Genomic DNA, 144179 nt, shown 5'->3' on the forward strand with positions numbered 1-144179 from the left:
ACTTCCATCCCGGGGAGGGGCTATTTATTTCTGTCTGTGAACCCCCTGAAAATAAAGGAAATCCAATCCTTGTACCAATCACAGCACAGGAATGGCCCTTTCCGGATTTAACGATGTAACTGGTTTATCTGCTGAATATTTACTGTGATAAATGTAACTGTGGAAAGTCAGTACTCATTCCCCCAGTGATTGAGGTGATTGATGCTCAGCGACAGTTTGATTCGGCCGTTAAATGGTTAATGTCCTCACTTGGAGAAACAGCCTCTCCTCAGTTCACTGACGAAATACTGGATTTTGGCCCCAGGGTTGAAAGCGCAAACATCAGAAAATCGATGGGACTTTTAGCAAACAACGACGCTGATGCAAATGTAACAATTTATTTCGAACCAAGTATCTGTTTTACTGAACTTCCCTGGAACCAGAAGAGAAAAAGTAAAATTTACAACCAACTTCGTTCACAATTGACGTGGCAGCGAATTGTCAACCCGGTTCGATTAGATTCCATCAGAAAGGCCTTCCCTGTTCTGAAACAAATGAGGAATGTTTGTGTTGAAATCCATCCTGATGTCTGGCAGCAGCTTTCACAGAGGGCGGAGCTTTGAATCTCACAACAAGGATCAGATCAAATTCACAATTTGCAACTTGCTAAAATAAAGCAAGGAACGTTTACTCGATTGGTTGTAATGAAATAACAAGGATATAATTTGCAAAATCTAAACGGACATTGATAGGCGGAAAATCCTTGCGGGATCAAGGTCAGGTTAATGTTGTTTCAATTTGTTTTTTTAATTAACTTTTTCTGCCCCTTCCTCTTTTCTAAAGCCGACTTCCCGCGGTCAGATATGTTCCCCGGCGGAGCAAGCTCTCCATTCCTCGCGGATGGAACAATTCACTAATTGTTCGCTCAGACACTGACTGAAGGCCGGCGACTTTACACCGGGAATTTCAGGGCTCATCCCAACATGGATCCCATCAATCTCCCCAGAGACACATTTTAAAGCGGTTACAGGACGGAAAGCAGGAACATGAACTCTGGAGATTTACACCATCCTCGTCCAGATGTGCCTCCTCCCCATGTTAGAATTTGATATTCAGTGAACACGGGTGGGAAACTGGCCTTTCTCACTCTATAAGCATTTATTTTTAACTTTGACACTCGCTCGTTTTACTCACTGAAATGTTTCGTTCCCGGTGCACTTTTATTGAACTGATCAAAGACAGATCGAACACACAGTTCAGCTCAGTAAAGGGTTAACACATTCGCAATGGCCAAGAATCGCTCTCTGCTGGGTCCTTGGAAAATCAACCGATGGTAACCCGAGGGAGGACTAAACGCCATCCAATCACAGGATAGGAGCAAAATCGGAGACAAAACTTGTTCCTGATGAATTATAATTAATTGGTTTAATCGGAATTTGGTGGAGGAATAGAGCAGGTACTTCAGTTTTTTCTAAAATGTGTTATTGAGGATGTTATTTGTTAAATTGGTTCAACTGAAGAAAGAAAGGCCGCTCCGTGCAAACAGAAACAAACTTCAGGAATGTTTTAAAGGGAAACCGGTTCAGGGCTGAAACCATCTTTCACACAGATAGGTGGTTCCTGATCGCTAATCTTAGGAATTTGAGTAATTACTTTTAATATCAACAGGTAGGAGGATCCATCACTAATCTTTATGGAAAAATATTCACTCAAATTACCAACAGGTAGGAGGGTCCATCACTAATCTTCACATAAAAAATAACTACTGAAATTACCAACAGGTAGGAGGGTCCATCACTAATCTTTGCACAAAAAATAACTACTGAAATTACCAACAGGTAGGAGGGTCCATCACTAATCTTTGCACAAAAAATAACTGCTAAAATTTCCAACAGGTCGGAGGGTCCATCACTAATCTTTATACAGAAAGTAACTACTGAAATTACCAACAGGTGGGAGGACCCGTTCCCTCGGCTTTATATAAAAAAATAACTGAGCACTCAAATTAATCTTGTGTTTGATAACTCTAATGTAATTAGTGTACATGTAAATGTAAGTTTTTGTTGCTCTTCTTTTATTACACTCGTGTTAGAGTGAATGAAACAACAGATAACTGCATCTTACAAGGTCTCAAACTTGGTTGTACATTAATGCCAGAGAATAACTTCAACTATAGTTTGATGAAATTACTGTCCGAGATTAATCTCTTTGACATTTCCACAGTGTGGACAGGAAATTACGGTGACTAATAGTTTGATTGGTTGCTCTTGCCTTTGTGCGCACACACAGCGAGGCACACACACAATTGGGAATAATGATTGTAAAACAGCAGTCAAATTTACAAATTATATATTTGTGGTGTTTTCCGAGATTGGAAGACCCCTCAAGATGCTCCAAAAATAAATGTGCAACACCTGTTTAAAGTTACACGATTCATAACATTATACATTAGTGCTAATATTATTGAATGGTATAAAATTCCTTACCTCCTCCAGTGCTCATTAGTTAGGTGCTGATACCATGAGAGATATGGTAAATATATTCAAATAGAAGCATCAAACAAAACACATCTCCATGAACACACGGACAATGTCACTACCCATAGAGAGCAGAGAAATCACACCCAGCTCCATCTTGTGTATGTAGATAGATATCAGGTTCATAAAATGCCAGAATTTAATATCAAAACTCAACAAATCAAAAATATTAAAACAAATCTGTGAATAAAATAATACTATAGCGCCAGACTGGGTAAAACCGAGTGAAGGATTATTTAATTCATCACCTCGCTCAAAATTGCCCTCCAGAATATTCACTCCCTCAGAATAATTCCAGTGTTGGCCTGCACTGTGAGTAAATCTTACCAATTGATGCTCCCAGTGAAGAATCTCGGCCGTCTGGAACTGGGTTGTGGAGATCAGCGGGACTCATTGGGTTTCACTGGGCAGCTGTCTGTGCCGCACCCGATGTGGAGAGTTGTTGGGAACAGTCGGGAAATGCTCAATTCCAGAGCGAACAGTTGTTCCACTGATGGGGGAGGAGGGACTTGATATCGCGACAAGGCGACGTTTTATCCTTCTTATTTTAATATTTCTGTCTAACCCTCCTATTAATCTATTCATTACAGAGCATCAGGATCTTGGAACGCCTGTCACCACCATGGCTGAAGGTCCAAACAGGGGAGAAGATCCAACATCATCAACAAGAATGAGAATAGACACCGGTTGGTTCAGAACAGCCTTAAAATATCAATTGTGTCCTGATAAACGGTTCAGATCACGAACAAGAACCTGCCGCTCAATCAGGAAGAGAAAACCGAGCAGATACTGTGCAGATAGAGGAAAGTGAGTGAACATCTAATGGGGCAGTGTGCAGTCTCAGGTGGAGGGACATCAGTACTGGAACTGTTCGCTCGATAACTGGTGTTGGGGACTGTAAGGTGGATAGAGACAGGGACTCAGGATGGTCTTCCTGAGTAATAGTTTGACACCAGGGAGTAAGGGGACACTCCGAGTGGGGCAGGTATGAGAGGCAGGTTGGGCACAGGGATAGGGGAGCGATAGTGGTGCGATATTCTATAGTCAGGCGAATAAACATACTCTTCTGCAGCCATGAACAGGTCCCAATTGGTAAGTTGCCTTCCTGATGTCAGAGGGACTAACTTCCTGGAACAGGTGGGACCATCTCTGGGAAGGAAAGGAGAGCAGTAAATAGTCATGGCCGCAACCAATAACAAGGAAAGAGCTAGGTTTACAGAGGGAATATTAATATTTGAGCTCTAGACTGAAAAACAAGGCCTCAAGGTGGTGATCTCTGGATTGTTTTGCGCTGGGCTGCTTAAGGAGGACAATATGAGGCAGGTCAATGTGCGGCTGCAGGGCTGGAGCAGGAGGGAAGAGTTCATGTTTTTGGGACACCAGGGTGAGTTCAGGAAGAAGGGAAGGGATGGTTACGATCTGAACCGACAAACAACAACTGTTTGACAGACTGAGCACATGGAGCAGTGGGAGGGTTTCACCTGATAGGACTGGAGCGTGTGAAATATCCGGATCTGAGACTAGAGAGTGGAAATAATAAAACTGTTGGAGCAGGAACAGAAGATTTATGAAATAGTGAAAAGTTATTAGCAGGAAAACGGAAGGAGGTTTTGAAGTAGTGACAGGAGAAGTAACTTGATATGAAAAGCGAAGAAAAACGAGAACGGGTCAACATTCCACTGAATTGGAGTTCAGGTTGTGTGTTATGTCTCAGAATCTACAAATCATTCCAAATACATTTGGAAAGTCAGAATCTTGGGAGATATGATCCAGTATCTGTAAGACTGGGCTGTGGTGGATGAGGTTTTGGGGAGAAACAAAATATTTTATTTTATTTTGTTTCTAAAAGTGATGGCAGGTGTGAAAATGTTGTTGTAACAGAGGAGGATGTGGGACCATATTTCGAGTCAACTGTGGAGACGGATCTGTATCTGAATTTAATAGCCGAGGTCGATAAGTCACTGAACTCAGAGATAAGGCACCCGACGCTGTTAAAGGAAGTTTGAGAGGAGATAGGATGGAATTTGATCACAATTCAAACATCTATCCATCTCAGCCTTGTATATATTCAATGACTCATCATCCACAGCCCTCTGGTGTGGAGAGGTCCAAAGATTCAAAACACTCTGCGTGAAGAAATTCCTCCTCATCTCAGTCTTGAATGGCCGACCCTTTATCCTGAGACAATGCCCCCTAGTTCCAGAAACAATCTCTCAGCATCTACCCTGTCAACCCCCCTCATAATCTTATATGTTTCAATTAGATCAGCTCTCGTTGCTCTAAACTCCAGGGAGTACAGGCCCAATCTACTCAATCTCTCCTCATGGGACAACCCTCTCATCCCACGAATTAATCTATTGAAACTTCGTTGCAACGCCTCCAAGGCAAGGAAACCCTTCCTTAAATAAGGAGGCCAAAACTGGACGCAATACTCCAGGTGAGGTCTCACTAAAGCTTTAATAATTCTTCCTCTCTCTTGTACTCCAACCCCCTTGCAATAAAGGCCAACATGCCATTTGCTTTCCTAATTAGCTGCTGTAGCTGCATACTACATTTTTGTGTTTCTTGCACAAGGATAAGTCTCTGTGAACCCCAATATTTAATAGTCCCCCACCATTTTAAAATATTCTGCTTTTCTATTCTTCCTACCAAAGTGAATAACCTTACATTTCCACACATTATGCCCCAACTGTCACCGTCTTGTCCACTCACTTAATCTGTCTCTATCCTTTCGCAGACTCTTTGTGTCCTCCTCACAATTCACTTTCCAACCTAGCTTTGTATCGTCAGTGAACTTGGACACATTACACTGTCCCTTCATCTAATTCATCAATATAGATTGTAAATCGCTGAGGCCCAAGGACTGATCCCTGCGGCACCCCACCAGTTGCACCCTGCCAACCCGACAATGACCCGTTTATTCATTCTTTCTGTTTCTTTCCTTTAACCAATCCAGGATCATTCTGTGTCTGCTTAAAATGGGTGTGCTGTCAGTCCCGGATCGTTCTGTGTCTGTTTAAAATGGGTGTGCTGTCAGTCCCGGATCATTCTGTGTCTGTTTAAAAGGGGTGTGCTGTCAGTCCCGGATCATTCTGTGTCTGTTTAAAAGGGGTGTGCTGTCAGTCCCGGATCATTCTGTGTCTGTTTAAAATGGGTGTGCTGTCAGTCCCGGATCATTCTGTGTCTGTTTAAAATGGGTGTGCTGTCAGTCCCGGATCATTCTGTGTCTGTTTAAAAGGGGTGTGCTGTCAGTCCCGGATCATTCTGTGTCTGTTTAAAATGGGTGTGCTGTCAGTCCCGGATCATTCTGTCTCTGTTTAAAAGGGGTGTGCTGTCAGTCCCGGATCATTCTGTGTCTGTTTAAAATGGGTGTGCTGTCAGTCTCAGATCATTCTGTGTCTGTTTAGTCGACACATTCCTACGAGGGGGAAAGGAAGGGCACCCAAAGCTGGAGCTCCCTGGATGAGTAAAGAAATAGAGATTAAAATGAAACAGAAAATTGAGGCTTATGACGAATGTATGGTTCATAGCTACTTTTTCATCCGCGAATTCTCCGCTCCTCCACTTAAGTTCTTTCTGTAAATCTTCCTTAAATCAGCTTTTTATTTTCCCCATTTTACCAGCCTGACCCAGTAACTGAAACATATTTGGTCATTTTCCAAGTGAATTGCTTACTTTGCAGACCAAGGAGCAGAATGCGTTTTGGTAAGGGACACAGATTGCTCAGGGGCAACTGAGGTATCTGTTTTGTTGAAGTTCGAATTCAAACAATATTCTGTCCAAAACAAACTGTGAGATAGGACTTTGTGTCACATGAGGTGAAACACTCCGAACATTCACCCCTGGGACCGACAGATCTCAGGTCGAATTGTTATGTTTTGCTCAGACCCGAACATGTTTCGTGCAGTAATGAAAGTCATCCTCAATAGTCCATGAACTGATTAAATTGTTCTAAGGTGCCATTCAAGTGCCGTCAAAAACCTATTAAAACCTGTTTCTTCAATGTTATTTTCTCCACCTATCTCCTTACCATGCATTGTCCCTCCCTCACATTCTGTTGAATTCTTTGTAAAGCAATCTCCGATATTTATTTACAAACAAAGCCTGACACTGAATACAGATCGAAACTGAATATTGCCCCCACTCTGAAGACTGTCCCCACTCTGGGAACACAGAGCCCACCGGAGGTGGGGTGGGCGGCGCTGTAATCAATGTAGCGGTGAGAGCCGGTGTTCTTCATAAGTCACTGAATTGGCAGCGTTGCTCTGAGGTGCAGATCATGTGGACCCAAAAGAAAACCTATTTCTTCAAAATGCTTTTCCTCCATTTTCTCTTTAACCCGCACTCTCTCCCACATTCTGCGTGCAGTCGAATTCTTTGTAAAGTCATCTGAGCATCTATTTATAAACAGCCTGACACTGAATACCGACCACCACTGCATAAGGAACATATTCTGAACACAGACTCCATTATGAAGTTGTCTTTGTCAGTGTACAGGAAACTTCATTGTCCATCTGGACGATGCTGTTCCTCTCCACTCACTTCTCCTTCACCCTCCATGGCTTCACACACTATTGTAACATTAAATATTTCATTTACATTTCACCCTCAACTTCGTCATCGAATCTTCCTCTCCTGCACTTTATTTTTTTCTCTTAGTATGCTGTAAATCTGCTTGTTATTTTCAACATTTTAGTTGCTTTTCTCTGTGAATATGACACTTTAGTCAGATTTGAACTTAATTCCTTAATTTGGATTCATAACAACAAAGCCACCTCATCGACAGAATATATTTTCATACGGGACAGAGATTGCTCGGGGGGAAGGAGGAATTCTGTTTTGTTGAAGGCGTAATTCTCACAAAATTGTATCCGGAACAAACTATGAGACACCGCCCTGTGTCACATGAGGGGAACACGATCAACATCCAATCCTGGGACCGAAATACCTGAGATAAAAGTACTGTGCGGAGTTAAGGCCTTAAAATATTTAGTGCCAGTAATGTAAAGATGTCCTTATTATGTCCTGAATTATAAAATTTCTCTATGGTGTCTACAAGTGCCTTCAAAAGCTGTTTTAAAACCAGTTTCTTCAAAGAGCTTTGTCTCCATCTATCTCTTTAAGCCGGACTTTCTCTCACATTATGCAAGCAGATGAATCCTTTATAAATTAGTCTAAGGTATCTATTTATAAACAAAGCCTGACACTGAACACAGATCCCACACGGAACACAGACTCCTCTCAGAACACAAACTACACTCTGAACACAGGCCACATTCTGAACACAAATCCCACTCTGAACACAGATCCCACACGGAACACAAATCCCACTCTGAACACATACCCCACTCTGAACAAAGACACCACTCGGAACTCAGACAATACTCTGAACACAGGTCCCACTCTGAACACAGACACCACTCTGAACAAAGACACTACTCGGAACTCAGACCATACTCTGAACACAGGCCACATTCTGAACACAAATCCCACTCTGCACACATACACCCCACTCTGAACAAAGACACCAATCTGAACAAAGACACTACTCAGAACTCAGACCATACTCTGAACACAGGCCCCACTCTGAACACTGACCCCTCTCTGAACATAAACTCTACTTTGCACACAGGCATCACACTGAACGCAAATCCTATTCTGAACACAGACCTCACTGTGAACAAAGACCCAATCTGAAGATTTCTGTGTTAGCGTTGATGGAGCTTTATTTTATATTTGGGCGATGTTGTTCCTCTCTCCTCACTTCTCCTTCATCTCCGTGGCTCCACCCACCTTTGGAATATTATATATGCCATTTACATTCCCCCTTCCTCTTCATCCCCGAATTCTCCTCTCCAATACTTCAGTTCTTTCTGCAAATCTTTTTTTAAATCTGCTTTTTATTTTTCCATTTCACCTGCCTGACTCAGTAATTGAAGCATTTTGGTCATTCTCCAACTGAACTCCTTACTTTGCACACCAAGGAACAAAGCCACCTCATCGACAGAATATATTTTCATACGGGACAGAGATTGCTCAGAGGGAAGTAGGTATCTGTTTTGTTGAATTTCGAATTCAACGAATATTCTGTCCGAAACAAACTGTGAGGCAGGACCTTGTGTCACATGAGGAGAAACACTCTGAACATTCACCCCTGAGATTAAAGATCTCAGGTAAAATTGCTATTTGGAGTTCAGAGCCCAACATATTTCGTGCCAGTAATGAAAGTCGTCGTTATTAGTACCGGTAATGGTAAAGTTGCTCTCAGCTGCCAATCAAGTGCCTTCAAAAAACTGTTTCAAACCCTTTTCTTAGAAGGTATTTCCTCCATTTATCTCTTTAACCCGCACACTCCCTCACCATCTGCACGCAGTTGAATACTTTGTGAAGCAATCAGAGATATCTATTCACAAACAAAGCCTGACACTGAACATAGACCCCACTCTGAATACAGTCCCCTCGATGATCACAGACACCACTCCGAACACTGTCCCCACTCTGAAACCTGTCCCCACTATGAACACGAATCCCACTCTGTGCACGGACCCCACTCTGAACATAGGCCCCACTCTGAACATGGACCCCACTCTGAACATGGACCCCACACTGAGCACGGACCCCACTCTGAACATAGACCCCACTCTGAACATGGACCCCACTCTGAACATAGACCCCACTCTGAACATAGACACCACTCTGAACACAGACCCCACTCTGAACAAAGACCCGACTCTGAAGATTTCTGTGTTAGTGCAGAGGAAGCTTTATTCTACATTTGGACGATGCTGTTCCTCTCTCCTCACTTCTCCTTCACCCCCAGGGCTCCACCCAACTTTGCACCATTGCATATTTCATTTACATTGCCCTCTCCTTTTCATCTCTGAATTCTCCTCTCCTCCAAGTTAGTTCTTTCTGTAAATCTTCTTTAAATCAGCTTTTTATTTCCCCTTTTTACCATCCTGGCCCAGTAACTGAAATATTTTGGTCATTTTCCAAATGAATTGCTTACTTTGCCTCCCAAGGTACAAGGCCACCTCATCAACAGAATACGTTTTCGTAAGGGTCACAGATTGCTCAGGGGAAACGGAGGTAACTGTTTTTTTGAAGTTCGAATTCAAACAATACTCTGTCCAAAACAAACTGTTAGATAGGACTTTGTGTCACATCAGGTGAAACACTCCGAACATTCACCCCTGGGACCTACAGATCTCAGGTAGAATTGTTATGTTTTGCTCAGACCCGAACATTTTTCGTGCGGTAATGAAAGTCATCCTCAATTGTCCCTGAACTGATAAAGTTGTTCTAAGTTGCCATTCAAGTGCCATCAAAAAACCATTTAAAACCTGTTTCTTCAATGTTATTTTCTCCACCTATCTCCTAACCACGCACTGTCCCTCCCTCACCTTCTGCGCGCTGTTGAATTCTTTGTAAAGCAATCTCCGATATCTATTTACAAACAAAGCCTGACACTGAAAACAGATCGAAACTGAACATTGCCCCCACTCTGAAAACTGTCCCCACTCTGGGAACACAGACCCCACAGGAAGCGGGGTGGGAGGTGGTGTATCAATGTAGCTGTGAGAGCCGGTGTTCTGAATAAGTCCCTGAATTGGCAGAGTTGCTCTGAGGTGCCGCTCATGTGGACACAAAAGAAAACCGATTTATTCAAAAGGCTTTTCCTCCATCTTCTCTTCAACCCGCACTCTCTCCCACAATCTGCGTGCATTCGAATTCTTTGTAAAGTCATCTGAGATATCCATTTATAAACAAAGCCTGACACTGAATACCGACCACCACTGCATCAGGGCCATACTCTGAATTGAGACCCCTCTCTAAACACAGACCCTAATCTCAAGATGTCTTTGTTAGTGTACAGGAAACTTTATTGTACATCTGGACTTCGCTGTGCCTCTCTCCTCACTTCTCCTTCTCCCCGCACCACCCCTTCGGCTACACCCATCGTTGTTTCATTACTTATGTCATTTACATTTCCCCCGCCTTTTCGTCATTGAATCTTCTTCTCTTCCACTTTGTTTCTTTCTCAAAGTATGCGGTAAATCTGCTTTTTATTTCCCCCACTTTAGTTGCTTTTCTCTGTAAATATAACTCGTTGGTCAGTTTTCAATTCAATTCCTTTGGATGCCGAGCAACAAAGCCACCTCATCGGCAGAATATATTTTCACGCGGACAGAGATTGCTCAGGGGGAAGGAGGAATTCTGTTCAGTTGAAGGCGTAATTCTCACAAGGTTGTATCCAGAAGAAAATGTAAGACACCGCCCTGTGTCACATGAGGGGAACACTATGAACATTTGCCCCTGGGAACTAAATACCTGAGATAACCTATTGTGTGGAGTTCAGGCCTTGAAGTATTCAGCGCCAGTAATGAAAAGATTTCCTGAATATATCCTGAATTTGTAAAGAGGCTGTGAAGTGTCTGCAAGTGCCTTCAAAAGCTGCTTTAAATCCAATTTGTTCAGAGAGCTTTCCCTCCATCTATCTCTTTAAGCTGCACTCTCTCATACAGTATACACGCAGTTGAATCCTTTATATATTAGTCTGAGTTTTCTTTTGTTAAACAAAGCCTGACACTGGACACAGATCCCACACGGAACACAGACTCCTCTCAGAACACAGACTCCACTCTGAACATAGACCAAAGCCGAAACACAGACCACACTCTGAACAAAGACACCACTGTGAACACAGGCCCAACTCTGAACACAGACCCCATTCTGAACACAGGCCCAACTCTGAACACAGACCCCACTCTGAACATATACCCCACTCCATATGCAGGCTTCACACTGAACGCAAACACCATTCTGAAAACAGATCCCACTCTTAAGATTCCTGTGTTAGTGTAGACAGAGTTTTATTGTACATCTGGACGATGCTGTTCTTCCCTCCTCAATTCTCCATCACCCCCGTTGCTCTACCACCTTCGGAACATTACATATCTCATTTACATTTCCCCCTTCCTTTTCAACACCGAATTCTCTTCTCCTCCGCTTTAGTTCTTTCTGTAAATCTTCTTTAAATCTGCTATTTATTTTCCCAATTTTATTGCCTGACTCAGTAACTGAAACATTTTGGTAATTTTCCAACTGAATTGCTTACTTTTCATACCAAGGAACAAAGCCACCTCATCAACAGAATATGTGTTCGTAAGGGACACAGATTGCTCATGGGGAACGGACGTATCTGTTTTGTTGTAGTTCGAATTCAAACAATATTCTGTCCAAAACAAACTGTGAGACAGGACTTTGTGTCACACGAGGAGAAACGCTCCTGACATTCACCTCAGGGACAAAAGATTTCAGATAAAATTCCTGTCTGGAGCTCAGACCCGAACATATTTCGTGCCAGTAATGAAAGTTATCCTTAATAGACCCAGAACTCGTAAAGTTGATCTAAATTGCCATTCAAGGGCCTTCAAAAACCTGTTTCAAACCTTTTTTTCAAAGTTCGTTTTTCCGCCTGTCTCCTTAGCCCGCACTGTCTCTCCCTCACATTCTGCGCGCAATTGAATTCTTTGTAACGCAACCTCCGATATCTATTTACAAACAAAGCCTGACACCGAATACAGACCGAAACTGAACATTGTGCCCACTCTGAAAACTGTCCCCACTCTGGGAACACAGAGCCCACAGGAAGCGGGGTGGGAGGTGTTGTTGTCAGTGTAGCGGTGAGAGCCGGTGTTCTCAATCAGTCGCTGAATTGGCAGCTTTGCCCTGAGGTGCCGATCGTGTGGACGCAAAAGAAAACCAATTTCTTCAAAAGGCTTTTTCTCCATGTTCTCTTTAACCCGCACTCTCTCACACAATCTGCGTGCATTCGAATTCTTTGTAAAGTCATCTGAGGTGTCTGTTTGCAAACAAAGCCTGACACTGAATACCGACCACCACTGCATCAGGGCCATACTCTGAATAGCGGCCCCTCTCTGAACACAGACTCCATTCTGAAGATGTCTTTGTTAGTGTACAGGAAACTTTATTTTACATCTGGACGATGCTGTTCCTCTCCACTCACTTCTCCTTCACCCTCCATGGCTTCACACACTATTGTAACATTACATATTTCATTTACATTTCCCCCTCATCTTCGTCAGCGACTTTGCTTCTTTCTCTAAGTATACTGTAATCCTGCTTGTTATTTTCGCCATTTTGGTTGCTTTTCTCTGTACACATAAGACTTTGGTCAGTTTTTAACTTAATTCCTTACTTTGGATTCCGAGCAACAAAGACACCTCATCGACAGAATATATTTTCATAAATTGCTGAGGGGGAAGGAGGAATTCTGTTTTGTTGAAGGCGGAATTCTCACAAAATTGTATCCAGAACAAACTATGAGACAGCGCCCTGTGTCACATCAGGCGAACACTATGAATATTCACCCCTGGGACCTAAATACCTGAGATAAAAGTACTGTGCGGAGTTGAGGCCTTAGAATATTTACTGCCAGCAACGTAAAGATGCCCTGAATAAGTCCTGAATTGGTAAAGAGGCTGTAAGTCCTGAATTGGTAAAAAGACGACCCTCTGAACACAGACCCCACTCTGAAGATTTCTGTGTTAGTGAAGACAGAGCTTTATTGTACATCTGTTCGGTGTTGTTCCTCTCTCCTCACTTCTCCTTCACCCCCGTGGCTGCACCCACCTTTGGAACATTACATATGTCATTTACATTGCCCCTTCCTCTTCATCCCCGAATCCTCCTCCCCACCACTTTAGTTCTTTTTAATAATCTTCTTTAAGTCTGCTTTTTATTTTCACCAATTTATCTGCCTGAGTGAGTAACAGGAACATTTTGGTCATTCTCCAACTGAATTCTTTACTTTTCATAGCAAGCAACAAAGCCACCTCATCGAAAGAATATATTTTCATCCGGGACAGAGATTGCTCAGAGGGAAGTAGCTAACTGTTTTGTTGAATTTCGAATTCAACCAATATTCTGTCCGAAACAAACTGTGAGGCAGGACCTCCAATCACGTGAGGAGAAACACTCTGAACATTCACCCCTGACACTTAAAGATCTCAGGTAAAATTGCTATTTGGAGTTCAGAGCTTAACATATTTCGTGCCAGTAATGAAAGATGTCCTCATTAGTACCGGAAATGGTAAAGTTGCTCTAAGATGCCAATCAAGTTCCTTCAAAAATCTCTTTAACCCGCACTCTCTCTCTCTCTCTCATATGTTGCACGCAGTTGAATTCTTTGTAAAGCAATATGAGATATATATTTACAAACAAAGCCTGACACAGAACACAGACCGACACTGAACACAGACCCCACTCTGAACACATTCCCCACTGTGCACACATCCCTCAATCTGAACACAGACTCCACTCTAAACACAGACCCCACTCTGAACTCATTTCCCACTATGAACACATTCCCACGATGAACACAGATACCACTCTGAACACTGTCCCCGCTCTGAACACTGTCCCACTCTGAACACAAGCCCCACTCTGAACACTGTCCCCACTCTAGAAACAGAACCGATAGGATGCGGGGTGGGAGGAATTGTAATCATGCTCACTGTTGGAACCGTTGTCCTTTATAAGTCCCTGAATTGGCAAAGTTGCTCTGAGGTGCCGATCATGTGCCCTCAAAGGAATCATTAAAACCTATTTCTTCAAAGGGCATTTCCTCAATTTTCGCTTTAATCCGCACTCTCTCACACATTCTGCGTGCAGTCTTTGTAAAGTATCCTGAGGTATCGATTTATAATCAAAACCTGACACTGAATACCAACTACCACTGCATAAGGACCATACTCTGAACACAGACCCCTCACTGAACACAGATCCCAATCTGAATACAGGCTCCAGTCTGTACACGGACCCTACTCTGAGCACGGACACCATTCTGAAGATGTCTTTGTCAGTGTACAGGAAACATTATTGTACATCTGGACGATGCTGTTCCTCTCCCCTCACTTCTCCTTCTCCCTCCATGGCTGCACTTACCTTTGTTACATTACATATGTCATTTACATTTCCCCCTCCTCTTCGCCATCGAATCTTCCTCTCCTCCACTTTACTTCTTTCTCTAAGTATGCTGTAAATCTGCTTTTTTATTTTCCCCATTTTAGCTGTTTTTCTCTGTAAATGTAGCACTTTGGTCAGTTTTCAACTGAATTCCTTACTTCGGATTCCTAGCAACAAAGCCACCTCATCGACAAAATATATCTTCATACTGAACAGAGATTGCTGAGGGGGAAGCAAGAATTCTGTTTTGTTGAAGGCGCAATTCTCACAAAATTGTGTCCAGAACAAACTGTGAGACAGGGACCTGTGTCACATGAGGGGAACACTATGAACATTCACCCCTGGGAACTAAATATCTCAGATAATATTGCTGTGCAGAGTTCAGACCGTAACATATTGAGAGCCAGTAATGAAAAGACATCCTTAATAAGTCCCGAATTGGGAAATAGTCTGTAAGGTGTCTGCAAGTGCCTTCAAAAGCTGCTATAAAACCAATTTCTTCAGAGAGCTTTGCCTCTTTCTATCTCTTTGAGCCGCACGCTCTTAGACATTCTGCAAGCAGTTGAATCCTTTATAAATTCGTCTGAGGAATCTATTTATAAACAAAGCTTGACACTGAACACAGATCCCACACGGAACACAGACCCCATTCTGATCAAAGACCCCACTCTGAACACTGTCCACACTATGAACACAGACCTCACTCTGAACACAGACCCCACTCTGAACACAGACACACATTGAACGCAAATCCAATTCTGAACACAGACCGCACTCTGAACACAGACCCCACTCTGAACAAAGACACCATTCTAAGCAAACCCCACTCTGAACATTGACCCAACACTGAACACAGACCCCCATTCTGAACAAAGACCCCACTCTGAACATGGACCCTTCTCTGAACATTGACCCCACTCTGAACAAGTAGACCCGATTCTGTACAAATACTCCACTCTGAACACAGACGCCACGCTTAACACAGATCTCACTGTGAACACAGATCACGCTCTGAACACAGACCACACTCTGAACACAGACCACACTCTGAACACAGACCCCACTCTGAAGACAGACCCCACTCTGAACAAAGATCACACTCTGAGCACAGATCACACTCTGAACACAGACCCCACTCTGAAGACAGACCCCTCTCTGAACACAGATCACGCTCTAAACACAGACCCCACGCTTAACACAGACCCCACTCTGAAGACAGACCACACTCTGACCAAAGACCCTGCTCTGGAGATTTCTGTGTTAGCGTTGACGGAGCTTTATTGAACATCTGTTCCAAAGAAAACAAACCTAGCATGTTCAATCTTTACTCATCGATAAAATTCTCCAGCGCTGGCAATATCCTGGCAAATCTCTTCTGTCCCCTCTCGAGTGCAATCACATCTTTACTGTAATGTGGTGACCAGAATTGCAGCAAGTATTCAAGCTGTCGCCTGACCAATGTTTTATGCTGTTCTAGCATAACCTCCCTTGTATTCTATGACTCCGCTAAAAAAGGAAAGTATCCCGTATGCCTTTCGAACCATCTGATCTACCTGTCCTGCTACCATCAGGGATCTGTGAACATGCACTCCAAGGTCCGTTGGTTCATCTAATCCTCTCAGTATCCCCCCATTTATTGTGTACTCCATTGCCTTGTTTCCCGTTTCCAAATGCATTTCCTCACAATTCTCTGCATTGACTTCCATTTGTCACTTTTCTGCCCACCTGACCAGTCCATTGATAACGTCCTGAAGTCTACAGCCTTCCTCCTCACGGTCAACCACACGGCCAATTTTTGTATCATCTGCAAACTTCATGGTCAAGCTCCTCACATTCAAGGCCAAATCAATAATATATACCACAAAAAGCAGAAGAGACCTACTACTGAGCCTTGCGGGACCCGAATGGAAACAGCCTTCCAGTCGCAAAAACAACCGTCAACCACGGCAGGACCAACTCGGGTTAGATACAGAGTGAAGCTCCTCCAACACTGTCCCTTCAACAATCCAAGGGCAGGTACAACAGAGGTTAGATACAGAGTAAAGCTCCATCAACACTCTCCCATGCTCTGTGTGTGGGTGCCAGTCCGACACCGGATGAGATCTACTAACAGAGGCCGGGATGTTGCCTGGGCCTTCCCCAGAGATCACTGCCTCCCCCCATTCTCGGTGATTCCACCTCTCTGTGATGCTGTGACCCTGATTCTCTCTCTCTCTCTCTCTGTCATTCCACTCTCACTCTGACCAGTCTCTATCACTCACTCAGTCCCCGTCTCTCCCTCTCTCTGTATGTATCTCCCCTGTTTCTCTCTCTCTGCCTGTTTCTCTCTCTCTCGCGTCCCTCGATCGGTCACTCTCACTCTCCCCCTTGTCTTTCTCAGTCTTCCCCTCTGTCTCTTTTTAACTTTTTGTGCTCTCCTTCTCTTTATCCTCTCTCTGCCTCATCCCCTCTTCTCTCTCTCTCTGAACCTCTCTCTCTCTACTCTCTCTTTCTCACCTTACTCTTTCTATCTCTCTCTCTCTGCCCCACTCTCTCTCCCTCTACCTTCTGTCTCCTTTTACTCTCTCTTTCTCACCCTCCTCTGTCTCTGTCTCTGTCTCTCTCTCTCTCTCTCTTAATCGCTCTGCCTCTACTCTCTCTCTCTCTCTCTCTCCCTCTATACTCTCCCTTTCTCTTGCCCTCTACTCTCTCTCTCTCTGTACCCGTCCTCTCTGTGATAATAAACTAATTGGCAAAAGATCCAGAGGGGAAATGAGGACACACTTTTCACTGAGGTTTATTATGATTTGGAATGCAACATATGAAAGAACAGTGAAACCACATTCCATAAGAACTTTCAAAAGGCAATTGGACATGCCCTTGAAGAGGACTAATTTGCAGGGTTGTGGGGAAAAAGCTGGGATGTGGGAATAAATCGGGCACTTCTTTCAAAGTGCCAGCACAGGTATGACGGGCCGAATGTGTGGTAAATTCCAGGATTTCGTAGACTGTACAGCTCAGAAACAGGCCATTCGGCCCAACAGTTCCATGCCAGTGTTTATGCTCCAAACGAGCCCCCTCCCATATTTCTTCATCTAACCCCATCACCATATCCTTCTATTCATTTCGCATCTCATTTGAAACATATAAAATAGAATATAAGATTCGGAGGGGGCTTGACAGGATCGATGCTGAGAGATTGTTTCCCCTGGCTGGCGAGTGTAGAACAAAGGCGAACAGTCTTCGGACAAGGGGTCGGCCATTTACGACTGAGATGAGGAGGAATTTCTTCACTCAGAGGTTTGCGAATCTTTGGAATTCTCTACCCCAGAGGGCTGTGGATGCTCAGTCGTTGAGTATGTTCAAGGCTGGGATTGATAGATTTTTGGACTTTAGGGGAATCAAGGGGTATGGGGATCGGGCGGGAAATTGGAGTTGAGGTGGAAGTTCAGCCATGATCTGATTGAATGGCGGAGCAGGCTCTCCCTCTCTCTGCATGTATCTCCCCTTAAATCCATCTTTGCTATTCGTCTCAACTATCCTTTGTGGTAGCAAGTTTCACATTCTCAGCACCATCTGGGGAAAGAAGTTTCTCCTGCATTCATTTTTCGATTCAATTCGATTTATTCGTGACTATCTTATAATAATGACCCCTGGTTCTGGTCTCCCCTGCAAGCGGAAACATCTTCTCTGCGTCTACCCTATCAAACAGATCATTAATCTTAAAGACCTCTATCACGTCAGTCCTCAGTCTTCTCTTTTCGAGAGAAAAGAGCCCCAGCTTTTTCTCTCTTTCCTGACATGTGCAACCTCTCAGTTCTATGATATTGTTTGAGAAAACTGAGCTCGATGCACTCTAGAAATGTATTGCCCTTATGTCCCAGTCTATGTGAAAATTAAAATCTCCCTTCCTAACTGCTTTGCCTGAGCGACAGGCGCCTCTGATCTCCGTATTTCTGTGTAGGCTCAATACTTCCTGTTTGAAGTATTTGTTTCATTAAATGAATGTTTTTCATGCCCCAGTTCACCTCAGTGTGTTGAGATCTCCAGTGTGATGGAGCTGTCTGCGGGTTCAGGTTATGATCAGCAACTTGATTCTGTGATCCGGGACTGACAGCGCACCCATTTTAAACTGACATAAAATGTTCTAGGACTGACAGCCCAACCCTTTTAAACTGACACAGAGTTAACCGGCCACTTCCTAGAAGAGCTTCTGGCACTTTCAATTTGCTTTGCAAGTTGGCATTCCCGGGAAACAAATCCTCTGCAGCTGTCTATCAAAGGAACTGCTGGAGGGTAGCAATTTATGAAAATGTACAACATAGGCCTGAAATATCTGTAATCTCTGCAACAATGTATAACATAGGCCTGAAACATCTGTAATCTCTGCAACAATGAATACGTAGGGTTGAAACATTTGTAATCCCTGAAACAACGTGTAGCACAGGCCTGAATCATCTCTAATCTCTGTAAAATTGTATAACATAGGTCTGAAACATCTCTAATCTCTGTAAAATTGTATAACATAGGTCTGAAACATCTCTAATCTCTGTAACATTGTATAACATAGGCCTGAAACATCTCTAAACTCTGTAAAATTGTATAACATAGGCCTGAATCACCTCTAATCTTGATGCAGCACGAAATCTGACCTCTCTCTCCTGCTCGCTGCTCGACTCTTTAATATCTCACCTAGTCAGGTCTCTCTTCCACCCGCCCCTCTCGGGCAGTCAGCAGCATGATTCTAAGTACCGAGAGCAGCACTTTCATCACACACAACCATATACAGTCACATGCACACACATACAAACACATATAGGCACATCCATACACAGAAAAGCACATCCACACACATAAATTCACAGATGCGCACACACATACACACAAACATGAACATACACATACATACAGGCACATACACACATATACACGTATATACATACATATAAAGTCACAGACACACACATAGGGCAAAAACACAAACATGTATATATATATATATATATAAAGGCACATACATACATATACACACACGCACACTCATACGGGCACACACACACACACATAAAGGCACATACACACACATACGGGAACATACACACATATACACACATACACATACATAAAGCCACACACACACACATAAAGGTAGATACGCACAAATATTCATACATACTCATACAGGCAAATACACACACATAAAGGCACATGGACACACATCAAGGCACATGCACAGACATACACATACACAAACATAAAGGTATAGAATCATGGAAAGTTAAAGCACAGAAGGAGGTAATTCGGCCCACTGTGTCCGTGCCGGCCGATAAAGAGCTATGCAGCTTAATCCCACTTTCCAGCACTTGGTCCGTAGCCGTGTAGGTTACGGCACTTCAAGTGCTCATCCAAGTGTTTTTTAAATGAGTTGCGAGTTTCTGCCACTTCCACCCTTTCAGGCAGTGAGTTCCAGACCCCCACCACCCTCTTGATGAATTTCTTTGTCCTCAACTCCCCTCTAATCCTTCTACCAATTCCTTTAAATCTGTGTCCCCTGGCACTGACATCTCTGCTAAGAGAAATAGGTAATTTTTATCCACTCTATCTAGTCCCATCATTATATTATGTACCTCAAGTAAATCTCTCCTCAGCCTCCTTTGTTCCAATGAAAACAAACCCCAGCCTATCCAATCTTTTCTCATCGCTAAAATTCTCCAGCCCTTGCAATGTCCTCGTAAATCTCCTCTGTACCCTACTGAGTGCAATCACATCTTTCTTTTAATGTGTGACCAGAACAACACGCAGTATTCAAGCTGTGGCCTAACCAATGATTTATATAGTTCTCGTATAACCTCCCTGCTCTTATATTCTATGCCTCGGCTAATAAAGGAATGTATTCCATATGCCTTCTTAAGCACCTTATCTACAAGTCCTGCTACCTTCAGGGATCTGCGGATATGCACTCCACGGTCCCTTTGTTCCTCTACAACTCTCAGTATCCTCCCATTTATTGTTTATTCCCTTGCCTTGTTTGCCTTTCCCAAATGCATTATCTCACACTTCTCTGGATGGAATTCCATTTGCCACTTTTCTGCCCACCTGACTTGTCCATTAATATCTTCCTGCAGTCTCCAGCTTTGCTCCTCACTGAAAACAACACAGCCAATTTTTGTATCACCTGCAAACTTCTTGATCAAGCCCCCCACATTCAAGTCCAAACCATTAATATATACCAGAAAAAGCAACGGACCGAGTACTGAACCTTGCAGAACCCGCCTGAAAACAGCCTTCCAGTCGCAAAGATGCCCTTCGACCATTTCCCTTTACTTCCTGCTACTGAGCCAATCAATCACTCTCACTTGGATCACATGGGATTGTACTTTTTAACCAGTCTGCCATGTGGGAGCTTGTCAAAAGCCTTGCTAAAATCCATGTACACGAGATCAAACGCGTTACCCTCCTTCTTACCTGATCAAAAAATTCAATCAAGTTAGTCAGACACGACCCTCCCTTAACAAATCCAAGCTGACTGTCCTTGATTAACCAGTGCCTTTCTAAATGAAGGTTAATGTTATCCCTCAGAATCGATTCCAATAATTTGCCCACCACCGAGGTTAGACTGACTGGATATATTACTCTATCTATCTCTTTCTCCCTTTTTACACAATGGTACAGATTGAAGAGTCCTCCAATCCTCTGTCACATACCTGTAGCCAGGGAGGATTGGAAAATGATGGTCAGAACCTCCGCTAATGCCTCCCTTGTTTTTTCTGAGCAGCCTGGGATACATTTCATCCGGGCCGAGTGATTTATCGACTGTCAAAAATTCCAATCTCGTTAATATTTCCTCTCTCGCTATGTTTATCCCATCCAATATTTCACACTCCTCCTTCTTAACTTCAATTCCTGCATTATCCCTCTCCTTTGTGAAGACAGAATTAAAGTATTCATTTAGAACCATACCCACATTTTCCACCTCCACACATGGGTTAGCTTTTTGATCTCCAATAGTCTGTACTTTTTCCACAGTTATCCTCTTGCTCTTTATGCATTTATAAAACATTTTTTGGGTTTTCCATAATTTTAATTACCAGTATTATTCTTTGCTTTCCTAATTTCCTTTTAAATTTCACCGATTTAATTTAATTTCATTTTCCATACTCCTCTAGGCTTTCTGCAGTATTGAGCACTTGGTGTCTGACATAAGATTCCTTTTTTTGCTTTATCTTACCCTGTATGCTACTTGTCACCCAGGAGGCTCTAGATTTGGCAGTCCCACCCTTTATCTTTGTGGCAACACGTTTACTCTGAAACCCTTGAATTTCCCTTTTAATGGCTCCGACTGCTCTGACACTGATTTAACTTCAAGCAGCTGTTTCTATTTCACTTTTGCTAAATCACTTCTCAGCTTAGTAAAATTGGCCTTAACCCAATTTTGAACTTTAACTCCTGTTCTATCTCTCCTCCACCCTATTTCATCTAACCCTATCAGCATACACTTCTGTTCATTTCTCCCTCGTGTGTTTATATCGGGATTTAAAAGGGATTTTGGTGTCCTTGTGGAGGAATCATAGAAAGTTAGCATGCAGGTACGACAATCAATTAGGATGGCAAATGGCATGTTAGCCTTTATTGCAAGGGGGTTGGGTTAAATAGTAAGGGGGACTTGCTGCAATTGTACAGGGCTCTGGTGAGATCGCACCTGGAGTGCTGTGTACAGTTTTGGCCTCCTTACCGAAAGAAAGATATACTTGCCTTAGAGAAGATTCAAAGAAGGTTCATTTGGTTAATTTCTGCTCCCTAGATTCATCTCAATTTGTGGAAATACGCTGAGCAAAATATCAGGTATTGCTTGCCAGCTATTCAAAAATTTCACATCAAATTAGAAAATGAACAAACAGATTCAGTAACAGAGACGGACTGTCAAAAATAAGGAAAAACAAGGTCCAAAAGATTCGCAGAGAGAACCAAATCAGAGGCATGGATAATTCATGGATGAAGAAGAGTGTGTAAATGTCACTTGAGGATGGAAGATAATAAAATTAGTTCAAGAATCGAGGCTGCATGAGACGTGGAGGCAGAGGTGCAGCAGAAGTTAGGACCAAAAGCAGGCTTCGCTCTCGAGCAATGTCAAAATCTTGCAGGATTCCATGCCACTGGTGGGCCTTGCACATCCTGAGCAGCTCATTTGCGAACTAGGGGTGCAGAAGCTGTGATCAGCTCATGCAATGTGTTCAGAGTACAGGCTGGGATCAGTGTGAAAGTGTTTGTGTTTGGATAGTCCTGTTGCATCAGGGATCTTAACTTAGAACGAAGACCCGGACAGAGAGAGAAAGTGGGTAAGTGACAGACAGATAGGAAACAGTGACAGGTGGAAATAAGTGAGAGAGAGGGAGATTTAGAGAGAGAGAGAAGAGAGGGTAGGCGAGATAGAATAAGGCAGAGAGATAGAAAGGGGGGAGGGAAGTTAGAGCAGCAGCGATGGAAAGGAAGAGAATGAGAGACAGGAAAGCGGCAGAGTTGGCGAGAAACAATGATGCAGAGAGAAGAGAGAGGGACGATACAGATGGAGTGAGGGGGAATGAGAGCGAGGCAAGAAGAGGGAACGAGAGATAGAGAAGAGAACAAGGCAGGAAGTGTAAGAGAGACGAGGCAGAGTGAAATAAGCTAGAGGTAGCGAGAGAGAGAGAGCGATTGAGAGATCGAAAAGAGAGACCCCGTCAAACTGAATGAAAGAGGGAGAACGAGGCAGGGAGTGACAGGGCCAGAGTTAAATAAACAGAGGCAGAGAAATCAGAGGCAGAGAAAGATGAAGCATAGAGAGAGATAAATTAAGTCAAAGAGAGAAAGAGTGAGTGAAAACGAGACCGAGAGATTAGGCAGAGGCAGAGAGAGCGACAGAAGTTGGAACATGTTTTATCTTTGCTTCCCTATACAGTTAAATATTTCTTATATTTTTTATTCTTCTAATGTAAGAGCGCTGTTGGGTTATAATCACAGGTTTTGAACCCATACAATTGTGTTCAGTAAGTAATGATTTTGATATAGTTACTGATGTCAGAGCAGCTTCATCCAACAGCATCGAGTTATACTGCCAGATTCACATGGGTCTCTTGTCAATCTCCCTCAACACTGGCACATCAACTCTCCCAGGGCAGGTACGGCAAGGGTTAGATAGAGAGTGAAGCCCCATCTACACTGTCTCCATCAAATACTCCCAGGGCAGGAAGAGCACGGGCTAGATTCAGAGTTAAAGCTCCCGCTTTAATGACCAATCAAGCAATCTGATGGGCCTGATGCAATGTGTGTCTCCTTCCAATCTGCCTGAAGAAACCCGGTCAAGTGAGATATCTTGAACCTTGAACGCCTGTCTTATTTCAGTAATTTTCTGAATGTGTTATTAGGCACTTTCAGAGATTCCCTGCTCTGGTCTCCTCTTCTCATTACCGACGATTCCGACATCTTCCCGCAGCCTCATAAGACCCCTGAGCATGCAAACCTGGGACACAATGATCCAAAAGAGAAACAAGACACGGATATGAAGCTGTGATCAATGCAGTGAGATTTATTTCTGAGTACAGCCCATTATTCAGACAGCAGTAATACAGGGTCCGAGGGTTATGGGACGAACACAATCAAACAGAGCCTGCTCCCCGTGAACGAAGGTTTCATTCAGTGAGAACTTGGAGCGCTCGGGCTGGTGAGAATCCATCACTGGATCTTTCACTAGTTCGGCCTGCAACAATGGAACCCATCGTGGCAGATCAGCAGCAGAGTCTCCTCGTTTGTGTTACAAGATCCCTCACGACACATTGCTCCAAGCGAGCTGCAGTTGAAAACGTGCACTAAAATACAAAACGAAGAGTTAATTAATTGACCGTTCTGAACAAAGAGGGTGGGAGATCAATGAGAAAACATGAAGCTGAGTCTGTCCGTGTTACCGGGACTGACTCTGGACCACACATGAACCTCAGCTCATTTTTACTTCATTAAACCTCGCATTGACCTCTCCCCGACCTGTAGAGACTCACTCTTTGTTCTCAAGGGCAGCACAATAGGTTTTCCACAGAATGGAGCCCACCATTCCCGCTATCTGAGACCAGAGACAAAGAAAAGAAAGTTCTGACATTTATATCGAGCCTTTCCCGTCAACAGAAGGGTCGAAGGTGTTTCAAAGACAAAGGATTATTTCTGAAGTGCCGACACCATGTTGGCACCAAATTGCTCACAGCAAAGTCCCACAAACAGAAAATGAGACTTGACAGTGTGGGGAGTTTCTGGTCATGTTCGTTGAGAGAGTAATGTTGGTCCAAGACACCAGGAGAACTCCCAGCTCTTCAAATAATGCCACCAAATGTTTCCTGCCCCATGAACGGGAAGACAAGGTCTCCGTTTAACGATTCATTCAAAAATGACACCTCCAACAGTGCAGCACTCCCCCAGTGCTGGGCTGTATGTACTGGAGTGGAACATCAACCCACAACATGTTCACTCAATTCCCAACTGAGGCAAACTGACACCCGGCGACTGAACTTGATAGTTTCACTGTTGATTCCTCTACTCAGTTCATGTCCTCATATTCTGATCTCTATGTAGACTGCAGAATTATTAGGATTCAGAAACCTGTTTTGAAACCCTTTTGATCCAATCCCTTCCCCTCATGTTATGAAAATCTGACTCGTGTCTGGGGTCCGGTTCCACAGATGCCTCCAGTATCGCTCCCAATTCACCATTCTTCATCTGGGTCTGAGCAGTGAGTGTGGGGGAAAGGGGCTGAAGGAGTTCCTGATGCCGTTCGGACTCTTACACTTTGTAGCAGGTAGCACTGATTGGGAGCAGGAACTGTGAGTTTCGCCCTCCCTAATACCTGGGAACTGAGACCAATTACTGAGTCTCCCAAACAGGTCAATGCTCCGGCTGAGATCCACTGACTTGGCACTGGCCAGTAATTTGTGCTTTAATTCCTGGTCTGTTTGGATCATCAAACAACACCCACCATCCCCACTACCCGCTCAGGTACCGACTAAACAATCGGGGGATTTAGTTGGTTCAGGTTAAATTCTTCAATCATTCTTACAATAATATTCATTTAACCAATCAAACCGTGTGCTTCATTCAGATCATAAAATAGTTTAAACAAAACTTGGTGTTGCGAGATCAGAGAAACTTACCTCCGCGACTTGCGACAACGACGCGTCCTCCCAACCTCCACCAATCAACAGTGATGGACTGAGTCAGCACCAGGACTCCAAATACCAAGAGCAGGACTTTCATCATCTTCCGCTGAGTTCCTCAGAGTCAGGATCAGACGGCTGGAGTACACAAGTTCTGTATCTAGACTCAGAGAGTTTGCTGTATTTATAATCGCATACACGGGGAGGGACTCTCTGAAAATATTCGGAGAAAACGAATTTCCCTTCTGTGTAACCGTGAATCAGTTGGCAGCTTGCCTCAGTTGGCAGTTCTCTATCTTTCAGATCACAAGGTTGTGTTTTTGGCCCCACTTCTGGTTTTAAAACTCGAGCTGATCTGACAGGATGTGCCAGGCACACAAGCAGGACATTTCACCCTTAACTCCACCCAAAGTATTGCATCCACATGAGCTCGAAATCAGACCCCTCTCTCCTGCACGCTTCCCGTGCACTTTAATATGCCATCTGGTGTGATGTCTCTGGTGTGATGACTCCAAGAACCGAGAGAAGAGCTTCCATCAGTTCTGGCACAGAGAGTTGTCTGCATTTTTTCATCAGACACACGGGGACTGACCGCTCTCTGAAAAAATCCTGGGAAAAGTTGTTTCCTTTCTGTGTGACTGTTGATCAGTTGGCAGCTGGACGAAGTTGGCAGTTCTCGATCTTTCAGATCACAAGGTTGTGAGCTGTGGCCCAACTAAAAGGCTTAACACGTGAGTTCAGGTGACAGAATGTGACAGGTACACGAACAGGACATTTAACCCATCAACTCCAACTACAGTATTATCTCCACGTGAAGTCAATATATACCCCGTCGCACCTGCTCGCTCACCTTGCTCCTTAATATTTCACAGTCTGATCTCTGTTCTACCGGTAAACAGACACAGAATGTTCATGGACTGACTGCACATCGCTTTTAAATTGACACGGAATGACCCGGGACTGACAGCACACCCCTTTTAAACAACCACAGAATGATTCTGGACTGACAGCATAGCCCTTTTAAACAGGGACAGGATGATCCGAGACTAACAGCAAACCCCTTTTAAACAACCACAGAATGATCCGGGACTGACAGCACATCCCTTTTAAACAGACACAGAATGATTCGGGACGAACAGCAAACCCCTTTTAAACAGATACAGAATGATCCGGGAATGACAGCACACCCCTTTAAAACAGACACAGAATGATCCGGGAATGACAGCACACCCCTTTAAAACAGACACAGAATGATCCGGGAATGACAGCACACCCCTTTAAAACAGACACAGAATGATCCGGGAATGACAGCACATCCCTTTTAAACAGGGACAGAATGATCCGGAACTAACAGCAAACCCTTTTGAAACAGACACAGAATGATCCGGTACTGACAGCAAATCCCTTTTAAACATACAGAATGATCCGGGACTGACAGCGCAGCCCTTTTAAACGGACAGAATGATCCGGGACTAACAGCAAACCCTTTTTAACCAGACACAGAATGATCCGGAAATGACAGCGCATCCCCTTTAAATAAAAACTAAATGATTGGGGATTGAAGTTGAGGAGGAGTGTGAAATATTGGATGGGATAAACATAGTGAGAGAGGAAGTATTAAGAGGATTAGCTTCTTTGAAACGGGATAAATCACTCGGGCCGGATGAAATGTATCAGAGGCCGTTCAAAGAAGACAGGGAGGAAATAGCGGAGGCTTCAACAATCATTGTTCAAACTTTACTGGATACAGGGGCAGTGCAGGAGTATTGGAGGACTGCGAACATTGTACCGCTGTTTAAAAAGGGAGTGAGGGATAGGCCGATTATTACAGGCCAGTCAGCCTAAACTCAGTGGTTGGCAAATTATTGGTATCAATTCTGAGGAACGGGATATACTGTCACTTAGCAAAGGCATGAACTGATCAAGGACAGTCAGCACGGATTTGTTAAGGGGAGATCGTGTCTGACTGACTTGATGGAATGTTTCGATGAGGTGACAAGGAGGATCGATGAGAGTAGCGCAATTGATGTAGTCCACATGGATTTTAACAAGGCTTTTGACAAGGTCCCACATGGCAGATTGATCAAAAAAGTAAAGGCCCATGGGATCCAAGGGAGAGTGGCAAATTGGATCCGAAATTGGCTCTTTTGCAGGAAGCAAAGTGTAATGGTTGACGGATATTTTTGCCACTGGAAGGCTGTTTCCAGTGGGGTGCCGCACTGCTCGGTACCAGGTCCTTTTCTTTTTGTGGTATACATTAACGATTTGGACTGAAACGTAGTGGGCACGATTAAGAAAGTTGCGGATGACACAAAGATAGGCCTTGTGGTTGACAGTGACGAGGAAAGCTGTAGACTGCAGGAAGATATCAATGTACTGGTCAGGTGGGCAGAAAAGTGGCGAATGGAATTCAATCCGGAGAAGTGCGAGGTAATGAATTTGAGGAGAGCAAACAAGGCAAGGGAATACACAATAAATGAGAGGATACTGTGAGGTATAGATGAAGTGAGGGACCTTGGAGTGCATATCGACAGATCCCTGAAGGTTGCAGGAAAGGTTGATAAGGTGGTTAAGAAGGCATATGGAATGCTTTCCTTTGTTAGCCTAGGCATAGAATATAAAAGCAGGGATGTTATGCTGGAACTGTATAAAACACAACTGAGGCCACAATTTGAGTACTGCGCACAGTTCTGATCACCACATTACTGGAAGGATGTAATTGTACGAGAGAGGATGCAGAGGAGATTTACGAGGATGTTGCCAGGACTGGAGAATTTTACCTCGGCTGGTGTTGTTTTCCTTGTAATAGAGGAGGCGGAGGGGTGATTTGATTGAGGTGTCCTAAATTATGAGGGGCCAAGATAGAGCAGGTTGGAAGGACCTATTTCCCTTAGTGGAGGGGTCAATAATCAGGGTGCATGAATTTAAAGTGATTTGCAGAAGGTTTAGAGCGGAAATGAGGAATCTTTTTAAACCCAGAGAGTGGTGGGCGTCTGGAACACACTGCCTGAGAGGGTGGTAGAGGCAGAAACCCTCAACTCATTTAAAAAATGCCTGGATGTGCACCTGAAGAGCCTTGACCTACAGGACCATGGACAAAATGCGGGAACGTGGGATTGGGCTGGATGGCTCGTTTCTCAGCTGGCGCGTACACGATGGGGAGAATGGCCTCATTCTGTTCCGCAATTTTTCTATGACTCTATGATTCTAGGCATGGAATGATCTGGGACCGACAGCGCACGCCTTTTAAACAGCCACGGAATGATCCGGGGCTGACAGCGCACGCCTTTTAAACAGCCACAGAATGATTCGGGGCTGACAGCACACCCCTTCTAAACAGGCCCAGAATGATCCGGGACTGACAGCACACCCCAACTAAACAGACACAGAATGATCCGGGACTGACAGCACATCCCATTCTAAACAGCCACAGAATGATTCGGGACTGACAGCACACCCCAACTAAACAGACACAGAATGATCCGGGACTGACAGCACATCCCATTCTAAACAGACACAGAATGATTCGGGACTGACAGCACACCCCAACTAAACAGGCACAGAATGATCCGTGACTGACAGCACACCCCAACTAAACAGGCCCAGAGTGATCCTGGACTGGTATATATTAAACACCTGGACTTGGGTATACAGGATATAATTTGAAAGTTAGCAGAAGAGACGAAACTCAGAAACGGGGTAAACAATGTAGAGGATAGTAACAGTCTTCAGGAGGACACAGACAGACTGGTGAAATGGGTCCATCCATGGCAGATGTAAATTAACGAAGAGAAGTGTGAAGTGATACGTTTGCTGGAAGAATAGGAGAGGCAATGTGGGAGAACAGAGCGATCTGTGGGTATATGTGCACAAATTTTTGAAGGTGGCAGGACAAGTTGAGAAGGCAGTAAAAGATGAGAGATCCCGGACTTTATTAATAGAGGATAGAGGACAAATGGAAGAATAATATACTAAAACTTTATAAAACAATGCTTAGGCCTCAACGGGAGTATTATGTCCAATCTGAGCACCGCACTTTAGGAAGGATGTCAAAGCCTCAGAGAAGGTACAGAAGAGGTTTACTAGATTGATTCCTGGGATGAGGGACTTCAATTATGTGGAGTGACTGAAGAAACTGCTTTGTTCTCCTTGGAACAGAAAAAAGTTAAGGGGTGATTTGATAGAGGTATGCAAAATCATTAACAGTTTTAATAGAGTAAATAATTAGAAGCTGTTTGCAGTGGCAAACGGGTCGGTAACCAAAGGACTCAGATTTAAGATGATCGGCAAAAGAGCCAGTGAAGATATGCGGTCGGTTTTTTTTCGCAGCGAGTTGTAATGATCTGGAATGCGCTGCCTGAAAAGTGGTGGAAGCAGATTCAATAGTAACTTTCATACTAATGTGTAAAAGTGAATTGGATAAATTCTTGAAGGGTAAATAATTGCAGGGCTTTGAGGAAAGAGCAGTGAAATGTGTAACATGGGCCTGAATCATCTCTAATGTACACAACAATGTGTAACATAGGCCTGAATCATCTCTAATGTACACAACAATGTGTAACATAGGCCTGAAACATCTCTAATGTACACAACAATGTGTAACACAGGCCTGAAACATTACTAATCTCTGAACCACTGTGTAACATAGGCTTGAAACATCGGCAATCGTTGCAACAATGTATAAAATAGGCCTGAAACATCTGCAATCGTTACGACAACTTGTAACATAGGCCTGCAACATTTCCAATCCCTGCAACAATATAAAGCATAGCTCTGAAACATCGCTATCTCAACAATAATATATGACTTAGGTCAGAAACGTCTCTAATATTTGCAACAATATATAAAATAGGCCTGAAACATCTCTAATGTACACAACAATGTGTAACATGGGCCTGAATCATCTCTAATGTACACAACAATGTGTAACACAGGCCTGAAACATCACTAATCTCTGAACCACTGTGTAACATAGGCTTGAAACATCGGCAATCGTTGCAACAATGTATAAAATAGGCCTGAAACATCTGCAATCGTTACGACAACTTGTAACATAGGCCTGCATCATTTCCAATCCCTGCAACAATGTATAACATAGCTCTGAAACATCGCTATCTCAACAATAATATATGACTTAGGTCAGAAACGTCTCTAATATTTGCAACAATATATAAAATAGGCCTGAAACATCTCTAATTATGACAACAATGCATAACATGGGTCTAAAACTTCTCTTAACTCCACAAAAATATATAACATAGGCTTGAAACATTTCTATTGTCTGCAACAATATATAACATATGCCTGAAACATATTTAATCTCTACATCAATGTATGCAATAAGGCTAAATCTTCTCTAATCTCAACAACAATGTGTATCATAAACCAGAAACGTCTCTAATCTCTTACACAATGTATACAATAAGCCTGAAACTTCTCTAAATGCTACAACAATGTACAACATGGGCCTATATCAGCTCCAATATCTACAACAATGTATAACATGGGCCTATATCAGCTCCAATATCTACAACAATGTATAACATGGGCCTATATCAGCTCCAATATCTACAACAATGTATAACATGGGCCTATATCAGCTCCAATATCTCCAACAATGTATAACATGGGCCTGTATCAGCTCCAATATCTACAACAATGTATAACATGGGCCTGTATCAGCTCCAATATCTACAACAATGTATAACATGGGCCTATATCAGCTCCAATGTCTACAACAATGTATAACATGGGCCTGTATCAGCTCCAATATCTACAACAATGTATAACATGGGCCTGTATCAGCTCCAATATCTACAACAATGTATAACATGGGCCTATATCAGCTCCAATATCTACAACAATGTATAACATGGGCCTGAAACATATAATCTCTGCAACAAGATGTAACATAGGCCTGAAACATATCTAATCTCTACAGCAATGTATAAAAAAGAACTGAAGCATCTTTAATCTCAACAAAAATGTGTTACACATGTCAGAAAAATCTTTACTCTCTGCAACAATATAAGAAAAAGGCCTGAAACCATTCTAAACTCAACAATAATATATAACATAGGCAGCAAGCGGCTCTGATTTTTGCAACAAGATATAAAATAGGCATGAATCATCTCTAATATCTCTAACAATGTATAATATAGGCCAGGATCATTTCTAATCTCTGCAACAAGATGTAACATAGGCTTAAAACATCTGTAACATCTGTTACAATGTATAACAAAGACCTGAATCATTTCCAATGCCTAAAACAATGTGTAACGTAGGACTGAAACATCACTAATCTGTAAAACAAGGTGGGACACAGGCCCGAAACATTTCTACCCATTGCAACAATGAGCAACAAAGCCCTCAACTATCTGTAATCTTTGCAACAATGTATAACATTATCCTGAAACAGCTGGCATCTCTACAACAATGTGTAACATCGGCCTGAAATATCTGCAATCGCTACAGCAATATCTTACATGGTCCTCAAACATCACTAATTTATACAACAATCGATAAAATTGACGTGGAACATCTCTAATCTCTACAACAATGCGTAACATCGGCCTGCAACAATGTAGAAAATGGGCCTGATACAACTCTAATCATAGAAACATAGAAACATAGAAAATAGGAGCAAGAGTCGGCCATTCGGCCCTTCGGGCCTGCTCCCCCATTCAAAATGATCATGGCTTATCGTCGAACTCAGCATCCTGTTCCCGCTTTTTCCCCCTCACCCTTTAGCATTAAGAAATATATCTATCTCCTTCTCAAATACATCTAATGACTTGGCCTCCACTGCATTCTGTGGTAGAGAATTCCACAGGTTCACCACCCTCTGAGTGAAGAAATTTCTCTTCATCCCTGCTCCTGTACTCAAATCCTGATGCAATGAAGGCCAACATACCATTCGCCTTCGTAACTGCTTGCTGCATCTGAATGCTTGCTTTCAGCGACTGGTGTACGAGGACACCCAGGTCTCATTGCACCTCCCCTTTTCGCAATCTATCACCATTCAGATAATAATCACTACAAAAATGTATGACAAAGGGTAAAAACGTCTCCAATCCCGACAGTAATGTGTGACATAAGCCTGAAACATCTCCAATCTCTTGCAACAGTGTATAACATATGTCTGAAATATATCTAATTTCTACATCAATGTGTAACATGGGCCTGAAACATCTCTAATCTCCAGAACAATCTGTAAAATAGGCCCGAAACATCTGTGATCGTTGCAACAATGTATATCATGGCCCTGTCACTTTTATATCTTGTAATACTATGTAACACATTGTTGTAGAGATTAGAGATGTTTCAGGCCAATGCTACACATTGTTGAAGAGATTAGAGATGTTTCAGGCCAATGCTACACATTTTCCGAGATTAGAAATGTTTCCAGCCTATGTTATAGATTGCTTTTGAGCTTCGAGATGTTGGAGGGCCATGTTACACATTTTTGAAGAGATTACATGTGTTTCAGGCCTATGTTGCACATTGTTGTAGAGATTGAAGATGTTTGAAGCCTACTTTAGACATTGTAGTAGAGATTAGACATCTATCAGGACGATGCTGCACGTTGCAGTCGCGATTACAGGCGTTGCAGCCTGTGTTACACGTTGCTGTATAGATAACATGTTTCAGGCCTGTATTACACATTGTTATGGAGATTAGAAATGTTTCTAGCTCATGTGATACATTGTTGTTGGGATTGCAGATGTTTCAAGCCGGTGTTACGCATCTTTGTACAGATTAGAGACGTTCCAGGTCTATTTTTTTGCATTGTTGTCAAGATTCGAGTTTTTTCATGCCTTTGTTATGCATTGTTGTAGAGATCAGAGAGGTTCCAGGTCTATTTTAAACAATGTTGTCGAGATTAAAAATGTCTCAGAGATTGCAGATGATTCAGGCCTATGTTCCGGGTTGTTGTAGAGATTACAGATGCTTCTGGCCTATATTTCACGTTGCTTTAACGATTACAGATGTTTCAGGCCTGTGTTACCATAGTTGTACAGAAGACCGATGTTTCAGTCCCATGTTGTACATTGTTGAGAAGATAACAGTTATTTCAGGTCTGCGTTGCACATTTTTGCAATGAAAAGTGGTAATTTAGGCCTGTGTTCCACATCGTTGTAGAGATTAGTGCTGTTTCTGGCCTATGTGATACATTGTTTCAGAGATTACAGATGTTTCAGGCCTCTCTTACACACTGTTGCGAAGATTACAGACGTTTCCGGTCTCTGTTGCACAATTTTGCAATGAGTGGAAATGATTGAGTCCGTTGTTATACATTGTTCGAGAGATTGGAGATGTTCCAGGCCCATGTTATACAATGTTGCAGAGATTAGAGATGCTCCAGGCCTATGTTGCATATTGTTGTAGATATTGGAGCTGCTTAAGGCCTATATTACACATTGTTGTATCATTGGAGATGTTTCAGGCCTATTTCATATATTGCTGCAGCGAGTCGAGATGTCACAGACCCATGTTACATATTGTGGTAGCCATTGCAGATATTCCAGGCATTTATTACATCATGTTGTGAAGATGAGAGATGTTTCAGGCCCATGTTGCACATTTTTGCAATGAATAGAGTTAATTAGGCCCATGATACATGCTGTTGCAGAAATTAGGAATGTTTCAGGCCCATGTTATACATTATAGCAAAAATTGCCGAAGATTCTTGTCTATGTTACAGGTTGTTGTCGAGGTTAGATTTGATTCAGGCTTATGTTTTATATCATTGCAGAGATTGGAGATGTTTCAGGCCTATCTTATACTTTGTTGCAGAGATTAGTGATGTTTCATTCCCGTGTTATATATTGATATAGAGATTAGTGAAGATTCACTCCCCTGTTATACATTGTTGTAGAGATTAGTGATGTTTCATTCCCGTGTTCTACATTGTTGCAGAGATTGGAGATGTTTTAGGCCTATCTTATACATTGCTGTACAGATTAGTGATGTTTCATTGCCCTGTTATACATTGTTGTAGAGATTAATGATGTTTCATTCGCCTGTTATACATTGTTGTAGAGATTAGTGATGTATCATTCCAGTGTTATACATTGTTGCAGAGATTGGAGATGTTTTAGGCCTAACTGATACATTGTTGTACAGATTAGTGATGTTTCATTGCCCTCTTATACATTGTTGTCTGGATTAATGATGTTTCATTCCCCTGTTATACATTGTTGTGGAGATGAATGAAGTTTCATTCCCGTGTTATACATTGTTGTAGAGATTAGTGATGTTTAATTCCCGTGTTATACATTGTTGTGGAGATTAATGATGTTTCAAGCCAATTTTATACATTGATGTAGAGATTAGAGATATTTCAGGCTCACGATATACATTGCTGGAGAGATTACAATTGTTTCAAGCCTATCTTACACATCGTTGCAGAGATTACACATTTTCATGCCGATGCTGTACTTTCTTGTGCCGATTACAGATGTTTCAGGCCTGTGTTACAGTTTGTTGCAGAGATTATACCTTTTCAAGCCTATGCTGTACATTGTTCTAGCGATTACAGGTTTCCCATGCCTATGCTACACATTGTTGAGAGATTGCAGATGTTTCAGGCCGATGTTACGCATTTTTCTAGAAATTAGCGATGTTCCAGGTTTATTTTGTACATTGTTGCAGAGATTAGAGATGTTTCGGGCCTATATTACATATCGTTGTCGAGATTAGAGATGTTTCAGGCCTATGTTGCACATTGTTGTATCGTTTGCAGATGTCCCAGGTCTTTGTTACATAATGTTGCAGAGATGACAGATATTTCAGGTCCATGTTGCAGATTTTTTGCAATGAACAGAGGTCGTCAGGCCTATGTTACGCATTGTTGTCGAAATTCTTGATGTTTCAGTCCCAAGTTATACATTTTTGCAAAAATTACAGATATTTCTGACCTATATTACGGGTTGTTGTAGAGATTAGATTCGTTTCATGCCTATGTTATACATTGTTGCAGAGATTGTTGGTGTTTCAGGCTTAAGTCAGACATTGGTGCAGAGATTTTAAATGTTTCCTGTCTATGTTATACATTGTGGTAGAGACTAGATATGTTTCAGTCGTGTGTTCCTCATTGTTCTTTAAACGACAAATGTTTCAGGTTCATGTTACACATTGTTGTGAATATTACAATGTTTCATATCTATGTTGCTCATCTTTGCAATGAGCTGAGGTATTTCAGGCCTATGTTACAGATTGTTGCAGAGATTAGAGATGTTTCAGGTTGACGATACAAACTGTTGTTGAGATTAGAGGTGTTTCAGCCCTATTTTATACATTGACGTCGAGATTGGACATGTTTCAGGCCTATTTTATACATTATTGTGGAGATTAGATATATTTGAGGCTTATGCTGTATATTGTTAGAACGATTACAGATGCTTCATGCCTATGTTACACATTGTTGTAGCGATTGCAGATGTTTCAGGTCTATGTTACGCATTTTTCTAGAAATTAGACTTGTTCCAGGTCTATTATATACATTGTTGTAGAGGTTAGAAATGTATCAGGCCTATGTACACATCGTTGCAGAGATTAGAGATGTTCCAGTCCCATTGTGGTAGAGATTAGAGATGTGGTTACTCATTGTGATAGAGATTAGAGATTTTTCGGGCCCATGCGACACATTGTTGCAGCGATGACAGATTGTTCCGGCACATGTTATACATTGCTGCGAAGAGTGATGATGTTTCAGGCTATGTTGCACATTTCTGTAATTAATGGATGGGCTTCAGGCTTATGTAACACTTGTTGCAGAGATCAGAGATGTTTCTGCCCTGTTGCAGAATATTGCAGACATTAGAAATGTTTCAGGCCTATTTCATATATTGCTGCAGAGACGAGAGTTGTTTCTGGCCCATGTTACACCTTTTTGTTGAGATTTTTGCAATGAATAGAGATGTCTCAGGCCTATGTCGCACATTGTTGTAGCGATTGCAGATGTTCCAGGCCTTTGTTACATAATGTTGTAGCGATGACAGATGTTTCAAGTCCATGTTGCACATTTTTGCAATGAATACACGTGTTTCTGTCCTACCAGGTCTTGCGGACCTCAAGTGTCCACAGCGGTAGAACTGCAACTGAAGCCCGCAGCAAAGAGCACACAGCACAGGTAAGCTTTCCCATTCCTTGACAGAACAGAATCACCACTTCCCTTCGGGCTTGAACTTGCAGGTTAACGGGAGTCCCCTGGGAAATAGTGGACAGTTTAAACTCCGGTCGCTTCAATACATTTCCTTGAAAAATAAGTTTCTTAGTGGCGTAGAAGCACAAGGAGTCCGAGAGATATCGATTCATAAATTATTAAATGTGGCAATGCTACAACAACAAGAACTTACATTCATATCATGCCCTTAACGTCCCAAGGCACTTCACGGGAGTGTTACCAAACAAAATTTGAAAAGGACCCACATAAGGAGATAGGTGACCAAATGTCTGGTCAAATAGATAGGTTTAAAGGAGTGTCCGTGAGGAAGAGAGAGAGGTAGAGAGGCGGAGAGGTTTAGGAAGGGAATTCCAGAGATCAGGGCCTAGGCAGGTCAACAAGGCCATAGAAAGTGCAAACAAAGCACTGGGGTTAATTTCTGGAAGAATAGAATTAAAAAGCAGAGAAGTCATGTTAAACTGATATAGCACTTTGAATGGACCTCACTTGGAGTACTGAGCACATTTCTGGTCCCCATGGTACAAAAATCCCGTAGAGGGACTGGAAAAAGTGCAAAATGATTTACAATGGTGATACCAGAACTGAGACATTATAACGATCAGGGAAGACTGAACAGGCTGTGGTGCATTTTTCTGGAAAAGTGAAATCCGAGAGGTGACCTTATAGAAGTCTTTAAAATGATGAAGGGGTTGTCTTGGGTCGACGGAGGGAGAATGTTTCCACATGTGGGGGAGACCAAAATTAGGATGCAAAAATATCAGAAATTCAGCAGTAAACCAATAGGAATTCAGCAGAAACGTCTTTACCCAGAGAGTCGTTGGAATGTAGAGCGTGTTAGCACAAGGAGTAGTTGAGCTGAATAGCATGAATGCATTTAAGGGGAAGCTAGATAAGTACATGAGGAAGAAAGGAATGTAAGGATATCATGATAGACTGAGGTGAAGCAGAATGGGAAGAAACTCGTGTGAAGCATGAACTATGGCATGGACCTGTTGGGCCGAATGGCTTTGTTTGTGTGCTGTAAATTCGATGTCATTTTATAGTGAATTGTGAAAAGTCGAGGTGCAGCACTCAAAACAAACTTCAGCAAGCGGCTGTGTGTCACAGAGAGTCAACACTTCGGCCGCTACGGATCTGAAGGTCTTACTTAAACTGAATGTGGGGTTTTCAAACACAGTCCTTGCTGAGAGGTTGGATTTGTGCCAAACCGAGCATTAAATGGGCGGACCGGCTTTTATGTGCCGATCAAGAGCACCCAAAACATCTTCAAAACCTCTCCCTCAATCACTGAGGCAGAAGGGAATATAAGGTTATATTGATAGGATTAGATGAAATCAGTCGGGAGGAGGCTCGTGTGGAGCATAAACACCGGCGTGGATCAGTGGGGCCGTAATGGCCTGTTTCTGTGCTGAACATTCTCTGTAATTCGATGTTATTCCCTCCTTCTGCTTGGCTTCGTTCTTCGAGGGAATGGGAATTCGATAATATTGAAAATGGAGAGTCAACTTTTGTAAGTAAACTTCAGTGAGAGATCCTCTCTCGCCACGGGATGTAAAAAAATGCCGGACAGACTGAAGACTCTGTGTTAGAAATGGTCGGGTGTAAAACACATTCGGAACATGTTGGAAAAGGTTACGCCCTGTGTCTAAAAACAACGCGACAGGACTCGAAGCTGTAATCTTCTAACAGCAACACGATTCAGACTGAAATCAAGCGCCTTTTCCATTCGACCACGCGGCCACTGACACGAGAATAAAATGTATTGGAGAAAATTCTGAGCAGTTTCAGGGCCCGTGATCTCCAGGTTGAAAGGATGAACGAAAAATAACAGGTATCGAATAACTGAAAAGTTCCACTGCGAGCCGGGTTAGAATCTGCCCGAGGAAAGCCCAATGGATTTCGAATCCAACGACCTGAACCTATCGGCCATCGTAGCTGAAATCTCACAGGCACGCAAGGAGAATAATGCAGTACTGGAGGGAGAGGATGTCTTGGAGGGGTCAGAGAGTTAAGAAATAAAAGAGGTGCCATGACACTACTGGGTGTATTCTGTCGGCCACTAACCAGTGGGAAGGATATCGAGGAGCACATTTGCAGGGAAATTACAGAGAGGTGCAAAAGCCATAGAGCAGTGATAACGGGGGACTTCAACCATCCTAATATAGACTGGGGTAGTAATCATATATGCGGCACAGAGGGGGAGTAATTTTTGAAATGTATTCAGGATAACTTTCTTAACGAGTCCGTTTCCAGCCCAACGAGGAAGGAGGCATTGCTGGACTTGGATCTCGTGAATGAGGTGGGCCAAGTGGAGCAAGTGTCAGTGGGGGAGCATTAAGAGAGAAACTGGCGGATGGGTCAAGAACCAGAGGAGTGAGATTTAAGGTAATTTGCAAAAGAACTAAAATTGACATGAGGATTTTTTTTTACACAGTGAATGGTTCGGATCTGGAATGCACTGCCCGAGAGGGTGGTGGAGGAAAATTCAATCATGGCCATCAAAAGGGAACTGGATAAGTACTTGAAAGGAAAAAATGCAGTGCTACGGGGAAAGGGCGGGGGAGTGGGACTAGCTGGATTGCTCTCTCCATCAATCTCTCTCTTTGCCCCCCTCTCCACCTATCTCTCTCTCTGTCTCACTCTTCTCTACTCGCTCTCTGTCATTCTTTGTGCCCTTTTTGTCTTTTTCTCTCTCATTTTTTCCCCTTTGCTCCCTCCCTACTCTGTGTCTCGCTTTCTGTGTCTCTCTATCTCTCGCAATCTGTCTTTCTCCATCTTTCTCTCACTCTCTATCTCCTTTTTCTGTTAATCATTACAGATTCGTTTCCTCAAGCTGCACAGTTTTCCTCTGTCTGTCCCGATGTGTCTCTTTCCCCTTCCCTCTCCAGACTCTCTTTCTCTCTGTGCCTCTCTCTCTCTCTGTCTCTCTCTCTGTCCCATTTCCTGTCTGTGTTTGTGTGTGTGTCTCTCTCTCTCTCTCTGTCTCTCTCAATCTGCCTCTCGCTATGTCGCTTTCTGTCTCTTTGTATGTCTCTCTGTCTATCTCTCTCTATCTCTCTATGTGACTCTATCTCCGTCTCTCTCCCTCTCTTTCTCTCTCTGCCTCTCTGTCTCTCTCTGCCACTCTGTCTCTCTCTGTCGTTTTCTCTCTCTGTCTCTCTATCTCTCTCCCGTCCCTCCCTCTCCTGCTCTCTCTCTCCTTCTCCCCCTCTCTATCACTCTCCTTCTCTTTCTCCCTCTCTCCCTGTCTCTCTCTCTCTCTGTCACTCTAAGTTTGTGTGTTCGTCACTCTCTCGGTCTCTCTCCCTCTCCCTGCCTCTTCCTCTACCTCTCGCTTCCCCTTCCCCGGCTAGAGAATCTCGAAACGAGACAGGATAGATGCTGAGATGTCGTTTCCATTGGCTGGAGAGTCTGGAACTAGGGAGCATAGTCGCAGGATAAGCGGTCGGCCATTTAAGACTGAGATGAGGAGGAATTTCGTTACTCAGAGGTTTGCGCATCTGTGAATTCTCTCCCCCCAGAGGGCTGTGGATGCTCAGTCGTTGAATACATTCAAGGCTGAGATCGATAGGTTTTTGGACTCATGGGGAATAAAGGGATATGGGAATTGAACGGGAAAGTGGAGTTACTGGAGAAGATCGGCCACAATCTTATTGAATGGTGGAACAGGCCCAAGGGACCGAATGGCCTACTCCTGCTCCTATTTCTTATGTTCTTATGATCTTATATTCTCTCCCTCTCTCTCTGTCTCCACCTCTCTCTGTCCACTCCCTCTCTCTCTCTGTCTCCACCTCTCTCTGTCTGCCCCCTCTCTCTCTCTGTCTCAGTCTCCGTGTGTGTGTGTGTGTCTTTCTCTTACTTTCTTTTTCTCACCTTCTATCTCTCTATCCCTCTCCTGTCTGTCTGTCTCGCTCTCTCTTCCATCACTCCTGGTCAGCAATGACCCCTGCTGGAAAGTGCGGTAGCGGCTGGCAACGAGAGCCCCTTGTGACACAGGAGATAAGGCCCTTGGTGTGAATTGTCAATGAGGCAGCCTGGGTCTGTGGAGCCCGTCCCTCAGCAACAGTCGGTACGTGTAGCGGGTGGGAGGAGGGAGAATGGAAAGATCAATGTCAAGTGAATCACTAATATCACCAGAGTTGCTGTGAAATGTGAAGGGTCCAACTTCGCTGCATTTCACCAACAGTCCACTGGGTGGCGGAGGGGGGGGGGTAGCGGGAATATTTTAGCAAAGGTGCCATCTTCTGGAAGCACGAAGTATTAAACCTCAGCGTTTGATGAGTCGTGCAGCACAGGAAGAGGTCATTCAGCCCATCGTGCCTGTGTCATCTCTTTAAAAGAGCTATCCAATTAGTTCCACTCCCCTGCTCATTCCCCAGAGCCCTGCAATTTTCTCCCCTTCACGTATTTATCCAATTCCCTTTTGATGGTCACCATTCAATCTGCTTCCTCTGCCCTTTCGTGCAGTGCATTCCAGATCATAACAACTCGCTGCGTAAACGAAATTCCTCATCACCTCCCCTCTCTGGTTCTTTGGCCAATTGTCTTAAATCTGCGTCCTCTGGTTAGCGACCTTCCTGCCAGTCGAAACAATTTCTCCTTCTGAACTATATGAAAACCCCTTGTAAATCTGAAGACCTCTAATATTTCTCCTCTTAACCTTTTCTGTTCGAAGGAGAACAATTCCAATTTCTCTAGTCTGTCCACGTAGCTGAGCTGCCTCATCCTGGAACTATACCAGTCAATCTCATCTGAACCCTCTGCAAGGCCTTGACATCCTTCCTAAAGTGTGGTGCCAAGAATTGGACACAGTACTCCAGCCGCGGTCTAACACAGTGATTTATAAAGGTGTTGCAGAGGGACAGAAGGAGGCCATTTAACCCCTCGAATCTGTTCCGCCATTCAATAAGATCATGTCTGATTTGTGACCTAACTCCATCGGCGCTCCTGAGCCACATCTACCTTAATACCTAAGGTGAACAAAAATCTATCTATCTCAGGTTTGAAATTAACAATTGAGCTCGCATCAACTGCTGTCCGTGGAAGAGGATTCCAAACTTCGACCAGCCTTTGCGTGTGGAAATATTTCCTAACTTCACTCCTGAAAATCATGGCTCTAATTTTTAGGCTATGTCCCCTAATCACAGACTCGCCAAACAGCGGAAATAGTTTCCCTCTATCTACCCTATCAGTTCCAGTTAATATCTTGAAAATTTCGATCAAATCACCTCTTAGTCTTCCAAATTCCAAGGCATACAACCCGAGATTGTGTAATGTCTCCTCGTAATTTAACCATTGGAGTCCAGGTATAATTCTAGTAAATCAACGCTGCACTCCCTCCAAGGCCAATATATCTTTCCTTGGTGCGGAGCACAGAAGTGAATATTGTATTCAGGAGTGGTCCAACCGGGACTTTGTACAGTTGTAGCATAACTTCTACCACCTGTAGTATAGTCCTCCAGATATAAAGGCCAGCATTTCCAATCGCCCTTTTGATTATTTTCTGCACCTGTCCATGACATTTCAATAATCTATGTACAAAGTCTCTTTGGCCCTTCGCTGTTTCGAGCATTTCACCATTTAGAAAGTACTCTGATCAATCCTTTTTCGGTCCAAAGTTGATGACCTCACACTTGCTTACATTGAAATCCATTTGCCACAGTTTTGCCCATTCACTTAATCTGTGACGATCTCGCTGTAGTTTTATGATTCCATCTACACTTGAATGTTGCCTATCTTTGTGTCATCGACAAATTTGGATATGTGGCTCTCTGTCCCGTCATCTGAGTCGCTAATAACTACAGTGAATAGTTGAGGCACCAAGAGAGATCACTGAGAGACACCACCAGTCACATCCTGCCAAATTGAGTACCTGCCCATTATCCCAAAGATACGAAGCAGAGAGAAAATCCCGAGATATTTCGGTGAGAAACTGTTGAAGAAATTGGAAGGAAAAATCAAATGCAGTTTTCAGGTGAAAGAAAGATTTGCATTTTATAGCCACTTTCACGTCCTCAGGACGTCCCAAAGCGCTTTTCTTGCCAATGAACCGAGTTACTGTTGTAATGTAGGAAACGCGGCAGCCAATTTGCACAGCGCAAGGTCCCACAAACAGCAATGTGAGAGTGATCAGGTAATCTGTTTTTCGTGATGTTGGTTGAGGGATACATATTGTCCCAGGACACCAGGGAGAACTCCCCCTGCTCTTCCTCCAACCGTGGCCGTGGGATCTTTTATGTCCACTTGAGAGGACAAATGGGGCCTCGGTTTAACGTCTCATCTGAAAGATGGTACCTCCGACAGTGAGGCACTCCCTCGGTACAGGCACCGGGAGTGCCAACCTGGATCATGGGCCTAAGTCTCTGCAGTGAGAAATGAACCCACGACCTGCTGACTCAGAGGCGATAGAGCTACAAACTGAGCTCGATGGAAGGGTAGGATATAATTGGAGGCAGTGAAGATTCAATCTCCATTTACAAGTCATCCATTCTCTCCTTACTCCCATTGAACTGGTCAGTGTCCTGTGAATTTGAACATGGGCAGATAAAGAATACGAAACACGAGAACGAGAATTTTCAAATTAGATGATAGAGATCAATTGCCACAAGCTGGTTTAAATGATGATGTTATCGTCTGTAAAAATGGCTGCTTTCGATTACAAGAATGTCACTTTAAATAAGTAAAAACTGCTTTAATAAACACATGGTTTTAAATGATTCATCCACTGCTTGAAGTTATATTTGTTCTCTGAAATTTTAGATATGTGGTTTTAATTGAGAGATGTCTTGCATTAAGTTACACATGCACACACACACACACACACATATATATATATATATATATATATATAGTTTTGAGAGATAAATATGCAAATTATACAAATGCTGCCTTAGATTATATACATGTTGTTTGGATTTATAGGGAGGCCATTTGATTCATACTTAATATTTTAAATTATACAAATGCTGATTTGAAATAAAAAAATAAAATATTAAATTGTTTGCTGTGTATACTGAATTGAAAACTCTGTAATATTGATATACGCGTCACGGGGATGGGCACCAGGATGTAGCATTAGAAAGGAGAAACAATGTCCACAAAGGATTGGGAGAGACTAGAGTAAGAAATAATATATTATTAGGTGGGATCAGACGAATACAAAATACGAGAAGGTCTAAGGTAGGTTTAGACTGCATGTGTGTAAACGCACCAAACATGGTAAATAAGGTTGGTGAGCTGCAGGCACAAATAGCCACATGGAAATATGGTGTTGTGGCGATAACAGAGACCTGGCTCATAAAAGGGCAGGATTGGGTACTAAATATTCCTGGATACAACGTGTTCATTAAACATAGGAAACGAAAAAAAGGATGCGGGGAGATTTGGGCTCGTAGCAGTATTGATTGAGGAGAAAATGTCAGTGCTGGAGAGAAAGGATGTCCTTGAGGGATCACGGATAGAATCTATTTGGTTAGTGTTAAGAAACAATAGAGGTGCCAATACACTAATCAGTGTATTATATCGGCCACCATATTTTTGGAAGGAGATGGAGGAGCAAATTTGCAGGGAAATTACAGCGAGTAGCAAGAAATATAGAGTAGTGATAACTGGGGACTTCAACTATCCTAATATAGACTGGGATAGTAATATTATGAAGGGCAGAATGAGGGATGAATTTTTGATTGTGTTTCGGAAAATTTCCCTGATAAGTATGTTTCCGGCCCAATGCTGAATCTGGTTCTGGGGAATGAGGTGGGTAAAGTGGAACAAGTGTCAGTGGGGGAACATTTAGGGAACAGTGATAATAATATCCTACGTTTTAGGTTAGTGATGGAAAAGGACAAGGAAAAAACGAGATTAAAAATCTTGAATTGGAAGTGGGCCAATTTTGGTGAGTTGAGAACTGATCTGGCCCTGGGAAATTGGAATCAAAGATTGCCAGGGAAAAATGTAATCGAACAATGGGCAGCCTTTAAAGAGCAGATGGTTCGGGGACAGACCAGATACATTCCCACGAGGGGGGAAGGTAGGGCAAACAAAAGCAGAGCTCCCTGGATGACGAGGAGAGGCAATATAAAATAAATGGTACAATACTGAAGGTGGTGCAGGTACAGATAGACCTGGGGGTATATGTGCACAAATCTTTGAAGGTGGCAGAATGTGTTGAGAACGCGGTTAAAAAAGCATACAGCCTCCTGGGCTTTATAAATAGAGGCATAGAGTACAATAGCAAGGAAGTTATTTTCAACCTTCATAAAACACTGGTTCGGCCAAAGCTGGAGTATTGTATCCAATCCTGGACACCGCGCTTTTTGAAGAATGTGAAGGCCTTCGAAAGGGTGCAGAAACCATTTACTAGAATGATTCCAGGGATGAGGGACTTCAGTTACTGGATACACTGGGGAAGCTGGGGTTGTTCTCCTCAGAGCAGAGAAGGGTGAGAGGAGATTGTCAGTGTTCAAAATCTTGAAGGGTTTACATAAAGTAAATGAAGAGCAACTGTTCCGATTGGCCGAAGAGTCGAGAAACAAAGGACACAGATTTAAGGTGATTGGCAAAAGAACCAAAGGTGACATGAGCAAAAACTTTTTTTACACAGCGAGTAGTTATGATCTGGAATGTCCTGTCTGAAAGCGTGGTGGAAGCAGATTCAATCGTGGCTTTCAAAAATGAATTGGAGAAATACTTGAAGGGTAAAAAATGAGCAGGGTTAGGAGGAAAGAGCAGGAGAATGGGACTAAATGGATTGCTCTTACAATGAGCAGGCACGGGCACGATGGACTGAATGGCCTCCTTCTGTAATGTAACAATTCTATGATTCTATGATTCGCTATCTATAATCGACAACAACCTGCATTTATATAGCACATTTAAAGTGGTAAAACGTCCCAAGTCGCATCTCAGGAACATTATCAAACACAGTTTGACACTGAGCCACATAAGGAGGCATTGGAACAGTTCACTAAAATCTTGATCAAAGAGGTAGATTTTAAGGAACGTCTTAAAGGAGGAGACAGAGGTAGAGAGGCGGAGAGGTTTAGGGAGGGAATTCCAGAGCTTGCGGACTGGGCAGCTGAAGGCGCGGCCGCCAGTACTGGAGCGATGAAAATTGGGAATGCACAAGAGGCAAGAATTGGAGGAGTTCAGAGTTCTCGGGGTGTGGGGGGTGATGTAGGGCTGGAGGACGATACAGAGATCGGGAGTGGTGAGGCCCTGGAAGGATTTTAACAGGAGGATTGGAAATTGAAATTCGAGGCGTTGCCGGACCATTATTCAATGTGCTTCATACTTCTCCACATTAAACGGCATCTGCCACCTGTCAGTCCATTCCAGTCCAAACCATCAATGACTTCCTGAACTCATTTAAATTTACGTTACTGGTTTTCAAAACTCCAAATTTTGTTTCATCAGCAAATGTTCCGATTGTGCTCCCGATTCCCAAATCCGAATAGTCTATATTTTTGGAGCGGAGATGTGGGCCCAGCACTGACCCGTCGGATAATCACTTCCACCCCTACTCCATTGGAACATAGTTACTGAGGAACATCGGGACATTGGAACATAGGAATATCGGGACATTGGAACATAGGAACATCGGGACATCGGAACATAGGAACATAGGAACAAGAGTAGACCATTCAACTCCTCCAGCCTGTTTCGTTCAATTTGATCATGGCTGATCTGAAACTTAACTCCATCTACCCGCATCGGTTCCGTAACTCATAATACCCGTGCCTAACAAAAGTCTATAAATCTCAGTTTTGGAATTTTCAATGGATCCCCAGCCTCAACAGCTTTGGGGGCGAGAGTTCCACATTTACACTGCCCTTTGTGTGAAGAAGTTCTATCTGACTTCACCCCTGAACGGCCCGGCTCTAATTTTAATTTTATTCCCGGTGTTCTGCACTCCCCCACCAGAGGAAACAATTCCTCTCTATCATCTTAAACGCTTCTATTAGATCTTCTATTGGAATTAGAATCTTCTATTCTCAAGGGAATGACAGTCATTTGAACAAATCCTCGGATCCATCCTTTTTTGGTCCAAAACAGATGACCTCACACGTAACTGCTTTGAAATCCATCTGCCACAGTTTTGCCCAATCACTTAATCCACAAATGTCTCTTTGCAATTTTCGGCTCCCATGTACACGACTTGCTAGGCCATAAATCCTTGTGTCATTTGCAATCTTGGATAAATGGCTCTGTATTGTGTTATCCATTTTAATAATAAATATACTGAATAGTTGTTGCCCCAGTGCAGATCCTTGTTGGTTCAGTTGTTGGGGAAGGGGATCAGGGTGTGGTGAACTGATTCAAGGCTGGGAAGTTGATGGTAGGGATTCAGAGGGTGGGAACGAGGTTCAGGGGTTTGGGAAGGGATCAGGGAATCTTGGCGGTGGAAGGGGTTTATTGACTGGGAAGGTGTTCAGGGGGAGGGGAACTGGTCGAGAGGATTGAAAATGATCCAGGGGGTGGGGCAGGGTTTCAGAGGGAGGGAAGGAGTACATGGATTGTGAAGGGGTTCAGGGAGTGGGAAGCGATTCAGGGGATGGGAAGGAGTTGGGGAAGATGCTCAGGTGGTTGGAATCATATCAGCGGGTAAAAAGGGTTTCAGGGGATGGGAATGGGTTTAAGGACGAGAAGCGGTTGAGTGTATCGAGAATGGGTTCATGGGGTTGAAAAGGGGTTCAGGGGATGGGAAGCGATTAATTGTGAGTGTAAGGAATTCAGAGTGTGGGAAGGGTTCCGGGGGATGGGAAGCTGTTCAGGGAACTCGTTCAGTATTTGGGGAAGGGCTTGAGGGAGTGCGAAGGCGTTTATGGGGTGGGGAATGTGTTCAGGTGGTTGGAAGGAGCCGACGGGCGATCCTGGTTGCCTCTCAGGGTTTGAATCCCAACTCTAGCTCCTTTCGGTGCCCGTCCCCGTTGGAAGGCGGCGGTTTCGCCTATTTCAGGACCTGGTTGGACGGATGCGGCGATGGCGACCCCACCTTCCCACAATCCAGCGCGGCGGCGAAAATCCCCCATCGGACGTCAGCTCTGGCCGCGCTGCACTCTGGGAGATGGCGTCAACTGGCCACGTGACTCCTCAACCGGTCACTCGGATGCGGGGCAGCAGGAGGAGCCCAGCTGGGCCCGGCGCTGGACACGTTGAGCTGGCATCGATGTGAAGAGGTCACTTCTGGGTAGGGACAACATGTCGGATGCTGAGCGGGCGGGGCAGCAGCGTTGGAGGCGGCCATGTTGGATCTTTGTCTTACTCGGTGCGGTCACTTCCTGTGAGACGCACCGAGGCAGGAGCCTCTGCCCCCTCCCCCCGTCTGCAAACCTCCATTGTGCTCAATGTCTGGGGGACGTTTTGCTGCTTTCACAGGAGGGGATTAAGAATAATGTTAAAAAGCTTTAAAAGGGTTTAAAGTGACTCATGTTCTAAAAGGGTTAAAAAGAGGGTTTAAAGAGGTTCAATAAGTTACTGGTTGAAATGGTATTAAAGAGGTGAAAAAGAGGTCGAAATAAAATAAACGGTTAAAAGGGGGTTAAAGTTTTAAAAGAGGGTTGGATGTGAAAAGGTGGTTTCAGAGTTTAAAAGGTTTAAAAAAGATAGTTATAAACGGTTTAAGGAGGTTAAATAGTTAAAAGGGGATTAAAGAGGTTTGAAAGGGGTTTAAAAGGGGGTGAGGAGAGAGACTGTTAGCTCGGTGAGAAAGAGATGGGTTTCAAAAGGAACCACAGTGGGAGAGTTTGGAGAAAGACAGTCTCTCAAAAAAATGGGTTTAAAAAGGGGAGGAAATCGGTTAAATAGCAGGGTTTAAAAAGGACCTTTAAAAGGGATTAAAAGGGGTTTAATGACGTTTCCAATGACATTTTAAAGTGGCTTTAAAAAGTGGGGATACAATTGGTATAAAAAGGAGGTATTAAAAGGAGGTTTAAAAAGAGGGTTCACGGGGGCCGATTGAACCGGGTCCTATTTGCGATTCTCTATATTAATTCTGGACCAGTGTGCGATGCTCATTTTCTCTCGTGCTCTGTCTGAGTTTGTGTCACACCTTTTCTCTGTTTCTGTTTAATTCTATCCCCCTCTCTCTCCGACCTCTCTCTCACCTGTCCCGCTCTGTTTCTCACCACTTCTTTCACTGTGTGTCTCTACCTTTCCTACTGACTTTGGTTCGCTCTTTCGCCTGACTCTTTGCCGAGGTGGGACTGTCCTCGCCTGGTCCATTCCCATCTGTCCAGTTGCAGTCAGAGAATCACCTGTGACGGCTTCTCTTCCCGCTCCTGCACCTTTACCTCTGGAACCCCCCAATGCTCTCTCCTTGGCCCCCACCAATTTCTCCTCCTCATGCTGCCCCTCGCCGAGATCATCCGAGAACATAACGTCAGCTTCCAGACGGCCTGTGGCGATCCAGCGCTCGAAGGGATGTCGCTTTTTGATTCTCTGATGTCGGCTGTTCCTATCATTGTGAAGTTGACTTCATCCAGCGCTGGATTGATCACACACGAATATTGAACGTGAGCTCGGATCAGACCGTCGTGAGACAGGTTAGTTTTACCCCACTGATGATGTGTTGTTGCAATAGTAATCACGCTCAGTACGGGAGGAACCAGGTCAGGCTGCTGACGAGACACAGCTCCACATCCCGACCACCTCTCCCGACCCCTCCACTGCCTCTGATTTGTCACGCTGCTTGTCGGTCATCCAGTATTAGATATTTTCCTCCGATTAAACGTTGGGAATACCGAAACCTTTGTCTTCGGTCCCTGCCACTAATTCCATTCCGTAGACACTGACTGCATCCCTCTCCCTGGACAATGTGTGAGGCTGAACCACAACATTCACAACCTCAGCGTCCTATTTGACTCTGAGATGAACTTCTGACCCCATATCCTCTTCATCACCAAGACCGCCTACTTCCGCATCTGTAACATCGCCCGTCTCCACCCATTGCCTCAGCTCATCTGCTGCTGAAACCCTCATACATGTTTTTGTTACCTCCAGATTCAACTACTTCAATGCTCTCCTGGCCGGCCTCCAACCTTGTACCCTCTGCAAACTTGAGCTCATTCAAAACTCTGCTGCCCAAATTCTCACTCGCATCAAGTCCCGTTCTCCCATCACCCCTCTGTGCTCGCTGACCGAAATTGGCTCCCGGTTCTGCAACGCCTCGATTTTAACATTTTCATCCTTGTCTTCAAATCTATCTAGGGCCTCGCCCCACCTTATCTCTGAAACCACCCCGACAACCCTTCGAGATCTCTGCGCCCCTCCAATTCTGGCCTCTTGCGTTTTCGATTTGCATCGCCCCACCATTGGCGGCCATGCATTCAGCCGCCTGACCTCTGAAGTGCCCTCGCTGAACTTCTCTGCCTCTCACCCTTCCTTTCCACCTTTAAAACGCTCCTTAAAACCTACCTCTTTACCAATGCTTTTGGTCACATGTCCTAATATTTCCTCAGGCGGCTCGGTGTCAAATTTTGTTTGATAATCGCTCCTGTGAAACGCCCTGGGACGTTTCACTACGTTAAAGGTGCTGTATAAATGTGAGTTATTGTTGTTAATATTCACCTATGTCTCTGTCAGGGTGTTAATATTCCTGAGATCAGTGGGAGTGTTTTACTGTGCAGAGGGTGTCTCTGGCCGTGGGCGATGAAGTACAGAGTGTCTCAGTGAGAGTGTTAATATTAACCTGTGTAATCTATCGGTGTGATAATACTCATGAGTCATTGGGAGCATGTTACTGTTTACAGGAAACCTCTGGCAGTGTTGTGGTCTGTTTATCAACGGTAATATTTACAGGATGCTTCTGTCAGTTTGTTATCACATCCTGGGGATCTCTGAGAGTGATTCATTGCTGACAGGAAGTGCCTGCCAATGTATTAGTATGGAAAGAGGGAAGTATTTTAGTGCTTGCTGCGTGTATCTGTGAGACTTGTTAATGTTCACAGGGTGTTTCCTTCAATCTGTTAATGTTTACAATTTTTCTGACAGTCTGTTTATGTTTCCATTGTTTTTGTGTGAGTCTGTTAAAGTTTACAGTGTTTCTGTGATTCTATTAATATTTACAGTGTCTCTCTGTGAGTATGTTATTATTTGCAACATGTTTCTGTGAAACTGTTAATGTTTACAGGTGGTTTCTGTGAATTTTAATGTTTAGAGGGTGTTTCTGTGAGACGGTTAATAATTATATGGCCATTCTATGCGACTGTTAATGTTTACATTGTGTTTCCTTCAGTCTGTTAATGTTTACCGGTTGTTTCTGTGACTGTGCAAATGTTCACTTGTTGTCCATTTAAGTTTACAAATGTTCAAAGGAGTCTTCCGTCATGTTACTGAAAGTTTAATTGATAATTTCTTTCAATAATTTCATACATCTTCCAACGATTGGCCAGTCCCACAATGTCTCGACAGGAAGCAGTAGTGAAATTCCCGGCCCCATTCAAGAAGCACCGCAGGGACCCTAGAAGTTGTGATCGGACCCAAACCTCCATTGAAATTGGGAACCGATGATAGCATTTTGGACTGGTTCAGTGTCACAGCCGATTGACCCCAATATCTCCATATCACAGACCTCGGGGGCGGAGCGGGTCGGACAGAATATGATGCTGGGAATTCTTCTGTTGTTCTCATCATTTAAATGTTTTAGCAATGAGAGAAAAGGGATATTTCAGCATTTTCTTCAACTGCTCTCTGAATTTAATCTGGGTCACAGCATAAATACAAGTGTTCGTGCAGCAACTCAGGAGCTGGAGCATGAATCCCAGTTCCATGAGAACGATAGGCGGAATTACAGTCTGACCTGTGAAACCCAACACGCGTATCCATATAGAATACAACATAAACATCGCCCATAGCAGCATGAAATTCCCCGAGATGACGAACAGTAAAATAATGGACTTCCTTCGACTCGTAATTTCTGGGTCACTGGGACTCTCTTCACTGCTGTGGTCCCGGAGTCTCCTGCGGGCTCTGTTGGCCACTACAATGTGTCTGACGATTAAAACATTGAGCAGCAGAATCCGAACAAATGGGACACCCGGGGTTAGAATATAATGAAGGAGTTCGATTGCTCCCCATACCCGGGAATCGTTAACACGACCGAATACAGTACAAAACCAGGGGAGGTTACCAAGAGTATACCAACTCGATAACATAAAGTACCAGGTGCTGTTCTTTCAACAGCTCAGCACAGTCACTGTTCCAAGAACCACAGCCGCCATTTTCTCGGTGCAATATTTAGTTTTCAGTTTCAGGCAACAAATGGCCACAAATCGATCAAAGGTGAAAGTGACGGTGAACCAGACAGAACAGTCTGTAGCTGCATAAAGCAGGACGGCGTGGATATTACACACGGGGATGTCGGACAGGAAAATGAATTGTTCGGAATCAACAATCGGAATCTGCCTCAATATCAGATCGATGATAACGACCAGTAGATCCGCCGCTGCCATGGCCACCAGGTAGCGAGTGACACATTTGGAGAGACCGCACTGATCTCGGGACAGGATCACAATCGTCACTAAGTTAACTGTAAGGAAGGAAAATAAACAGGGAAATTATACATCAGGCTGGGAGCAAAAGCAGCAGTTTGATGGAGTTCGGGGTGAAATTTGCTGCTTTGTTACTGAATCCAGTGATGGATCTGATTATTATACTTGTGATACGGCTTTCTACTGGAGACAGAGTTTAAATACAATAATAGTGATTGGACTGGGAAATAGAGAAACAATCAAGGATTTCTGCTGGAATCAGGAGTGGATTGAGAAGTAAATAAAAGAACGGGATTAAATTACACATGAAAGATAATAGGTTTCCAATGATTCAGATCCCCCTGTAAATATTGGTAGAGCCTTTGATACAAGTGTAAATATTAATACAATCTATGGTTCCAATGCAAATATTGTCATAATATTTGGACCCACTTGTTAACATCGTACCGTCCCTTTAACTCTTGTAGATATGGCCACTGAATCGAGGCGCCCCCATAAATATTCGGGAAGTCCATAGATCCAACTTTCAATATTCGTAAAGTCTCTGGATCCCGTGTTAATGTGGCACAGTCCCTGAAAACCCCTGAAAGTTTGGTACAGTCACTAAATCCCCTATTAATGCTGATTTTTTTATTCAGCCTCTGACCGTGTCAGTCAATACAAGGGTCGGTGGACAGTGCCAATATTTCATGCAATAAAAGAATCATAGAGCACACAAGCAGGAAACTCGGCCCACCGTGCCCGTGTCGGCTCTTTGAAAGAGTTATCCAGTTACTCCCACTCTCCTGCCCTTTCCCTACAACCCTGAAATTGTTTCCTTTTCAAGTATATATCCAATTACCTTTTGAAAGCTACTGTTGAATCTTCTTCCACCACCTTTCAGACAATGCATTTTCCAGATCATGATAACTCGCTGCATAAAAAAGCATTCTCCTCATCTCCCCCTGCTTTATTTGCCAATGATTATAAACCCGTTCCTTTGGTTACCGACCCTCCTGCCAGTGGAAACAGTTTCGACTTGTTTACTCTGTCAAAACCCCTCATTATTTTGAACACCTTTATTATATCTCCGCATGGATTTTTCTGCTCGAAGTGAACAATCCCAGCTTCTCTCGTCTCTCCACAGAATGAAATCCTTTATCCCGGCTATCATTTTTGCACATGACCTCTGCACTATTTCTTTGACGAACTTTCTAAAGTATGGTTACCAGAATTGGGCACAATACTTCAGCTGAGGCTTAACGAAGCATTGCCAGAGAGTGTGCATATTCAGTCAGACGCCAGAATGCGTCAGTGTTTATATGGGTGGGTGAGTCAATATTTACAGGGTTACCAGGGAGCGTGCACATTCAGGCAATCCCCGAGTGCGTTGGTATGTACAGATTCTATAACAATAAGTCAATGCGAACCGCGGACACAGGACCAGGAGGAGGCCATTCAACCGCTCGAGTCTGTTCACCACTCAATTGGATCATAGCTGATCTACATCTCAACTCCTTTTACCCCCATTTTGATCCATATCATTTGTTAATAAACAAAAAGCTTTCGATTTCAGTCCCGAAAATGTGAATTGACCCAATACACACAGCCATTTGGGGGAAGAGTGTTCAAATCTTCCGCTACCCGTTGTGTGAAAAAGTGCCTCCTGATTTCGCTCCAAAATGGAATATTTTGCCCTCTTCTTTTGGATTCCAACAGAATAGAAAACATGTTGTCGGTTTCTACCCGATTCAATGCATTTATGACTTTAAACACGTCGATTAGATAACCTCTCAGATTTTAAACTGAAGGGAATACAAAAGAAGTTTATGCATCCCACAAGTACTGACACGCACAAAGGAACATCCAGTAAATAGTGAGATTCACTTAGGAAAACCTATAATTACTGACACACACATAGAAAGATCCAGCAAATACTGACACTCCACTCATTCAGAAACATCCGGTAAATACTGAAACTCAACCAGGATCATTCTTTAAATACTGACACTAACCTAGGAATATCCTATAAACACTGACACTCACCTAGAAAGATCCAGCAAATACTGACACCCACTTAACAACATCCTGTAAATATTGGCACTCACCCAGGAGCATCCTGTAAATACTGACACTCAGTCAGGAACATCCTGGAAATACTGACACTCACCTAGAAACAATCTATAAATACTGACACTCACCGAGGAACAGCCTGTAAACACTGACACTCAAACAGGAACATTCTGGAAATACTGACACTCACTCACGAACATTCGTTAAACACTGACAATCACCCAGGAACATGCAGTAAATACAGACAGTCAATCAGGAGCATTCTGTAAATACTGACACTCACCTAGGAATATCCTGTATATACTGACACTCAAACAGGAACATTCTGTAAATATTGACACTCACCCAAGAACATTCGTTAAACACCGACAATCACCCAGGAACATCTTGTAAATACTGACACTCACCCAGGAACATTCGTTAAACACTCACAATCACCCAGGAACATCTTGTAAATACTGACACTCACCCAGGAACAACCTGTCATTACTGACACTTACCCAGGAATATTCTGTAAATACTGACACTCGCCACAGGACATCCTGTAAATAAAGACACTCACTCCGGATCCTCCTCGAAATATTGACACTCACTCACGAACATCCTGTAAATACTGACACTCACACAAGAATATCCTGTAAATACTGAAACTCACGCACGAGCTTCCGGTAAATCCTGACGCTCACTCAGGAACATCCCGTCATTACTGACACTGGCTCAGAAACACCCTGTAAGAACAGACACTCACCAGGTCCATCCTGTAATACTGACACTCACCCAGGAATATTCTGTCAATACTGACACTCACTCAGGAACATCCTGTAATACAGACACTCACTCTGGAACATCCTGTAAATACAGAAACTCATTCAGGCACATCCTGGAAGTAATGACAATCAGAAGACCTGCGCAAATAAATCTCCCATCCTCGAAACCACATATAATAATTGAGGCTCAGCAGGAGACCCCGCAATTATTTCTTCCATCCCGGAAAACCCCATATATACATAGAGACTTACCAGGAGACCTCGTAATTACATCTTCCATCCTGGAAACCCCATATCGATATAGAGACTAACCAAGAGACCCTCTAATTACAAGTTCCATTCCGGAAAAACCCATATAGATATGGAGACTTAACAAGCGAACAGGAAATTACATCTTCCATCCCGGAAAACCGCATATCGATATAGAGACTTGCCAAGAGACACTCAAATTACAACTTCCATCCCGAAAAACTCAATTTAGATATAGAGACTTGCCAAGCGACCCCGCAATTACATTTTCCATCCCAGAAAACCCATATCGATATCGAGACATGCCAAGAGATCCTGTAATTACAACTTCCATCCCTGAAAAACCCAAATAGATATAGAGACTTGCCAAGAGACACTCAAATTACAACTTGCATCCAGGAAACCCCATATCGATATAGAGATAATACAAGAGATCCTGCAATTACAACTTCTATCCAGGAAACCCCATCTCGATGTGGAGACTTATCAGGAGACCCTGTAATTCTATCTTCCATCCCGGAAACCCCATAGATAGAGAAACTTAACAGTGGACAATCGTAATTGCACCTTGCATCCCAAAAACCCCACATAGATATAAATACTTACCAGGAGACCCCGCAATTATATCGCCCTTCCCAGAAACTCCATATCCATATATGGACTTACCAGGAGACCATGTAATTACACCTACCATCCCAGAAGATCCATATAAATTATCGAGAATTAGCGTGAGTTCCCGTAGTTTGATCTCCCATTCCGGAAAACCCATACAGATAAAGGGACTTGCCAGTTGATATCGTAATTACATCTCCCATTCTGGAACCCGACATAGATATAAAGACTGAGCAGGAGACCTCCGCAATTACATCACCCATCCCAGAGACCGCTTAAAGATATAAAGACTTAAGAAGAGTGCCCGTAATTACATTACCCGTCCCGGAAACCTCGTATCGATATGAAGACTTAGCAGGAGACGCCTGTAATTACATCACCCATCCCAGAATCCGCATATAGATATGCAGAATTAGCAGCAGAACCCCGTAATTTTATTTCCCATTCCAGAAACCCCATATAGGTGCAGATACTTACTTGGAGTCCCCGTAATTACATCTCCCATCCCGGAAAACCCATACAGATATCGGGACATACCAAGAATTCCTGTAAATATAACTCCCATCCCTGATACCCCATAAAGATTTGGAGACTTCCAAGGAGACCAAGTTTCCATCCTGGAAACCATCTACAGAAAAAGACTTACCAGGGGATCCCTTAATTGCATTTGCAATCCTGCAAACCCCAAATAGATATAAATTCTGAGCAGAAGACCTCCGTAATTACATCTTCCATCGCAGAAAGCCCAGATAGATATGGAGACTGAAAATGAGAGCCCAGAATTACACCTCCCATCCCGGATATATAATGCAGCGAGTGAGACTTAGAAGGAGAACCCGTAATTACCACGCATCCTGGAAACCGATACAGATATAGAGGATTAGGAGGAGACCCCGTAATTACATCTTCGATCCTGAAAACACTTATGGATGTCGAGATTTACCAGGAGACCCCGTAATTACATCTCGCATTCGTGAAACACATGTAGATATGGAGACTTACCAGGAGAGCCCGTGATTACGTCTCGCATTCTGGAAACACATGTAGATACAGAGACCGACCAGGAGACCCCCGAATTATATCTCGCATTCTGGAAACACATGTAGATATGGAGACTTAGCAGGAGACCCCCTAATTATATCTCGCATTCTGGAAACACATGTAGATACAAAGACTTACCAGGAGACCTCGTAATTACATCTCGCATCCTGGAAACACAAGTCGATACAGAGACTTACCAGGAGACCGCGCAATTACATCTCGTATCCTGGAAACACAAGTAGATACAGAGACTTACCAGGAGACCGCGTAATTACATCTCGCATCCTGGAAACACAAGTAGATACAGAGACTTACCAGGAGACCGCGTAATTACATCTCGTATCCTGGAAACACATGTCGATATGGAGAATTACCAGGAGACCCCGTAATGACATTTTCTCCACTGAAATCCCATATAGATACAGAGACTAACCAGCAAACATCGTAGTTACATCTTGCGTCCCGAAAACCCCATATACATATGCATTCTTTGCGGCAGCTCCAGGAGAAGTGAAGATGGGGCAGTAAATTACGAGAACATGAATACAATGAAAGGTAGTTTACAAACTAATAGCTGGATATAGAGCCTGAAACAACAATAGCATCATCAGCGAGGAGCAGACAGTAAACGGGAAGAATAGTATAACAGTGAAACAGGTGTTATAGAATTAATAGCTGATATAGAAATTACCAGGGACACAAACAGCAGCGAGGAGTGGATGGTAATTTACAACAACAGTAATACAGTGGAACATGGCTTATGGAATTAATAGCTGAATATAGGATATGGAGAATTACCAGGGACACCAATAGAAGCGAGGAGGGAATTGTAAATGACAAGAACAATAATACAGTGAAACCTGTTTTATGGAATTAAGAGCTGAATGTAGAGACTGACCAGGAACACTAAAATCAGAAAGGAGAGGATGGTAAATTACAAGAAATGAAATAGACTGAAACATGGCATGTTGAAATAATAGCTCGATATAGAACTCACCAGGATCACCAAAATCAGCGAACGGGATGAAATAAATGAGAGGAAAAGAAGTACAGTTAATCGTGGATTACAGAATCAACAGGTTGATTTCGAGACTTACCAGGCGCAGCAACAACAGCAAGGAAGGGGAAGTAAATGAGAAGAACAGTAATACAGTTAAACATGGTTTCGGGAATTAACAAGATAGAATATTACCAGGAAAACCTGCAACAGCGAGGATGGGATAGTAAATCTTTTGAATAATCACAACTGCCAAATATATCCGAACAGCTAATTTTAGTCTATCATAATTTGCAGAAAGATAATCAAACTCCCAGGAGAAACTCCTGCCCATTGTTGTAACATTCCAATCTATTGTAATCATATTCGGTTCCATTGTTGTAACATTCCAATCTATTGTAATCATATTCGGTTCCATTGTTGTAACATTCCAATCTATTGTCCTCAGATTATGGCCCATTCTTGTAACATTCCAATTTATTGTTCTCAGATTCAGACGCTTTCTCCCACTCTCTGTCGAGCCGCTGATCCCTGTTAATGCCGGAGGTGGTACTTCCACTGACACGATGGGATAACACATTTCAAGGAGCTTCTTATTTATAGCAGAGTGAAACTCTCCAGTGAAACAATTAGGGCCCGTGGAGGCTAACTTGAAGTACAGTCACTGAATAAACAGATTCAGTTAACGCCTTTCAACCCAATATATTTTATATCACGACATATATTTATCCAAATGTTACACAGTTGTAAATCTAAAAGCCCAATACATTATTTTAATGAATATTTGGAAGAACAGACAATATGAGACCCGCATCGGTGTGACAGCATCGGTGTGAAGCGAGAGCAACTTCAATTACAGATTGCAGATTATTTCTGAACGTAATTTTGAAGTTGATTTCAATTCGTTTCGACCCATTTCTAAAGGGTTGGGTTTACACTCAGAGATAGAAACTGATTCATTTCACCAGTCAGCTTGAAGACCACCCTGCCAATATTGGTGTAATCTCTGGATACCCCGTCAATATTGTGAAGTCAATAGATTATCTTGCAAATATTGGTACAGTCTCTGGGTCTACCTTTAAGTAACGGTATAATCTTTGGATTGTACTGTATATATTCGCACAGTCTATGGGTTTCCCTGCAAATATTTCTACAGACACCGATAAATGCTCTGGAGAATTCTAAAATAATTGGGCCATCTCAAGATTTCCCATCATTATTGAAACATCTCTGGATACCCCCCATAAATATTGGCACCATCGCTGCATCCCTCTCTAGATACTAACACAGTGTCTGGATCCCATGTAAATATTAGTCCAGTCTCTCCACGTCCAGTGAAGTTTAGTGCAGGCTCTGGATCTACTTGTAAATATTGGTACATTGTCTGGATCGCTTTGCAACGGTTGTAGAGTGTGTGGATCCTCTGAAATAAGAGTTATCGCCTTACCCTGTCATAAATTAATAGCAAGAACTCTGTAGCCTTTGCAAATATTGGTAGAGTCTCTAAGTTTTCTCCTGATATTTTTGAACACTAACTACATCCATTCTAACTATTGGTGCATTCATTGAGACTACAGGGAGTGACTGAAAGTGCACTCTCCACTGTACACCAATAGATAAGAACAGAAGAAATAGGAGCAGCATTCGGCCATACGGCCCCTCGATCCTGCTCCGCCATTCAATCAGATCATGGCTGATCTTCTACCACAATTCCACTTTCCCGCCCGATCCCCATGTCCCTCGATTCCCTTAGTGTCCAAAAATCCATCGACCTCAGCTTTGACTGTACTCAGCGACTGAGCATCCACAGCCCTCTAGGGTGGAGAATTCCAAAAATTCACAATCCTGCGAGTCAAGAATTTGTTTTTCTCAACTCAATCCTTAATGGCCGATCCCAAATTCTGAGACCATGACCCCTTGTTCTCGACTCATGCACATGTCACTCCGCTTTTTAAGAAAGGAGAGAGAGGGAAACCGGGGAATTATAGACCAATTAGCCTCACATCTGTTGTTGGGAAAATGCTGGAGTCTATAATTAAGGATAGGGTGACTGAACACCTCGAGAATTTTCAGTTAATCAGAGAGAGCCAACATGGATTTGTGAAAGGTAGGTCGTGCCTGACAAACCTGATTGAAGACTTTGAAGAGGTGACTTATGTAGTGGACAGGGGAATGTCAATGGATGTTATTTATATGGACTTCCAGAAGGTTTGATAAGGTCCCGCATAAGAGACTGTTAGCTACGATAAAAGCCCATGAACGATAAAAGCCCATGGAATCGAGGGAAACGTACGGACTTGGTTCGGAAGTTGGCTGAGCGAAAAACGACAGACAGTAGGGGTAATGGGAAGGTACTCACATTGGCAGGATGTGACTAGTGGTGTCCCACATGGATCTGTCTTGGGGCCTCAATTATTCACAATATTTTTTAACGACTTAGATGACGGCATAGGAAGTCTCATATCTAAGTTTGCCGATGACACAAAGATTGGTGGCATTGTAAGCAGTGCAGATGAAAACCTGGCGATATTGATAGATCAGGTGAAAGTGCAAAACTGTGGCAAATGGAATTCAATGTGGACAAATGTGAGTTCATCCACTTTGGAACAAAAAAGGACAGAACAGGGTACTTTCTAAATTGTAAAAAGTTAAAAACAGTGGATGTCCAAAGGGACTTAGGTGTTCAGGTACATCGATCATTGAAGTGTCATGAACAGGTGCAGAAAATAATCAAAAAGGCAAATGGAATGCTGGCTTTATATCCAGAGGACTAGAGTACAAGGGGGCAGAATTTATGCTGCAGCTGTGCAAAACACTGGTTAGACCGCACCTGGAATACTGTGAGCAGTTCTGGGCACCGCACCTTCGGAAGGACATATTGGCCTTGGAGGGAGTGCAGCGTTGGTTTACTGGAATGATACCCGGACTTCAAGGGTTAAGTTACGAGGAGAGATTACACAAATTGTGGTTGTTTTCTTCAGAGTTTCGAAGGTTAAGGCGTGATCTGATCGAAGTTTATAAGATATTAAGGGGAACAGATAGGGTGGATAGACAAAAACTATTTCTGCTGGTTGGGGATTTTAGGACCAGGGGGCACAGTCTAAAAATTAGAGCCAGACCTTTCAGGAGCGAGATTAGAAAAAATTTCTACACACAAAGGGTGGTAGAAGTTTGGAACTCTCTTCCGCAAACGGCAATTGATACTAGCTCAATTGCTAAATTTAAAACTGAGATAGATAGCTTTTTGGCAACCAAAGGTATTAAGCGATATGGGCCAAAGGCAGGTACATGGAGTTAGATCACAGATCAGCCACGATCTTATCAAATGGCGGAGCAGGCATGAGGGGCTGAATGGCCTACTCCTGTTCCTATGTTCCTACTCTCCAGCCAGGGGAAAGCACGCGTCACCATTCTACCCTGTCAAGGCCTCAACGAATTTTGTTTGCGTTTCAATGAGATCACCTCTCATTCTTCTGAACCCCAGACGAAGATGGCCCAATCAACACAATTTCTCCTCAAAGGACAACCCTCTCATCCCAGGAATCAATCTAGTGAACCTTCGTTGCGCTGCTTCTAAGATAAGTACATCCTTCCTTGGGTAAGGAGGCCCAAACGGTACACAGTAAACCAGGCGTGGTAGCACTAAAGTCCTGTATAATTGCAGCAAAATGTCCTTACTCTTATACTCCAACCCCATGCCATAAAGCCTAACATGTCATTTGCTTTCCTTATTGCTTGCTGTCCCTGCATTTTAACTTTCTGTGATTCTTGTATAAGGACACCCAAATCCCTCTGAATATCAATATTTACCAGTCTCTCACATTTTTAAGAATATTCTGCTTTTCTATTCTTCCTACAAAGTGGATGATTTCACATTTCCCCACATTATACTTCATCTGCTACCGATTTGACAAATCACTTAAACTGTCTTTAACCCTTTCCATCCTCTATGTGTCAATCTCACTGCTTACTTTCCCACTTAGCTTTGTACCGTCAGCAAACTTGGCTACATTACACTAGGTCGCTTCATCTGATTCATTAATATAGATTGTAAATAGATGAGGGCCATGGACTGATCCTTGCGACACCCCACTATTAAAACCTACCAACCCGAAAATGAACCGTTTATTCTTACTCTGTGTTTTCTGTCTGTCAACCGATCCTCAAACCATGCTAATATATTACCCCCAACCCCACGAGTCCTTATCTTGTATGACAACCTCTTGTGATGCACCTTATCAAACGCCTTCATAAAATCCAAACATACGACATCTATTCGTTCCCCCTTATCTGCCCTGCTAGTCAGACCCTCAAAAACTTGAATAGATTTGTCAAACACGATTTCCCTTTTATAAAACCGTGTTGACTCTGGCTGATCACATTATGATTTTCTATGTGTTCTTGCATCACAGCCCAATAATAGATTCTGTCATTTTCCCCACCACTGATGTCAGCCTAACTAGCCTATCCTTCCCTGTTTTCTCTCTCCTTCCTTTCTTGAATGGCGGGATTCCATTTGCTACCTTAGAATCGATGGGGATCGCAGTAGAATCGAGGGAATTCTGGAAGATGAAAACAAATGCATCCACTATCTCTGTAGCCATCTCTTTTAAAACCCGAGGATGTAAGCCTTCAGGTCCAGACGATTTGTCGGCTTTTAGTCACATTAATTTATCCAGTCCCTTTTCTTTACTAATCTTAATTACTTTAAGTTCCTCACTCTCATTAGATCCTTGGTTCACCACGATTTCCGGTACTTTTTTGTGCCTTCTACTGTGAAGACAGATGCAACATATTTGTTCAACGTCTCTACCATTTCCTCCTTATTCCCCATTATAATTTCTCCTGTTTCTGCCTCCCCTAAAACCCTTCTTTCCTCAGCAGTATTGTGTGCGGCATTGCTGTGGTCGGGGCAACACTACCGTAACTGATGTGTGGTGCAGTGATCGTACAGTGGTTACACACATGTTAAAAAGTGTAAGGATAAACTCAACAACTCCAGGCCAGTCAGTTTAACCTCGGGAGTGGGGAAACTTTTAGGAACTATAACCCGGGACAAAATTAATAGCCATTTGGACATGTGCAGATTAAATAAGGAAAGACAGCACGGATTTGTTGAAGGCCAGTCATGTTGGACTGACTTGAATGAGTTTTTTGATGGGGTAACAGAGAGGGTCGATGAGGGTAATGCGGCTGATGACGTTGAAATGGACTTCCAAAAGACGTTTGAAAAATTGCCGCATTATAGGCTTGTCATCAAAGTTCAAGCCCATGGAATAAAAGGGACAGTGGCAGCATGGATACGAAATTGGCTCAGTACCAGGAAACAGAGAGCAGTGGTGAACGGTTGTTTTTCCGACTGTAGGGAGGTGTACAGCGATGCTCCCCGGTGGTCGGTACTGGGACCACTGCTGATTTTGATACTTATTAATGACTTGGATTTGGGTGTACAGGGCACAATTTCAAAATTTGTAGGTGACACAAAACTGGAAGGGTAGTGAACATGAGGAGGATAAAGATAGAGTTCAAAAGAACAGAGACAGGCTGGTGGAATAGGCGGACACGTGGCAGATGAAGTTCAACGCAGAAAAGTGTGAAATGATATATTTCGGTAGGAAGAACGAGGAGAGGGAATATAAACTGAAGGGTACCATTCTAAAAGGGGTGCAGGAACAGAGACATCTGGGAGTATATGTGCACAAATCGTTGAAGTTGGCAGGGCAGGTTGAGAAAGCGGTTAAGAAATGCATATGGGATCCTCGGCTTTATAAAAAGAGTCATAGAGTGCAAAAGCAAGGATGTTATGATGAACCTTTGTAAAACACTGGTTCGGCTACAACTGGAGTATTGTGTCCAGTCTGGGCACCGCACTTTAGGAAGGATGTGAAGGCCTTAAAGCGGCTGCAGAAGAGATTTACTGGGATGATGCCAGGAATGAGTGACATGAGAGACGTACATAGACTGGAGAAGCTGGTGTTGTTCTCCTTATAGGAGAGAAGGTTGAGAGGAGATATTATGGAGGTATTCAAAATCATGAAGGGTCTGGACAGAATAGATAGAGAAAAACTGTTCCCATTGGCGGAGGGGTCAAGAACCAGAGGACCATAGATTTAAGGTGACTGGCAAAATAACCAAAGGCGACATGAGGAAATACTTCTTGCACAGCGAGGCTTCACATCATTCATAAAGTGCGGTGCTCAGAACTCGGCACAATACTCCGGTGGTGGCCGAGCCAGTGTTTTATAAAAGTTCATCATAACTTCTTTGCTTTAATACTCTATGCCTCTATTTATAAAGCCAAGGATCCCGTCTGCTTTCTTAAAACTTTTTTACACAGCGAAAGGTTGTGACCTGGAATGCACTGCCTGAGGGGTGGTGGAGGCAGATTCAATCGCGGCTTTCAAAATGGAATTGGATAAGTACTGGAAGGGAAAACATTGCAATGCTGCGAGGATAGGGCGGGGGAGTGGGACGAGTTGAATTGCTCTTGCTGAGAACCGGCACGGACTCGATGGGCCGAATGGCCTCCTAACGTGCTGTAACCATTCTATGATTCTATGCTGAAGTGCTGAACATCACGACCAGAAAACGAAGCCACGCAATCTGAACACATGGCCTTGGACCATGCGGCCATCCCCGCTCCCGGGTGCGTCATTCAAATCCATTAATCAACCTGCAACGCTCTGTTCCAGATTGCCGGAAACCCTAACATGGTTCGCGAGTCGCCGTCACAAATATAATTTTTTTTGTGTTGTGCCCATGTTGATTGTCATCCATTCTCATTATACAGGCGGTATTTTGGGACTCGGTTAAAAATGTTCCGTGCTTATGTCACCAGGAATCTAAAAAGAATTTAAATTCTCCACCTCACTAACACACAACGGTAACTATTGCCCCCATTCTATCTTGCAACCCCATCAAATGCCGCCTCCATTAAAAAACCTTAACTAATAATAATCATCCTCTCCGCCACTATTGTCCAACCTCAAGTGTGTATCTACAAAGTGTGAGTGTGTTTGTTTGACTGTGATATTTATGTAATAGCAGCCAATACTGGAGCATCAATGTCCGGGCTCAGGCCACTCGACTGCGCTCTATACCACTGTTGTCCAATAGAAATTGCTGACTAACCGCAGGTATTGCGATGGCGACACCGTTTTATTCACATGCACGGATTTTAGTAGAAAGCACCTCACACTCACAATACAGGGAATTGGACTTCACAAGTGTGTATTTCATAACATCTTTCACCATTCAGTAACCAAGGAAGTAAAACACTCACAACGACGAAACAACACTCGCACACTCTGCTTTTCATCTTGTCATTTCACCAACAACACAAAAAGGTTAAAGTTCACATGCAAACCGCATGCGAACATGAGTATTGAGATCAAAGGCCCAAAGACTGTGTTCATTACTCATTTTTATTTAGTGGCCAAGGTATTGGAGAACACTGGTCTGTGTCACAATGTATTGTTTGGACGGGCCGTGTTCTGCTGAACCCCAAGAGCAGATATTCTTACAACAAACAAAAATAAACCTGCCGTGGACAGATGGCGGGTTGATTTTCTGATTGGTTTTCTGGAAGGAACAAATCGACTGGGTCGAAAAAATCGCCTCCAACCGAAAGAACAAAAAGAGTTCGGTGCTTTTCCAGGACAAAACGTCAGAAGGGGGATTCGAGTCCACGTCACTCGAGAAAACAGCAAACTAAACGCAGCGGCTTGGACCGCTCGGCCATCCTGATTACAAAGTGATGAATTCACTTACTCTGATTTTCCCACAGAGGCCTAGTGACCGTTTCACTCTTTCTGGTTCTCGGTTAATCCTGGTGGAAAACCGAGTGACCAGGCCACAGGCTCCTCGGATTTTCCTGTGCCTGTGCTCGGTGTATGGGGAGGATTGGTCGCTCCGTGGAATATTGTTTCCCGTTGGAGGGGCAGTAACGCGCGGTCTGAGACTGGATTCAGTGCTTTCCGTCGGCAGCGGTTCATTGGTGCAAGAGAGGCCGGACAGGCGGCTTGAATGTTGCTGCTGTCGTGGCCTCTCTCACTCCGAGAGCTGGGGAACAGCCATCGTCACACCTGCGGTTAGTCAGCCATTTTGATTGGACAACACTGGCAAAGAGCGTCGTCGAGTGGCCTGAGCCCGGACATTGATGTTCCAGTATTGTCGGGGCGCGATTCGACTTTCGTCACTCACAAACTTCCCATAGACACGGAGGGATTGGAGGCGGCTATTACATAAATCTCACAGTCAAATAAAAACACTCACACATTGCATATGCACACTTGAGGTTGTATAATAGTTGGGGGGCACTTGTTCAGGTTTTTTTAAATGAGGGGGCACCAGTTGGGGTTGTATGACAGAGTGGAGCAGCAGTTACCGTTGTGTTTGAGTTTGGTGGGGAATTTAACAAAGGCTGCACCAGATTCCTGGTGTCATAAGCACGGAACATTTTTTAACCAAGTCCTAAACTACCGTCTGCAAAATGAGAACGGAATAAAATTCAACACATGCAAAACACAAAAACTTATTAAAGTTTTGACTCTCTCGGTAATCATGGTGGGATTTCCTTCAGTCTGAAACAGAAAGTTACCGGTTGATTAATGGCGATTGGAACAATTATTCATCTTTTTTACAGAGTTTAATGAGTTTTGCTTAATTAATACAGTAAACTGTTTTGAAAAAAGTATTCCCTGAACGGGAATCGAACACATCTCCCGCATTGAAAACATTTGTGAAGCGCAGTTCTCTTCTGAGTTGTTTCTCGAATAATTTACAGAGTGAGTTTCCGCAGTGTGGCGTTTATCACTCTCGCCGAATACACGAAAAGACCCTGGTTTGAAATTGCGTGGAATTATTTTGAAAAAAATCCTCATTAAAAACGAATAAATGTAAAGAGTTGAAGAATTCATATTGAGGTTCAATATGAATAAAATACAATATCTCACAGCCCCGGTGTATTCTTTCTTTCTCTGTACAGTTCTACACACAGCCAAACAATACAAAGATACCGGCAGTGTCTCTCCCTCACTCCCGTTCCCTGCTCTGACGATGCAGAAAACTCCTCTCAATGCTGCACATTCAGTTGATTTGTGAGAGATCATTAAATGATCCTGCAGCGCTGCCTTGGTTAATAACAACAGGTTTTAACCGCATTTCAGCCGCGGCAACAAAGCCATCAGTTTTACTCTGTTCCCCAGCCCCCGGAGTGAGTGAGGTCGCGACAAGCTGCAACATTGAGGCCGCCTGTCCGGTCCCGCTCTCTCCAATTACCCGCTACCGGCGGAAAGCAGTGAATGCAGCCTCAGACATCGCATTACTGCCCCTCCCTGGGAAACATGTAACCACGGCCCGGTCAAAGCTCCACAGACACCGAGCACATGGGTAGGAAATACTGGGGAGATTGTAACTCAGTCACTCGGCCCTCCTGAAGCATTCAACGAAGTCCAGAATGGGTGAAAATTTCTTTGGGTTTTAATGTGGAAATGAGAGAATGTGACGACTGTTTCTGGGAGTCTGGATTCCGAGGCGCTGCGTTCAGGTCGTGTGGAGACGTGGGTTCGAATCCCAGTCCTGACATTCAGTCCTTCACAAAATGGAACAATTTTTGGTGCATTCGGCTGGAGGTGATTTTACGGCCCAGTTGATTTGCTCCTTCCAGAAAACCAACCCGACCTGCATCCGAATCCCAACCACCAGACCACCAGGGAACCTGCTGCAATTTTCCTGCAAGCAAGCCGACCAACGCTGATTTTCCGACTTGTCCTTTGAAATTCAGGTCATTTGCGCCCCAAACAAGCTGCTCGGACAAAATGGCATTTACTGTCAGAACACGAAAGACTTGTTCAGAGAATGAAATCACCAAGTGCGTGTAGGGATGAACATGGAATGGACAGTGAGGGGAAATACTATCACAAGCTGATGGTGTAACTGTTTCCATTTCCAAAACCCACCTCCCTGATCAACGCATCTCCTTGGAAAGGTGCAAGGTAACGCCGGCCTCTCATGCCTCATTTGAACCAAGTGACACTCACATTTTCTGCCTGTTTCCCCTGCCACCTCCTTCTGCTTCTGTCTGTTATTTTCCTCCAGCTTCCTCTGCTCCTCCAGATGCCGGGGAATTAGATGTTCGAAGCAAATACAGCGACTGAAAATAAAACCTTATCAGGAAAGCAGGGAAAGGGGAAGAAAGATATTGGTCATTGAGAAACGATGGATTTTGCAGATGCCAGGATAAATAGACACAAAGATCTCATCTCCCTGCCTCTTTCAGCTACTGAATATCTAAATGCTCAAGAGATGTTCTCACTGCCCCAGGCCAATTATTCCGAGTCGTACTGTCTCTCCAATCCTGCACACGTTGCTTAGCTTTGAAACTGTCCATCACCCCTGCGCGTGCTCACCCAGATTGAATCCCGGTCCGCCAATGCTCGATTTTAAAATTCTCATCCTTGTATTCAGGTCCCTCAGAGGCCTCGCCTCTCCCTATCGCTGTCACCTCCCACAATCCTACAACCCTCCGAGATCACTGCGTTCCTCAAAATATGGCCTCCTGTGAACCCCTGATTTTAATGGCTCCACCATTGGCGGTCTTGCCTTCAGCTGCCTGGGCCCAAACTCCGGAATACCCGACTTAAACCCCTCCGCCTCTCTCTCCTTTATGACGCTCCTTACAAACGAACTTTTTTCACAAAGTTTGAGTTCACTTGTCCAAATATCTCCTTTTGTGGATCTGTGTCAAATTTTATCTGATTACGCTCCTGTGAAGCGCCTTGGGACATTTTATTATGTTCAAGGCGCTATATAAATGTAGGTTGTTGTCAATTGTAAGATCTCCCACCATTGAAAGAATTAAGGATACGTCAGTAAGATTTGTAACTCCGAAGCATCTATTGCTGCACCCGATTCACCGTTTCCATCAGCAGCCCAGATGCACCCTCTCGAGAGGATGTGTACAGTGAGACTGAAGGTAAATCACAGGGTGAAGAACCGAGCACCAGTGAGCAGGAGGAGCTGGAAATAATTATGATAATTACGATTGCATAAACTTTGAACAGCCAATACCTTAAACAATAACCCAATATAAAACCAATCCCCAGTCCCCGAGTCGATGTACTCGGGTCGTGATTTGCACACGGTTCTGACTCACTTGGTACCAGACGCGCTCCCGTCAACAGTGAAGAGTTGGAGCCGGATCCAGAAGAGAGAAATCAGGACTGACCTCCACGGAGCACCCAGAGTATTGGAAGCCGAGTAACAGCAGCAGCCAGAGCGGTTTCCAAACCAGGCGCTGATGCCGGAATGAAGCGAGTCCCATTCTGACCCGTGTCTGCCAGCCGCCTGCCGGGTCTTTTCATACTGAAGAGGTCCCATTCAGGACGAAGTCCCACACACAGACTTCAGTCAGGAAGGCTGTCTCCAGTATTGGCTCAGGTCGTCGAGCGATCGTAAACGCGATGTTCAGCTCACGATTTCTTCTGTAGATGGGGGTTTAAATTGCACTTAGAACATTGTCATTTTTATTCACTTACGGAGTTATTTCTGTGCATTCGGCAGGAGGTCCTTTTTCCTGCCCAGTGAGATTTGCCCCTTCAAGAAAATCATCCCGCCCTCCATCCACGGCAGGTTTTGACGTCCATCGGTTCATCCGAAAACTGAGCTTTAAACAAAAATAGAAAATACAAAAACACAAGGCGGGTCATTCAATATGAGCGGAGAGAAGTGACAAATTTACTTTCGGCTCTACTGATTTAAACATTAAATAAACAAACAGTTTGTAAATCGCAAAGGAAGTGGCAGAACTGGGAAAAGTAACCTTGCTAACTGACACTCCTACCTTCAAAATCTACTCCCCTTCCCTTCGTCAGTCTGAGGCTGTGATGGACTCGGGACCGAACAGGCCCCCTCGGCCATTTGGCCCTTTGCTCCCAGCACAAGCACAGTCTTTCCAACAAACCCGGATGCACCAATGCGCTCCTCCCTCAAGCAGCGCGAAATCAACAAACAAAAAGGGTTGAAAGTCTATGTGAAATTCCAGTATCTAATGTATGAGAGAATATGCACTATTAATAAATCGAGGGAAATCTTCAGCTCATTTCTCAACATCTCCCGCTCTCTCGCAAAGAATCACAAGCTGACGGATTTATTCAGACTCAGCCCGTAGATGGAGATTGAAATGGGAGAGTCTCCAATGACAGACGAGCATCAGGTTCAAATTACAGACGATCCCCCTCTGTGTCACTATTTTAGTCAAAAATCACCAATTGGTTTCTCGCATCTTTTCAGCGTTGCCGATGGCAGAATTGATTCATATTCAGAGCACGTTTGAGAACCAAAGGACAGAATGCAAAGGGTTTGTCGAGACATCATACGGGCAGGACAGAAAATGTCTCAGGATGGTGTGTAGACTGAATCTGAACGGTAATTGATCCCAATTCAGGCAATCTCATGGGTGCACAATGCAAAAAGTTTCTGTAATGGCCGGGAATCGAATCCAACTGACTTGCAAAAGAAACGAGATTTCTCCTGCTTAAACACCAATGCCTGAACGGCAACAAATTACATTTGTCGCTTTGGATACCTGTCTGAAAGAATTTACAGTCTGCCAGATCGCCTGTGACAACCGTACGCATTCTAATGTACACTCGTGCAGCAATGGTTGAATGGTTAAGCCGTGGGACTTCCAATCTAATGGGGTTTTCCTCCGGATTTTCGCATTCTCCTTGCATCGCAGCTGTTTTAGTTCAAACGAAATGATCACTTTTGCAACTCGAGGAGAGATACTCCGCAACATGGACACTTTGAATTGAAAGCCCGATGGTCTCTTGCAAGATTTCAAAATACATGAAGGAATTGTTCCCAGCTCCAACTTAAATTCTGCTCATTCGCAAAAGTTGACATTTGCACTCTTTTTTCCTGTACTTTAATCTCTCTATCTCTCCTTGTCTCAGTCTCTTGACTCTTTGTATTTTCCCCTGATGGACTTCTCAGGCGTCCTTGAACGGCCAAGGCTGATCGAACCCGCAAAACCAACAGAGAAGGGTAAAGAAAGAAAGACTGAGACGGTAGAAAAACCAAAAGTGCATCCCAGCTGATGAATTCGAAGCTAATGTCTCCACATTTATCTCTCTTCTCCTTCACAGTGAAAAATTAGCAATTTTATTCTCCTCATGGTTCAGTGTAGAACCTGCGGATGCCGAGACAGATGACAATGTAGCGTTAGAGCAGTAAATTCTGCAAAGTTTTACTTGATAAAACAAGTCGTTCATTCAAAACGAATGTGGTAAAGAGAGCCTAATATTGGTGACTTGAAATAGTTAGTGCTCAACTTGACACTGCTGAACATCGGAAAAGAAAACGAGATTGGATGAACAGAAGTGGCCTGAAAGGCTGGCTGGTTGCGAATTGCACACTGGTTGCACGACCCTATTCTTGGCGGCTGGTGTGTCGAGGGGAATAATCCTCGCTGCGGGCGGTTTTGCTGATCATTTTTGCGAGAGGTCCCGGGTTCAAATCCCAATCGAGCGGTGTTCTGGCGCCACTTTTGTTGAAAATTCACTCATTTGCTTCTCACATCGTTTCAGCGATGCAGAAGGCAGGATTGACTTAATTCCAGAACCTGTTTCAGCTCTCGAGGACAGAATAACAAGGTTTCGTCAACGCAACACACGTGGAGAAAAAAGAAGTCTCAAGATGTTGTGCAGATTGAAGCTGAATATGAATTTATCCCAATTCACGCGATTTCATGAATACCGAATGAAAATGCCCCTGCATTGGGCGGAAATCGAACCCCAGCTTCCATGTGAGGCAGGCGAGAATTCGACCAATGAAACACCAATGGCCGAACGGCAGTTTGCTGCATGTGTTCACTTGGAAACAGACTGGAAGAACAGACATTCTCACAGGCGCGCAATACCTACGTGGGGCTCCAGTAGCGCCATCGGTTAGCGCGCGGTATTTATATAACAATATTCGGTTCGAGCAATGCCGAGGTTGTTAGTTCGAGTCTCACCTGGAGCCTTTTTGCTTCTGAACATTTCCACCCGAGTTCAAGATTCAGCTGGTGTGTTCCATGAAGCATCTCCTTCTTCGTGTTCTCCTGTGGGCACTGAGGGTCCTCTGGTTGGCCGTATGACAATAGCAGGTGTGAATTTACTTGTGAATAGGCGGGAGAGGGGCGATTGGCGTCAAAATGAAATGGCAAAGGAGGCGGCACGAGATCTCTAAATTTAATGAACCGAACATACAATTCTTCTTTTCGTGAAACAGACATTCTTTTGTTTGAAATGTCGTGTAGGAAAATTCGGAAGGGTAATGTGTTGCCCGGTGTCACTGAGCAACGGGTGGAATTATTCCGCTTTCAGTTGTTGATCCTTTGACAGGTCGAGAGACCATTTCCAGCTCCCGTGTGGGACAAGTTCAGCTTTTGAGGCACTGGGTAAAGTGTTTTTTTAATTAGTGCGAACGAATGACAGGACATTTGGCACAAACAAGAAGAATTGTAAACTCACGAGTTTCCTCTCCATGTTTCTCACATCATGTTCAACACAAACGAGGATTCTCCTCAAAACGTTACTGAGAATTTTGCAAAACGGACCCCATGTCGACGTTACTCAAGGGAAAAGACCAGCCATGAATCTGTATGATGGAGGAATAAACATCGGGCGGCTTGGAAAGCTCAGTCGGTGGAACATCAGACTTTTTAGCGAAGTAGTGATCTGAGGGTCCAGGCTTCAAGTCCCTGCTCAGGCTATCAATTTTTGAACAGCTGGCAAGTTCTGCCTTTCCAGCGGAATAATAACTGTGTGAGAGTCGATCCCTGCGATGTTTTGTCAATATGTTGACCATTGTTGAGCATTCTCAGAAAAGGGCTTTGTCCTTCTCTGATGATTATTTTACCAGAGACATTTGGACAGTAGAATATCAGTTGGAAAGCCCACTGATTGCCCGTTTGCACCACCCGTCCCTTGTCTGTACAGAGATTGCTTTGTGTCGAAACTGCTTCAAAGTGAGTCTCTTCCATAGTTACCTGGAAATGTTTGGATTGGTGCAGTTATCTGCAGCTTGTCAATTGGATGGTTAACACTGAGTTTAGTTGGGCTGATCTGATTTCTTTGCTCGAATAAATTAGGAACAGAGGAATCTCGGAACAGGAGTAGGCCATTCAGCCCCTCGTGCCTGCTCCGCCATTTGATAAGATCATGGCTGATCTGTGAACTAATTCCTTATACCTGCCTTTGGCACATATGCCTTAATACGTTTGTTTGCCAAAAAGCGATCTCTCTCAGATTTAAATTTAGCAATTGAGCGAGCATCAATTGGCTTTTGCAGAAGAGTGTTCCAAACCTCTACCACCCTTTGTGTGTAGAAATGATTTCTAATCTCATTCCTCAAAGGTCTTGCTCTAATTTTCAGAATGTGCCACTTACTCCGAAAATCCCCAACCAGCGGAAATAGTTTCTCTCTATCCACCCGGTTTGTTCCCCTAAATATCTTATATATTTCGATCAAATCACGCCTTGACCTTCTAAACTCGAGAGAATACAACCTCAATTTGTGTAATCTCTCCTGGTAACTTAATCCTTGAAGTCCGGGTATCATTTTAGTAAACTTACCCTGCACTCCCTCCAAGGCCAATATGTCCTACCGAAGGTGCGGTGCCCAGAACTGCTCACATTACTCCAGGTGCGGTCGAACCACGGCTTTGTGCAGCTGCAGAATAATTTCTGTCCGCTTGTACTCCAGTCCTCTCGATATGAAGGCCAGCATTCCATTAGCCTTCTTGATTATTTTCTGCACCTGTTCATGACACTTCAATGAACTTTGGACCTGAGCCCCTAAGTCCCTTTGGACATCCACTGTTTTTAACGTTTTACCATTTAGAAAGTAAGCTGTTCTATCCTTTTTTGATACAAAGTTGATGACGTCACATTTGCCTACATTGTATTCCATTTGCCACAGTTTTGTCCATTCATTTAATCTATCAATATCCCTTTGCAATTTTATGTTTTCATCTATACTGCTAACAATGCCACCACTCTTTGTGTCATCGGCAAACGTAGATATGAGACTTTCCATGCCATCATTTAAGTCGTTGATAAATATTGTGAATTGTTGAAGCCCGAAGACAGATCCCTGCGGGACTCCACAAGTCACATCCTGCCAATGTAAGTACCTACCCATTATCCCTACTCTCTGTCACCTTTCTCTCAGCCAACTTCCTAACCAAGTCCGTATTTTTCCCTCGATTCCATGGGCTTCTATCCAAACTAACAGTCTCTTATGTGGGACTTAATCAAATGCCTTCTGGAAGTCCATATAAATAACATCCATTGACACTCCCCATCTGTTCCTGGGGATTTGTCACTCTTTATTGCTATTATTATCTTCATTACTGTTATTTTACTTATATTAATTTCGTTGAGTCCCTGTCCCCGATTCAATATTAGTTTTCTTGGGATTTCCAGGATGCTATCCTCTTTTTCTACTGTAAATACTGACGCAAAATAATTAATCAACACGTCCGCATTTTCCCATTGTCAATGATCTTATCCCCACTTTCAGTTTTTAAGGGGCCAACACTGCACCTGACCACCCTCTTTTAACGAATATCACTCTAAAAGTTCTTCGTATTGGTTTTGATATCCCTTGCAAGTTTCTTTTCATTCTCTCTTTTTGTAGCTCTTACGATCTGTTTTGTGACCCTGTGTTGATCTTTGTATCTTTCCCATTCGCTGGGATCTGTGCCATTTGTTGCTTTTTTTGTGTGCGCTTTCCTTATGTCTTATACTGTCCCTTACCTCTTTCGTTGTCCATGGCTGGTTTGTTTTGGCAAGTAGAGTTGTTGCCCCTCAGGGGTATAAACTGATTCTGTATCACGTTAAATGTTTCTTAAAACATTTCCCATTGATCATCAGTCGTTTTACAGATTTGCCCAGTTCACTGTGGACAGTCTCTGTCTCATCACATTGAAGTCGGCCTTCCCCAAGTCCAGAATCTTAGCAGCTGATTCACTTTTTTTAACCTTTCAAATATTACATTGAACTCGATCATGTTATGATCGCTTTTGGACAGATGTTCACGCACAGTCAAGCTTTTAACTAAATCTGGTTCATTTCTCATTACAAAATCTTGAATGTCTTGCCCCCTTGTTGTCTCTTGGACATCCTGCTGTCGAAAACTATCCCGGACACGCTCATTAAATTCACTACCTTTCTGCGTGGCCTAATGGATAAAGCCTCTGACTTCGATGATAATCGAGTTGTTATCAAAACATTGCAGGTTCGAATCCTGTCTTGCTCGTTTTACTCGCTGGGTGAAAATTTGTCCGACGTGCGCCCCAACTGTTTTGCACCCGATCGTTTCGAACAGTCTGATGGAACCGAAATCCCGAAATTACTTTCCTTTCCGAACAGAGTGTAAAAGTGACATTATTTCTACTGTTCAGATTCAGAATGGTCGGCGAATCCATTGCGCTCTGCACGTATGGGTTCGAATCCCATCCGTGTGGTTATTGTATTGAACTTTTGTTACGGCCCCATGTAAGTTTTGTACAATAAAAATGGGCTTGAAAGCTATTAATACCAATCCGACACCGGTGTTTTAAGTCTGTATCCCTGGATTGTTTATATTTTGTTGAAATAGAGATGGACAACTTGTCTTACCAAGTCAGGCTTTCGAAAATTTAAATGCTCTGAAGCAAAATTGCCGTTTGTCTGAGAATGGATACACCAGGTTGACTCGCGCTAATACACTTTTCCTCATGTAAAACACACACACATTAAACTATTGTGCAGTATTTGTAGGAGGTCACCCACAGAAGGAGGTCAGGGCCTGGTGTATCACAGACATCACTCACCAACATTTTGTGGGAAGAGATGAGAAATGTAATAGGATAAGACCAGATAGTCTGGAGAGAGTAAGAGTGTGGGAATACAACAGGATAAATAGAGCCAGATATAACTTGTACTGACAGGGGATAAGGAAGAGAAGATCATGACTGATACCCATTGTTTACCATTCAGAGACCGATGAACAAAAGATTGATGTTGTTGCGCAGACATATTGAGGGAGAAGGCGCAACAAAGTGGCTTGGCAAATGTATCAACACCATAACATTAGGAAATAACGCGAAACATGTGGGCGCCGTGGCTCAGTGGTTAAAGCACCTGTCTTATAAACATGAAAGGTTCCTGGGTTCAAATCTCAACAATGCCATACCCTCAAGTCAAATCCCAGCGGTGCTTCTGGCAAAGTGCTCCTCATCAACATCTGGGCACTTGTGCCAACAATTGGGCGGAGTATTCCGACAGACGAGTCGAACAACAACCTGCCTCCACGACCACTGGGTAGGTCCAATCCCACGGGCAGGACAGATGAACCGGAGATGGCGGTTTTGTCATATACAGCAAAGAGATCGTGGCTGTGGGAGTTCTCAACTTTGACTCCGGACGAAAGACAGCTGTGTGTTTGGAAATTGGAGGGGGGTGCGTGGAGTGGAGTGAGAGCCTGGGAGAGGGAACGGGGGCAGAATGTGGCTGGCGTGGCGTGGCGTGGCGGGGGTGGGGTGGCCTCAGAGTCTGGAATGTCTGTGTCTGAGGTGGGTAGTTCACTGAGGGAAAGGGACCAATATCCTGAGAGATACAGTCAGTGACACAGGGTGAAAGGTGGTGAAAGTCAGTGAAGTAACACAGGGCTGTGGTGGAGAGTGGTTCCGCAGCGACAGTGTGAGGGAGAGGAATTAACATCCGTACCGATACAGTCAGCAATACGGGGGCTTTGGGGTGACAGGGAGAGGAATTAACGTCAGTAACGCGGGGTGGGGGCCGAGTGGCGAAGAGACAAGGCCAGTGTGTGGAATGGGGGAATTCGGCCTGTTCCCTGTTGCAGCAACAGTGAATCAAAGCCCCGTTCCACGCGTGTATCCTTCTCCACGACTCCCCTTGTGATGTTCCCCCTTGTCCACCACTGCTGATTCTCCTGCCCTTCTGTGTCACACTGTGATCCTTCCCCGCTGTGATTCTCGCGCGCTCTCACTTGTTTGGTGTCGAGTTGTCGGGGTTTATCCTCCAATATGACCCTTGTGATCCGTCAGCAAACACTGGGTCGCTGTCCGTCAGATCAATGGAACCGATTGCAACCTCGACTCCAAGCTGAAGTCACTCAGCCCTCATCGGCGGCGATGAAGGGGTTGAGAAGCATGGGATAGGGGATGAGGTGAGTCTGTCAGTAACGCCTCTGTGTGACAAACTGTATCTCCACTGATGTTAATTCTTCTCACTCAGGAAACCGCTCTCCCCCCAGAGCCCTGTATCTCCACTGATGTTAATCCCGCCCTGTCACTCACGGAACCCAGCGCCCTCTGATACTGACTGTATCTCGACTGATGTTAATCACACTGCCTCTCAGTAACCCCTCACCGCCAGCACCCCGAGTTACTGACTTTTCTATTCTGATTTTAATCCCTCTTCCTCACACTGTCAGTCAGGAAACCCTCTCCCCCAGCGCCTTGTGTTACAGACTGTATATCTATTGATGTTAATCCCCCTCTATCACTCTGTCACTCAGTAACCCCTCTCCCCCCACCGCCCTGTGTTACTGACTGTATCTCTACTGACATTGATCCCTCTCCCTCACACTTTCTCTCAGTAAACTACCTCCCCCCAGCGCCCTGTGTTACTGACTGTATCTCCACTGATTTTAATCCCTCTCCCTCACACTGTCACTCACGTTCCACTCTCAGCCCAGAGCCCTGTGTTACTGACTGTCTCTCTACTGATATTAATCGCTCTCCCTCAAACTCTCAATCAGTATCCCCTCGCCAACTTTACTCTCTTCTGACTCCCCGCTCAGGTTCCCATCCCCCTGTCACTCTCGTTTAAACCCTCGCCAACAGCAGTAGCAACTCCCCCTGCGAGGCTATTAGTCCCGGATCTGTTGAGGTGCAACCCGGCCGGCTTGTACAGTTCCCACCTTCCCCAGAATCGGTCCCAATTCCTCAGGAATCTAAATCCCTCTCTCCTGAACCAACCCTCCAGTCACGCATTCACCTGATCTATTCTCCTATTCCTATACTCACTAACACGTGGCACTGGGGGTATTCCTGAGATTACTACCCTTGAGGTCCTGGTTTTTAACTTCATTCCTAACTCCTTATATTCAGATTGCAGGACCTCATCCCTCTTTTTACCTATGTGGTTGGTACCGATATGGACCACGACCTCTGGCTGTTCACCCTCCCCCTTCAGAATGTCCTGCAGCCGCTCAGTGACATCCATGACCCTGGCACCAGGGAGGCAACATACCATCATGGAACCACGTTTGCGGCCGCAGAAACGCCTCTCTGCTCCCCGAACTATCGAATCCCCGATCACGATTGCTCTCTTGACCATTCTCCTCCTCCCCTTTACAGCTGAGTCACCCATGATGCTTTGGACTTGGCTCTGTCTGCACTCCCCAGAAGAACCCTTTCCCCCACCAGTAACCAGATCTGAATACTGGCTGAAGATTGAGATGCCCTCAGGGGACTCCTGCACGAGCTGCCTGGTCGTCCTTTTCTGTCTGGCCCTCACCCAGTCCCCCTCTGCCTGCATTCTCTTAATCTGCGGGGTGACCACTTCCTGAAAAGTGCTGTGCACGAAATTCTCAGCCTCGCGGATGCACTGCAGTGACGTCAGCTGCTGCTCAAGGTCCGAAACCCGGAGCTCGAGCTCCACCAGCTGACGACACTTCCTGCACATGTGCTTGTCCAGGACACGGGAAGCGTCCTGGAGTTCCCACATGGCACAGGTCGTGCATTCGACAGGTTTGAGCAGCCCTGCCATGCCTTAATTTATTAGATTAACGTAAACAAAGGAAAAACCTTAAATCCGGCTTTTTTTGGTTATATTACTCTAGTTAAGTAGTTTAAGCTTTAATTTTAATGAGCTTCCAGGAGTTTTACACTTCAAGCTTTTAAATCAATTTTATCCAATTCGCGAAATCAGAGAGAAAAACGAAGACTCGCCAACCAATCACCGACCTGCTGTCATGTGACGTCACTGCTTGTTTTTTTTCACCGATTGCCTCTGTGCCGCTCGGAGTGCGGGTCGGCCTTCGAGTCTGGGCCTTGAGCAGTCTCCGAGTCCTGCGCTCTCTCCCAGGTCTGTTTGAACTGATGTGTGGGAAAATTTTAATTTATTTGCTCGAATAAATTAGATACTTTTTAACCCCAACCCACTCCTTGCAGACACTTCCAGCATCATCGACGTGGGCGGTAGAATGCAGAGACATTCAGCGCTCCAAATCAATCCGTGCTGCCTCTTCCCGAAACTCGGGAACAATGTGAACCATTTCAGCCTCTCAGATGCCTATGTTTCCAATTTCATCTTGTGCAGCAAGAACCCCTGGTGATTTTACAGTCATTGAAGAACGCTTCACTTTCCCCAAAGTTTGGTCTAAAAGAGAACAACGAAAAATAAAGGAAAAGTGAGCGTTTCTTCATTGGTGGTGAAGCAAAATCGCTGCTTTCATTCCTTCCACCGCTGGTGTTCCTGCGGGCGATGAACCTTCTTCACTCCGTATTTTTATCACATGACCAGGGACTGGAAACGAGTTGAATGTGAAAGTGGGAGCAACAAACTGAATCAAGCGGATAGGTGGAGCGGGATATTGCAAAATAAACAGCGAAGCCACCAGGAGCAGGTCAGCTTTAAAACAAAAACAAAAGAAATAGGAGCAGGAGGAGACCTCACGGCCCCTCGAACCTGCTCCGCCGTTCAATAAGATCATGGCTGATCTTCGACATCAACTCTATTTTCCCGCCCGATCCCCATATTCTTTACACGACATTTCAGAGAGAAGAATGTCTGTTTCACGAAAAGAAGAATTGTCTGTTCGGTTCTTTAGATTTAAAGATCTCGTGCTGCCTCCTTTGCCATTTCATGCTGTCGCAAATCGCCCCAATCTCCCGCCTATTAACAACTAAACTCACACCTGCAATTTCAATACGATCGGCCAGAGGGCCCAAAGTGCCCACATGAGAACAGTAAGAAGGAGATGCTGAATGGAACAGACCAGCTGTACCTTGAACTCCGGTGGAAATATTCAGAAGCAAAAGTTTAAAATGCTCCAGGGGAAGATCGAATTCAACACTTCTGCATTCCTCGAGCCTGATACTATTATATAATACCGCGTGCTGACCGATTGCGCTGCGAAAGCCGCGTGGTATTAATACTCTCATTAAACAGCCTCATTTTCGTTCTCGAAGGTTGTATGTTTTTTCAGACAGGTTTCCAAGTGGACACATGCAGCCATTTGCCGTTCGGCTATTGGTGTTTTAGTGGTCGAATTCTTGCCTGCCACACAGGAAGCGGGGGCTCATTGCCGCCAAATGCAGGAACATTTTCTGCATTCATGACATCGCGTGAATTGGGATAAATTCATATTTCGCTTCAATCTGCACAACATCTTGAGACTTTTTCTTTTCTCCAGGTGTGTTGCGTTCACTTCACCTCGGCTTCTATAGGCAAAGGGTGGGAGACGTTTGGAACGCACTTCTGCAGATGGTATTTAATGGTAGCTCACTTGTGAATGTTAAATCTGAGATTGATAGATTTCTGTGAACCAAGGGTATGAAGGGATATTGGGCTAAGCCGGGTATATGGAGTGAGGTCACAGGTCCATATCTAAATGCCACTGACACTTGCTGCCTCCTGATATGCGCCACCTTCACCTGCAAGAAAGCGGGACGTGTGTCTGGGTGATGTTCCTGTCATTGTTAAATAGCTGCCAGTGTGTGTCACCTATGAGTTGTGGGTGGACGGCTTGCAACAGTGGTAATGTGTAAGAGTGAGAGGAATCCTCTGGTTACAAGAGTTGAGTACTGATGGAAAGAGTTTGTTGGTATGTGGGGGATGGGGGTATATTGCATGGTGTAGTTGGGAGGAGATGCCACTTGAGAGTTGCCCTCACTCAACTTGACAACTCATGTCAAAGCATTGAACTTCTCCCTGCACTGCATCCATGTTCATGATGATGTGCGCTTGGCATTGACTACATCCCCCGCTGCTCCCACTGCCTTTTCGATATATGTCTGGAGGACCTCTTTCCCGGACCCACCCCTGCGGAGACATCATGCTCCTCCTTCTATTCAACTCCTGCACCACAGTCTCTCAGCATCAGCAGAGAACCTTGGTGCATGCACCCTCCAGGCCTGGTATCAACTCAGATCTGCAGATTGGTGAGGTCTGGCGTGCAGATTGGAGGATGTGGGATTTCGTCGTGTTTATCTTTTGTACAATGTTTTAACATAACTCATCAGTGTGCAAACATAGGGATGGAACCTGCATCTGTGTTTTACGTGTGCAATGTCTGATCTCCGTTCACACTCCGTTCAGACAGTCGGCTTTTATTTTAAGCAAATAACAGGTACCAGCTGTCTTCAAGCGATTTCCAAGAAACATCCTCCCTTTAAGAGATTGAGCTCCCCCGGGCGGTGGAAAGTGTGAATTGCAATGATTCTCCCTGCAAGGCCCGGAATGGAACGCTGAATGCAGGTGAGTCATCGGGCCAGCCGGATCTTGCGTCCGACGTGCCCAAGGGTCATTGGGCGCGGAGTAACAGCGCATCACGCTACCTGCGCCCAAAAACGGCAATGATCCAATTTTTCCCCCAATGTTTCCAGTGTGTGCCAGTCGACAGGATTCGGATATGGTACCTGGCACATGGGGCCACAGGAAGAAAGATTGCATTTATATTGCGCTCTTCACCAACTCGGACGTCCCAAAGCGCTTTACAGACAACGAACCACTCTTTGAAGTGTAGTCACTGCTGATATGTAGGAAACGAGGCAGCCAATTTGCACACAGCAAGATCCCAAACACAGCGATGTGACAATGACCAGATAATGTGTTATAGTGATGTTACTGGAGGGATAAATATTGAACAGGGTAGCAGGGGGAACTAATTCCCCTTAAAAGTGAAGACAAGGTGATTGTATCAGTTCGAGTTTGGACCTTTGTAATGTTTTTCTTTCCTCATTTTTATCTTCTTCAGATTCCAACTGATCAGAAAACTGACAACTGAACTCTCAATGAATTTTCGATAAATCTGTCACTCAAAATAAACAATGTTAGAAATAAAGAAATAAACCGGATTGAGACGGTTCACTTCACTTCACTGAAACGTCTAATTCCGGTTTAACCGGCGCGGCGGAGTCACAGCAGCTCATCGCTGATCTGCACCTCAACTCCATTTCGCGAAATAGAAACTGGAAAATTCATGTTTCGAGACGAGTTCACTAATTTCCTGAAAAATGAATATCACGAAACCAGCAAAATATTCCCTGCCCTGATTAAACACACATCAAGGGGATGTGTCGAACATCTCGCAAGAAACCCGCGAATTTATTTTTACACGGATAGAATACCGTGCTCGATATTAACATTAACACTGAGCGCCGGGTCTGGATCTGACCTTTTTACCCCGTGGTGCGGGACCCCGTCCGAGTTTATATTTACCAAAAAAAGAAAATCAGTAAATAATATATCTCACCCAGCAGAATTGGAGATTGTTCGTATTTTACAAGACAGGATGAGGCCACTCGGCCCGTCTTGCTTGGATAGTAAATTCTGTTCACATTCTCCGCTCGGTTTTGTTCTCCTTGCATATTTTTAGTTTACCGATTTGTCTTTTGTTGTATTTCCCCTCACTCTGCAAGAGAGAAAACAACAAAATGAACATCAACAATGTGGACGAAGAGAATGATACAAGCAGAGTCTTAACCACCCAGGGTTTAAGGTCATTTGGTGAAGCAAATGATTGTCGGCTGTGTGGTCTAATGGATAAGGCGTCTGACTTCGGTATTAATCGCTTGGTTATCAAACGATTGCAGGTTCGAGTCTTGTCACGGTTATTTGATTTGTTGGGTGCAAATGTGTCCGACGTGTGCCCAAACTGTTTTGCACCCGACCGTCTCGAACAGTCGGATGGAACGGAAATCCGTAAATTACTTTGCTTTCAGAAATTGACTCCACATTTTCAACATTGTCGATCTGGGTGCACGGGCAGGACACAGTGTAAAAGTGACTTTATTTCTACTGTTTCGATTCAGAAATGTGCTCTGTCGGTTTGTGTCCGAATACCATCCGTGCTGTTATTGTTTTGAACTTTTGTTGCGGCGCAACGTAAGTTTTGTGCAATCAAAATGGGCTTGAAAGCTACTAATACCAATCCGACACCGGTGTTTTAAGTCTGTATCCCTGGATTGTTTCTATTTTGTTGAAATGGAGAGGGACAACTTGCCTCATCAAGTAAGTCTTTCTAAAATTTAAATGCTCTGAAGCAACATTGCCGTTTGTGTGAGAATAGATATACCAGGTAGACGAGCGCTAATACACATTTCCGAATGTAAAACACACACACATTAAACTATTGTGCAGTATTTGTAGGAGGTCACCCACAGGAGGAGGTCAGGGCCTGGTGCATCACAGACATTACTCACCAACATTTTGTGGGAAGAGATGAGAAATGTAATAGGATAAGACCAGATAATCTGGCGAGAGTGTGGGAATACAACAGGATGAATAGAGCCTGATATAAGATGTACTGACAGGGGATAAGGAAGAGAAGATCATGACTGATGCCCATTGTTTACCATTCAGAGACCGATGATCAAAAGATCGATGTTGTTGCGCAGACATGTTGAGGGAGAAGGCGCAACAAATTAGCTTGGAAAATGTATCAATACCATAACGTTAGGAAATAATTCAAATCATGTGGGCGCCGTGGCTCAGTAGTTAAAGCACCTGCCTTGCTAAATAATGGGGGTGTTCGGTTCAAATCCTAACAGTGCTTTTTCACCAAAGTTCTCCACTCTAACATTTGGGCAGAGTTGTCCCGTAGCCTGATGAACCACCAGCCGAGCACAACCATACTCACAGAATCATCGCTTTCAGCTCATGTCCCAGACTCTTCCATCACCCGCACTGGGTGGACCCTGTCCCACAGACAAGACAGCGATGGTAGTACAGTCATATACTCCGAGGAGGGAGAGGCCCTGCGCGTTCTCAACTCAGACTCTGGACTCCAAGATGGCATCGGCCCGAAGGTGGGGAAGGTGGGGAAGGGGGAGAGAAAGACAGCCGATCTCTGGCAGAGTGGAGGGTGGAGTCTGGATTGTCTGTGTGAGATGTTGGGGGTGAGCGCATTAACCGTCTGTGGGGGAGGAGCCACTGTGTCAGAGGCGGGGTGCGAGTCGGGATTGTCGGAGGAAGCCAGGGTAAACGATGGGTGGGGACGGAGGGCTGTGAGAGCGGGCCAGTGTGTTAAATGGGGGAATCAGACCTCCGGCCCCTGTGCATTACTGCGATTTGTGTCCCTCGGCCCCCTGTGTCTCATTGCGGTTCTCCACCCTCTGTGCAGCACTGTGATCCTCCCCCGACCTGTTTCTCACTTGCTGCAACATTCACCGATCGATAATGGCGCACGCCGTGAACGCATCATCGTGGCTCGAGGTCCCAGCAATTGCAGGACCAGAATGATCGTGAAATAATTCTCGTCTGTCAAAAGTTAGACCTTGTTCCACTGCGGGTCCCAAAAGCCGTCGCTCTGTCCACTTATCCCAGTTAAATGAGGCCCTGTCGGTGGATGTCAAAGAAGCGCAGGGAATTCTCCCGCTCTCTTATCCAACATTCCTGACTCACGAACACAAAGAGCGAAATGAAGGGTCCAAGTTTAAGGGATTAAAACCAAAGCCCTCACGGAATTCCACAGTCACCCATCGGCACTCACACTTCGATGGCATCCACTGTCCGATCATTGAGAAACACGTCCCTCCTCCGCTTGGCTCCGTCCTTTGTGGGAATGGGAATTGGAAGGTTTCGACCGACTTCTGAAGTGTCCCTGGAACAGAAAGAACAGCATTCCCTGTGTCTCGGGGATTCAGTGACGGATTCTTCTCTGTCTGTCACAGGGCTGATCAGAACTCGATTCCTGATCCAAACAGTGCATCGTCTTTTAGAGAAACCGAGAGAGAACAGGAACAGAGAAGGAAACAAACTGCGGACTGGATTCCAATTGCGCTCCTGCGGTTATTGTTAAATAAAGGCACCGTGGAATGGGATCAACAGACGGATTGTTGGGGATTTAAATGTTCGGGATTTAAACCCAGGCTTTCTCCCATGTTCCCAAATACTGACCGAATAATCGGGAGATGGTAAAATGCAGGAGATGCAGGAGGGACCGAAGTCCTTCAATCTCGGCAGCAGTTACTGGGAACCGAGCCATGGGTGGGATTCTAGTTCAAAACGGGAGACTGTTAACAATAAAAATACAATCGCGGGTTTCTTGCTTTATATTCGACACATTCCCTTCCTGTGTGTTTAATCAGGGCAGGGAATGTTTTGCTAGTTTCGTGATCTTCATTTTCAGGAAATTAGTAAATTCGTCTCGAAACATGAGTTTTCCAGTTTCAATTTCGCTAAATGGAGTTGAGGTGCAGATCAGCGATGAGCTGTTGTGACTCCGCCGAGCCGGTTTAATAGGAATTCGACTTTTCAGTGAAGTGAACCGTCTCAATCCGGTTTATTTCTTTATTTCTAACATTGTTTATTTTGAGTGACAGATTTATCGAAAATTCTGTGAGAGTTCCGTTGTCAGTTTTCTGATCAGTTGGAATCTGAAGAAGATAAAAATAAGGAAAGAAAAACATTACAAAGGTCAAAACTCGAACTGATACAATGACCTTGTCTGCGTCTTTAAAGTTGATTAATTCTCCCCGGAGAACTGTTCAATGTTTATCCCTTCAGCCACATCACTACAAAACATTATCTGCTCATTATCACATCGCTGTGTTTGGGATCTTGCTGGGCGCAAATTGGGTGCCTCGTTTCCTGCATGTCAGCAGTGACTACACTTCAAAATGTGCTTTATTGTCTGTAAAGCGCTTTGGGACGTCTGAGGTGGTGAATGGCGCGATCTAAATGCAATCCTTTTTCGTGTTGCCCCATGTGCCAGGTACCATATTGGAATCCTGTCGACTGGCGTATGCAGGAAATTTTGGGTAGAAATTGGATAAAGGCCTTATTTCGGCGCAGGTAGTGTGATGCGCTGTTTCCCCGCGCCCAATCACCCTGGCGCAGGCAGGACGCAAGATTCGACTGTCCCGAAGACTCACCTGCATTCAGCGTTCCATTCCGGGCCTTGCACGTGGGATCAATGCAATATGCGCTTTCCACCACCAGGGGAGCTCAATCTCTTCAAGGGAGGATGTTTCTTCGAAATCTATCAAAGGTCGCTGGTACCTGTTATTTGCTGAAAATAATAGTCTACTCTCTGCACGGAGTCTGAACTGAGATGAGACATCACACACGTAAAACACAGATGCAGGTTCCATCCTTCTGTTCACACGCTGATGAGTTATGTTAACACATTGAATAAAGGTTGTACACAACTAAATCCCACATCCTCCAATCTGCACGCCAGTCCTCACCAATTTGTCGATATCAGTTGGTTACAAGCCTGGAGAGTGCATGCACCAAGCTTCTCTGCTGATGCTGAGAGACCTTGTTGCAAGAGGTGGGCAGAAGGAGGGACATCCTATATTTGCAGAGGTTGGGGGGTGGGGGTGCGCAAGAGGCCCTCCAGACATTATCCAAAAGGCAGCGGGAGACAGTGGGGGACGAAGTCATTGCCAGGCGCACAGTAGCATGGACTTCGATGCAGTGCAGGAAGAAGTTCAATGCTTTGACATTAGTGGTCAAGGTGAGTGAGGTCAACTCTCAAATGAAGTCACCTACCAATTGCACCACGCACGACATCCCCATCACCCAGATACCAACAAACTCTTTCCATCAGTATTCAACTCTTGTCACCAGAGACTTCCTCTCACCCTCACACGTTACCACTGTTGCAAGCCGCCCACCAACAACTCACAGGTCACACACACTGGCAGCTATCAGCCATCACACAGACACACGTCCTGCTTTCTTGCAGCTGAAAGTGGAGCATATCAGGAGGCAGCAAGTGGCAGCGGCATTTCGCCCGTCGAGCCTGTTGCACCATTCAATGAAATCATGGTGGAGCTGTGACCGAGCTCCATATATCCGTCTTAGCCTCATATCCCTCAATAACATTGGTTCACAGAAATCTATTAATACCAGATTTAACAATCACAAGTGAGTTAGCATCAATTACCGTCTGAAGAAGAATGTTCCAAACGTCTCATTCTTTCCTTGCAGAAGCCGATGTGACGTGTGTGCAACACACCTGGAAAAAAGAAAATGTCTCATGATGTTGTGAAGATTGAAGCTGAATATGAATTTATCCCATTTCACACATTGTCATTAATGCAGAATTAAAATGCTCTTGGGCGGTAATCAAACCCCAGCTTTCTGTGTGGCAGGCAAGAATTCGACCACGAAAACATCAATGCCCGAGCGGCAGTTGGCTGCATGTGTCCACTTGGAAACCTATCTGAAAGAACATACAATCTTACAGACCGAAATTGAGGTTGTTTGATGAGAAACAAATTACCATCCAGCTCCAGTGGCGCAATCGGTTAGCGCGCGGTACTTATATAACAGTATCAAGCTCGAGCAATGCCGAGGTTGTGAGTTCGAGCCTCACCTGGAGCAGGTGAACCTTTTGTATCTGAATATTTCCACCGGAGTTCAAGGTCCAGCTGGTCTGTTCAAAAAAACATCTCCTTCTTCGTGTTCTCATGTGGGCACTTTGGTTCCTCTGGTCGGCCGTATTGCAATAGCAGGTGTGAGTTTCGTTGTTCACAGGCGGGAGAAGGAGCGATTGGCGACAGCATGAAATGGCAAAGGAGGCGCCACGAGATCTGAAAATCTAAAAAACCGAACACACAATTCTTCTTTTCGTGAAACAGGCATTCTTCTGTTTGAAGTGCCGTGTAGGAAAATGGGGATCGGGCGGGAAAATGGAGTCGAGGTCGAAGATCAGCCATGAATGGCGAAACAGGCTCGAGGGGCCGTCAGGCCTACTCCGGCTCCTATTTATTATGTTCTTATGTAACAGCTGACACGCTCCTGGTTGCTTGGCTGTTTGTTTTGCAATATCCCTCCCCGCCTATCCGCTTGATCCAGTTTGTTGCTCCCACTTTCAAATTCAACTTGTTTCACTTCCTGATCATGTGATAAAAATAGTGGAGTGCAGAAGGTTCATAACCCGCAGGAAGATCAACGGTGGAAGGAATGAAAGCAGCGATTTTGCTTCGACAACAATGACGAAACACTCACTTTTCCTTCATTTTTCTCTCTTGGAGTAAACTTTGGGGAAAGTGAAGCGAACTTGAGTGACTGTAAAATCACCAGGGGTTCTTGCTGCACAAGATGAAATTGGCGACATCGGCATCTGAGAGGCTGAAATGGTGAACATTGTTCCCGAGTTTCGGTAAGAGGCGGCACGGATTGATTTGTAGCGCTGAATGTCTCTGCATTCTACCGCCCACGTGGATCATGCTGGAAGTGTCTGCAAGGAGTGGGTGGGGGTTAAAAAGTATCCAATTTACTCGAGCAAAGAAATCAGATCAGCCCAACTAAACTCCGTGTTAACCATCCAATTAACAAGCTACAGATAAATGCACCAATCCAAATATTTCCAGATAACGATGGAAGAGACTCACTTTGAAGCAGTTTAAACACTAAGCAATCTCTGTGCAAACAAGGGACGGGTGGTGTGAACGGGCAATCAGTGGTCTTTCGAAATGATCATCGACAGTCCGAATGTTTCTGGTAAAAATGTTGATCAGAGAAGAACAAAGTCATTTTCTGAGAATGCTCACCTAAAGTCAACATATTGACACACATCGTCTCTCCCGCAGTTGTTCCTCCGCTGGAGGACAAGAACTTGCCAGCTGTTTTTAATTTAACAGCCTGAAACAAGGATTTTGAACTCTGGACCCTCAGATCACGACTTTGCTGAGCTGATGCTTTACGGACTGAGCTATCCATGTTCACGGTTTTGTAAAACTCCATCATAAAGATTCATGGTCGGTCTCTAAATTATCGCTTGTGGGCGTCGAACTCGAGTGAGGGTCCGTTTGACAAATTTCTCAGTCATGTCTTAAGGAAAATCTTTGTTTGTTTTGAATCTGATGTGAGAAACATGGAGAGGTAACTCGTGAGTTTACAATTCTTCCTGTTTGTGCCAAATGTCTTGTCATTCGTTTGCACCAATTAAAAAAAACACTTCACCCAGTTGCTCAAAATCTAAACTTGTCCCACACGGGAGCTGGAAAAGGTCTCTCGACCTGTCAGCGGATCAACAACTGAAAACGGAATAATTCCACCCGTTACTCAGTGACACCGGGCAACACATTAACCATCCGAATTTTCCGAAACGGCACTTCAAACAGAAGAATGTCTGTTTCACGAAAAGAAGAATTGTGTGTTCGGTTATTTAGATTTAAGGATCTGGTGGCGCCTCCTTTGCCATTTCATGCTGTCGCCAATCGCTCCCTCTCCCGCCAATTAACAAATAAACTCACACCTGCTATTGCAATACGGCGGGCCAGAGGAACAGAAGTGCCCACATGAGAACACGAAGAAGGAGATGCTTCATGGAACAGACCAGCCGTGTCTTGAACTCGGGTGGAAGTGTTCAGAAGCAAAAGGTAAAACTGCGCCACGTGAGAGTTGAACTCACAACCTCGGGCCTGATACTGTTAAATAAGTCCCGCGCAGCTTACCGATTGCGCCACGAGAGCTGCATGCGATTGTTTTTCACATCAAACACCCTCATTTTCGGCCTGTGAGATTGTATATTCTTTCTGACAGGTTTCCAAGTGGAAACATGCAGCCAACTGCCGTTCGGCCATTGGTGTTTTCGTGGTCAAATTCTTGCCTGTCACACAGGAAGCAGAGGTTTGATTACCGCCCAATGCAGGAGCATTTTCATTCTGCATTCATGACATCGCGTGAATTGGGATAAATTCACAATCAGCTTCAATCTGCACACCATCTTGGGACATTTTATTTTCTCCACGTGTGTTGTGTTGAGAAAACCTTGGTATTTTGTCCTCTGGAGCTGAAACTTGCTTTGGAATTCAGTTAATCCTGCCTTCTGTATCGCTGAACAAATGTGAGAAGCAAATGAGTGAGTTTTCACCGTAAGTTGCGACACAGCCGTACTGGATTGGGATTTAAACCCGGAGACCTCTCGCACAAACAATCAGTGAAACCTCCGTAAGCGATAATTATACCCCAAGACCAAACAGCCGCCAGGAACAAGGCCGTGGAACCAGTGTACAATTCGCAGCCACCCACAGCCGAACAGCCAGCCTTTCAGATCCCTTCTGTTCATCCAATCTCGTTTTCTATTCCGATGTTCAGCAATGTCAAGTTGAGCACCAACTATTTCAAGTCACCAATATTAGGCTCTCTTTACCACATTCGTTTTGAATGAACGAATTGTATTATCAAGTAAAACTTTGCAGAATTTACTGCTCTAAAGCGACATTGTCATCTGTCTCGGCATCCGCAGGTTATACACTGAACCATAAATATAATAAAATTGCTACTTTTTCACTGTGAGGGGGAAGAGAGATAAATGTGGAGACATCCGCTCCGAATTCAGCTGGGACGCAATTTTGCTTTTCCTACCGTCTCAGTCTTTCTTTCGTTACCCTTCTCTGTTGGTTTTGCAGGTTCGATCAGCCTTGGTCGTTCAAGGAAGCCTGAGAGGTCCATCAGGGGAAAATACAAAGAGTCAAGAGACTGAGACAGGGAGAGATAGAGAGATTAAAGTACAGGAAAAAAGAGTGTAATTGTCAACTTTTGCGAATCAGCAGAATTTAAGATGGAGCTGGGAACAATTCCTTCAAGTATTTTGAAATCTTGCAAGAGATCGTTGGATTCCCAACTGAAAGTGCCCGCGTTGCGGAGAATCTTTCCGAGAGTTGGAAAGACGATTATTTCGCTTGAACCCAAACACTGAACATGCCTTGGAAAAGTCGATTAAATTATAAGTCTAAAGCCTTAACCATTCAGCCATTTCTACACGGTTGTGCATCAGAATGCATACGGTTATCACAGGCGATCTGGCAGACTGCAAATTCTTTCAGACAGATTTCCAAAGCGATATATGTAACCTGCTGCCGTTTAAACATTGAGGGTTAAGTGGGAGAAATCTCGCTTTCTTTGCAATTCAGTAGGTTTCGTTTCCCAGCCATTGCGGAAACTATTTGCATTAAGCACCCATGAGATTGCCTGAATTGGGATCAATTCAAACTCAGATTCAATCCACACACCATTTTGAGACGTTGTCTGTGCTGCCCGGATGTTGCGTCGATGAACACTTTGCATTCTGTCCTTTGGTTCTCAAACATGCTCTGAATATAAGTCAATTCTGCCATCGGGAACGCTGACACGATGTGAGAAACCAATTGGTGATTTTTATCCAAAATTGTGACACAGAGGGGGCTCGTCTGGCATTTGAACCAAATGCTGGTCTCTTCATTTGAGACTCTCCCATTTAAATCTCCATCTACGGGCTGAGTCTGAATAAATCCGTCAGCTTGTGATTCTTTGCGAGATAGCGGGAGATGTTGAGAAATGAGCTGAAGATTTCCGTGGATACATTAACAGTGCACATTCTCACATATATTAGAAAATGGACTTTCACACAAACTTTCAACAATTTTTCTTTGTTGATCACAGCCTGCTGGAGGGAGGAGCGTATTGGGACATCCGGGTTTGTTGGAAAGACTGTGCTTGTGCGGGGAGCAAAGGACCAAATGGCGGAAGGGACCTTTTTGTTCCCCGAGTCCATCACAGCCTCAGACTGACGAAAGGAAGGAGAGGTTCGTGAAAAAATGGGCGAAGAGTAGTTATTGAGTCGATTTTGTTGGTAGGAGGGTCAGTTAGCAAGGTCACTTTTCAAAGTTCTGTCACTTCCTTTGCTGCTTCCAAACCGTTTGTTTATTTAATGTTTAAATCAACAGGGCCTAAATTAAACTTGTCTCTTCTCTCCGTTAAAATTGGATGACCCGCTGTGTGTTTTTGTATTGTATGTTTTAGTTTAAAGCTCGGTTTTACCATAAACCGATGGACGTCAAAACCTGCCGTGGATGGAGGACGGGTTGATTTTCTTGAAGGGGCAAATCTCACTGGGCAGGAAATAGGACCTCCAGCCGAATGCACAGAAATAACTCCGTCAGTGAATAAAAATGACAATGTTCTAAGTGCAATTTAAACCCCCAGCTACAGAAGAAATCGTGAAATAAACACTGCGTTTTAGATCGCTCGACCACCTGAGCCAATACTGGAGACAGCCTTCCTGACTGAAATCTGTGTGTGGGAGTTAGTCGTGTATCGATCCCCTTCCGTGCGACGAGGCCCGGCAGGCGGCTGGCAGAAACGGCTCGGAATGGGACTCGCTTCACTCCGGCATCAGCGCCTGGTTTAGAAACGTTCTGGCTGCTGCTGTTACTCGGCCTCCCATACTCTGGGTGCTCTGTGGAGGTCAGTCCTGATTTCTCTCTTCTGGATCCGGCTCCAACTCTTTACTGTTGACGGGAGCGCGTCTGGTTCCAAGTGAGACAGAACCGTGTGCAAATCACGACACGAGTACATCGACTCGGGGACTGGCGATTGGTTTTATATTGGGTTATTGTTTAAGGTATGGACTGTTCAAAGTTTGTGTAATAGTAATTATCATGATTATTTCCAGCTCCTCCTGCTCACTGGTGATCGGTGCTTCACCCTGTGATTTACCCTCAGTCTCACTGTATACATCCTCTCGAGAGGGTGCATCTGGGCTGCTGATGGAAACGGTGAATCGGGTGCAGCAATAGACGCTTCGGAGTTACCAAGCTCACTGTCATATCCTGACTTCTTTAATTGATGGGAGACCTCACAATTAACAACAGCTGACATTTATGAAGCGGCTTTAACATAATAAAATGTCCCAGGAGGCCATAATTTGAGGAGCACAGTGATCTCGGAAGGTTGTAGGGCTGGGGGTGGTTTCATCAATAGGGGGAGGCGAGGCCACGTAGGGATATGAACACAAGAATGAGGATTTTAACATCGAGGCATTGGCGAACTGGGAGGCAATGTACGTGAGCGAGCACGGGGGTGATGGACAGTTTCAAAGCGAAGCAACGTGTGCAGGATTGGAGGGACAGTGCGACTCGGGATAATTGGCCTGGGGCAGTGAGAACATCTCTTGAGCATTAAGATATTCAGCAGCAAAAGAGGCAGGGAGGTGGGATCTTTGTGTTTATTTATCCTGGCATCTGCAAAATCCATCGTCTCTCAATGACCAACATCTTTCTCGCTGTTTTTGCTTCGAACATCTAATTCCCCGGCATCTGGAGGACCAGAGGAAGCTGGAGGAAAATAACAGACAGAAGCAGAAGGAGGTGACAGGTGAAACTGGCATAAAATGTGAGTGTCACTTGCTTCAAATGAGGCATGAGAGGCCGGCGTTACCTTGCACCTTTCCAAGGAGATGCGTTGATCAGGTAGGTTTGTTTTGGAAATGGAAACAGTTACACCAGCAGCTTGTGATAGTATTTCCCCTCACTGTCCATTCCATGTTCATGCCTCCCCGCACTTGGTGATTTCATTCTCTGAACAAGTCTTTCGTGTTCTTCCAGTAAATGCAATTTTGTGCGATCAGCTTGTCTGGGGCGAAAGTGACGTCAATTTCAAAGGGACAAGTCGGAAAAGCAGCGTTGGTCGGCTTGCTTGCAGGAAAATTGCAGCAGGTTCCCTGGTGGTCTGGTGGTTAGGATTCGGATACAGGTCGGGTTGGTTTTCTGGAAGGTGCAAATCCACTCCCGACTCCTGGGTGCAGGGGTCACATTCTCTCATTTCTAGATTAAAAACCAAAGAAATTTTCACTCATTCCGGACTTCTTTAAATGCTTCTGGAGGGCTGAGCGACTGGGATACAATCTTCCAGGTATTTCCTGCCCATGTGCTCGGTGTATGTGGAGATTTGAACGGGCCGTGGTTGCTTGTTTCCCATGGAGGGGCAGTAATGCGATGTCAGAGGCTGCATTCATTGCTTTCCGCCGGCAGCGGGTGATTGGAGAGAGCGGGACCGGACAGACGGCCTCAATGTTACTGCTTGTCACGGCCTCACTCACTCCGGGAGCTGGGGAACAGAGTAAAACTGATGGCTTTGTTGCCTCGGCTGTCACTGTTTCCATTTCCAAAATACACCAACCTGATCAACGCATCTCCTTGGAAAGCTGCAAGGTAACGCCGGCCTGTCATGCCTCATTTGAAACAAGTCACACTCACATTTTCGGGCAGTTTCACCTTCCACCTCCTTCCGCTTCTGTCTGTTATTTTCCTCCAGCTTCCTCTGCTCCTCCAGATGCCGGGGAATTAGATGTTCGAAGCAAATACAGCGACTGAAAATAAAACCTTACCAGGAAAGCAGGGAGAGGGGAAGAAAGATATTGGTCATTGAGAAACGATGGATTTTGCAGATGCCAGAATAATTAGACACACAGATCTCATCTCCCTGCCTCTTTCAGCTACTGAATATCTTAATGCTCAAGAGATGTTCTCACTGCCACAGGCCAATTATACCGAGTCGCATTGTCCCTCCAAGCCTGCACACGTTGCTTAGCTTTGAAACTGTCCACAACCCCTGCGCTTGCTCACCGACATTGGTTCCCGGTCCGCCAATGTTCGATTTTAAAATTCTCATCCTTGTGTTCAGGTCCCTCCGAGGCTTCGCCTCTCCCTATCGCTGTCACCTCCCACAGTCCTACAACCCTCCGAGATCACTGCGCTCCTCAAATTATGGCCTCCTATGAACCCCTGATATGAATCGCTCCACAATTGGCGGTCTTGCCTTCAGCTGCCTGGGCCCAAACTCCGGAATACCCGAATTAAACCCCCCCGCCTCTCTCTCCTCCTTTATGACGCTCATTACAACCGACCTTTTTTCACTAAGTTTTAGTTCACCTGTCCGAATATCTCCTTTTGTGGATCTGTGTCAAATTTTATCTGATTACGCTCCTGTGAAGCGCCTTGGGACATTTTATTATGTTCAAGGCGCTATATAAATGTAGGTTGTTGTCAATTGTAAGGTCTCCCAGCATTTAAAGAATTAAGGATACGTCAGTAAGATTTGTAACTCCGAAGCATCTATTGCTGCACCCGATTCCCCGTTTCCATCAGCAGCCCAGATGCACCCTCTCGAGAGGATGTATACAGTGAGACTGAGGGTAAATCACAGGGTGAAGCACCGAGCACCAGTGAGCAGGAGGAGCTGGAAATAATTATGATAATTACTATTACACAAACTTTGAACCGCCCATACCTTAAACAATAACCCAATTTAAAACCAATCGCTAGTCCCCGAGTCGATGTACTCGGGTCGTGATTTGCACACGGTTCTGACTCACTTGGTACCAGACGCGCTACCGTCAACAGTAAAGAGTTGGAGCCGGATCCAGAAGAGAGAAATCAGGACTGACCTCCATGGAGCACCCAGAGTATGGGAGGCCGAGTAACAGCAGCAGCCAGAGCGGTTTTTAAACCAGCTACTGATGCCGGAGTGAAGCGAGTCCCATTCGGAGCCGTGTCTGCCAGCCGCCTGCCGGGTCTCTTCACACTGAAGGGGTCCGATTCAGGACTCACTCCCACACACAGACTTCAGTCAAGAAGGCTGTCTCCAGTATTGGTTCTGGTGGTCGAGCGATCGAAAGCGCAATGTTCCATTCACGATTTCTTCTGTAGATGTGGGTTTAAATTGCACTTAGAATATTGTCATTTTTATTCACTCACGGAGTTATTTCTGTGCATTCGGCTGGAGGTCGCTTTTTCCTTCCCAGTGAGATTTGCCCCTTCCCGAAAGTCAACCCGTCCTCCTCCCACCGCAGGTTCTGATGTCCATCGGTTTATGGTAAAACTGAGCTTTAAACAAAAATATAAAATGCAAAAACACACGGCGGGTCATTCAATATAAGCGGAGAGAAGAGACAAATTTACTTCAGGCTCTAGTGATTTAAACATTAAATAAACAAACGGTTTGTAAATCGCAAAGGAAGTGGCAGAACTGGGAAAAGTGACCTTGATAACTGACCCTCCGACCTTCAAAATCTGCTCAGTAACAACTTCTTCGCCCATTTTTTCACGAACCTCCCCTTCCTTTCGTCAGTCTGAGGCTGTGATGGACTCGGACCGAACAGGTCCCCTCGGCCATTTGGCCTTTGCTCCCCACACAAGCACAGTCTTTCCAACAAACCCGGTTGTGGCAATGCGCACCTCCCTCCAGCAGCGTGTGATCTACAAATAAAAAGGGTTTAAAGTCGATGTGAAAGTCCATTATCTAATGTGTGTGAGAATGTGCACTATTAATAAATCGAGGGAAATCTTCAGCTCATTTCTCAACATCTCCCGCTCTCTCGCAAAGAATCACAAGCTGACGGATTTATTCAGACTCAGCCCGTGGACGGAGATTGAAATGGGAGAGTCTCCAATGACAGACGAGCATCAGGTTCAAATGCCTGACGAGCCCCCTCTGTGTCACTATTTTAGTCAAAAATCACCAATTGGTTTCTCGCATCGTTTCAGCGTTGCCGATGGCAGAATTGATTCATATTCAGAGCATGTTTGAGAACCAAAGGACAGAATGTAAAGGGTTTGTGGACACAACATACGGGCAGAACAGAAAATGTCTCATGATGGTGTGTAGACTGAATCTGAATATTAATTGATCCCAATTCAGGCAATCTCATGGGTGCACAATGCAAAAAGTTTCTGTAATGGCCGGGAATCGAATCCAACTGACTTGCAAAAGAAGTGAGATTTCTCCCGCTTAAACACCAATGCCTGAACGGCAACAAAATACATATGTTCTTTGGAAACCTGTCTGAAAGAATTTACAGTCTGCCAGATCGCCTGTGATAACCGTACGCATTCTAACGTACACTCGTGCAGCAATGGTTGAATGGTTAAGCCGTCGGACTTGTAATCTAATGGGGTTTTCCTCGGGATTTTCGCATTCTCCTTGCATCGCAGCTGTTTGAGTTCAAACGAAATGATCACTTTTCCAACTCGAGGAGAGATACTCCGCAACATGGACACTTTGAATTGAAAGCCCGATGGTCTCTTGTAAGATTTCAAAATACATGAAGGAATTGTTCCCAGCTCCATCTTAAATTCTGCTAATTCGCAAAAGTTGACATTTACACTATTTTTTCCTGTCCTTTAATCTCTCTATCTCTCCCTGTCTCAGTCTCTTGACTCTTTGTATTTTCCCCTGATGGACTTTTCAGGCTTCCTTGAACGGCCAATGCTGATCGAACCTGCAAAACCAACAGAGAAGGGTAAAGAAAGAAAGACTGAGACGGTAGAAGAAGCAAAAGTGCATCCCAGCTGATGAATTCGAAGCTAATGTCTCCACATTTATCTCTCTTCTCCCTCACAGTGAAAAATGAGCAATTTTATTATACTTATGGTTCAGTGTAAAACCTGCGGATGCCGAGACAGATGACAATGTTGCTTCAGAGCAGTAAATTCTGCAAAGTTTAACTTGATAATACAAGTCGTTCATTCGAAACGAATGTGGGAAAGAGAGCCGAATGTTGGTGACTTGAAATAGTTGGTGCTCAACTTGACACTGCTGAACATCGGAACAGAAAACGAGTTTGGAGGAACAGAAGTGGCCTGAAAGGCTGGCTGGTTGGCTGTGGGTGTTTGCGAATTGTACACTGGTTGCACGCACCTATTTGTGGTGGCTGTTTTGTCGAGGGGTATTATTCTCGCTGCGGGCGGTTTTGCTGATACTTCATGCGAGAGGTCCCGGGTTCAAATCCCAATCGAGCGGTGTTCTGGCGCCACTTTTGTTGAAAATTCACTCATTTGCTTCTCACATCGTTTCAGCGATGCAGAAGGCAGGATTGACTTAATTCCAGAACCTGTTTCAGCTCTCGAGGACAGAATGACGAGGATTCGTCAACGCAACACACGTGGAGAAAAGAAAAAGTCTCAAGATGTTGTGCAGATTGAAGCTGAATATGAATTTATCCCAATTCACACGATGTCATGAATACCGAATGAAAATGTTCCTGCATTGGGCGGTAATCGAACCCCAGCTTCCTGTGAGGCAGGCGAGAATTCGACCAATAAAACACCAATGGCCGAACGGCAGTTTGCTGCATGTGTTCACTTGGAAACCGACTGGAAGAACAGACAGTCTCACAGGCCGCAAATGAGGCTGTTTGCTGCGCACATGACTTTTATCGGGCTCCAGTAGCGCAATCGGTTCGCGCGCGGTACTTATATAACAGTATCTGGCTTGAGCAATGCCGAGGTTGTGAGTTTGATCCTCACCTGCAGCAGTTTTACTTTTTGCTTCTGAACATTTCCACCCGAGTTCAAGATTCAGCTGGTGTGTTCCATGAAGCATCTCCTTCTTCGTGTTCTCCTGTGGGCACTGAGAGTTCTCTGGCCGGCCGTATGACAATAGCAGGTGTGAGTTTATTTGTGAATAGGCGGGAGAGGGGCGATTGGCGTCAAAATGAAATGGCAAAGGAGGCGGCACGAGATCTTTCAATTTAATGAACCGAACACACAATTCTTCTTTTCGTGAAACAGACATTCTTCTGTTTGAAATGTCGTGTCGGAAAATTCGGAAGGTTAATGTGTTGCCCGGTGTCACTGAGTCACGGGTGGAATTATTCCGCTTTCAGTTGTTGATCCTTTGACAGGTCGGGAGACCATTTCCTGCTCTCGCGTGGGACAAGTTCAGCTTTTGAGGCACTGGGTAAAGTGTTTTTTTAATTGGTGCGAAAGGATGACAGGACATTTGGCACAAACATGAGAATTGTGATCTCACGAGTTTCCTCTCCATGTTTCTCACATCAGGTTCAACACAAGCAAGGATTCTCCTCAAAACGTAACTGAGAATTTTGCAAAACGGACCCCATTTCAACGTCCTCAAGGGAAAATTCAGAGACCAACCATGAATCTGCATGATGAAAGCGTAAACATCGGGCGGCCTGGAAAGCTCAGTCGGTGGAACATCAGACTTTTTAGCAAAGTAGTGATCTGAGGGTCCAGGGTGCAAGTTCCTGCTCAGGCGATCAATTTTAGAACAGCTGGCAAGTTCTGCCTTTCCAGCGGAATAATAACTGTGGGAGAGTCGATCCCAGCGATGTTTTGTCAATATGTTGACCATTGTTGAGCATTCTCAGAAAAGGGCTTTGTTCTTCTCTGATCACGATTTTGACCAGAAACATTTGGACAGTAGAATATCAGTTGGAAAGACCACTGATTGCCCGTTGACACCACCCGTCCCTTGTATGTACAGAGATTGCTTTGTGTCGAAACTGCTTCAAAGTGAGTCTCTTCCATAGTTACCTGGAAATGTTTGGATTGTTGCAGTTATCTGCAGCTTGTTAATTGGATGATGAACAGCGAGTTTAGTTGGGCTGATCTGATTTCTTTGCTCGAATCAATTAGGAACATAGGAATATTGGACCAGGAGAAGGCCATTCAGCCCCTCGTGCCTGCTCCACCATTTGATAAGATCATGGCTGATCTGTGAACTAATTCCTTATACCTGCCTTTGGCCCATATGCCTTAATACCTTTGTTTGCCAAAAAGCGATCTCTCTCAGATTTAAATTTAGCAATTGAGCGAGCATCAATTGGCTTTTGCAGAAGAGAGTTCCAAACCTCTACCACCCTTTGTGTGTCGAAATGATTTCTAATCTCATTCCTCAAAGGTCTGGCTCTAATTTTTAGACTGTGCCCCTTACTCCGAGAATCCCCAACCAGCGGAAATAGTTTCTCTCTATCCATCCGATATGTTCCCCTTAATATCTTATAAACTTCGATCAGATCACGCCTTGACCTTCTAAACTCTGGAGAATACAACCACAATTTGTGTAATCTCTCCTCGTAACGTAATCCTTGAAGTCCGGTTATCATTTTAGTAATCCTACCCTGCACACCCTCCAAGGCCAATATGTCCTTCCGAAGGTGCGGTGCCCAGAGCTGCTCACATTACTCCAGGTGCGGTCGAACCACGGCTTTGTACAGCTGCAGAATAATTTCTGACCGCTTGTACTCCAGTCCTCTCGATATTAAGGCCAGCATTCCATTAGCCTTCTTGATTATTTTCTGCACCTGTTCATGACACTTCAATGATCTGTGGACCTGAGCCCCGAAGTCCCTTTGGACATCCACTGTTTTTAACGTTTTACCATTTAGAAAGTAAGCTGTTCTATTCTTTTTTGATACAAAGTTGATGACCTCACATTTGCCGATATTGTATTCCATTTGCCACAGTTTTGTCCATTCATTTAATCTATCAATATCCATTTGTAATTTTATGTTTTCATCTATACTGCTTACAATGCCACCACTCATTCCGTCATCGGCAAATTAGATATGAGACTTTCCATTCCTTCATTTAAGTCGTTAATAAATATTGTGAATTGTTGAAGACCGAAGACAGATCCCTGCGGGACTCCACTCGTCACATCTTGCCAATGTAAGTACCTCCCCATTATCCCTACTCTCTGTCGCCTTTCGCTCAGCCAACTTCTGAAACAAGTCCGTATTTTTCCCTCGATTCCATGGGCTTCTATCCAAACTAACAGTCTCTTATGTGGGACTTTGTCAAATGCCTTCTGGAATTCCATATAAATAACATCCATTGACACTCCCCATCTGGTTCTGGGGATTTGTCACTCTTTAGTGCTATTATTTTCTTCATTACTGTTATTTTACTTATATTAATTTCATTGAGTCCCTGTCCCCGATTCAATATTAGTTTTCTTGGGATTTCCAGGATGCTATCCTCTTTTTCTATTGTAAATACTGACGCAAAATAATTAATCAACACGAATATATCTCTAAAAGTTCTTCGTATTGGTTTTGATATCCCTTGCAAGCTTCTTTTCATACTCTCTTTTTGTAGCTCTTACCATATGTTTTGTGACCCTGTGTTGATCTTTGTATCTTTCCCATTCGCTAGGATCTGTGCCATTTGTTGCTTTTTTTGTATGCCCTTTCGTTATGTCTTATACTATCCCTTACCTCTTTAGTTGTCCATGGCTGGTTTGTTTTGGCAAGTAGAGTTGTTGCCCCTCAGGAGTATAAACTGATTCTGCATCACGTTAAATGCTTCTTAAAACATTTCCCACTGATCATCAGTCGTTTTACCCATTAATAGATTTGCCCAGTTTACTGTAGGCAGTCTCTGTCTCATCACATTGAAGTCGGCCTTACCCAAGTCCAGAATCTTAGCAGCTGATTCACTTTTTTTCCCTTTCAAATATTACATTGAACTCGATCATGTTATGATCGCTTTTGGATAGATGTTCACGCACAGTCAAGCTTTTAACTAAATCTGGTTCATTTCTCATGACAAAATCTAAAATGGCTTGCCCCCTTGTTGTCTCTTGGACATCCTGCTGTCGAAAACTATCCCGGACACACTCATTACATTCACTACCTTTCTGCACCTTTCTGGAGCAGCAATTTGTCGTCGGCCGCGTGGCCTAATGGATAAAGCCTCTGATTTCGGTATTAATCGAGTTGTGATCAAAAGATAGCAGGTTTGAGTCCTGTCATGGTCGTTTTACTCGCTGGGTGAAAATTTGTCCGACGTGCGCCCCATCTGTTTTGCACCCGATCGTTTCGAACAGTCTGATGGAACCGAAATCCCGAAATTACTTTCCTTTCAGAAATTGACTCCACATTTTCAACATTGTCGATCTGGGTACACGGGCAGGACATAGTGTAAAAGTGACATTATTTCTAGTGTTGGGATTCAGAATGGTCGGCGAATCCATTGTGCTCTGAACGTATGGGTCCGAATCCCATCCGTGTCGTTATTGTATTGAACTTTTGTTACGACACCACGTCAGTTTTGTATAATTAAAATGGGCTTGAAAGCTATTAATACCAATCCGACACCGGTGTTTTAAGTCTGTATCCCTGGATTGTTCATATTTTGTTGAAATGGAGATGGAAAACTTGTCTTACCAAGTCAGGCTTTCTAAAATTTAAATGCTCTGAAGCAAAATTGCCGTTTGTCTGAGAATGGATACACCAGGTTGACTCGCGCTAATACACTTTTCCTCATGTAAAACACACACACATTAAACTATTGTGCAGTATTTGTAGGAGGTCACCCACGGGAGGAGGTCAGGGCCTGGTGTATCACAGACATCACTCACCAACATTTTGTGGGAAGAGATGAGAAATGTAATAGGACAAGACCAGATGGTCTGGAGAGAGAAAGAGTGTGGGAGTGCAACAGGATAAATAGAGCCAGGTATAAGTTGTACTGACAGGGGATAAGGAAGAGAAGATCATGACTGATACCCATTGTTTACCATTCAGAGACCGATGATCAAAAGAAAGATGTTGTTGCGCAGACATATTGAGGGAGAAGGCGCAACAAAGTGACTTGGCAAATGTATCAACACCATAACATTAGGAAACAACTCGAAACATGTGGGCGCCGTGGCTCAGTGGTTAAAGCACCTGTCTTGTAAACATGAAGGTGCCTGGTTTCAAATTTCAACAATGCTATTCTTTCAAGTCAAATCAAAGCGGTGCCTCTGGCAAAGTGCTCCTCATCAACATCTGCGCACTTGTGCCAACAATTGGGCGGAGTACTCCGACAAACGAGTCGAACAACAGCCTGCCTCCACGATCACTGGGTCGGTCCTATCCCACGGGCAGGACAGATGAACCGGAGATGGCGGTATCGTCATATACAGCAAGGAGAGAGTGGCTGTTAGAGTTCTCAACTTTAACTCTGAACGAAAGACAGTTGTGTGTTTGGAAATTGGAGGGGTGGGGGAGCGAGCGCCTGGGAGAGGGAATTCTGTGTCTGTGTCGGGGGAGGGGTGGCCTGATAGTCTGCAATGTCTTGAGGTCGGCAGTTCACTGAGGGAAAGGGATCAATATCCTTAGTGATACATGATGTGGAGATGCCGGTGATGGACTGGGGTTGACAATTGTAAACAATTTTACAACACCAAGTTATAGTCCAGCAATTTTATTTTGGGTGATACAGTCAGTAACACAGGGCGTTGTGGGAAGAAGGGTGAAAGTTGATGAACGTCAGTAAAGAAACACAGGGCTCTGGTGGAGAGTGGTAACGTAGCAGCAGTGTGAGGGAGAGGAATTACCAGCAGTACCGATACAGTCAGCAATAGGCGGGGTTTGGGGTGACAGGGAGAGGAATTAACATCAGTAGAGATTCAGTCAGTAACGCGGGGTCGGGGCCGAGTGGCGAAGAGACAAGGCGAATGGGGGAATTAGGCCTGCCCCCTGTTGTAGTAATTGTGAATCAAAGCCCCGTTCGACCCGTGCATCCTTCTCCAATACTCCCCCCGTGTATGACTGTGCGTGTCCCTTCCCCGCAATGTGTATCCTTGTGATGTTCCCTCCTGTGTCACACTGTGATCTTTCCCCGCTGTTATTCTCGCACGCTCTCACTTGTTTGGTGTCGAGTTGAGGGGTTTATCGTCCAATGTGACCCTGGGATTTATGACCCTTCCGATCCGTCAGCCAAAACTGGGTCGCTGTCCGTCAGATCAAAGGAACCGATTACAAACTTGACTCCAAGCTGAAGTCACTCAGCCCTCATCGGCGGCTATAATAAGGGTTGAGGAGAATGGGATCGGGGTTGAGGTGAGTCGAGTCGAGTCTGTCAGTAACGCCTCTGTGTGACAAACTGTATCTCCACTGATGTTAATTCTTCTCACTCAGGAAACCGCTCTCCCCCCAGGGCCCTGCATCTCTACTTATGTTAATCCCGCACTGTCACTCACGGAACCCCTCACCGCCAGCACCCCGAGTTACTGACTTTTCTATTCTGATTTTAATCCCTCTCCCTCACACTGTCAGTCAGGAAACCCTCTCCCCCAGCGCCCTGTGTTACTGACTGTATCTCTACTGACATTGATCCCTCTCCCTCACACTTTCTCTCAGTAAACTACCTCCCCCCAGCGCCCTGTGTTAATTGCTCTCCCTCACACTGTCACTCAGTAACCCCTCCCCCACAGCGCCCTGTGTTACTGACTGTATCTCTACTGACATTGATCCCTCTCCCTCACACTTTCTCTCAGTAACCCCTCGCCACCCAGCGCCCTGTGTTACTGACTGTATCTCCACTGATGTCAATCCCTCTCCCTCACACAGTCACTCACGTTCCACTCTCAGCCCAGAGCCCTGTGTTACTGACTGCATCTCTACTGATGTTAATCGCTCTCCCTCAAACTCTCAATCAGTAACCCCTCGCCAACACCCCGACCCCCAACCAGCGCCCTGTGTTACTGACTGTATCTCTACTGATGTTAATCCCTCACCCTCACACTGTCACTCAGTCACCCCTCTCCCCTCAGCGCACTGTGTTACTGACTGTATCTCAACTGATGTTAATCCCTCTCCCTCACACTGTGTCTCAGGAACGCTTCTCACCCAGAGCCCTCTGTTACTGAGTGTATCTCGACTGATGTTAATCGCTCTCCCTCACTGTAATTCAGTAACCACTCTCCCCCAGCGCCCTGTGATACTGACTGTATCTCTACTGATGTTAATCCTACTCCCTCACACTGTCACCCAGTAACGCCTCTCCCCCCAGCGCCCTGTGTTGCTGACTGTATCTGTATTGGTGTTAACACCTCTCCCCCTAGCGCCCTGTGTTACTGAATATATCTCTACTGATGTTAATCCCTCTCCCTCACACTGTCTCTCAGTAACCCCTCACGCCCAGCGCCCTGTGTTACTGACTGTATATCTACTGATATTGATCCCTCTCCCTCACACTGTCTCTAAGTAACCTCTCTCCCCCCAGCTCCCTGTGTTACTGACTGTATCTCCACTGATATTAATCCCTCTCCTTCACACTGTCACTCAGGATCCTCTCACAGCCCAGAGCCCTGTGTTACTGACTGTATCTATACTGATGTTAACCCATCTGCCCCAAGCGCCCTGTGTTACTGATTGTATCTCTACTGATGTTAATCCCTCTCCCTCACACTGTCACTCAGTAACCCCTCTCCCCCCAGCGCCCTGTGTTACTGATAGTATCCCTAATGATGTTAATCTTTCTACCTCACACTGTCCCTCAGTAACCCCTTTCCCCCAGCGCTCTGTTACTGACAGTATCTCCACTGATATTGACGACTGTAAATTCACTTCCTTTCTGACAGTTGCTAGTCTGCTTTTCCCAATCTATGTGAAGGTTAAAATCCACCATTAAGACCACTTTGCCTTTGTTAAACGCTCATGTAATCTCTGCATTGATACAATCTAGAACTTCAGAGCTGCTGCCAGGGGTCCTCTGCAAAACTCCCACTATAGTCTTAGATCCTTGCCTATTTCTCAATTAAACCCATAAGGTCTCCTTTGGCTGCCTACCCCTCGTTACTTCCTCCTTTATCATTGAAGTGATTTCATCTTCAATCACTATGGCTTAATCCTCCACCTCCTCCATTTTCCCTACCTCTCCTGTAGACCTTATAACCTTGTATATTTAGTTCCCAATCCTGACCATCCTGCAGCCATATCTCAGTAATAGCCATCATGTCATACCCTCCAATTTGAATTTGTGCCTTTAGTTCATTTAATTCATTCCTTATACTCCGTGCGTTCGTATTTAAAACTCTTAGTTGGGCCACACCCCAGCCTGACCTTCAGCTTTGATGCTTGGTTAATCGCTTTACACCTTCTAGTTTTCACTTTATCTGTAGTGTCTAAAGTACACTTTATTTCTGCTGCTCCACGCTTTTCCCTTCCACTTGTTCTTGAACAGCTATTTGTACTATTTTTAATGTAAATTTCCCCTGGGTCCTCCCATCTCTTGCTTCCCTCAACTTTACTCTCTTCTGACTCCCCGCTCCGGTTGCCATCCCCCTGTCACTCTCGTTCAAACCCTCGCCAACAGCAGTAGCAACTCCCCCTGCGAGGCTATTAGTCCCGGATCTGTTGAGGTGCAACCCGTCCGGCTTGTACAGTTCGCACCTTCCACAGAATCGGTCCCAATTCCTCAGGAATCTAAATCCCTCTCTCCTGAACCAACCCTCCAGCCACGCATTCACCTGATCTATTCTCCCATTCCTATACTCACTAACACGTGGCACTGGGGGTAATCCTGAGATTACTACCCTTGAGGTCCTGGTTTTTAACATAATTCCTAACTCCTTACATTCAGATTGCAGGACCTCATCCCTCTTTTTACCTATGTCGTTGGTACCGATATGGACCACGACCTCTGGCTGTTCACCCTCCCCCTTCAGAATGCCCTGCAGCCGCTCAGTGACATCCATGACCCTGGCACCAGGGAGGCAACATACCATCATGGAATCACGTTTGCGGCAGCAGAAACGCCTGTCTGCTCCCCTAACTATCGAATCCCCGATCACGATTGCTCTCTTGACGTTTCTCCTCAACCCCCCACTTTACAGCTGAGCCACCCATGATGCTTTGGACTTGGCTCTGTCTGCAATCCCCAGAAGAACACTTTCCCCCACCAGTACCCAGATCTGAACACTGGCTGAAGATTGAGATGCCCTCAGGGGACTCCTGCACGAGCTGCCTGGTCGTCCTTTTCTGTCTGGCCCTCACCCAGTCCCTCTCTGCCTGCACTCTCTCAATCTGCGGGGTGACCACCTCCTGAAACGTGCTGTCCACGAAATTCTCAGCCTCGCGGAGGCACTGCAGTGACGTCAGCTGCTGCTCAAGGTCCGAAACCCGGAGCTCGAGCTCCACCAGCTGACGACACTTCCTGCACATGTGCTTGTCCAGGACACGGGAAGCGTCCTGGAGTTCCCACATGGCACAGGTCGTGCATTCGACAGGTTTGAGCTGCCCTGCCATGCCTTAATTTATCAGATGAACTTAAACAAAGCAAAAACCTTAAATACTGCTTTTTTTGGTTATATTACTCTAGTTAAGTAGTTTAAGCTTTAATTTTAATGAGCTTCCAGGAGTTTTACACTTCATGCTTTTCAATCAATTTTATCCAATTCGCGAAATCAGAGAGAAAAACGAAGACTCGCCAACCAATCACCGACCTGCTGTCCTGTGACGTCACTGCTTGTTGTTTTCACCGATTGCCTCTGTGCCGCTCGGAGTGAGGGTCGGCCTTCGAGTCTGGGCCTTGAGCAGTCTCCGAGTGCTGCGCTCTCTCCCAGGTCTGTTTGAAGTGATGTGTTGGAACATTTTAATTTATTTGCTCGAATAAATGAGATACTTTTTAACCCCAACCCACTCCTTGCAGACACTTCCAGCATCATCGACGTGGGCGGTAGAATGCAGAGACATTCAGCGCGACAAATCACTCCGTGCTGCCTCTTTCCGAAACTCTGGAACAATGTTAACCATTTCAGCCTCTCAGATGCCGATGTTTCGAATTTCATCTTGTGCAGCCAGAACCCCTGGTGATTTTACAGTCACTGAAGATCGCTTCACTTTCCCCAAAGTTTGGTCTAAAAAGAAAAGTGAGCGTTTCGACATTGGTGGCGAAGCAAAATCGCTGCTTTCATTCCTTCCACCGCTGTTCTTCCTGCGGGCAATAAACCTTCTTCACTCCGCTATTTTTATCACATGACCAGGGACTGGAAACGAGTTGAATGTGAAAGTGTGAGCAACAAACTGGATCAAGCGGATAGGTGGGGCGGGATATTGGAAAACAAACAGCGAAGCCACGAGGAGCAGGTCAGCTGTTACATCAGAACATAAGAAATACGAGCAGGAGTCGGCCTCACGGCCCCTCGAGCCTGCTCCGCCATTCAATAAGATCATGGCTGATCTTCGACCTCGACTCTATTTTCCCGCCCGATCCCCATATTCTTTACACGAAATTTCAAACAGAAGAATGTCTGTTTCACGAAAAGAAGAATTGTCTGTTCAGTTCTTCAGTTTTAAAGATCTCGGGCCGCCTCCTTTGCCATTTCATGCTGCCGCAAATCGCCTCTCTCTCCGGCCTATTAACAACTAAACTCACACCTGCAATTTCAATACGATCGGCCAGAGGACCCAAAGTGCCCACATGAGAACAGTAAGAAGGAGATGCTTAATGGAACAGACCAGCTGTACCTTAAACTCCGGTGGAAATATTCAGAAGCAAAAGGTTAAAATGCTCCAGGGGAGGATCGAATTCAACACTTCGGCATTCCTCGAGCCTGATACTATTATATAATACCACGTGCTGACCGATTGCGCTGCTAAGGCCGCGTGGTATTAATACTCTCATTAAACAGCCTCATTTTCGGTCTTGAAGGTTGCATGTTTTTTCAGACAGGTTTCCAAGTGGACACTTGCAGCCAATCGCCGTTCGGCTATTGGTGTTTTCGTGGTCGAATTCTTGCCTGCCACACAGGAAGCGGGAGAGAGAGAGGAAAGCGTAACAGGAAGGGACAGAAGGTATGGAGTAATAGGTAAAGTGTTAAAAAAGGAAAAAGCAGGAACTAAGCGTCACAAAACAGATTTGAAAGTTCTTTATCTGAATGCACGTAGCATTCGTAATAAAATGGACGAGTTAACGGCACAAATAACTACGTATGGGTATGATCTTGTGGCCATTACAGAAACATGGCTGCAGGGTGACAACGACTGGGAATTAAATATGCCAGGGTATTTAACAATCAGGAAGGACAGGCAGGAAGGAAGGGGAGGTGGGGTGGCTATGTTAATAAAGGAAGGAATCACTGTAATACAGAGAAATGATATTGGGACAAAGCATCAAGATAATGAAACAGTTTGGGTGGAGATAAGGAATAATAAGGGAAAAAAAAACATTAGTGGGCGTAGTATATAGGCCTCCTAATAGTTGCAACTCTGCTGGAAGAAGTATTAATCAGGAGATAGTCGGGGCATGTAATAAGGGAACAGCCATAATTATGGGGGATTTTAATTATCATATTAACTGGACAAATCAAATTGGGCAGAGCAGCCTTGAGGACGAGTTCATTGAGTGCATCAGGGATGGATTTCTTGAGCAGTATGTAACTGATCCTACAAGGGGGCAGGCAACCTTGGACCTGGTCCTGTGTAATGAGTCAGGATTAATTAATAATGTCCTAGTTAAGGATCCCCTTGGAACGAGCGACCACAACATGGTTGAATTCCATATCCAATTAGAGGGTGAGAAGGTTGATTCTCAAACAAGCGTACTGAGCTTGAATAAAGGAGACTATGATGGTATGAGAGCGGAATTGATTAAAGTGGACTGGGAAAATAGATTAAAGGGTAAGACGGTACATGAGCAGTGGTGTTCATTTAGGGAGTTATTTTACAACTTTCAAAATAAATATATTCCACTGAGGAAAAAAGGGTGTAAAAGAAATGACAGCCACCCGTGGCTAAGTAAAGAAATCAAGGATAGTATCCGACTAAAAACAAGGACATATAAGGTAGCCAAACTTAGTGGGAGGATAGAAGATTGGGAATTCTTCAAAAGACAGCAAAAAGTAACTAAAGGATTGATTAAGAAAGGGAAGTTAGATTATGAAAAGAAATTAGCAAAAAATATAAAAACAGATAGCAAGAGTTTCTATAGTTATATAAAAAGAAAAAGGGTGGCTAAGGCAAACATAGGTCCCTTAGAGGATGAGACCGGGAAATTAATGGTGGGAAACATGGAGATGGCAAAAATGCTGAACAAATATTTTGTTTCAGTCTTTACAGTGGAGGACACTAAGAATATCCCAACACTGGACAAACAGGGGACTCTCAGGGGGGAGGAGCTAAATACGATTAAAATCACTCAAGAGATGGTACTCAGTAAAATAATGGGACTCAAGGCGGATAAATCCCCTGGACCTGATGGCTTCCATCCCAGGGTCTTGAGGGAAGTGGCAGTAGGGATTGTGGATGCTTTGGTGATAGTTTTCCAAAATTCACTGGACTCAGGAGAGGTCCCGGCAGATTGGAAAACTGCTAATGTAACACCGTTATTTAAAAAGGGTAGTAGGCAGAAGGCTGGAAATTATAGGCCAGTTAGCTTAACATCTGTGGTGGGTAAAATTTTGGAGTCTATTATTAAGGAGACAGTAACGGAACATTTAGATAAGCATAATTTAATAGGACAAAGTCAGCATGGCTTTATGAAGGGGAAGTCATGTCTGACAAATTTGCTTGAGTTCTTCGAGGATATAACGTATAGGGTGGATAAAGGGGAACCAGTGGACGTCGTGTATTTAGACTTCCAGAAGGCATTCGACAAGGTGCCACATAAAAGATTATTACTTAAGATAAAAAATCACGGGATTGGGGGTAATATTCTGGCATGGGTGGAGGATTGGTTATCAAACAGGAAGCAGAGAGTTGGGATAAATGGTTCATTTTCGGACTGGCAACCAGTAACCAGTGGTGTTCCACAGGGGTCGGTGCTGGGTCCCCAACTCTTTACAATCTATATTAACGATTTGGAGGAGGGGACCGAGTGCAACATATCAAAATTTGCACATGATACAAAGATGGGAGGGAAAGTAGAGAGTGAGGAGGACATAAAAAACCTGCAAGGGGATATAGACAGGCTGGGTGAGTGGGCGGAGATTTGGTAGATGCAATATAATATTGGAAAATGTGAGGTTATGCACTTTGGCAGGAAAAATCAGAGAGCAAGTTATTTTCTTAATGGCGAGAGACTGGAAAGTAGTGAAGTACAAAGGGATCTGGGGGTCCTAGTGCAAGAAAATCAAAAAGTTGGTATGCAGGTGCAGCAGGTGATCAAGAAAGCCAACGGAATGTTGGCTTTTATTGCTAGGGGGATAGAATATAAAAACAAGGAGGTATTGCTGCAGTTATATAAGGTATTGGTGAGACCGCACCTGGAATACTGCATACAGTTTTGGTCTCCATACTTAAGAAAAGACATACTTGCTCTCGAGGCAGTACAAAGAAGGTTCACTCGGTTAATCCCGGGGATGAGGGGGCGGACATATGAGGAGAGGTTGAGTAGATTGGGACTCTACTCATTGGAGTTCAGAAGAATGAGAGGCGATCTTATTGAAACATATAAGATTGTGTAGGGTCTTGATCGGGTGGATGCAGTAAGGATGTTCCCAAAGATGGGTGAAACTAGAACTAGGGGGCATAATCTTAGAATAAGGGGCTGCTCTTTCAAAACTGAGATGAGGAGAAACTTCTTCACTCAGAGGGTGGTAGGTCTGTGGAATTTGCTGCCCCAGGAAGCTGTGGAAGCTACATCATTAGATAAATTTAAAACAGAAATAGACAGTTTCCTAGAAGTAAAGGGAATTAGGGGTTATGGGGAGCGGGCAGGAAATTGGACATGAAGCTGAGTTCGGATCGGTCAATGCCCTGTGGGTGGCGGAGAGGGCCCAGGGGCTATGTGGCCGGGTCCTGCTCCGACTTCTTGTGTTCTTTAGATTTGTGGTTGGGATCAGATCAGCCATGATCTTATTGAATGGCGGAGCAGGCTCGAGGGGCCGATTAGCCTACTCCTGCTCCAATTTCTTATGTTCTTATGTTCTTATGTCGCCAAATGCAGGAACATTTTCTGCATTCATGACATCGAGTGAATTGGGATAAATTCATACTTAGCTTCAATCTGCAAAACATCTTGAGACTTTTTCTTTTCTCCAAGTGTGTTGCGTTCACTTAACCTCGGCTTCCATACGCAAAGGGTGGGAGACGTTTGAAACGCACTTCTGTAGATGGTATTTGATGGTAGCTCACTTGTGAATGTTAAATCTGAGATTGATAGATTTCTGTGAACCAAGGGTATTAAGGGATATTGGGCTAAGCCGGGTATATGGAGTTAGGTCACAGGTCCATATCTAAATGCCACTGCCACTTGCTGCCTCCTGATATGCGCCACCTTCACCTGCAAGAAAGCGGGACGTGTGTCTGGGTGATGTTCCTGTCATGGTTAAATAGCTGCCAGTGTGTGTGGCCTATCAGTTGTGGGTGGACGGCTTGCAACAGTGGTCATGTGTAAGAGTGAGAGGAAGCGTCTGGTTACAAGAGTTGAGGACTGATGGAAAGAGTTTGTTGGTATGTTGGGGATGGGGGGTGTATTGCATGGTGCAGTTGGTAGGAGATGCCACTTGAGAGTTGCCCTCACTCAACTTGACCGCTCATGTCAAAGCATTGAACTTCTCCCTGCACTGCGTCCATGTTCATGATGATGTGCGCCTGGCATTGACGACATCCCCCGCTGCTCCCACTGCCTTTTCGATATATGTCTGGAGGACCTCTTTCCCGCACCCACCCCTGCGGAGACATCATGCTCCTCCTTCTGTTCAACTCCTGCACCACAGTCTCTCCGCATCAGCAGAGAACCTTGGTGCATGCACCCTCCAGGCCTGGTAACAACTCCGATCCGCAGATTGGTGAGGTCTGGCGTGCAGATTGGAGGATGTGGGATTTAGTCGTGTATAACTTTTATACAATGTTTTAACATAACTCATCAGTGTGCAAACATAGGGATGGAACCTGCATCTGTGTTTTACGTGTGCAATGTCTGATCTCCGTTCAGACTCCGTTTGGACAGTGGACTGTTATTTTAAGCAAATAACAGGTACCAGCAACCTTTCAGCGATTTCCAAGAAACATCCTCCCTTCAAGAGATTGAGCTCCCCCGGGCGGTGGAAAGTGTGAATTGCAATGATTCCACGTGCAAGGCCCGGAATGGACCACTGAATGCAGGTGCGTCTTCGAGCCAGCCGGATCTTGCGTCCTGCGTGCCCAAGGGTCATTGGGCGCGGAGTAACAGCGCATCACGCTCCCGGCGCCCAAAAACGGCACTGATCCAATTTTTCCCCCAATGTTTCCTGTGTGCGCCAGTCGACAGGATTCGGATAAGGTACCTGGCACATGGGGCCACAGGAAGGAAGATTGCATTTATATTGCGCTCTTCACAAACTCGGACATCCCAAAGCGCTTTACAGACAACGAACCACTCTTTGAAATGTAGTCACTGCTCATATGTCGGAAACGAGGCAGCCAATTTGCACACAGCAAGATCCCAAACACAGCGATGTGACAATGACCAGATAATGTGTTATAGTGATGTTACTGGAGGGATAAATATTGAACACGGTAGCAGGGAGAACTAATTACCCTGAAAAGTGAAGACAAGGTGATTGTATCAGTTCGAGTTTGGACCTTTGTAATGTTTTTCTTTCCTCATTTTTATCTTCTTCAGATTCCAACTGATGAGAAAACTGACAACTGAACTCTCAATGAATTTTCGATAAATCTGTCACTCAAAATAAACAATGTTAGAAATAAATAAATAAACCGGATTGAGACGGTTCACTTCACTTCACTGAAACGTCGAATTCCGGTTTAACCGGCGCGGCGGAGTCACAGCAGCTCATCGCTGATCTGCACCTCAACTCCATTTAGCGAAATAGAAACTGGAAAACTCATGTTTCGAGACGAGTTCACTAATTTCCTGAAAAATGAATATCACGAAACCAGCAAAATATTCCGTGCCCTGATTAAACACACAGCAAGGGGATGTGTCGAATATCTCGCAAGAAACCCGCGAGTTTATTATTACACGGATAGAATACCGTGCTCAATATTAACATTAACACTGAGCGCCAGGTTTGGATCTGACCCGTTTACCCCGTGGTGCGGGACCCCGTCCGAGTTTATATTTACCAAAAAAAGAAAATCAGTAAATAATATATCTCACCCAGTAGAATTGGAGATTGTTCGTATTTTACAAGACAGGATGAGGCCACTCGGCCCGTCTTGCTTGGATAGTAAATTCTGTTCACATTCTCCGCTCGGTGTTGTTCTCCTTGCATATTTTTAGTTGACCGATTTATCTTTTGTTGTATTTCCCCTCACTCTGCAAGAGAGAAAACAATAAATGAACAACATCAACAATGTGGACGAAGAGAATGATACAAGCAGAGTCTTAATCACCCAGGGTTTAAGGTCATTTGGTGAAACAATTTATTGTCGGCAACGTGGCCTAATGGATAAGGCGTCTGACTTCGGTATTAATCGCGTGGCTATCAGACGATTATAGGTTCGAGTTTTGCCACGGTCGTTTGACTCGTTGGGTACAAATGTGTCCGACGTGCGCCCAAACTGTTTTGCACCCGACCGTTTCTCACAGTCGGATGGAACGGAAATCCGTAAATTGCTTTGCTTTCAGAAATTGACTCCACATTTTCAACATTGTCGATCTGGGTGCACGGGCAGGACATATTGTAAAAGTGACTTTATTTCTACTGTTCGGATTCAGAAATGTGCTCTGTCGGTTTGGGTCCGAATACCATCCGTGCCGTTATTGTATTGAACTTTTGTTGCGGCGCAACGTCAGTTTTGTACAATCAAAATGGGCTTGAAAGCGACTAATACCAATCCGACACCGGTGTTTTAAGTCTGTATCCCTGGATTGTTTCTATTTTGTTGAAATGGAGAGGGACAACTTGCCTCATCAAGTAAGTCTTTCTAAAATTTAAATGCTCTGAAGCAACATTGCCGTTTGTGTGAGAATAGATACACCAGGTAGACGAGCGCTAATACACATTTCCGAATGAAAAACACACACACATTAAACTATTGTGCAGTATTTGTCGGAGGTCACCCACAGGAGGAGGTCAGGGCCTGGTGTATCACAGAAATTACTCACCAACATTTTGTGGGAAGAGATGAGAAATGTAATAGGATAAGACCAGATAGTCTGGAGAGAGTGTGGGAATACAACAGGATGAATAGAGCTCGATATAAGATGTACTGACAGGGGATAAGGAAGAGAAGATCATGACTGATGCCCATTGTTTACCATTCAGAGACCGATGATCAAAAGATCGATGTTGTTGCGCAGACATATTGAGGGAGAAGGCGCAACAAATTAGCTTGGAAAATGTATCAATACCACAACGTTAGGAAATAATTCAAATCTTGTGGGCGCCGTGGCTCAGTGGTTAAAGCACCTGCCTTGCAAACAAAGGCTGTTGGGTTCAAATATCAACAGCGCTTTTCACCAAAATCCTCCACACTAACATTTGGGGACTTGTGGCAGAGTTCTTCCGTAACCTGATGAACCACCAACCGAACGCAACCATACTCACAGAATCATAGCTTTCAGCTAATGTCCCAGACTCTTCCATCACCCGCACTGGGTGGACCCTGTCCCACAGAAAAGACAGCGATGGTAGTGACGATCCGGATTCTTTCCCCTCAGTCTGGTTCAGTAATAACTGAAGTCGAATACATTTTAAAGTCCAACACATCTTTAATAGCAGGGTTCTTAGTCTGCAGCATTGATTTGGACTCCTGATAGAGTCCCTCTATGCTGGCAGAGCAAGAACAAAAACATATAGAAATCCACACGTTTTTATACAGATGAATAGGGTTGGAACATACTTAACGAGGGTCAACACCAATCATAAGCCGGGCATAGGTTGCCATGCGAGGTTACATTATTTCCGGCCAATCATAAATAATCATGTGCTGATCATGCTGCTGTTAGACATCAAAGGGGATAACTTCCTCACTTTCCAACTTGGAATGTTCTTCCCTGTTCCTTCTGTTCCTTATCTCCCAACCTGGAATGTCTTTCAACTTTGGCTAAGCTCGTTCCCTATATTGATCTGCCATAAACATGGAGACATTCAGACCAGTCCTTGACGCACATCAAAGACCTATCATTGATAAGACAATGCAGGCCTGCTGACTAAGCAAACATATGGCCCAGCAGGAGGGCCAGGCCACTTGTATCAATCTCAGTTACTAACTAATTAACCCTTTCTAACCATTTTGCATTCTGCTTCTTTGCCACGTAGGCATTTTAATATTTTACCGAAAACTGACCACGTAGGGATTCTCATTCCCCCCTTTTATCATTTCATGATAACCAATTATTACGGTGCTCACTGGTTCTGCAGGTTCTGCAGCGCAGCAACATTTAAGTAAGCAATAAACTATAAGAATTATAACAATGAATATGACTAGCCCTTGAACTAGAGAAGTCCCAATAGAACACAGACATGTTTCATCAATACGCCTTTGTACTCTTATCTGTTCTCAGGAACAGACTCCTTCTAAACATCTCTCAAGTAAGTTGCGAATGTCCTTGGTCAGCTAAACCTATTCATGTTAGTTTGAAAAGGCTAACATGGTCAAATATCCTATGGTGATTTATATTCTGTTTCCAGCCTAACTAGACTGAATGGTACCTTTCAGACCATTTTACACCTGTGAATTGGTGCCCTCCCCATTATATCCCTTAATCCAAATTCTCCCTACAATATCCCATTAGATGCTGTACCTCATCTTAACCAGGTTCCCTTCGTGTTGGCCACCAGTCCGGGTGGAAGAGAGGCAGAGCATCTGATAATCCTATCAAACTATAATTGTCTTCCCTTTTACATGCACCTTACCCCAGCGGGTGCTACTCCCGGTACCATTAAGATGTTTTCTTAGGTGAAACCACAGAGACAATGGGGACATTCTCACCCAGGCTCTGTTTTACTACCTTTGCCAAACCCTTCATCCTCTGCTTACATTTATTACATGCAATGAAAATCAAGAAGCACATTACAACAAACTGCACTACGACTAATACATATGAAATTAATCTAATCCAAGGATGGATCTGTATATTCAGTCCCAAATTCCAGAGGTCATTTCACCAGGTGGTGACTTTAATTTGGTCAATGTCATGCTTAATGTTGTTATTGTCCTGTTGTAGGTTAGAATAAACCTTCTGGGAGAGGCGTATCTCCATTCGCAATGCTTTCAAGTATTTAGGCAACAGGGGTGTCAGATACCCAAATGTGTCCTGATATGCTTTTAAGTCCTTTCTGACATTCTCAGAAACTTGTACGGTGGTGAGGTTATGCCGATGTATCTCTACCAGTTCCTCGGATCCAATCCGAACCAGGACTTCAGAAATGGAGCAGAACTCTGGACTTAAAATATCACAAGTTAGATTGGCATATTTAAACGTTTTCAAATTAGTTGTAACACAGTATTCGCCCTCTCCGGCATATACCACTTAAGTGGGTTTTAGATCCGCCTCTAGGACCTCCATGGTACAGTTAATATCCGGATTGGTACCGGTATTATTAAACCCACACTGTGCTTCTAGGCTGTGTCCAACACTATGTGGACACACAGTGACAGCATGTCTAGTAACACATCCCTTTAATTTTGTTCCAGCCAATCAGCTTAAATCTACGTCCTCTAGTTCTTGAACCCTCTGCTAGGGGAAACAGGTACTTCCTGTGTACTTTATCTGGGCCCCTCATAATCTTATAATTTTGTATCCATCGTGCGGATATCTTCTAAATATTGTTTCTCCCAATTTTATTGTTAACTGATGGGAACCTAACCCTGAATTTTGGAAATCCAAATTACTGTGTCCCTCTTTACTTTAATTTCAGTCCTTTTGATTGATACCAGTGTTTCCTGACTGTTTCATTAATTAGTTGGTTTCTCTATGGACCATGTGTCAGTGCCTTGTTTAAAAGGATTTCTCACTCGCCTGGACCACATTAACCATTTTCCTGTTGTGCTGTTGTCAAGTAACTGAGCCTGTCTGAGACTCATTCTTCACTGTATCTTCTTCATGTATCTCCGCATACGAGCAGCATCCCATAGGAATGAGCTTAGTGTTCTTGGATATTAACTTTCTGCTGGCCAGTCTCTTCTTCCTCATGGTATTTCCGAACATTTTCCATGGCACACATCATATGTCCTGTAGGATTCAGTCCTGTAAAAGCAACTGGTTTGTTTAAAGAGTGGTTGCAATAGCTCACCAGGCCACAGGCCTTTGTAATCATGTTCTTCATCCTGGTCTCCGTTTCAGATGATGGCAACATACATTTGTATCTTTTATGTCCACTGTAGCCATTCTTAGGTTTTCAGGTTATCTTATCAAAAAGATCAGGGGTGTCTAGAGTGCTTATCTCCCCCTGCATGGTCCCGATGTCAGGGTAGTGGCCAGGCTTTTGAGTGTAGTTTTCTCATTATTCATTATAGGCAAGGACACAAATATCTCCACGAGAAAGCTATCAATTTACTATTCTCAACTACACTTTCCTGACTTCCACTAGATTGTATATTTATGCCAGATTGATTTTTTATCATGCCCAATTCAATGACTTTAGAGAAATTCCCATATCTCCCCACCTCGAGCACTCTGTCTCGGAAGACAACAAATAGGTTAAAACAAAACAAATCAAAATGTTTTCAAAAGAAGAGAATCAGGTTGATATCACCACGCTGTGACATTTGGTATCCGCTGATGTCTGCAGCTAAAGTCTTAAATCTTTAACACCACTGGATCGTTTCCTGCACCAAATTTCTCCAGCAAAGGTTGCACCGTAACTTTGTAACTACTCTTGGTAATCCTGCACCATCAACACTCACGTGGTCCCAAAAAAAAACAGGGTCACCTGTTTTAAAAGAAACACAGAAAATCCATTGCGGCTCTTCTTGAGAGCCCAAGTGATTAATTTGTCAAATCTTCATTTATTATTTATTTATCCAAAGGAATAATCCCTATACCCAAAACAAATTTAGAAAACAAAACAGGAGAGAGAAATTGCCTAGTTCCATTCTCTCTGAAGCACGCAGCCTGTCTGAAATAAACACTGTCTCTCCCACATACAGATGTACGCAGGGCTGCAGACTGGAATTTCTAACTCCAAGTCCTAATCTCTGTGTTTTCAAGATGTAACCACATTAAGCAGATATCATTAGCAGCCGCTTGCTAAGATACGTTATATTCCTCTTTTATTAATTTATTAATGGTTTGGGCATGTGTTTCTAGCACTGTAGCTATCCTTTGCAAATATATGGTCAGCATTTGATCCTCAGACAATTCCTTATCTGTATTTTCATTTATCTTTTAATATATCTTTAATGTGAGACCCTAAATCTCTGACCTTTTGATCTAATGTTGTCAAATCAATGGTGTTAACAACTGAGGCAAAGGCAGTTGCTATATCACTTATCACAGATCTTTACGTCTCCATATTTGCCTATCTCTTTTTACGATGTCCACCTCCATTCCATGTGGCTCTTTGTTTTAACACTTGAGTTAGGAGGTGTTGATCTAATTGTTGAGTTTTCTTAGCAGTCTCAATGCAAGTTATATAATTTGTCAGGGAAGGTCTCCCCTCTTTGGTCAGATCTTGTATTCTACTATTAATTTCAAATAAAATTGAATAGCCCCAGAACTTGTCAAAACTTCCTTATCATACTGTGGCAGGGTAAAACTGATAGGTGTTTAGTACCCTGTGTCAGTACATAGCTCAAGTAATGGACTTCCAATTGTCTAACCTATGCTTCCTTTTCATATGATTTGTTTTACATTCCTTTCTTATCAATTTTTCACTGTAGCGTGAAAACTTATATCTCAGTCAATTGTAGCCTTTGGCATTTCCGAGTGATTGGGACAATTTTACTAATACAACCTATACCAATTATTACCTCATGTTCACCTGTGTTCTGGGCAAGCCTCAGACAGTTCTCAACCGACTGGGTCATTTCTATCTGTTTGAACTGGTCTTGGCATGACAGTCTGGCTTCTTGGGATGGAAGGGGTTAATATTAACTTGCTCTTGTGGTAGGAGTAACTTGATCCTTCTCCCTTTTGAGATTAAGTTCCCACCTTCAAAATTTCACTTCACACAGGTTTGACTGATTTTTTACTTCTCACATTTGTGGATTGCTTTATACTATATTTTTGCACACTATTTTTTCACATACTTTTAGTGGATGTGATTATAATCAACGCTCCGAGCTGTTCCAGCTTTCCGACTTTTCCTATCACAATGATCCTGATAGTTTTTTTAATCTATCCCGTTAATTTATAACCTCTTTTTAAACCACAGCCAATCACAAAATAAACATTCAAAATGCCAATTTTTTGAAGATCCCATGTCTGGAATTTAACATGCCCACACTTTATAAGAACCAGAATTTAATAGGTCACTTAACCTCAATAACTCCAATTTTAATTCGGCAGTATCAGAATTAAACACACGACAAGACAGATACATTACACAAAGGAAGAAAACACACAAGACACAGTAAGAAGGGGGCGTAGCCCACAACACCGACAAAAAAAACACTGATCAAGACAGGCTTTTTAAAGGGACAGTACACTTAAACAACAAAACCTTTCTTTTTCGGGCCTCTGTCTTTTAAACCTTTGTCTAGTCACTTAATTCTATCCATATTTTTTACAGTACTGTCTCCATAAAGCAATTAGTTCTTTGGCTGAGGTACCTCTGTTATTTTTCCAAATTAATTCCTGAGCCTTTTTTCGGCATCTAAGTTTTATCAATAGTTCCTGTTTATATCCAATCATCAGGAACTTAAACCCTGACTACCCTCAGTGATATTAACCACTGACCTACCGCTTACACGTTATTCCCTCAGTGATATTCGACCACTGACCTCTTCCTGCTATTTCTGTGTATTCGCCAGACTGACCTGAATCTTGTAAGGACACCACGCGAGTGTTAGCGATTGGACGATTCGTCGTCAGACTGACGGATTGGAGGAAAACCGACGTAGTAAATTAAGACTACTTACATCGGGGCGCCATTTCCTTCCTCCGTGTCTGAGACAATCCGCCTCTTACTCCGCGAACCCTCGGTGAACGACCGTTAAGATCCCACCGCTGCCACCAAATGACGATCCGGATTCTTTCCCCTCAGTCTGGTTCAGTAATAACTGAAGTCGAATACATTTTAAAGTCCAACACATCTTTAATAGCAGGGTTCTTAGTCTGCAGCATTGATTTGGACTCCTGATAGAGTCCCTCTATGCTGGCAGAGCAAGAACAAAAACATATAGAAATCCACACGTTTTTATACAGATGAATAGGGTTGGAACATACTTAACGAGGGTCAACACCAATCATAAGCCGGGCATAGGTTGCCATGCGAGGTTACATTATTTCCGGCCAATCATAAATAATCATGTGCTGATCATGCTGCTGTTAGACATCAAAGGGGATAACTTCCTCACTTTCCAACTTGGAATGTTCTTCCCTGTTCCTTCTGTTCCTTATCTCCCAACCTGGAATGTCTTTCAACTTTGGCTAAGCTCGTTCCCTATATTGATCTGCCATAAACATGGAGACATTCAGACCAGTCCTTGACGCACATCAAAGACCTATCATTGATAAGACAATGCAGGCCTGCTGACTAAGCAAACATATGGCCCAGCAGGAGGGCCAGGCCACTTGTATCAATCTCAGTTACTAACTAATTAACCCTTTCTAACCATTTTGCATTCTGCTTCTTTGCCACGTAGGCATTTTAATATTTTACCGAAAACTGACCACGTAGGGATTCTCAGTAGTACAGTCATATACTCCGAGGAGGGAGAGGCCCTGCGCTTTCTCAACTCAGACTCTGGACTCCAACATGGCATCGGCCCGGGGGAGGGGGAGGGGGAGAGACAGACAGCCGATCTCTGGCAGAGGGGAGGGTGGAGTCTGGATCGTCTGTGTGGGAGGTTGGGGGTGAGCGCATTAACCGTCTGTGGGGGAGGAGCCCCTGTGTCAGAGGTAAGGGGCCCGGGGCGAGTCTCGTTTGTCTGAGAGAGCCAGGGTAAACGATGGGTGGAGGACGGAGGGCCGTGAGACTGGGCCAGTGTGTTAAATGGGGGAATCAGACCTCCGGCCCCCGTGCATCACTGCGATTTGTGTCCATTTGTATCATTGCGATTCTCTGCCGTCTGTGCAGCACTGTGTCCCTCTCCCGACCCGTATCTCACTTGCTGCAACATTCACCGATCGATAATGGCGCACGCCGTGAATGCATCATTGTGGCTCGAGGTCCCAGCAATGAGAGGGCGATAATGATCGTGAAATAATTCTCGTCTGTCAAAACTTAGACCTTGTTCCACTGCGGGTACCAAAAGCCTTCGCTTCTGTCCACTTATCCCAGTTAAATGAGGCCCTGTCGGTGGATGTTAAAGAAGCGCAGGGAATTCTCCCGCTCTCTTATCCAACATTCATGACTCGCGAACTGAAGGGTCCAAGTTTAAGGGATTGAAACCAGAGCCCTCACGGCATTCCTCAGTCACCCATCGGCACTCACACTTCGATGGCATCCACTGTCCGATCATTGAGAAACACGTCCCTCCTCCGCTTGGCTCCGTCCTTTGTGGGAATGGGAATTGGAAGGTTTCGACCGACTTATGAAGTGTCCCTGGAACAGAATGAACAGCATTCCCTGTGTCTCGGGGTTTCAGTGACGGATTCCTGTCTGTCTGTCACAGGGCTGATCAGAACTCGATTCCTGATCCAAACAGTGCATCGTCTTTCAGAGAAACCGAGAGAGAACAGGAACAGAGAAGGAAACAAACTGCGGACTGGATTCCAATTGCGCTCCCGCGGTTATTGTTAACTAAAGGCACCGTGGAATGGGATCAACAGGCAGATTGCTGGGGATTTAAATGTTCGGGATTTAAACCCAGGCTTTCTCCCATGTTCCCAAATACTGATCGAATAATCGGGAGATGGTAAAATGCAGGAGATGCAGGAGGGACCGAAGTCCTTCAATCTCGGCAGCAGTTACTGGGAACCGAGCCATGGGTGGGATTCTAGTTCAAAACGGGAGACTGTTAACAATGAGAGAGGCCCTGGGCTCAAATCTGGACGGGAGCTCCCTCCAGATTTAATTTTTCTTGATGAAGAGCGGGTGGAGGAATTAAATTTAACAGAAAAAAATGTACAGACTTGGTGTAAATCTAATAACTGGACAGGTTCAAGATTGTTAAAAAGTTTTGAAATTAGATTTCATCCTGATGGTTAATGTTAACCCTTTATGTTCCACCTCCCTTATCATTTGCTGTTCCCGTTAATCTTTCATTCGCTGGAAACCCCAGAGGCAGCAAGGAAGGACAGAAAGATCTATCTCCGATCCGTCCTCTCTACTCGACCTTTATCCCATTACAGCAGGTGAAAAATTCCAATTATCCGTCTATATTAAAACAAAATATAAACAATCTAGGGACACAGCCTTAAAACTCCGGTGTCGGATTGATAATAATAGCATTCAAGCCCATTTTGATTGCACAAAACTTACGGAGGGCCGCAACACAAGTTCAATACAATATCGACACGGATGGGGTTCGAGCCAATACGGACAGAGCACAATGGATTAGCCGACCATTTCTGAATCGAAACAGCAGAAATAAAGTCACTTTTACACTATGTCCTGCCCGTGCACCCAGATCGACAATATTGAAAATGTCGAGTCAACTTCTGCAAGCAAAAGGATTTACGGATTTCCGTTCCATCAGGTCAGTTCCTGCAAGAAACGGTCCGGTGCGAAACAGTTGCGGCGCACATTGGAACAAGTGTAAAAACGACCGCGGCAGGAATCGAACCTGCAATCTTCTGATAACATCACGATTAACACCGAAGTCAGACGCCTTATCCATTAGGCCACGCGGCCGCTGTAGCAGTGGCTCAGCAAACGATCTTAAATCGGGGCAGGAGTGTTTAAGACACTGCTTGCTTTTTTCTCTTCCTTTCACTTTGTTGATGTTGTCCATTTATTGTTTTCTCTCTTGCAGCAAGTTGGCTCTGATGTTTCGGAATCATCAGGAAATGACAACTGAACTTCCACTGGGTCTCCAAGAAACCTACAATCAGAATAAACAAATCATTGATCAAAATGTTTTGCCTCCAAAGCGAATCTCTTTCGCACTCAGTCTGCAAAATAGAGAGAGGGGAAATAAAATAAATGACAAATCGGAAAACTGAAAATGTACACGGAGAACAACACCGAGCGGAGAATGTGAACAGAATTTACTATCCAACCCCGACGGGCCGAGTGGCCTCATCCCGTCCTGTAAAATACGAACAATCTCCAATTCTGCTGGGTGAGATTATTATTTTCTGATTTTCTTTTTATTGGTAAATATAAGAGCGGACGGGGTCCCGCACCACGGGGTAAACGGGTCAGATCCAGACCTGGCGCTCAGTGTTAGTGTTAATATTGAGCACGGTATTCTATCCGTGTAAAAATACAATCGCGGGTTTCTTGCTTTATATTCGACAAATTCCCTTGCTGTGTGTTTAATCAGAGGAGGGAATATTTTGCTGGTTTCGTGATCTTCATTTTCAGGAAATTAGCAAATTCGTCTCGAAAAATGAGTTTTCCAGTTTCTATTTCGCTAAATGGAGTTGAGGTGCAGATCAGCGATGAGCTGTTGTGACTCCGCGCGCCGGTTTAATAGGAATTCGACGTTTCAGTGAAGTGAACCGTCTCAATCCGGTTTATTTCTTTATTTATAACATTGTTTATTTTGAGTGACAGATTTATCGAAAATTCTGTGAGAGTTCAGTTGTCAGTTTTCTGATCAGTTGGAATCTGAAGAAGATAAAAATAAGGAAAGAAAAACATTACAAAGGTCAAAACTCGAACTGATACAATCACCTTGTCTCCGTCTTTAAAGGTGATTAATTCTCCCCGGAGAACTGTTCAATGTTTATCCCTTCAGCTACATCACTACAACACATTATCTGCTCATTATCAAATCGCTGTGTTTGGGATCTTGCTGGGCGCAAATTGGGTGCCTCGTTTCCTGCATGTCTGTAAAGCGCTTTGGGACGTCTGAGGTGGTGAAGGGCGCTATCAAAATGCAATCCTTTTTCCTGTTGCCCCATGTGCCAGGTACCATATTGGAATCCTGTCCACAGGCGTATGCAGGAAATTTTGGGGGGAAATTGGATAAAGGCCTTATTTCGGCGCAGGTAGCGTGATGCGCTGTTTCCCCGCGCCCAATGACCCAGGCGCAGGCAGGACGCAAGATTCGACTGTCCCGAAGACGCACCTGCATTCAGCGTTCCATTCCGGGCCTTGCACGTGGGATCAATGCAATATGCGCTTTCCACCACCAGGGGAGCTCAATCTCTTAAAGGGAGGATGTTTCTTCGAAATCTGTCAACGGTCGCTGGTACCTGTTATTAGCTGAAAATAACAGTCTACTGTCTGCACGGAGTCTGAACTGAGATGAGACATCACACATGTAAAACACAGCTGCAGGTTCCATCCTTCTGTTCACACGCTGATGAGTTATGTTAACACATTGAATAAAGGTTGTGCACAACTAAATCCCACATCCTCCAATCTGCACGCCAGTCCTCACCAATCTGTCGATCTCAGTTGGTACCAAGCCTGGAGAGTGCATGCACCAAGCTCCTCTGCTGATGCTGAGAGACCTTGTTGCAAGAGGTGGGCAGAAGGAGGGACATCCCATATTTGCAGAGGTTGGGGGTTGGGGGTGGGCAAGAGGCCCTCCAGACATATATCCAAAAGGCAGCGGGAGGCAGCGGGGGACGAAGTCATTGCCAGGCGCACAGTAGCATGGACTTCGATGCAGTGCAGGAGGAAGTTCAATGCTTTGACATTAGTGGTCAAGGTGAGTGAGGTCAACTCTCAAATGAAGTCACCTACCAATTGCACCACGCACGACATCCCCATCACTCAGATACCAACAAACTCTTTCCATCAGTATTCAACTCTTGTCACCAGAGACTTCCTCTCACCCTCACACGTTACCACTGTTGCAAGCCGCCCACCAACAACTCACAGGTCACACACACTGGCAGCTATCAGCCATCACACAGACACACGTCCCGCTTTCTTGCAGGTGAAAGTGGCGCATATCAGGAGGCAGCAAGTGGCAGCGGCATTTCGCCCGTCGAGCCTGTTCCACCATTCAATGAGATCATGGTGGAGCTGTGACCGAGCTCCATATATCCGTCTTCGCCTCATATCCCGCAATAACATTGGTTCACAGAAATCTATTAATACCAGATTTAACAATCACAAGTGAGTTAGCATCAATTACCGTCTGAAGAAGAATGTTCCAAACGTCTCATTCTTTCCTTGCAGAAGCCGAGCTTACTTGTATGCAACACACCTGGAAAAACGAAAATGTCTCATGATGTTGTGAAGATTGAAGCTGAATATGAATTTATCCCATTTCACACATTGTCATTAATGCAGAATGAAAATGCTCTTGGGCGGTCATCAAACCCCAGCTTTCTGTGTGGCAGGCAAGAATTCGACCACGAAAACATCAATGCCCGAGCGGCAGTTGGCTGCATGTGTCCACTTGGAAACCTGTCTGAAAGAACATACAATCTTACAGACCGAAATTGAGGTTGTTTGATGAGAAACAAGTGACCATCCAGCTCTAGTGGCGCAATCGGTTAGCGCGCGGTACTTATATAACAGTATCAAGCTCGAGCAATGCCGAGGTTGTGAGTTCGAGCCTCACCTGGAGCAGGTGAACGTTTTGCATCTGAATATTTCCACCGGAGTTCAAGGTCCAGCTGGTCTGTTCCAAAAACATCTCCTTCTTCGTGTTCTCATGTGGGCACTTTGGTTCCTCTGGTCGGCCGTATTGCAATAGCAGGTGTGAGTTTCGTTGTTAACAGGCGGGAGAAGGAGCGATTGGCGACAGCATGAAATGGCAAAGGAGGCGCCACGAGATCTGAAAATCTAAAAAACCGAACACACAATTCTTCTTTTCGTGAAACAGGCTTTCTTCTGTTTGAAGTGCCGTGTCGGAATATGGGGATCGGGCGAGAAAATAGAGTCGAGGTCGAAGATCAGCCATGAATGGCGAAACAGGCTCGAGGGGCCGTCAGGCCTACTCCGGCTCCTATTTATTATGTTCTCATGTAACAGCTGACACGCTCCTGGTTGCTTGGCTGTTTGATTTGCAATATCCCTCCCCGCCTATCCGCTTAATCCAGTTTGTTGCTCCCACTTTCAAATTCAACTTGTTTCACTTCCTGATCATGTGATAAAAATAGTGGAGTGCAGAAGGTTCATAACCCGCAGGAAGATCAACGGTGGAAGGAATGAAAGCAGCGATTTTGCTTCGACATCAATGACGAAACACTCACTTTTCCTTCATTTTTCTCTCAGAGTAAACTTTGGGGAAAGTGAAGCGAACTTGAGTGACTGCAAAATCACCAGGGGTTCTTGCTGCACAAGATGAAATTGGCGACATCGGCATCTGAGAGGCTGAAATCGTTAACATTGTTCCCGAGTTTCGGTCAGAGGCGGCACGGATTGATATGGAGCGCTGAATGTCTCTGCATTCTACCGCCCACGGAGATGATGCTGGAAGTGTCTGCAAGGAGTGGGTGGGGGTTAAAAAGTATCCAATTTACTCGAGCAAAGAAATCAGATCAGCCCAACTAAACTCCGTGTTAACCATCCAATTAACAAGCTACAGATAAATGCACCAATCCAAATATTTCCAGATAACGATGGAAGAGACTCACTTTGAAGCAGTTTAAACACTAAGCAATCTCTGTGCAAACAAGGGACGGGTGGTGTGAACGGGCAATCAGTGGTCTTTCGAAATGATCATCGACAGTCCGAATGTTTCTGGTAAAAATGTTGATCAGAGAAGAACAAAGTCCTTTTCTGAGAATGCTCACCTAAAGTCAACATATTGACACACATCGTCTCTCCCGCAGTTGTTCCTCCGCTGGAGGACAAGAACTTGCCAGCTGTTTTTAATTTAACAGCCTGAAACAAGGATTTTGAACTCTGGACCCTCAGATCACGACTTTGCTGAGCTGATGCTTTACGGACTGAGCTATCCATGTTCACGGTTTTGTAACACTCCATCATAAAGATTCATGGTCGGTCTCTAAATTATCGCTTGTGGGCGTCGAACTCGAGTGAGGGTCCGTTTGACAAAATTCTCAGTAATGTCTCAAGGAAAATCTTTGTTTGTTTTAAATCTGATGTGAGAAACATGGAGAGGTAACTCGTGAGTTTACAATTCTTCCTGTTTGTGCCAAATGTCTTGTCATTCGTTTGCACCAATTAAAAAAAACACTTCACCCAGTTGCTCAAAATCTAAACTTGTCCCACACGGGAGCTGGAAAAGGTCTCTCGATCTGTCAGCGGATCAACAACTGAAAACGGAATAATTCCACCCGTTACTCAGTGACACCGGGCAACACATTAACCATCCGAATTTTCCGAAACGGCACTTCAAACAGAAGAATGTCTGTTTCACGAAAAGAAGAATTGTGTGTTCGGTTATTTAGATTTAAGGATCTGGTGGCGCCTCCTTTGCCATTTCATGCTGTCGCCAATCGCTCCCTCTCCCGCCAATTAACAAATAAACTCACACCTGCTATTGCAATACGGCGGGCCAGAGGAACAGAAGTGCCCACATGAGAACACGAAGAAGGAGATGCTTCATGGAACAGACCAGCCGTGTCTTGAACTCGGGTGGAAGTGTTCAGAAGCAAAAGGTAAAACTGCGCCACGTGAGAGTTGAACTCACAACCTCGGGCCTGATACTGTTAAATAAGTCCCGCGCAGCTTACCGATTGCGCCACGAGAGCTGCATGCGATTGTTTTTCACATCAAACACCCTCATTTTCGTCCTGTGAGATTGTATATTCTTTCTGACAGGTTTCCAAGTGGAAACATGCAGCCAACTGCCGTTCGGCCATTGGTGTTTTCGTGGTCAAATTCTTGCCTGTCACACAGGAAGCAGAGGTTTGATTACCGCACAATGCAGGAGCATTTTCATTCTGCATTCATGACATCGCATGAATTGGGATAAATTCACAATCAGCTTCAATCTGCACACCATCTTGGGACATATTCTTTTCTCCACGTGTGTTGTGTTGAGGAAACCTCAGTATTTTGTCCTCTGGAGCTGAAACTTGCTTTGGAATTCAGTTAATCCTGCCTTCTGTATCGCTGAAAAAATGTGAGAAGCAAATGAGTGAATTTTCACCGTAAGTTGCGACACAGCCGTACTGGATTGGGATTTAAACCCGGAGACCTCTCGCACAAACAATCAGTGAAACCTCCGTAAGCGATAATTATACCCCAAGACCAAACAGCCGCCAGGAACAAGGCCGTGCAACTAGTGTACAATTCGCAGCCACCCACAGCCGAACAGCCAGCCTTTCAATCTCTTCTGTTCATCCAATCTCGTTTTCTATTCCGATGTTCAGCAATGTCAAGTTGAGCACCAACTATTTCAAGTCACCAATATTAGGCTCTCTTTACCACATTCGTTTTGAATGAACGACTTGTATTATCAAGTAAAACTTTGCAGAATTTACTGCTCTAAAGCGACATTGTCATCTGTCTCGGCATCCGCAGGTTATACACTGAACCATAAATATAATAAAATTGCTACTTTTTCACTGTGAGGGGGAAGAGAGATAAATGTGGAGACATCCGCTCCGAATTCAGCTGGGATGCACTTTTGCTTTTCCTACCGTCTAAGTCTTTCTTTACCCTTCTCTGTTGGTTTTGCAGGTTCGATCAGCCTTGGTCGTTCAAGGAAGCCTGAGAGGTCCATCAGGGGAAAATACAAAGAGTCAAGAGACTGAGACAGGGAGAGATAGAGAGATTAAAGTACAGGAAAAAAGAGTGTAATTGTCAACAAATCAGCAAAATTTAAGATGGAGCTGGGAACAATTCCTTCATGTATTTTGAAATCTTGCAAGAGATCGTTGGATTCCCAACTGAAAGTGCCCGCGTTGCGGAGAATCTTTCCGAGAGTTGGAAAGACGATTATTTCGCTTGAACCCAAACACTGAACATGCCTTGGAAAAGTCGATTAAATTATAAGTCTAAAGCCTTAACCATTCAGACATTTCTACACGGTTGTGCATCAGAATGCATACGGTTATCACAGGCGATCTGGCAGACTGCAAATTCTTTCAGACAGGTTTCCAAAGCGATATATGTAACCTGCTGCCGTTTGAACATTGGGGGTTAAGTGGGAGAAATCTCGCTTTCTTTGCAATTCAGTAGGTTTCGTTTCCCAGCCATTGTGGAAACTTTTTGCATTAAGCACCCATGAGATTGCCTGAATTGGGATCAATTCAAACTCAGATTCAATCCACACACCATTTTGAGACGTTGTCTGTGCTGCCCGGATGTTGCGTCGATGAACACTTTGCATTCTGTCCTTTGGTTCTCAAACATGCTCTGAATATAAGTCAATTCTGCCATCGGGAACGCTGACACGATGTGAGAAACCAATTGGTGATTTTTATCCAAAATTGTGACACAGAGGGGGCTCGTCTGGCATTTGAACCAAATGCTCGTCTGTCATTTGAGACTCTCCCATTTAAATCTCCATCCACGGGCTGAGTCTGAATAAATCCGTCAGCTTGTGATTCTTTGCGAGATAGCGGGAGATGTTGAGAAATGAGCTGAAGATTTCCGTGGATACATTAACAGTGCACATTCTCACATATATTAGAAAATGGACTTTCACACAAACTTTCAACAATTTTTCTTTGTTGATCACAGCCTGCTGGAGGGAGGGGCGCATTGGTACATCCGGGTTTGTTGGAAAGACTGTGCTTGTGCGGGGAACAAAGGACCAAATGGCGGAAGGGACCTTTTTGTTCCCCGAGTCCATCACAGCCTCAGACTGACGAAAGGAAGGAGAGGTTCGTGAAAAAATGGGTGAAGAGTAGTTATTGAGCAGATTTTGTTGGTAGGAGGGTAAGTTAACAAGGTCACTTTTCAAAGTTCTGTCACTTCCTTTGCTGCTTCCAAACCGTTTGTTTATTTAATGTTTAAATCAACAGGGCCTAAATTAAACTTGTCTCTTCTCTCCGTTAAAATTGGATGACTCGCTGTGTGTGTATGTATTGTATGTTTTAGTTTGAAGCTCGGTTTTATCATAAACCGATGGACGTCAAAACCTGCCGTGGATGGAGGACGGGTTGATTTTCTTGAAGGGGCAAATCTCACTGGGCAGGAAATAGGACCTCCAGCCGAATGCACAGAAATAACTCCGTCAGTGAATAAAAATGACAATGTTCTAAGTGCAATTTAAACCCACATCTACAGAAGAAATCGTGAACTAAACACCGCGTTTTAGATCGCTCGACGAACTGAGCCAATACTGGAGACAGCCTTCCTGACTGAAACCTGTGTGTGGGAGTTCGTCCGGTATCGATCCCCTTCCGTGCGACGAGGCCCGGCAGGCGGCTGGCAGAAACGGCTCGGAATGGGACTCGCTTCACTCAGGCATCAGCGGCTGGTTTAGAAACCTCTCTGGCTGCTGCTCTTACTCGGCCTCCCGAACTCTGGGTACTCCGCAGAGGTCGGTCCTGATTTCACTCTTCTGGATCCGGCTCCAACTCTTTACTGTTGACGGCAGCGCGTCTGGTACCAAGTGAGTCAGAACAGTGTGCAAATCACGACCCGAGTACATCGACTCTGGAACTGGCGATTGGTTTTATATTGGGTCATTCTTTAACCTATAGGCTGTTCAAAGTTTGTGTGTCATAGTAATTATCATAATTATTTCCAGCTCCTCCTGCTCACTGGTGCTCGGTGCTTCACCCTGTGATTTACCCTCAGTCTCACCATAAACATCCTCTCGAGAGCTTGCATCTGGGCTGCTGATGGAAACGGTGAATCGGGTGCAGCAATAGACGCTTCGGAGTTACCAAGCTTACTGTCATATCCTTACTTCTTTAAATGGTGGGAGACCTTACAATTAATAACAACTCACATTTATATCGGGCCTTTAACACAATAAATTGTCCCAAGACGCTTCACAGGAGCGGAATCAGATAACATTTGACACAGATCCACAAAAGGAGATATTCGAACAGGTGAACTAAAACTTAGTGAAAAAGGTCGGTTGTAATGAGCGTCATAAAGGAGGAGAGAGAGGCGGAGGGGTTTAAGTCGGGTATTCCAAGGCAGCTGAAGGCAAGACCGTTAATTCCAGAGCCTGTTTCAGCTCTCGAGGACAGAATAACGAGGTTTCGTCAACGCGACACACGTGGAGAAAAAAGAAGTCTCAAGATGTTGTGCAGATTGAAGCTGAATATGAATTTATCCCAATTCACTCGATTTCATGAATACCGAATGAAAATGTTCCTGCATTGGGCGGTAATCGAACCCCAGGTTCCTGTGAGGCAGGCGAGAATTCGACCAATGAAACACCAATGTCCGAACGGCAGTTTGCTGCATGTGTTCACTTGGAAACATACTGGAAGAACAGAGAGTCTCACAGGCCGCAAATGAGGCTGTTTGCTGCGCGACTTACCGACGTGGGGCTCCAGTTGCGCAATCGGTCAGCGCGCGGTACTTATATAACAGTATCCGGCTCGAGCAATGCCGAGGTTGTGAATTCGAGCTTCACCTGGAGCAGTTTTACTTTTTGCTTCTGAACATTTCCACCCGAGTTCAAGATTCAGCTGGTGTGTTCCATGAAGCATCTCCTTCTTCGTGTTCTCCTGTGGGCACTGAGGGTTCTCTGGCCGGCCGTTTGACAATAGCAGGTGTGAGTTTATTTGTGAATAGGCGGGAGAGGGACGATTGGCCTCAAAATGAAATGGCAAAGGAGGCGGCACGAGATCTATAAATTTAATGATCCGAACACACAATTCTTCTTTTCGTGAAACAGACATTCTTCTGTTTGAAATGTCGTGTAGGAAAATTCGGAAGGTTAATGTATTGCCCGGTGTCACTGAGTAACGGATGGAATTATTCCGCTTTCAGTTGTTGATCCTTTGACAGGTCGGGAGAACTTTTCCTGCTCCCGTGTGGGACAAGTTCAGCTTTTGAGGCATTGGGCAAAGTGTTTTTTTAATTCGTGCGAACGAATGACAGGACATTTGGCAGAAACATGGAGAATTGTAAACTCACGAGTTTCCTCTCCATGTTTCTCACATCAGGTTCAACAAAAACAAGGATTCTCCTCAAAACGTTACTGAGAATTTTGCAAAATGGACCCCATATCGACGTCCTCAAGGGAAAATTCAGAGACCAACCATGAATCTGCATGGTGGAAGAATAAACATCGGGTGGCCTGGAAAGCTCAGTCTGTAGAACATCAGACTTTTTAGCAAAGTAGTGATCTGAGGGTCCAGGATGCAAGTTCCTGCTCAGGCTATCAATTTTTGAACAGCTGGCAAGTTCTGCCTTTCCAGCGGAATAATAACTGTGGGAGAGTCGATCCCTGCGATGTTTTGTCAATATGTTGACCATTGTTGAGCATTCTCAGAAAAGGGCTTTGTTCTTCTCTGATCACTATTTTTACCAGAAACATTTGGACAGCAGAATATCAGTTGGAGAGACCACTGATTGCCCGTTTACACCACCCGTCCCTTGTCTGTACAGAGATTGCTTTGTGTCGAAACTGCTTCAAAGTGAGTCTCTTCCATAGTTACCTGGAAATGTTTGGATTGGTGCAGTTATCTGCAGCTTGTTAATTGGATGGTTAACACTGAGTTTAATTGGGCTGATCTGATTTCTTTGCTCGAATAAATTAGGAACACAGGAATCTCGGAACAGGAGTGGGCCATTCAGCCTCTTGTGCCTGCTCCGCCATTTGATAAGATCATGGCTGACCTGTGATCTAACTCCATACACCTGCCTTTGGCACATATGCCTGAATACCTTTGTTTGCCAAAAAGCTCTCTCTCTCAGATTTAAATTTAGCAATTGAGCGAGCATCAATTGACTTTTGCAGAAGAGAGTTCCAAACTTCGACCACCCTTTGTGTGCAGAAATGATTTCTAATCTCATTCCTCAAAGGTCTGGCTCTATTTTTTAGAATGTGCCCCCGACTCCGAGAATCCCCAACCAGCGGAAATAGTTTATCTCTATCCACCCTATTTGTTCCACTTAATATCTTATGAACTTCGATCAGATCATGCCTTAACGATCGAAACTCGAAAGAATACAACCCCAATTTGTGTAATCACTCCTCGTAACTTAATCCTTGAATTCCGGGTGCCATTCTAGTAAACCTACACTGCACTCCCTCCATGGCCAATATGTTCTTGCGAATGTGAGTTGCCCGGAACTGCTCACAGTACCCCAGTTGCGGTCGAACCCGGGTTTTGTATAGCTGCAGCATAACTTCTGTCCCCATGTATTCTAGTCCTCGAGATATAAAGGCCAGCATTCCATTCGCCTTCTTGATTATTTTCTGCACCTGTTAATGATACTTCAATGATCGATGGACCTGAACCCCTAAGTCCCTTTGGACATCCACTGTTTTTAACTTTTTACCATTTAGAAAGTAACCTGTTCTATCCTTTTTTGATACAAAGTTGATGACCTCACATTTGCCGATATTGAATTCCATTTGTCACAGTTTTGTCCATTCATTTAATCTATCAATATCCATTTGTAATTTTATGTTTTCATCTATACTGTTTACAATGCCACCACTCTTTGTGTCATCGGCAAACGCAGATATGAGAATTTCCATGCCTTTATTTAAGTCGTTAATAAATATTGTGAATAATTGAAGCCCCAAGACAGATCCCTGTGGGACTCCACAAGTCACGTCCTGCCAATGTGAGTACCTACCCATTATCCCTGCTCTCTGTCGCCTTTCGCTCACCCAACTTCCGAACCAAGTCCGTATTTTTCCCTCGAATCCATGGGCTTCTATCTAAGCTAACAGTCTCTTATGTGGGACTTTATCAAATGCCTTCTGGAAGTCCATATAAATAACATCCATTGACAAACCCCTGTCCACTGCTTTCGTCACCTCTTCAAAAAATGCAATCAGCTTTTTCAGGCACGACCGACATTTCACAAATCCATGCTGGCCCTCTTTGATTAACTGAAAATTCTCGAGGTGTTCAGTCACCCCATACATAAGTCTAGACTCCAGCATTTCCTCACAACAGATGTTAGGCCAACTGGTCGACTATTCCCTGGTTTCCCGTTCTCTCCTTTTTTAAAAAGCGCAGTGACATGTGCAATTTCCAAAGGTAGATGGACAGTTCCTGAATCTAGAGAACTTTGAAAGATTATAGTTAGGGCATCTGCAATGTGCTCACCTACCTCCTTCAAAACCCTGGGATGGAAACCACCTGGTCCTGGGGATTTGTCACTCTTTAGTGCTATTATTTTCTTCATTACTGTTATTTTACTTATATTAATTTTATTGAGTCCCTGTCCCCGATTCAATATTAGTTTTCTTGAGATTTCCAGGATGCTATCCTCTATTTCCACTGTAAATACTGACGCAAAGTAATTATTCAACACGTCCACATTTTCCCATTGTCAATGATCTTATCCCCACTTTCAGTTTTTAAGGGGCCAACACTGCTCCTGACCACCGTCTTTTTCCTAATATAACTATAAAAGTTCTTCGTATTGGTTTAGATATCCCTTTCAAGTTTCTTTTCATACTCTCTTTTTGTCGCTCTTACTATCTGTTTTGTGAACTTTTGTTGATCTTTGCATCTTTCCCATTCGCCAGGATCTGTGCCATTTTATTCTTTTTTGTGTGCCCTTTCCTTATGTCTCATACTGTCCCTTACCTCTTTAGTTGTCCATGGCTGGTTTGTTTTGGCAAGTAGAGTTGTTGCCCCTCAGGAGAATAAACTGATTCTGTATCACGTTAAATGATTCTTTAAACATTTCCCACTGATCATCAGTCGTTTTACCCATTAACAGATTTGCCCAGTTTACTGTGGACAGTCTCTGTCTCATCACATTGAAGTCGGCCTTACCCAAATGTAGAATCTTAGCAGGTGATTCACTTTTTTCCCTTTCAAATATTACCTTGAACTCGATCCTGTTATGATCGCTTTTGGATAGATGTTGACGCACAGTCAAGCTGTTAACTCAATCTGGTTCATTTCTCATTGCAAAATCTAGTATGGCTTGCCCCCTTGTTGCCTCTCGGACACACTGCTGTAGAAAACTATCCCGGACATACTCATTGAATTCACTAACTTTCTGACAGATGCTGGTCTGCTTTTACCAATCTATGTGAAGGTTGAAATCCGCCATTAAGACCACTATGCCTTTGTTAAACGCTTGTCTAATCTCTGCATTTATACAATCTAGCACTTCAGAGCTGCTGCCAGGGGTCCGATACACAACTCCCACTGTAGTCTTAGATCCTTGCCTATTTCTCAATTAAACCCATAAGGTTTCTTTTGGCTGCCTACCCCTCGTTATACCCTCCTTTATCATTAAAGTGTTTTTATCTTTAATCACTATGGCTTACTCCTCCACCTCCTCCATTTTCCCTACCTCGCCTGTAGACCTTACAACCTGTTATATTTATTTCCCAATCCTGACCATCCTGCAGCCATATCTCAGTAATAGCTATCATGTCATACCCTCCAATTTGAATTTGTGCCTGTAGTTCATTTAATTTATTCCTTATACTCCGTGCGTTCGTATATAACACTCTTAGTTGGGCCACTCCCTAGCCTGACCTTCAGCTTTGATGCTTGGTTAATCGCTTTACACCTTCTAGTTTTCACTTTATCTGTAGTGTCAAAAATACACTTTATTTCTTCTGCTCCACGCTTTTCCCTTTCACTTGTTCTTGAACAACTATTTGTACTTTTTTAAATGTAAATTTCCCCTGGGTCCTCCCCTCTCTTGCTTCTCTCAACTTTACTCTCTTCTGCCTCCCCGCTCAGGTTCCCATCCCCCAGCCACTCTAGTTTCAACCCTCGCCAACAGCAGTAGCAACTCCCCCTCAAGACGATTCGTCCTGGGTCTGTTGAGGGGGAACCCGGTCGGCTTGTACAGTTCCCACCTTCCCAGAATCAGTCCCAATTCCTCAGGAATCTAAATTCCCCCTCTCATGAACCAACCCTCCAGCCACGCATTCTCCTGATCGATTCTCCCATTCCTGTGCTCACTAACACGTGGCCCTGGGGGTAATCCTGAGATTACTACCCTTGAGGTCGTGCTTTTTAATTTATTTCCTAACTCCTCATATTCAGCTGCAGGACCTCATCCCTTTTTTTACCTGTGTCGTTGTTACCGATATGGACCACGATCTCTGGTTGTTCACACTCGCCCTTAAGAATGTCCTGCATCCGTTCAGTGACATCCATGACCCTGGCACCAGGGACGCAACATACCATCCTGGAATCACGTTTGCGGCCGCAGAAACGCATGACTGCTCCGCTAACTATCGAATCCCCGATCACTATTGCTCTCTTGACCTTTCTCCTCCCCCCCCGCCCATTACTGCTGAGCCACCCATGATGCTTTGGACTTGGCTCTGTCTGCACTCCCCAGAGGAACCCTTTCCCCCACCAGCACCCAGATCTGAACACTGGTTGAAGATTGAGATGCCCTCAGGGGACTCCTGCACTCGCTGCCTGGTCGTCCTTTTCTGTCTGGCGGTCACCCAGTCCCTCTCTGCCTGCACTCTCTTAATCTGCGTGGTGACCACTTCCTGAAACGTGCTGTGCACGAAATTCTCAGCCTCGCGGATGCACTGCAGTGACTTCAGCTGCTGCTCAAGGTCCGAAACCCGGAGCTCGAGCTCCACCAACTGACGACACTTCCTGCACATGTGCTTGTCCAGGACACGGGAAGCGTCCTGGAGTTCCCACATGGCACAGGTCGTGCATTCGACAGGTTTGAGCTGCCCTGCCATGCCTTAATTTATTAGATGAACTTAAACAAAGCAAAAACAAATTAAGCCTTAAATACGGTTATTTTTGTTATTTTACTCTAGTTAAGTAGTTTAAGCTTTAATTTTAATGAGCTTCCAGGAGTTTTACACTTCAAGCTTTTCATTCAATTTTTGCCCAATTCCCAAAATCAGAGAAAAAAAACGAAGTCTCGCCAGCCATTCACCGACCTGCTGTCCTGACGTCACTCCTTGTTTTTTTTCACCGATTGCCTCTGTGCCGCTCGGAGTGCGGGTCGGCCTTCGAGTCTGGGCCTTGAGCAGTCTCCGAGTCCTGCGCTCTCTCCCAGGTCTGTTTGAAGTGATGTGTCGGAAAATTCGGATTACTTTGCTCGAATAAATTAGATACTTTTTAACCCCCTCCCACTCCATGCAGACACTTCCAGCATCATCAACATGGGCGGTGCAATGCAGAGACATTCAGCGCTCCAAATCAATCCGTGCTGCCTCTTACCGAAACTCTGGAACAATGTGAACCTTTTCAGCCTCTCAGATGCCGATGTTTCCAATTTCATCTTGTGCAGCCAGAACCCCTGGTGATTTTACAGTCACTGAAGTTCGCTTCACTTTCCCCAAAGTTTGCTCCAAGAGAGATCAACGAAAAATAAAGGAAAAGTGAGCGTTTCTTCATTGGTGGCGAAACAAAATCGCTGCTTTCATTCCTTCCACCGCTGGTCTTCCTGCGGGCGATGAACCTCTGCACTCCGCTATTTTTATCACATGACCAGGGACTGGAAACGAGTTGAATGTGAAAGTGGGAGCAACAAACTGGATCAAGCGGATAGGTGGGGCGGGATATTGGAAAACAAACAGCGAAGCCACGAGGAGCAGGTCAGCTGTTACAAAAAAACCCAACGAAATAGGAGCAGGAGGAGGCCTTACGGGCCCTCGAGCCTAATCCGCCATTCAATAAGATCATGGCTGATCTTCGACCTCAACTCTGTTTTCCGCCCGATCCCCATATTATTTACACGACATTTCAAACAGAAGAATGCCTTTTTCACGAAAAGAAGAATTGTCTGTTCAGTTCTTCAGTTTTAAAGATCTCGGGCCGCCTCCTTTGCCATTTCATGCTTTCGCAAATCGCCTCTCTCTCCCGCCTATTAACAACTAAACTCACACCTGCTATTTCAATACGATCGGCCAGAGGACCCAAAGTGCCCACATGAGAACAGGAAGAAGGAGAAGCTTAATGGAACAGACCAGTTGTGCCTTGAACTCCGGTGGAAATATTCAGAAGCAAAAGGTTAAAATGCTCCAGGGGAGGATCGAACTCAACACTTCGGCATTCCTCGAGCCTGATACTATTATATAATACCGCGTGCTGATCGATTGCGCTGCGAAAGCCGCGTGGTATTAATACTCTCATTAAACAGCCTCATTTTCGGCCTCGAAGGTTGTATGTTTTTTCAGACAGGTTTCCAAGTGGACACATGCAGCCGATTGCCGTTCGGCTATTGGTGTTTTAGTGGTCGAATTCTTGCCTGCCACACAGGAAGCGGAATTCATTGCCGCCAACTGCAGGAACATTTTCTGCATTCATGACATCGAGTGAATTGGGATAAATTCATATTTAGCTTCAATCTGCAAAACTTCTTGAGACATTTTCTTTTCTCCAGGTGTGTTGCGTTCACTTAACCTCGGCTTCTATAAGCAAAGGGTGGGAGACGTTTGGAACGCACTTCTGCAGATGGTATTCAATGGTAGCTCACTTGTGAATGTTAAATCTGCGATTTATCGATTTCTGTGAACCAAGGGTATTGAGGGATATCGAGCTATGCCGGGTATATGGAGTTAGGTCACAGGTCCATATCTAAATGCAACGGCCACTTGCTGCCTCCTGATATGCGCCACCTTCACCTGCAAGAAAGCGGGACGTGTGTCTGGGTGATGTTCCTGTCATGGTTAAATAGCTGCCAGTGTGTGTCACCTATGAGTTGTGGGTGGACAGCTTGCAACAGTGGTAATGTGTAAGAGTGAGAGGAATCCTCTGGTTACAAGAGTTGAGGACTGATGGAAAGAGTTTGTTGGTATGTGGGGAATGGGGGTGTATTGCATGGTGCAGTTGGTAGGTGATGCCACTTGAGAGTTGCCTCACTCACCTTGACCACTCATGTAAAAGCATTGAACTTCTTCCTGCACTGCATCCATGTTCATGAGGATGTGCGCCTGGCATTGAATTCGTCCCCCGCTGCCTCCCACTGCCTTTTGCATATATGTCTGGAGGGCCTCTTGCCCGCACCCACCCCTGCGGATACATCATGCTCCTCCTTCTGTTAATCTCCTGCACCACCGACTCTGAGCATCAGCAGAGAACCTTGGTGCATGCACCCTCCAGGCCTGGTAACAACTCAGATCGGCAGATTCGTGAGGTCTGGCGTGCAGATTGGAGGATGTGAGATTTCGTAGTGTGTAACTTTAATTCAATGTTTTAACATAACTCATCAGTGTGCAAACACAGGGATGGAACCTGCATCTGTGTTTTACGTGTGCAGCGTCTGATCTCCGTTCACACTCCGTTTAGACAGTAGGCTTTTATTTTAAGCAAATAACAGGTCCCAGCTGCCTTGAAGCGATTTCCAAGAAACATCCTCCCTTTAAGAGATTGAGCTCCCCCGGGCGGTGGAAAGTGTGAATTGTAATGATTCTCCCTGCAAGGCCCGGAATGGAACGATGAATGCAGGTGAGACTTGGGGCCAGCCGAATCTTGCATCCTGCGTGCCCAAGGGTCATTGGGCGCGGAGTAACAGCGCATCACGCTACCTGCGCCCAAAAACTGCCCGTATCCAATTTTTCCCCCAACGTTTCCAGTGTGCGCCAGCCGACAGGATTCGGATATGGTACCTGGCACATGGGGCCATACGAAAGAAGATTCCACTCAGATTGCGCGCTTCACACCTCGGACGTCCCAAAGTGCTTTACAGACAACGAACCACTCTTTGAAATGTAGTCACTGCTGACATGTAGGAAACGAGGCAGCCAATTTGCACACAGCAAGATCCCAAACACAGCGATGTGACAATGACCAGATAATGTGTTATAGTGATGTTACTGGAGGGATAAATATTGATCAGGGGAGCAGGGAGAACTAATTACCCTTAAAGGTGAAGACAAGGTGATTGTATCAGTTCGAGTTTGGACCTTTGTAATGTTTTTCTTTCCTTATTTTTATCTTCTTCAGATTCCAACTGATCAGAAAACTGACAACTGAACTCTCAATGAATTTTCGATCAATCTGTCACTCAAAATAAACAATGTTAGAAATAAAGAAATAAACCGGATTGAGACGGTTCACTTCACTTCACTGAAACGTCTCATTCCAGTTAAACCGGCGCGGCGGAGTCACAGCAGCTCATCGCTGATCTGCACCTCAACTCCATTTCGCGAAATAGAAACTGGAAAACTCATGTTTCGAGACGAGTTCACTAATTTCCTGAAAAATGAATATCACTAAACCAGCAAAATATTCCCTGCCCTGATTAAACACACAGCAAGGGAATGTGTCGAACATATAGCAAGAAACCCGCGATTTTATTTTTACACGGATGGAATACCGTGCTCAATATTAACATTAACAGTGAGCGCTTTACCCCGTGGTGAGGGACCCCTGAAAATCAGAAAATAATAATCTCACCCAGCAGAATTGGGGATTGTTCGTATTTTACAGGACAGGATGAGGCCACTCGGCCCGTCGGGCTTGGATAGTAAATTCTGTTCACATTCTCCGCTCGGTGTTGTTCTCCGTGTACATTTTTAGTTTACCGATTTGTCTTTTGTTTCATTTCCCTACACTCTGTTTTGCAGACTGAGTGTGAAACCGATTCGCATTGGAGGCGAAACATTTTGATCAAAGATTTGAATCTTGTTTATTCTGATTGTAGGTTTCTCGGAGACCCAGCGGGAGTTCAGTTGTCAGTTTCCGGATCAGTCGGAAACAGTGGAGCCAACTTGCTGCAAGAGAGAAAACAATGAATGAACAACATCAACAAAGTGAAAGGAAGAGAAAGAGACAAGCAGAGTCTTAACCATCCCTGCCCAGCGTTTAAGATCATTTGGTGAAGCAGATTGTCATCGGCCGCGTGGCCTAATGGATAAGGCGTCTGACTTCGGTGTTCAGTTAAGTTGTTATCAGAAGATTGCAGGTTCGAGTCCTGCCGCGGTCGTTTTACTCGCTGGGTGAAAATTTGTCCGACGTGCGCCCGAACTGTTTTGCACCCGACCGTTTCAAACAGTCGGATGGAACAGAAATCCCTAAATTACTTTGCTTTGAGAAATTGACTCCACATTTTCAACATTGTCGGTCTGGGTGCACGGGCAGGACATCGTGTCAAAGTGAATGTTTGGATTCAGAAATGGTCGGCGAATCCATTGCGCTCTTTCGGTATGGGTCCGAATCCCATCCGTGTCGTTATTGTATTGAACTTTCGTTACGGCCCTACGTAAGTTTTGTACAATCAAAATGGGCTTGAAAACTATTAATACCAATCCGACACCGGTGTTTTAATCTGTATCCCTGGATTGTTTATATTTTGTTGAAATGGAGAGGGACAACTTGTCTTATCAACCATGATGTGGAGATGCCGGTGATGGACTGGAGTGGACTAATGTAAGGAATCTTACAACACCAGATTATAGTCCAACAGTTTTATTTTCAAATAAAAATGTTGGACTATAACCAGGTGTTGTAAGATTCCTTACATCTGTCTTATCAAGTAAGACTTTCTAAAATTTAAATGCTCTGAAGCGACATTGCCGTTTCTGTGAGAATAGATACACCAGGTAGACTCGCGCTGATACACATTTCCTAATTTAAAACTCACACACATTAAACTATTGTGCAGAATTTGTAGGAGGTCACCCACAGGAGGAGGTCAGGGCCTGGTGCACCACAGACATAACTCACCAACATTTTGTGGGAAGAGATGAGAAATGTAATAGGATAAGACCAAATAGTCTGGAGAGAGTGTGGGAATACAACAGGATGAATAGAGCTCGATATAAGATGTACTGACAGGGGATAAGGAAGAGAAGATCATGACTGATGCCCATGGTTTCCCATGCAGAGACCGATGAACAAAAGATAGATGTTATTGCGCAGACGTATTGAGGGAGAAGGCGCAACAAAGTGGGTTGGCAAATGTATCATTACCATAACGTTAGGAAATAATTATAGTCAGGTGGTCGCCGTGGCTCAGTGGTTAAAACACTTATCTTATTAAACCGAGTATCATAGATTCAAATCCCAGCGGTACCTTTCGCAAAGTATTCCTCAGTAACATCTGGGGACTTGTGTCAAAAATTCAGGCAGAGTTGTCCCACAGACTGGTCAAGTAATAGCCTGACATAAACATGCTCACAGAATCATAGCTTTCAGCCAATGTCCCCGACTTGTCCATCACCATCCTTGGGGAGCTCCTAACCAACCAGCGATGGCAGTACAGTCATGGAGAGCGAGAAGGGAGTGGCCCTGGGAGTCCTCGACATTGACTCTGGACCCCATCAGCCCAAATATGGGCGAGGGGGAGAGAAAGACGGAATGGGAAAGAGAGAGAGCGAACGGGGAGGGGAGAGTCTGGACTGCCTGTGTGGGAGGCTCGCGTTGGGAGAGGGAAAAGTGTGTGTTTGACGTAATGAGCGGGTGGGAGATTATGAACCGTCTGTGTCTGAGGTAACCGGCGTAACGGTGGGTGGGGCAGAGAGCGCAGTGGCTGAGAAACTAGTGCGAGTGTGTTGAATGGAGAAATCAGGCCGCCCACTTGGCTGGGGAGGGTAAGGCGGATCAACCTTCTGATGGGGTCTTAATATGCAGGAACCTCAATCTGCATATGGAACAATATTAATAAGACCCTTCTAGATTAACAGAGTTGTTTTTCAAAGAATTCCAGATGGTCAGCTTGTTTTAACATCACTCGTCGAACCACGAGACCCCTTTATCAAGGTTGTTTTCCAAGGTTGGCCAGTTTGTGTGACCGCGCTCGTCAGGATCCCGGCCCACTCGCTGTCTTTGGGTTATTGTTCGGCTCCTTTGGGTCTTTGCGCCTCTTTGGTCACGTGGCTGCCTTGCCTCAAACTGGGGGTGGGTGAGACGGGTCAGTTACCAATCAAAGTTTAAGAAAAAACGTCAATATTTCCCTCCTGCCAATATTCTCCCCTGGGTCCCCACTCAGAGAGCCAGGGGACAGCTCCCTCAGACGGCTGGGCGAATGCACCGTCCAGCGCTGAGCCCCAGAGATTAGGAAAATCCCAGGCTCGAGCTCGGGCCTGCTGCTGAGGTTCGACTTCTTGCCTTTGACCTCGGCTGGACTTGGGCTCAGTGCACTCGGGCTTGGTAGGGGGGCGGGGGTTTGCAGGGACAACATGTGAGGAGGAGAGTGTGCCAGGAAGCTCTTTAATCTGAGGAGTGGGTGACGAGGAAATTGACTAGAATGGTGCCAGAGATGAGGGACTCCAGTTCCGGGGAAAGACTGAAGAAGCTCGGGTTGTTCCCCCGAGAGCAGTGAAGGTTAATTACATAGAATCACTTTGAGAGTACAGAACAGGGACAGGCCATTCGGCCCATCAAGGCCATGCCGGTGTTTAAGCTCCACACGAGCCTCCTCCCTCCCAACTTCATCTCACCCTATTCTTCTATTCCTTTCTCCCTCATGTCTTTATCTGCTGTTCGCCCCAACCACTCCTTGTGGGAGTGAGTTCCACATTCTCACTGCTCTCTGGGTGAAGAAGTTTCTCCTGAATTCCCTTCCTGTCTTAA

At 44.5% G+C, this 144179-nt stretch overlaps 2 long non-coding RNA genes, 4 other non-coding genes and 1 pseudogene across 7 annotated transcripts; 4 read left to right on the top strand and 3 right to left on the bottom strand.

The window, feature by feature from the left end:
- The first annotated feature begins 844 nt into the window (after positions 1-844).
- On the top strand, positions 845-43806 carry LOC137307080 (uncharacterized). 2 transcript variants are annotated; one of them, XR_010959021.1, is made up of 4 exons: positions 845-1435; positions 3107-3323; positions 36720-36791; positions 41521-43806. It is a non-coding gene; the product is annotated as an uncharacterized lncRNA (long non-coding RNA). The 2 variants fall into 2 exon arrangements; XR_010959022.1 differs by lacking the exon at positions 41521-43806 and adding an exon at positions 39280-39361.
- LOC137307079 (uncharacterized) lies at positions 24029-25801 on the bottom strand. The gene is made up of 2 exons (XR_010959020.1): positions 25655-25801; positions 24029-24328 (listed from the first exon to the last, which is right to left on the bottom strand). It is a non-coding gene; the product is annotated as an uncharacterized lncRNA (long non-coding RNA).
- A 7663-nt stretch (positions 43807-51469) lies between the features above and the next one.
- Positions 51470-58412, bottom strand: LOC137306975 (probable G-protein coupled receptor 139; annotated as a pseudogene).
- Positions 58413-87571: 29159 nt separating this feature from the next.
- On the top strand, positions 87572-87666 carry trnai-uau (transfer RNA isoleucine (anticodon UAU)). The gene is made up of 2 exons: positions 87572-87609; positions 87631-87666. It is a non-coding gene; the product is annotated as a tRNA-Ile (tRNA).
- A 35665-nt stretch (positions 87667-123331) lies between these two features.
- Positions 123332-123420, bottom strand: trnar-ucg (transfer RNA arginine (anticodon UCG)). Its single transcript is given in 2 exon segments — positions 123332-123367; positions 123384-123420. It is a non-coding gene; the product is annotated as a tRNA-Arg (tRNA).
- A 2749-nt stretch (positions 123421-126169) lies between these two features.
- trnai-uau (transfer RNA isoleucine (anticodon UAU)) lies at positions 126170-126264 on the top strand. The gene is made up of 2 exons: positions 126170-126207; positions 126229-126264. It is a non-coding gene; the product is annotated as a tRNA-Ile (tRNA).
- Positions 126265-141501: 15237 nt separating this feature from the next.
- Positions 141502-141591, top strand: trnar-ucg (transfer RNA arginine (anticodon UCG)). Its single transcript is given in 2 exon segments — positions 141502-141538; positions 141556-141591. It is a non-coding gene; the product is annotated as a tRNA-Arg (tRNA).
- Positions 141592-144179: the final 2588 nt, after the last annotated feature.

The sequence above is a fragment of the Heptranchias perlo genome, chromosome X (assembly GCF_035084215.1).
Source record: "Heptranchias perlo isolate sHepPer1 chromosome X, sHepPer1.hap1, whole genome shotgun sequence".
Taxonomy (NCBI): Eukaryota; Metazoa; Chordata; class Chondrichthyes; order Hexanchiformes; family Hexanchidae; genus Heptranchias; species Heptranchias perlo.